This window comes from Oncorhynchus mykiss, chromosome 32 (genome assembly GCF_013265735.2).
Source record: "Oncorhynchus mykiss isolate Arlee chromosome 32, USDA_OmykA_1.1, whole genome shotgun sequence".
NCBI classification, from domain to species: Eukaryota; Metazoa; Chordata; class Actinopteri; order Salmoniformes; family Salmonidae; genus Oncorhynchus; species Oncorhynchus mykiss.
In genome coordinates, this window is record NC_050572.1 from 1,569,867 (window position 1) to 1,711,598 (window position 141,732).

The 141,732-nt window shown below is 49.1% G+C and overlaps 3 protein-coding genes across 5 annotated transcripts in view; 2 read left to right on the forward strand and 1 right to left on the reverse strand.

Moving 5' to 3' along the window:
• The first annotated feature begins 30,483 nt into the window (after nt 1–30,483).
• LOC110511936 (protein spire homolog 1-like) lies at nt 30,484–69,707 on the forward strand. Its single transcript, XM_036971668.1, has 7 exons — nt 30,484–30,517; nt 30,903–30,950; nt 31,137–31,274; nt 63,329–63,399; nt 65,529–65,556; nt 65,675–66,081; nt 68,720–69,707. Exons 3-7 carry the CDS (start codon nt 31,188–31,190, stop codon nt 68,964–68,966), a joined length of 840 nt encoding a protein of 279 aa, XP_036827563.1. The 5' UTR covers nt 30,484–30,517; nt 30,903–30,950; nt 31,137–31,187; the 3' UTR covers nt 68,967–69,707.
• An 18,405-nt stretch (nt 69,708–88,112) lies between these two features.
• Nucleotides 88,113–122,780, reverse strand: klhl38a (kelch-like family member 38a). 2 transcript variants are annotated; one of them, XM_036971407.1, is made up of 8 exons: nt 122,521–122,780; nt 107,729–107,920; nt 95,145–95,349; nt 94,706–94,906; nt 94,085–94,591; nt 93,632–93,895; nt 89,707–89,812; nt 88,113–89,395 (listed from the first exon to the last, which is right to left on the reverse strand). In XM_036971407.1, the coding sequence occupies exons 2-8, from the start codon at nt 107,917–107,919 to the stop codon at nt 89,106–89,108; spliced, it is 1,764 nt and encodes a 587-aa protein (XP_036827302.1). In that variant the 5' UTR covers nt 107,920; nt 122,521–122,780; the 3' UTR covers nt 88,113–89,105. The 2 variants fall into 2 exon arrangements, with proteins under 2 accessions (XP_036827302.1, XP_021415401.2); XM_021559726.2 differs by lacking the exons at nt 107,729–107,920; nt 122,521–122,780 and having other exon boundaries at nt 95,145–96,619.
• Nucleotides 122,781–141,688: 18,908 nt separating this feature from the next.
• fam91a1 (family with sequence similarity 91 member A1) overlaps nt 141,689–141,732 on the forward strand; it is a 113,564-nt gene continuing 113,520 nt past the window's right edge. For both annotated transcript variants that reach the window (XM_036970971.1, XM_036970972.1), the window contains exon 1: nt 141,689–141,732. This exon is cut by the window's right edge and continues 253 nt beyond it. The gene's annotated coding sequence lies outside the window, so the exon portion shown is untranslated.

The following is a 141,732-nucleotide window of genomic DNA, read 5'->3' on the forward strand; positions in this document are numbered from 1 at the left end:
TCCCGTCTGTAGTACTGAGGAGTCGGTAGTGGTCCTGTCTGTAGTACTGAGGAGTCGGTAGTGTTCCTGTCTGTAGTACTGAGGAGTCGGTAGTGGTCCTGTCGGTAATACTGAGGAGTCGGTAGTGGTCCTGTCGGTAGTACTGAGGAGGAGGAGTCGGTAGTGGTCCTTTCGGTAGTACTGAGGAGTCGGTAGTGGTCCTGTCGGTAGTACTGAGGAGTCGGTAGTGGTCCTGTCTGTAGTACTGAGGAGTCGGTAGTGGTCCTGTCTGTAGTACTGAGGAGTCGGTAGTGGTCCTGTCTGTAGTACTGAGGAGTTGGTAGTGGTCCTGTCGGTAGTACTGAGGAGTCGGTAGTGGTCCCGTCTGTAGTACTGAGGAGTCGGTAGTGGTCCCGTCTGTAGTACTGAGGAGTCGGTAGTGGTCCCGTCTGTAGTACTGAGGAGTCGGAGTCGGTAGTGGTCCTGTCGGTAATACTGAGGAGGAGGAGTCGGTAGTGGTCCTGTCGGTAGTACTGAGGAGGAGGAGTCGGTAGTGGTCCTGTCGGTAGTACGGAGGAGTCGGTAGTGGTCCTGTCGGTAGTACTGAGGAGTCGGTAGTGGTCCTGTCGGTAGTACTGAGGAGTCGGTAGTGGTCCTGTCGGTAGTACTGAGGAGTCGGTAGTGGTCCTGTCGGTAGTACTGAGGAGTCGGAGTCGGTAGTGGTCCTGTCGGTAGTGGTCCTGTCGGTAGTACTGAGAAGTCGGTAGTGGTCATGTCGGTAGTACTGAGGACGAGGAGTCGGTAGTGGTCCTGTCGGTAGTACTGAGGACGAGGAGTCGGTAGTGGTCCTGTCGGTAGTACTGAGGAGTCGGTAGTGGTCCTGTCTGTAGTACTGAGGAGTCGGTAGTGGTCCTGTCTGTAGTACTGAGGAGTCGGTAGTGGTCCTGTCTGTAGTACTGAGGAGTCGGTAGTGGTCCTGTCGGTAGTACTGAGGAGTCGGTAGTTGTCCTGTCTGTAGCACTGAGGAGTCGGTAGTGGTCCTGTCTGTAGCACTGAGAAGTCGGTAGTGGTCCTGTCTGTAGCACTGAGGAGTCGGTAGTGGTCCCGTCTGTAGTACTGAGGAGTCGGTAGTGGTCCCGTCTGTAGTACTGAGGAGTCGGTAGTGGTCCCGTCTGTAGTACTGAGGAGTCGGTAGTGGTCCCGTCTGTAGTACTGAGGAGTCGGTAGTGGTCCCGTCTGTAGTACTGAGGAGTCGGTAGTGGTCCCGTCTGTAGTACTGAGGAGTCGGTAGTGGTCCCGTCGGTAGTGGTCCCGTCTGTAGTACTGAGGAGTCGGTAGTGGTCCCGTCTGTAGTACTGAGGAGTCGGTAGTGGTCCCGTCTGTAGTACTGAGGAGTCGGTAGTGGTCCCGTCTGTAGTACTGAGGAGTCGGTAGTGGTCCCGTCTGTAGTACTGAGGAGTCGGTAGTGGTCCCGTCGGTAGTGGTCCCGTCTGTAGTACTGAGGAGTCGGTAGTGGTCCCGTCTGTAGTACTGAGGAGTCGGTAGTGGTCCCGTCTGTAGTACTGAGGAGTCGGTAGTGGTCCCGTCTGTAGTACTGAGGAGTCGGTAGTGGTCCCGTCTGTAGTACTGAGGAGTCGGTAGTGGTCCCGTCTGTAGTACTGAGGAGTCGGTAGTGGTCCCGTCTGTAGTACTGAGGAGTCGGTAGTGGTCCCGTCTGTAGTACTGAGGAGTCGGTAGTGGTCCCGTCTGTAGTACTGAGGAGTCGGTAGTGGTCCCGTCTGTAGTACTGAGGAGTCGTTAGTGGTTCCGTCTGTAGTACTGAGGAGTCGGTAGTGGTCCCGTCTGTAGTACTGAGGAGTCGGTAGTGGTCCCGTCTGTAGTACTGAGGAGTCGGTAGTGGTCCCGTCTGTAGTACTGAGGAGTCGGTAGTGGTCCCGTCTGTAGTACTGAGGAGTCGGTAGTGGTCCCGTCTGTAGTACTGAGGAGTCGGTAGTGGTCCCGTCTGTAGTACTGAGGAGTCGGTAGTGGTCCCGTCTGTAGTACTGAGGAGTCGGTAGTGGTCCCGTCTGTAGTACTGAGGAGTCGGTAGTGGTCCCGTCTGTAGTACTGAGGAGTCGGTAGTGGTCCCGTCTGTAGTACTGAGGAGTCGGTAGTGGTCCCGTCTGTAGTACTGAGGAGTCGGTAGTGGTCCCGTCTGTAGTACTGAGGAGTCGGTAGTGGTCCCGTCTGTAGTACTGAGGAGTCGGTAGTGGTCCCGTCTGTAGTACTGAGGAGTCGGTAGTGGTCCCGTCTGTAGTACTGAGGAGTCGGTAGTGGTCCCGTCTGTAGTACTGAGGAGTCGGTAGTGGTCCCGTCTGTAGTACTGAGGAGTCGGTAGTGGTCCCGTCTGTAGTACTGAGGAGTCGGTAGTGGTCCCGTCTGTAGTACTGAGGAGTCGGTAGTGGTCCCGTCTGTAGTACTGAGGAGTCGGTAGTGGTCCCGTCTGTAGTACTGAGGAGTCGGTAGTGGTCCCGTCTGTAGTACTGAGGAGTCGGTAGTGGTCCCGTCTGTAGTACTGAGGAGTCGGTAGTGGTCCCGTCTGTAGTACTGAGGAGTCGGTAGTGGTCCCGTCTGTAGTACTGAGGAGTCGGTAGTGGTCCCGTCTGTAGTACTGAGGAGTCGGTAGTGGTCCCGTCTGTAGTACTGAGGAGTCGGTAGTGGTCCCGTCTGTAGTACTGAGGAGTCGGTAGTGGTCCCGTCTGTAGTACTGAGGAGTCGGTAGTGGTCCCGTCTGTAGTACTGAGGAGTCGGTAGTGGTCCCGTCTGTAGTACTGAGGAGTCGGTAGTGGTCCCGTCTGTAGTACTGAGGAGTCGGTAGTGGTCCCGTCTGTAGTACTGAGGAGTCGGTAGTGGTCCCGTCTGTAGTACTGAGGAGTCGGTAGTGGTCCCGTCTGTAGTACTGAGGAGTCGGTAGTGGTCCCGTCTGTAGTACTGAGGAGTCGGTAGTGGTCCCGTCTGTAGTACTGAGGAGTCGGTAGTGGTCCCGTCTGTAGTACTGAGGAGTCGGTAGTGGTCCCGTCTGTAGTACTGAGGAGTCGGTAGTGGTCCCGTCTGTAGTACTGAGGAGTCGGTAGTGGTCCCGTCTGTAGTACTGAGGAGTCGGTAGTGGTCCCGTCTGTAGTACTGAGGAGTCGGTAGTGGTCCCGTCTGTAGTACTGAGGAGTCGGTAGTGGTCCCGTCTGTAGTACTGAGGAGTCGGTAGTGGTCCCGTCTGTAGTACTGAGGAGTCGGTAGTGGTCCCGTCTGTAGTACTGAGGAGTCGGTAGTGGTCCCGTCTGTAGTACTGAGGAGTCGGTAGTGGTCCCGTCTGTAGTACTGAGGAGTCGGTAGTGGTCCCGTCGGTAGTACTGAGGAGTCGGAGGAGTCGGTAGTGGTCCCGTCGGTAGGACTGAGGAGGAGGAGGAGTCGGTAGTGGTCCTGTCGGTAGTACTGAGGAGTCGGTAGTGGTCCCGTCGGTAGTACTGAGGAGGAGGAGGAGTCGGTAGTGGTCCTGTCGGTAGTACTGAGGAGGAGGAGTCTGTAGTGGTCCTGTCGGTAATACTGAGGAGGAGGAGTCGGTAGTGGTCCCTTCTGTAGTACTGAGGAGTCGGTAGTGGTCCCGTCTGTAGTACTGAGGAGTCGGTAGTGGTCCCGTCTGTAGTACTGAGGAGTCGGTAGTGGTCCCGTCTGTAGTACTGAGGAGTCGGTAGTGGTCCCGTCTGTAGTGCTGAGGAGTCGGTAGTGGTCCCGTCTGTAGTGCTGAGGAGTCGGTAGTGGTCCCGTCTGTAGTACTGAGGAGTCGGTAGTGGTCCCGTCTGTAGTACTGAGGAGTCGGTAGTGGTCCCGTCTGTAGTACTGAGGAGTCGGTAGTGGTCCCGTCTGTAGTACTGAGGAGTCGGTAGTGGTCCCGTCTGTAGTACTGAGGAGTCGGTAGTGGTCCCGTCTGTAGTACTGAGGAGTCGGTAGTGGTCCCGTCTGTAGTACTGAGGAGTCGGTAGTGGTCCCGTCTGTAGTACTGAGGAGTCGGTAGTGGTCCCGTCTGTAGTACTGAGGAGTCGGTAGTGGTCCCGTCTGTAGTACTGAGGAGTCGGTAGTGGTCCCGTCTGTAGTACTGAGGAGTCGGTAGTGGTCCCGTCTGTAGTACTGAGGAGTCGGTAGTGGTCCCGTCTGTAGTACTGAGGAGTCGGTAGTGGTCCCGTCTGTAGCACTGAGGAGTCGGTAGTGGTCCCGTCTGTAGCACTGAGGAGTCGGTAGTGGTCCCGTCTGTAGCACTGAGGAGGAGGAGGAGTCTGTAGTGGTCCTGTCGGTAGTACTGAGGAGTCGGTAGTGGTCCTGTCGGTAGTACTGAGGAGTCGGAGGAGTCGGTAGTGGTCCTGTCGGTAGTGGTCCTGTCGGTAGTACTGAGGAGGAGTCGTCGGTAGTGGTCCTGTCGGTAGTACTGAGGAGGAGGAGTCTGTAGTGGTCCTGTCGGTAGTACTGAGGAGGAGGAGTCGGTAGTGGTCCTGTCGGTAGTATTGAGGAGGAGGAGTCTGTAGTGGTCCTGTCGGTAGTACTGAGGAGGAGGAGTCTGTAGTTGTCCTGTCGGTAGTACTGAGGAGGAGGAGTCTGTAGTGGTCCTGTCGGTAATACTGAGGAGGAGGAGTCGGTAGTGGTCCTGTCGGTAGTACTGAGGAGTCGGTAGTGGTCCCTTCTGTAGTACTGAGGAGTCGGTAGTGGTCCCGTCTGTAGTACTGAGGAGTCGGTAGTGGTCCCGTCTGTAGTACTGAGGAGTCGGTAGTGGTCCCGTCTGTAGTACTGAGGAGTCGGTAGTGGTCCCGTCTGTAGTACTGAGGAGTCGGTAGTGGTCCCGTCTGTAGTACTGAGGAGTCGGTAGTGGTCCCGTCTGTAGTACTGAGGAGTCGGTAGTGGTCCCGTCTGTAGTACTGAGGAGTCGGTAGTGGTCCCGTCTGTAGTACTGAGGAGTCGGTAGTGGTCCCGTCTGTAGTACTGAGGAGTCGGTAGTGGTCCCGTCGGTAGTACTGAGGAGTCGGTAGTGGTCCCGTCGGTAGTACTGAGGAGTCGGTAGTGGTCCCGTCGGTAGTACTGAGGAGTCGGTAGTGGTCCCGTCTGTAGTACTGAGGAGTCGGTAGTGGTCCCGTCTGTAGTACTGAGGAGTCGGTAAGTGGTCCCGTCTGTAGTACTGAGGAGTCGGTAGTGGTCCCGTCTGTAGTACTGAGGAGTCGGTAGTGGTCCCGTCTGTAGTACTGAGGAGTCGGTAGTGGTCCCGTCGGTAGTACTGAGGACGAGGAGTCGGTAGTGGTCCCGTCGGTAGTACTGAGGACGAGGAGTCGGTAGTGGTCCTGTCTGTAGTACTGAGGAGTCGGTAGTGGTCCTGTCTGTAGTACTGAGGAGTCGGTAGTGGTCCTGTCTGTAGTACTGAGGAGTCAGTAGTGGTCCCGTCGGTAGTACTGAGGAGTCGGTAGTGGTCCCGTCGGTAGTACTGAGGAGTCGGTAGTGGTCCCGTCGGTAGCACTGAGGAGTCGGTAGTGGTCCCGTCTGTAGCACTGAGGAGTCGGTAGTGGTCCCGTCTGTAGTACTGAGGAGTCGGTAGTGGTCCCGTCTGTAGTACTGAGGAGTCGGTAGTGGTCCCGTCTGTAGTACTGAGGAGTCGGTAGTGGTCCTGTCGGTAATACTGAGGAGTCGGTAGTGGTCCTGTCGGTAATACTGAGGAGTCGGTAGTGGTCCTGTCTGTAGTACTGAGGAGTCGGTAGTGGTCCTGTCTGTAGTACTGAGGAGTCGGTAGTGGTCCTGTCTGTAGTACTGAGGAGGAGGAGTCTGTAGTGGTCCTGTCTGTAGTACTGAGGAGGAGGAGTCTGTAGTGGTCCTGTCTGTAGTACTGAGGAGGAGTCGGTAGTGGTCCTGTCGGTAGTACTGAGGAGGAGGAGGAGTCGGTAGTGGTCCTGTCGGTAGTACTGAGGAGTCTGAGGAGTCGGTAGTGGTCCTGTCGGTAATACTGAGGAGGAGGAGTCGGTAGTGGTCCTGTCGGTAGTACTGAGGAGTCGGTAGTGGTCCTGTCGGTAGTACTGAGGAGTCGGTAGTGGTCCTGTCGGTAATACTGAGGAGGAGTCGTCGGTAGTGGTCCCGTCGGTAGTACTGAGGAGGAGGAGTCGGTAGTGGTCCCGTCGGTAGTACTGAGGAGGAGGAGGAGTCGGTAGTGGTCCCGTCGGTAGTACTGAGGAGTCGGTAGTGGTCCCGTCGGTAGCACTGAGGAGTCGGTAGTGGTCCTGTCTGTAGCACTGAGGAGTCGGTAGTGGTCCTGTCTGTAGTACTGAGGAGTCGGTAGTGGTCCTGTCTGTAGTACTGAGGAGTCGGTAGTGTTCCTGTCTGTAGTACTGAGGAGTCGGTAGTGGTCCTGTCTGTAGTACTGAGGAGTCGGTAGTGGTCCTGTCTGTAGTACTGAGGAGTCGGTAGTGGTCCCGTCGGTAGTACTGAGGAGTCGGTAGTGGTCCCGTCGGTAGCACTGAGGAGTCGGTAGTGGTCCCGTCTGTAGCACTGAGGAGTCGGTAGTGGTCCCGTCTGTAGTACTGAGGAGTCGGTAGTGGTCCTGTCTGTAGTACTGAGGAGTCGGTAGTGGTCCTGTCTGTAGTACTGAGGAGTCGGTAGTGTTCCTGTCTGTAGTACTGAGGAGTCGGTAGTGTTCCTGTCGGTAATACTGAGGAGTCGGTAGTGGTCCTGTCGGTAATACTGAGGAGTCGGTAGTGGTCCTGTCTGTAGTACTGACGAGTCGGTAGTGGTCCTGTCTGTAGTACTGAGGAGTCGGTAGTGGTCCTGTCTGTAGTACTGAGGAGGAGGAGTCTGTAGTGGTCCTGTCTATAGTACTGAGGAGGAGGAGTCTGTAGTGGTCCTGTCTGTAGTACTGAGGAGGAGGAGTCGGTAGTGGTCCTGTCGGTAGTACTGAGGAGGAGGAGGAGTCGGTAGTGGTCCTGTCGGTAATACTGAGGAGGAGGAGTCGGTAGTGGTCCTGTCGGTAGTACTGAGGAGTCGGTAGTGGTCCTGTCGGTAATACTGAGGAGGAGTCATCGGTAGTGGTCCCGTCGGTAGTACTGAGGAGGAGGAGTCGGTAGTGGTCCCGTCGTTAGTACTGAGGAGGAGGAGGAGTCGGTAGTGGTCCCGTCGGTAGTACTGAGGAGTCGGTAGTGGTCCCGTCGGTAGCACTGAGGAGTCGGTAGTGGTCCTGTCTGTAGCACTGAGGAGTCGGTAGTGGTCCTGTCTGTAGCACTGAGGAGTCGGTAGTGTTCCTGTCTGTAGTACTGAGGAGTCGGTAGTGTTCCTGTCTGTAGTACTGAGGAGTCGGTAGTGGTCCTGTCGGTAATACTGAGGAGTCGGTAGTGGTCCTGTCGGTAATACTGAGGAGTCGGTAGTGGTCCTGTCTGTAGTACTGAGGAGTCGGTAGTGGTCCTGTCTGTAGTACTGAGGAGTCGGTAGTGGTCCTGTCTGTAGTACTGAGGAGTCGGTAGTGGTCCTGTCTGTAGTACTGAGGAGTCGGTAGTGGTCCTGTCGGTAGTACTGAGGAGTCGGTAGTGGTCCTGTCGGTAGTACTGAGGAGTCGGTAGTGGTCCTGTCGGTAGTACTGAGGAGTCGGTAGTGGTCCTGTCGGTAGTACTGAGGAGGAGGAGTCGGTAGTGGTCCTTTCGGTAGTACTGAGGAGTCGGTAGTGGTCCTTTCGGTAGTACTGAGGAGTCGGTAGTGGTCCTGTCTGTAGTACTGAGGAGTCGGTAGTGGTCCTGTCTGTAGTACTGAGGAGTCGGTAGTGGTCCTGTCTGTAGTACTGAGGAGTCGGTAGTGGTCCTGTCTGTAGTACTGAGGAGTCGGTAGTGGTCCCGTCGGTAGTACTGAGGAGTCGGTAGTGGTCCCGTCTGTAGTACTGAGGAGTCGGTAGTGGTCCCGTCTGTAGTACTGAGGAGTCGGTAGTGGTCCTGTCGGTAATACTGAGGAGGAGGAGTCGGTAGTTGTCCTGTCGGTAATACTGAGGAGGAGGAGTCGGTAGTGGTCCTGTCGGTAGTACTGAGGAGGAGGAGTCGGTAGTGGTCCTGTCGGTAGTACTGAGGAGTCGGTAGTGGTCCTGTCGGTAGTACTGAGGAGTCGGTAGTGGTCCTGTCGGTAGTACTGAGGAGTCGGAGGAGTCGGTAGTGGTCCTGTCGGTAGTGGTCCTGTCGGTAGTACTGAGAAGTCGGTAGTGGTCATGTCGGTAGTACTGAGGACGAGGAGTCGGTAGTGGTCCTGTCGGTAGTACTGAGGACGAGGAGTCGGTAGTGGTCCTGTCGGTAGTACTGAGGAGTCGGTAGTGGTCCTGTCGGTAGTACTGAGGAGTCGGTAGTGGTCCTGTCTGTAGTACTGAGGAGTCGGTAGTGGTCCTGTCGGTAGTACTGAGGAGTTGGTAGTGGTCCTGTCGGTAATACTGAGGAGGAGGAGTCGGTAGTGGTCCTGTCGGTAGTACTGAGGAGGAGGAGGAGTCGGTAGTGGTCCTGTCAGTAGTACTGAGGAGTCGGTAGTGGTCCTGTCGGTAGTACTGAGGAGTCGGAGGAGTCGGTAGTGGTCCTGTCGGTAGTGGTCCTGTCGGTAGTACTGAGAAGTCGGTAGTGGTCATGTCGGTAGTACTGAGGAGGAGGAGTCGGTAGTGGTCCTGTCGGTAGTACTGAGGAGGAGGAGTCTGTAGTGGTCCTGTCGGTAGTATTGAGGAGGAGGAGTCTGTAGTGGTCCTGTCGGTACTACTGAGGAGGAGTAGTCGGTAGTGGTCCCTTCTGTAGTACTGAGGAGTCGGTAGTGGTCCCGTCTGTAGTACTGAGGAGTCGGTAGTGGTCCCGTCTGTAGTACTGAGGAGTCGGTAGTGGTCCCGTCTGTAGTACTGAGGAGTCGGTAGTGGTCCCGTCTGTAGTACTGAGGAGTCGGTAGTGGTCCCGTCTGTAGTACTGAGGAGTCGGTAGTGGTCCTGTCGGTAGTACTGAGGAGTCGGTAGTGGTCCCGTCTGTAGTACTGAGGAGTCGGTAGTGGTCCCGTCTGTAGTACTGAGGAGTCGGTAGTGGTCCCGTCTGTAGTACTGAGGAGTCGGTAGTGGTCCCGTCTGTAGTACTGAGGAGTCGGTAGTGGTCCCGTCTGTAGTACTGAGGAGTCGGTAGTGGTCCCGTCTGTAGTACTGAGGAGTCGGTAGTGGTCCTGTCGGTAGTACTGAGGAGTCGGAGGAGTCGGTAGTGGTCCTGTCGGTAGGACTGAGGAGGAGGAGGAGTCGGTAGTGGTCCTGTCGGTAGTACTGAGGAGTCGGTAGTGGTCCTGTCGGTAGTACTGAGGAGTCGGTAGTGGTCCCGTCGGTAATACTGAGGAGGAGGAGTCGGTAGTGGTCCTGTCGGTAGTACTGAGGAGGAGGAGGAGTCGGTAGTGGTCCTGTCGGTAGTACTGAGGAGGAGGAGTCTGTAGTGGTCCTGTCGGTAATACTGAGGAGGAGGAGTCGGTAGTGGTCCCGTCTGTAGTACTGAGGAGTCGGTAGTGGTCCTGTCGGTAGTACTGAGGAGTCGGTAGTGGTCCTGTCGGTAGTACTGAGGAGTCGGTAGTGGTCCTGTCGGTAGTACTGAGGAGTCGGAGGAGTCGGTAGTGGTCCTGTCGGTAGTGGTCCTGTCGGTAGTACTGAGGACGAGGAGTCGGTAGTGGTCCTGTCGGTAGTACTGAGGACGAGGAGTCGGTAGTGGTCCTGTCGGTAGTACTGAGGAGTCGGTAGTGGTCCTGTCGGTAGTACTGAGGAGTCGGTAGTGGTCCTGTCTGTAGTACTGAGGAGTCGGTAGTGGTCCTGTCTGTAGTACTGAGGAGTCGGTAGTGGTCCTGTCTGTAGTACTGAGGAGTCGGTAGTGGTCCTGTCTGTAGTACTGAGGAGTCGGTAGTGGTCCTGTCGGTAGTACTGAGGAGTCGGTAGTTGTCCTGTCTGTAGCACTGAGAAGTCGGTAGTGGTCCTGTCTGTAGCACTGAGGAGTCAGTAGTGGTCCTGTCTGTAGTACTGAGGAGTCGGTAGTGGTCCTGTCTGTAGTACTGAGGAGTCGGTAGTGGTCCTGTCTGTAGTACTGAGGAGTCGGTAGTGGTCCTGTCTGTAGTACTGAGGAGTCGGTAGTGGTCCTGTCTGTAGCACTGAGGAGTCGGTAGTGGTCCTGTCTGTAGCACTGAGGAGTCGGTAGTGGTCCTGTCGGTAATACTGAGGAGGAGGAGTCGGTAGTGGTCCTGTCGGTAATACTGAGGAGGAGGAGGAGTCGGTAGTACTGAGGAGTCGGTAGTGGTCCTGTCGGTAGTACTGAGGAGTTGGTAGTGGTCCTGTCGGTAATACTGAGGAGGAGGAGTCGGTAGTGGTCCTGTCGGTAGTACTGAGGAGGAGGAGGAGTCGGTAGTGGTCCTGTCAGTAGTACTGAGGAGTCGGTAGTGGTCCTGTCGGTAGTACTGAGGAGTCGGAGGAGTCGGTAGTGGTCCTGTCGGTAGTGGTCCTGTCGGTAGTACTGAGAAGTCGGTAGTGGTCATGTCGGTAGTACTGAGGAGGAGGAGTCGGTAGTGGTCCTGTCGGTAGTACTGAGGAGGAGGAGTCTGTAGTGGTCCTGTCGGTAGTATTGAGGAGGAGGAGTCTGTAGTGGTCCTGTCGGTACTACTGAGGAGGAGTAGTCGGTAGTGGTCCCTTCTGTAGTACTGAGGAGTCGGTAGTGGTCCCGTCTGTAGTACTGAGGAGTCGGTAGTGGTCCCGTCTGTAGTACTGAGGAGTCGGTAGTGGTCCCGTCTGTAGTACTGAGGAGTCGGTAGTGGTCCCGTCTGTAGTACTGAGGAGTCGGTAGTGGTCCCGTCTGTAGTACTGAGGAGTCGGTAGTGGTCCTGTCTGTAGTACTGAGGAGTCGGTAGTGGTCCTGTCTGTAGTACTGAGGAGTCGGTAGTGGTCCTGTCGGTAGTACTGAGGAGGAGGAGTCGGTAGTGGTCCTGTCGGTAGGACTGAGGAGGAGGAGGAGTCGGTAGTGGTCCTGTCGGTAGTACTGAGGAGTCGGTAGTGGTCCCGTCGGTAATACTGAGGAGGAGGAGTCGGTAGTGGTCCTGTCGGTAGTACTGAGGAGGAGGAGGAGTCGGTAGTGGTCCTGTCGGTAGTACTGAGGAGGAGGAGTCTGTAGTGGTCCTGTCGGTAATACTGAGGAGGAGGAGTCGGTAGTGGTCCCTTCTGTAGTACTGAGGAGTCGGTAGTGGTCCCGTCTGTAGTACTGAGGAGTCGGTAGTGGTCCCGTCTGTAGTACTGAGGAGTCGGTAGTGGTCCCGTCTGTAGTACTGAGGAGTCGGTAGTGGTCCCGTCTGTTGTACTGAGGAGTCGGTAGTGGTCCCGTCTGTAGTACTGAGGAGTCGGTAGTGGTCCCGTCTGTAGTACTGAGGAGTCGGTAGTGGTCCCGTCTGTAGTACTGAGGAGTCGGTAGTGGTCCCGTCTGTAGTACTGAGGAGTCGGTAGTGGTCCCGTCTGTAGTACTGAGGAGTCGGTAGTGGTCCCGTCTGTAGTACTGAGGAGTCGGTAGTGGTCCCGTCTGTAGTACTGAGGAGTCGGTAGTGGTCCCGTCTGTAGTACTGAGGAGTCGGTAGTGGTCCCGTCTGTAGTACTGAGGAGTCGGTAGTGGTCCCGTCTGTAGTACTGAGGAGTCGGTAGTGGTCCCGTCTGTAGTACTGAGGAGTCGGTAGTGGTCCCGTCTGTAGTACTGAGGAGTCGGTAGTGGTCCCGTCTGTAGCACTGAGGAGTCGGTAGTGGTCCCGTCTGTAGCACTGAGGAGTCGGTAGTGGTCCCGTCTGTAGCACTGAGGAGTCGGTAGTGGTCCCGTCTGTAGCACTGAGGAGTCGGTAGTGGTCCCGTCTGTAGCACTGAGGAGTCGGTAGTGGTCCCGTCTGTAGTACTGAGGAGGAGGAGGAGTCTGTAGTGGTCCTGTCGGTAGTACTGAGGAGTCGGTAGTGGTCCTGTCGGTAGTACTGAGGAGTCGGAGGAGTCGGTAGTGGTCCTGTCGGTAGTGGTCCTGTCGGTAGTGGTCCTGTCGGTAGTACTGAGGAGGAGTCGTCGGTAGTGGTCCTGTCGGTAGTACTGAGGAGGAGGAGTCGGTAGTGGTCCTGTCGGTAGTACTGAGGAGGAGGAGTCTGTAGTTGTCCTGTCGGTAGTACTGAGGAGGAGGAGTCTGTAGTGGTCCTGTCGGTAATACTGAGGAGGAGGAGTCGGTAGTGGTCCTGTCCGTAGTACTGAGGAGTCGGTAGTGGTCCCTTCTGTAGTACTGAGGAGTCGGTAGTGGTCCCGTCTGTAGTACTGAGGAGTCGGTAGTGGTCCCGTCTGTAGTACTGAGGAGTCGGTAGTGGTCCCGTCTGTAGTACTGAGGAGTCGGTAGTGGTCCCGTCTGTAGTACTGAGGAGTCGGTAGTGGTCCCGTCTGTAGTACTGAGGAGTCGGTAGTGGTCCCGTCTGTAGTACTGAGGAGTCGGTAGTGGTCCCGTCTGTAGTACTGAGGAGTCGGTAGTGGTCCCGTCTGTAGTACTGAGGAGTCGGTAGTGGTCCCGTCTGTAGTACTGAGGAGTCGGTAGTGGTCCCGTCTGTAGTACTGAGGAGTCGGTAGTGGTCCCGTCTGTAGTACTGAGGAGTCGGTAGTGGTCCCGTCTGTAGTACTGAGGAGTCGGTAGTGGTCCCGTCGGTAGTACTGAGGAGTCGGTAGTGGTCCCGTCGGTAGTACTGAGGAGTCGGTAGTGGTCCCGTCTGTAGTACTGAGGAGTCGGTAGTGGTCCCGTCTGTAGTACTGAGGAGTCGGTAGTGGTCCCGTCTGTAGTACTGAGGAGTCGGTAGTGGTCCCGTCGGTAGTACTGAGGACGAGGAGTCGGTAGTGGTCCCGTCGGTAGTACTGAGGACGAGGAGTCGGTAGTGGTCCCGTCTGTAGTACTGAGGAGTCGGTAGTGGTCCCGTCTGTAGTACTGAGGAGTCGGTAGTGGTCCTGTCTGTAGTACTGAGGAGTCAGTAGTGGTCCCGTCGGTAGTACTGAGGAGTCGGTAGTGGTCCCGTCGGTAGCACTGAGGAGTCGGTAGTGGTCCCGTCTGTAGCACTGAGGAGTCGGTAGTGGTCCCGTCTGTAGTACTGAGGAGTCGGTAGTGGTCCTGTCTGTAGTACTGAGGAGTCGGTAGTGGTCCTGTCTGTAGTACTGAGGAGTCGGTAGTGGTCCTGTCTGTAGTACTGAGGAGTCGGTAGTGGTCCTGTCTGTAGTACTGAGGAGTCGGTAGTGGTCCTGTCTGTAGCACTGAGGAGTCGGTAGTGGTCCTGTCTGTAGCACTGAGGAGTCGGTAGTGGTCCTGTCGGTAATACTGAGGAGGAGGAGTCGGTAGTGGTCCTGTCGGTAATACTGAGGAGGAGGAGGAGTCGGTAGTACTGAGGAGTCGGTAGTGGTCCTGTCGGTAGTACTGAGGAGTTGGTAGTGGTCCTGTCGGTAATACTGAGGAGGAGGAGTCGGTAGTGGTCCTGTCGGTAGTACTGAGGAGGAGGAGGAGTCGGTAGTGGTCCTGTCAGTAGTACTGAGGAGTCGGTAGTGGTCCTGTCGGTAGTACTGAGGAGTCGGAGGAGTCGGTAGTGGTCCTGTCGGTAGTGGTCCTGTCGGTAGTACTGAGAAGTCGGTAGTGGTCATGTCGGTAGTACTGAGGAGGAGGAGTCGGTAGTGGTCCTGTCGGTAGTACTGAGGAGGAGGAGTCTGTAGTGGTCCTGTCGGTAGTATTGAGGAGGAGGAGTCTGTAGTGGTCCTGTCGGTACTACTGAGGAGGAGTAGTCGGTAGTGGTCCCTTCTGTAGTACTGAGGAGTCGGTAGTGGTCCCGTCTGTAGTACTGAGGAGTCGGTAGTGGTCCCGTCTGTAGTACTGAGGAGTCGGTAGTGGTCCCGTCTGTAGTACTGAGGAGTCGGTAGTGGTCCCGTCTGTAGTACTGAGGAGTCGGTAGTGGTCCCGTCTGTAGTACTGAGGAGTCGGTAGTGGTCCCGTCTGTAGTACTGAGGAGTCGGTAGTGGTCCTGTCTGTAGTACTGAGGAGTCGGTAGTGGTCCTGTCTGTAGTACTGAGGAGTCGGTAGTGGTCCTGTCGGTAGTACTGAGGAGGAGGAGTCGGTAGTGGTCCTGTCGGTAGTACTGAGGAGTCGGAGGAGTCGGTAGTGGTCCTGTCGGTAGGACTGAGGAGGAGGAGGAGTCGGTAGTGGTCCTGTCGGTAGTACTGAGGAGTCGGTAGTGGTCCTGTCGGTAGTACTGAGGAGTCGGTAGTGGTCCCGTCGGTAATACTGAGGAGTCGGAGTCGGTAGTGGTCCTGTCGGTAGTACTGAGGAGGAGGAGGAGTCGGTAGTGGTCCTGTCGGTAGTACTGAGGAGGAGGAGTCTGTAGTGGTCCTGTCGGTAATACTGAGGAGGAGGAGTCTGTAGTGGTCCCTTCTGTAGTACTGAGGAGTCGGTAGTGGTCCCGTCTGTAGTACTGAGGAGTCGGTAGTGGTCCCGTCTGTAGTACTGAGGAGTCGGTAGTGGTCCCGTCTGTAGTACTGAGGAGTCGGTAGTGGTCCCGTCTGTAGTACTGAGGAGTCGGTAGTGGTCCCGTCTGTAGTACTGAGGAGTCGGTAGTGGTCCCGTCTGTAGTACTGAGGAGTCGGTAGTGGTCCCGTCTGTAGTACTGAGGAGTCGGTAGTGGTCCCGTCTGTAGTACTGAGGAGTCGGTAGTGGTCCCGTCTGTAGTACTGAGGAGTCGGTAGTGGTCCCGTCTGTAGTACTGAGGAGTCGGTAGTGGTCCCGTCTGTAGTACTGAGGAGTCGGTAGTGGTCCCGTCTGTAGTACTGAGGAGTCGGTAGTGGTCCCGTCTGTAGTACTGAGGAGTCGGTAGTGGTCCCGTCTGTAGTACTGAGGAGTCGGTAGTGGTCCCGTCTAGCACTGAGGAGTCGGTAGTGGTCCCGTCTGTAGCACTGAGGAGTCGGTAGTGGTCCCGTCTGTAGCACTGAGGAGTCGGTAGTGGTCCCGTCTGTAGCACTGAGGAGTCGGTAGTGGTCCCGTCTGTAGCACTGAGGAGTCGGTAGTGGTCCCGTCTGTAGCACTGAGGAGTCGGTAGTGGTCCCGTCTGTAGCACTGAGGAGTCGGTAGTGGTCCCGTCTGTAGCACTGAGGAGTCGGTAGTGGTCCCGTCTGTAGCACTGAGGAGTCGGTAGTGGTCCCGTCTGTAGCACTGAGGAGTCGGTAGTGGTCCCGTCTGTAGCACTGAGGAGTCGGTAGTGGTCCCGTCTGTAGCACTGAGGAGTCGGTAGTGGTCCCGTCTGTAGCACTGAGGAGTCGGTAGTGGTCCCGTCTGTAGCACTGAGGAGTCGGTAGTGGTCCCGTCTGTAGCACTGAGGAGTCGGTAGTGGTCCCGTCTGTAGCACTGAGGAGTCGGTAGTGGTCCCGTCTGTAGCACTGAGGAGTCGGTAGTGGTCCCGTCTGTAGCACTGAGGAGTCGGTAGTGGTCCCGTCTGTAGCACTGAGGAGTCGGTAGTGGTCCCGTCTGTAGCACTGAGGAGGAGGAGGAGTCTGTAGTGGTCCTGTCGGTAGTACTGAGGAGTCGGTAGTGGTCCTGTCGGTAGTACTGAGGAGTCGGAGGAGTCGGTAGTGGTCCTGTCGGTAGTACTGAGGAGGAGTCGTCGGTAGTGGTCCTGTCGGTAGTACTGAGGAGGAGGAGTCGGTAGTGGTCCTGTCGGTAGTACTGAGGAGGAGGAGTCTGTAGTGGTCCTGTCGGTAGTACTGAGGAGGAGGAGTCTGTAGTTGTCCTGTCGGTAGTACTGAGGAGGAGGAGTCTGTAGTGGTCCTGTCGGTAATACTGAGGAGGAGGAGTCGGTAGTGGTCCTGTCGGTAGTACTGAGGAGTCGGTAGTGGTCCCTTCTGTAGTACTGAGGAGTCGGTAGTGGTCCCGTCTGTAGTACTGAGGAGTCGGTAGTGGTCCCGTCTGTAGTACTGAGGAGTCGGTAGTGGTCCCGTCTGTAGTACTGAGGAGTCGGTAGTGGTCCCGTCTGTAGTACTGAGGAGTCGGTAGTGGTCCCGTCTGTAGTACTGAGGAGTCGGTAGTGGTCCCGTCTGTAGTACTGAGGAGTCGGTAGTGGTCCCGTCTGTAGTACTGAGGAGTCGGTAGTGGTCCCGTCTGTAGTACTGAGGAGTCGGTAGTGGTCCCGTCTGTAGTACTGAGGAGTCGGTAGTGGTCCCGTCTGTAGTACTGAGGAGTCGGTAGTGGTCCCGTCTGTAGTACTGAGGAGTCGGTAGTGGTCCCGTCGGTAGTACTGAGGAGTCGGTAGTGGTCCCGTCGGTAGTACTGAGGAGTCGGTAGTGGTCCCGTCGGTAGTACTGAGGAGTCGGTAGTGGTCCCGTCTGTAGTACTGAGGAGTCGGTAGTGGTCCCGTCTGTAGTACTGAGGAGTCGGTAGTGGTCCCGTCTGTAGTACTGAGGAGTCGGTAGTGGTCCCGTCGGTAGTACTGAGGACGAGGAGTCGGTAGTGGTCCCGTCGGTAGTACTGAGGACGAGGAGTCGGTAGTGGTCCCGTCTGTAGTACTGAGGAGTCGGTAGTGGTCCCGTCTGTAGTACTGAGGAGTCGGTAGTGGTCCCGTCTGTAGTACTGAGGAGTCGGTAGTGGTCCCGTCGGTAGTACTGAGGAGTCGGTAGTGGTCCCGTCGGTAGTACTGAGGAGTCGGTAGTGGTCCCGTCGGTAGCACTGAGGAGTCGGTAGTGGTCCCGTCTGTAGTACTGAGGAGTCGGTAGTGGTCCTGTCTGTAGTACTGAGGAGTCGGTAGTGGTCCTGTCGGTAATACTGAGGAGTCGGTAGTGGTCCTGTCGGTAATACTGAGGAGTCGGTAGTGGTCCTGTCTGTAGTACTGAGGAGTCGGTAGTGGTCCTGTCTGTAGTACTGAGGAGTCGGTAGTGGTCCTGTCTGTAGTACTGAGGAGTCGGTAGTGGTCCTGTCTGTAGTACTGAGGAGGAGGAGTCTGTAGTGGTCCTGTCTGTAGTACTGAGGAGGAGGAGTCTGTAGTGGTCCTGTCTGTAGTACTGAGGAGGAGGAGTCGGTAGTGGTCCTGTCGGTAGTACTGAGGAGGAGGAGGAGTCGGTAGTGGTCCTGTCGGTAGTACTGAGGAGTCTGAGGAGTCGGTAGTGGTCCTGTCGGTAATACTGAGGAGGAGGAGTCGGTAGTGGTCCTGTCGGTAGTACTGAGGAGTCGGTAGTGGTCCTGTCGGTAGTACTGAGGAGTCGGTAGTGGTCCCGTCGGTAATACTGAGGAGGAGTCGTCGGTAGTGGTCCCGTCGGTAGTACTGAGGAGGAGGAGTCGGTAGTGGTCCCGTCGGTAGTACTGAGGAGGAGGAGGAGTCGGTAGTGGTCCCGTCGGTAGTACTGAGGAGTCGGTAGTGGTCTTGTCGGTAGCACTGAGGAGTCGGTAGTGGTCCCGTCTGTAGCACTGAGGAGTCGGTAGTGGTCCCGTCTGTAGTACTGAGGAGTCGGTAGTGGTCCTGTCTGTAGTACTGAGGAGTCGGTAGTGGTCCTGTCTGTAGTACTGAGGAGTCGGTAGTGTTCCTGTCTGTAGTACTGAGGAGTCGGTAGTGGTCCTGTCGGTAATACTGAGGAGTCGGTAGTGGTCCTGTCGGTAATACTGAGGAGTCGGTAGTGGTCCTGTCTGTAGTACTGAGGAGTCGGTAGTGGTCCTGTCTGTAGTACTGAGGAGTCGGTAGTGGTCCTGTCTGTAGTACTGAGGAGTCGGTAGTGGTCCTGTCGGTAGTACTGAGGAGTCGGTAGTGGTCCTGTCGGTAGTACTGAGGAGTCGGTAGTGGTCCTGTCGGTAGTACTGAGGAGTCGGTAGTGGTCCTGTCGGTAGTACTGAGGAGTCGGTAGTGGTCCTGTCGGTAGTACTGAGGAGGAGGAGTCGGTAGTGGTCCTTTCGGTAGTACTGAGGAGTCGGTAGTGGTCCTTTCGGTAGTACTGAGGAGTCGGTAGTGGTCCTGTCTGTAGTACTGAGGAGTCGGTAGTGGTCCTGTCTGTAGTACTGAGGAGTCGGTAGTGGTTCTGTCTGTAGTACTGAGGAGTCGGTAGTGGTCCCGTCGGTAGTACTGAGGAGTCGGTAGTGGTCCTGTCGGTAATACTGAGGAGGAGGAGTCGGTAGTGGTCCTGTCGGTAGTACTGAGGAGGAGGAGGAGTCGGTAGTGGTCCTGTCAGTAGTACTGAGGAGTCGGTAGTGGTCCTGTCGGTAGTACTGAGGAGTCGGAGGAGTCGGTAGTGGTCCTGTCGTTAGTGGTCCTGTCGGTAGTACTGAGAAGTCGGTAGTGGTCATGTCGGTAGTACTGAGGAGGAGGAGTCGGTAGTGGTCCTGTCGGTAGTACTGAGGAGGAGGAGTCTGTAGTGGTCCTGTCGGTAGTATTGAGGAGGAGGAGTCTGTAGTGGTCCTGTCGGTAATACTGAGGAGGAGTAGTCGGTAGTGGTCCCTTCTGTAGTACTGAGGAGTCGGTAGTGGTCCCGTCTGTAGTACTGAGGAGTCGGTAGTGGTCCCGTCTGTAGTACTGAGGAGTCGGTAGTGGTCCCGTCTGTAGTACTGAGGAGTCGGTAGTGGTCCCGTCTGTAGTACTGAGGAGTCGGTAGTGGTCCCGTCTGTAGTACTGAGGAGTCGGTAGTGGTCCCGTCTGTAGTACTGAGGAGTCGGTAGTGGTCCCGTCTGTAGTACTGAGGAGTCGGTAGTGGTCCCGTCTGTAGTACTGAGGAGTCGGTAGTGGTCCCGTCGGTAGTACTGAGGAGTCGGTAGTGGTCCTGTCGGTAGTACTGAGGACGAGGAGTCGGTAGTGGTCCTGTCGGAAGTACTGAGGACGAGGAGTCGGTAGTGGTCCTGTCGGTAGTACTGAGGAGTCTGTAGTGGTCCTGTCGGTAGTACTGAGGACGAGGAGTCGGTAGTGGTCCTGTCGGAAGTACTGAGGACGAGGAGTCGGTAGTGGTCCTGTCGGTAGTACTGAGGACGAGGAGTCGGTAGTGGTCCTGTCGGTAGTACTGAGGAGTCGGTAGTGGTCCTGTCTGTAGTACTGAGGAGTCGGTAGTGGTCCTGTCTGTAGTACTGAGGAGTCGGTAGTGGTCCTGTCTGTAGTACTGAGGAGTCGGTAGTTGTCCTGTCTGTAGTACTGAGGAGTCGGTAGTGGTCCTGTCGGTAGCACTGAGGAGTCGGTAGTGGTCCTGTCGGTAGCACTGAGGAGTCGGTAGTGGTCCTGTCTGTAGCACTGAGGAGTCGGTAGTGGTCCTGTCTGTAGCACTGAGGAGTCGGTAGTGGTCCTGTCGGTAGCACTGAGGAGTCGGTAGTGGTCCGTCTGTAGTACTGAGGAGTCGGTAGTGGTCCTGTCTGTAGTACTGAGGAGTCGGTAGTGTTCCTGTCTGTAGTACTGAGGAGTCGGTAGTGTTCCTGTCTGTAATACTGAGGAGTCGGTAGTGGTCCTGTCGGTAGTACTGAGGAGTCGGTAGTGGTCCTGTCGGTAGTACTGAGGAGTCGGTAGTGGTCCTGTCGGTAGTACTGAGGAGTCGGTAGTGGTCCTGTCGGTAGTACTGAGGAGTCGGTAGTGGTCCTGTCGGTAGTACTGAGGAGTCGGTAGTGGTCCTGTCGGTAGTACTGAGGAGTCGGTAGTGGTCCTGTCGGTAGTACTGAGGAGTCGGTAGTGGTCCTGTCGGTAGTACTGAGGAGTCGGTAGTGGTCCTGTCGGTAGTACTGAGGAGTCGGTAGTGGTCCTGTCGGTAGTACTGAGGAGTCGGTAGTGGTCCTGTCGGTAGTACTGAGGAGTCGGTAGTGGTCCTGTCGGTAGTACTGAGGAGTCGGTAGTGGTCCTGTCGGTAGTACTGAGGAGTCGGTAGTGGTCCTGTCGGTAGTACTGAGGAGTCGGTAGTGGTCCTGTCGGTAGTACTGAGGAGTCGGTAGTGGTCCTGTCGGTAGTACTGAGGAGTCGGTAGTGGTCCTGTCGGTAGTACTGAGGAGTCGGTAGTGGTCCTGTCGGTAGTACTGAGGAGTCGGTAGTGGTCCCGTCGGTAGTACTGAGGAGTCGGTAGTGGTCCCGTCTGTAGTACTGAGGAGTCGGTAGTGGTCCTGTCTGTAGTACTGAGGAGTCGGTAGTGGTCCCGTCGGTAGTACTGAGGAGTCGGTAGTGGTCCCGTCTGTAGTACTGAGGAGTCGGTAGTGGTCCCGTCTGTAGTACTGAGGAGTCGGTAGTGGTCCTGTCGGTAGTACTGAGGCGTCGGAGGAGTCGGTAGTGGTCCTGTCGGTAGTGGTCCTGTCGGTAGTACTGAGGACGAGGAGTCGGTAGTGGTCCTGTCTGTAGTACTGAGGAGTCGGTAGTGGTCCTGTCTGTAGTACTGAGGAGTCGGTAGTGGTCCTGTCGGTAGTACTGAGGAGTCGGTAGTGGTCCTGTCGGTAGTACTGAGGACGAGGAGTCGGTAGTGGTCCTTTCGGTAGTACTGAGGAGTCGGTAGTGGTCCTGTCTGTAGTACTGAGGAGTCGGTAGTGGTCATGTCGGTAGTACTGAGGAGGAGGAGTCGGTAGTGGTCCTGTCGGTAGTACTGAGGAGGAGGAGTCTGTAGTGGTCCTGTCGGTAATACTGAGGAGGGCTTAGTCGGTAGTGGTCCTGTCGGTAGTACTGACGAGGAGGAGTCGGTAGTGGTCCCTTCTGTAGTACTGAGTCGGTAGTGGTCCCTTCTGTAGTACTGAGGAGTCGGTAGTGGTCCCGTCTGTAGTACTGAGGAGTCGGTAGTGGTCCCGTCTGTAGTACTGAGGAGTCGGTAGTGGTCCCGTCTGTAGTACTGAGGAGTCGGTAGTGGTCCCGTCTGTAGTACTGAGGAGTCGGTAGTGGTCCCGTCTGTAGTACTGAGGAGTCGGTAGTGGTCCCGTCTGTAGTACTGAGGAGTCGGTAGTGGTCCCGTCTGTAGTACTGAGGAGTCGGTAGTGGTCCCGTCTGTAGTACTGAGGAGTCGGTAGTGGTCCCGTCTGTAGTACTGAGGAGTCGGTAGTGGTCCCGTCTGTAGTACTGAGGAGTCGGTAGTGGTCCCGTCTGTAGTACTGAGGAGTCGGTAGTGGTCCCGTCTGTAGTACTGAGGAGTCGGTAGTGGTCCCGTCTGTAGTACTGAGGAGTCGGTAGTGGTCCCGTCTGTAGTACTGAGGAGTCGGTAGTGGTCCCGTCTGTAGTACTGAGGAGTCGGTAGTGGTCCCGTCTGTAGTACTGAGGAGTCGGTAGTGGTCCCGTCTGTAGTACTGAGGAGTCGGTAGTGGTCCCGTCTGTAGTACTGAGGAGTCGGTAGTGGTCCCGTCTGTAGTACTGAGGAGTCGGTAGTGGTCCCGTCTGTAGTACTGAGGAGTCGGTAGTGGTCCCGTCTGTAGTACTGAGGAGTCGGTAGTGGTCCCAACGGTAGTACTTAGGACGAGGAGTCGGTAGTGGTCCCAACGGTAGTACTGAGGACGAGGAGTCGGTAGTGGTCCCGTCGGTAGTACTTAGGACGAGGAGTCGGTAGTGGTCCCAACGGTAGTACTGAGGACGAGGAGTCGGTAGTGGTCCCGTCGGTAGTACTGAGGACGAGGAGTCGGTAGTGGTCCCGTCGGTAGTACTGAGGACGAGGAGTCGGTAGTGGTCCCGTCGGTAGTACTGAGGACGAGGAGTCGGTAGTGGTCCCGTCGGTAGTACTGAGGACGAGGAGTCGGTAGTGGTCCCGTCGGTAGTACTGAGGACGAGGAGTCGGTAGTGGTCCCGTCGGTAGTACTGAGGACGAGGAGTCGGTAGTGGTCCCGTCGGTAGTACTGAGGAGTCGGTAGTTGTCCCGTCGGTAGTACTGAGGAGTCGGAGTCGGTAGTGGTTCCGTCGGTAGTACTGAGGAGGAGGAGTCGGTAGTGGTCCTGTCGGTAGTACTGTGGACGAGGAGTCGGTAGTGGTCCTGTCGGTAATACTTAGGACGAGGAGTCGGTAGTGGTCCTGTCGGTAGTACTGAGGACGAGGAGTCGGTAGTGGTCCTGTCGGTAGTACTGAGGACGAGGAGTCGGTAGTGGTCCTGTCGGTAGTACTGAGGACGAGGAGTCGGTAGTGGTCCTGTCGGTAGTACTGAGGACGAGGAGTCGGTAGTGGTCCTGTCGGTAGTACTGAGGACGAGGAGTCGGTAGTGGTCCTGTCGGTAGTACTGAGGACGAGGAGTCGGTAGTGGTCCTGTCGGTAGTACTGAGGACGAGGAGTCGGTAGTGGTCCTGTCGGTAGTACTGAGGACGAGGAGTCGGTAGTGGTCCTGTCGGTAGTACTGAGGACGAGGAGTCGGTAGTGGTCCTGTCTGTAGTACTGAGGAGTCAGTATTGGTCCTGTCTGTAGTACTGAGGAGTCGGCAGTGGTCCTGTCTGTAGTACTGAGGAGTCGGCAGTGGTCCTGTCTGTAGTACTGAGGAGTCGGCAGTGGTCCTGTCGGTAGTACTGAGGAGTCGGCAGTGGTCCTGTCTGTAGTACTGAGGAGTCGGCAGTGGTCCTGTCTGTAGTACTGAGGAGTCGGCAGTGGTCCTGTCTGTAGTACTGAGGAGTCGGCAGTGGTCCTGTCTGTAGTACTGAGGAGTCGGCAGTGGTCCTGTCTGTAGTACTGAGGAGTCGGCAGTGGTCCTGTCTGTAGTACTGAGGAGTCGGCAGTGGTCCTGTCTGTAGTACTGAGGAGTCGGCAGTGGTCCTGTCTGTAGTACTGAGGAGTCGGCAGTGGTCCTGTCTGTAGTACTGAGGAGTCGGCAGTGGTCCTGTCTGTAGTACTGAGGAGTCGGCAGTGGTCCTGTCTGTAGTACTGAGGAGTCGGCAGTGGTCCTGTCTGTAGTACTGAGGAGTCGGCAGTGGTCCTGTCTGTAGTACTGAGGAGTCGGCAGTGGTCCTGTCTGTAGTACTGAGGAGTCGGCAGTGGTCCTGTCTGTAGTACTGAGGAGTCGGCAGTGGTCCTGTCTGTAGTACTGAGGAGTCGGCAGTGGTCCTGTCTGTGGTACTGAGGAGTCGGCAGTGGTCCTGTCTGTGGTACTGAGGAGTCGGCAGTGGTCCTGTCTGTGGTACTGAGGAGTCGGCAGTGGTCCTGTCTGTGGTACTGAGGAGTCGGCAGTGGTCCTGTCTGTGGTACTGAGGAGTCGGTAGTGGTCCTGTCTGTGGTACTGAGGAGTCGGTAGTGGTCCTGTCGGTAGTGGTCCCGTCTGTAGTACTGAGGAGTCGGTAGTGGTCCTGTCGGTAGTGGTCCCGTCTGTGGTACTGAGGATTCGGTAGTGGTCCCGTCTGTAGTGGTCCCGTCTGTGGTACTGAGGAGTCGGTAGTGGTCCTGTCGGTAGTGGTCCCGTCTGTAGTACTGAGGTGTCGGTAGTGGTCCCGTCGGTAGTACTGAGGAGTCGGCAGTGGTCCTGTCTGTAGTACTGAGGAGTCGGCAGTGGTCCTGTCTGTGGTACTGAGGAGTCGGCAGTGGTCCTGTCTGTGGTACTGAGGAGTCGGCAGTGGTCCTGTCTGTGGTACTGAGGAGTCGGCAGTGGTCCTGTCTGTGGTACTGAGGAGTCGGCAGTGGTCCTGTCTGTGGTACTGAGGAGTCGGTAGTGGTCCTGTCTGTGGTACTGAGGAGTCGGTAGTGGTCCTGTCGGTAGTGGTCCCGTCTGTAGTACTGAGGAGTCGGTAGTGGTCCTGTCGGTAGTGGTCCCGTCTGTGGTACTGAGGATTCGGTAGTGGTCCCGTCTGTAGTGGTCCCGTCTGTGGTACTGAGGAGTCGGTAGTGGTCCTGTCGGTAGTGGTCCCGTCTGTAGTACTGAGGTGTCGGTAGTGGTCCCGTCGGTAGTACTGAGGAGTCTGTAGTGGTCCCGTCGGTAGTACTGAGGAGTCGGTAGTGGTCCCGTCGGTAGTACTGAGGAGGAGTCGGTAGTGGTCCTGTCGGTAGTACTGAGGAGGAGGAGTCGGTAGTGGTCCTGTCGGTAATACTGAGGAGGAGGAGTCGGTAGTGGTCCTGTCGGTAATACTGAGGAGGAGGAGTCGGTAGTGGTCCTGTCGGTAGTACTGAGGAGGAGGAGTCGGTAGTGGTCCTGTCGGTAGTACTGAGGAGGTGGAGCCGGTAGTGGTCCTGTCGGTAGTACTGAGGAGGAGGAGTCGGTAGTGGTCCTGTTCGGTAGTACTGAGGAGGAGGAGTCGGTAGTGGTCCTGTCGGTAGTACTGAGGAGGAGTAGTCGGTAGTGGTCCTGTCGGTAGCACTGAGGAGGAGTAGTCGGTAGTGGTCCTGTCGGTAGTACTGAGGAGGAGGAGTCGGTAGTGGTCCTGTCGGTAGTACTGAGGAGGAGGAGTCGGTAGTGGTCCTGTCGGTAGTACTGAGGAGGAGGAGTCGGTAGTGGTCCTGTCGGTAGTACTGAGGAGGAGGAGTCGGTAGTGGTCCTGTCGGTAGTACTGAGGACTCGGTAGTGGTCCTGTCGGTAGTATTGAGGAGTCGGTAGTGGTCCTGTCGGTAGTACTGAGGAGTCGGTAGTGGTCCTGTCGGTAGTACTGAGGAGTCGGTAGTGGTCCTGTCTGTAGTACTGAGGAGTCGGTAGTGTTCCTGTCGGTAGTACTGAGGAGTCGGTAGTGGTCCTGTCGGTAGTACTGAGGAGTCGGTAGTGGTCCTGTCGGTAGTACTGAGGACGAGGAGTCGGTAGTGGTCCTGTCGGTAGTACTGAGGACGAGGAGTCGGTAGTGGTCCTGTCGGTAGTACTGAGGACGAGGAGTCGGTAGTGGTCCTGTCTGCAGTACTGAGGAGTCGGTAGTGGTCCTGTCTGTAGTACTGAGGAGTCGGTAGTGGTCCTGTCTGTAGTACTGAGGAGTCGGTAGTGGTCCTGTCTGTAGTACTGAGGAGTCGGTAGTGGTCCTGTCTGTAGTACTGAGGAGTCGGTAGTGGTACTGTCTGTAGTACTGAGTCGTCGGCAGTGGTCCTGTCTGTAGTACTGAGGAGTCGGCAGTGGTCCTGTCTGTAGTACTGAGGAGTCGGCAGTGGTCCTGTCTGTAGTACTGAGGAGTCGGCAGTGGTCCTGTCTGTAGTACTGAGGAGTCGGCAGTGGTCCTGTCTGTAGTACTGAGGAGTCGGCAGTGGTCCTGTCTGTAGTACTGAGGAGTCGGCAGTTGTCCTGTCTGTAGTACTGAGGAGTCGGCAGTGGTCCTGTCTGTAGTACTGAGCAGTCGGCAGTGGTCCTGTCTGTAGTACTGAGGAGTCGGCAGTGGTCCTGTCTGTAGTACTGAGGAGTCGGCAGTGGTCCTGTCTGTAGTACTGAGGAGTCGGCAGTGGTCCTGTCTGTAGTACTGAGGAGTCGGCAGTGGTCCTGTCTGTAGTACTGAGGAGTCGGCAGTGGTCCTGTCTGTAGTACTGAGGAGTCGGCAGTGGTCCTGTCTGTAGTACTGAGGAGTCTGTAGTGGTCCCGTCGGTAGTACTGAGGAGTCGGTAGTGGTCCCGTCGGTAGTACTGAGGAGGAGTCGGTAGTGGTCCCGTCGGTAGTACTGAGGAGGAGGAGTCGGTAGTGGTCCTGTCGGTAATACTGAGGAGGAGGAGTCGGTAGTGGTCCTGTCGGTAATACTGAGGAGGAGGAGTCGGTAGTGGTCCTGTCGGTAGTACTGAGGAGGAGTCGTCGGTAGTGGTCCTGTCGGTAGTACTGAGGAGGTGGAGTCGGTAGTGGTCCTGTCGGTAGTACTGAGGAGGAGGAGTCGGTAGTGGTCCTGTCCGGTAGTACTGAGGAGGAGGAGTCGGTAGTGGTCCTGTCGGTAGTACTGAGGAGGAGTAGTCGGTAGTGGTCCTGTCGGTAGCACTGAGGAGGAGTAGTCGGTAGTGGTCCTGTCGGTAGTACTGAGGAGGAGGAGTCGGTAGTGGTCCTGTCGGTAGTACTGAGGAGGAGGAGTCGGTAGTGGTCCTGTCGGTAGTACTGAGGAGTCGGTAGTGGTCCTGTCTGTAGTACTGAGGAGTCGGTAGTGGTCCTGTCTGTAGTACTGAGGAGTCGGTAGTGGTCCTGTCTGTAGTACTGAGGAGTCGGTAGTGGTCCTGTCTGTAGTACTGAGGAGTCGGTAGTGGTCCTGTCTGTAGTACTGAGGAGTCGGTAGTGGTACTGTCTGTAGTACTGAGGAGTCGGCAGTGGTCCTGTCTGTAGTACTGAGGAGTCGGCAGTGGTCCTGTCTGTAGTACTGAGGAGTCGGCAGTGGTCCTGTCTGTAGTACTGAGGAGTCGGCAGTGGTCCTGTCTGTAGTACTGAGGAGTCGGCAGTGGTCCTGTCTGTAGTACTGAGGAATCGGCAGTGGTCCTGTCTGTAGTACTGAGGAGTCGGCAGTGGTCCTGTCTGTAGTACTGAGGAGTCGGCAGTGGTCCTGTCTGTAGTACTGAGGAGTCGGCAGTGGTCCTGTCTGTAGTACTGAGGAGTCGGCAGTGGTCCTGTCTGTAGTACTGAGGAGTCGGCAGTGGTCCTGTCTGTAGTACTGAGGAGTCGGCAGTGGTCCTGTCTGTAGTACTGAGGAGTCGGCAGTGGTCCTGTCTGTAGTACTGAGGAGTCGGCAGTGGTCCTGTCTGTAGTACTGAGGAGTCGGCAGTGGTCCTGTCTGTAGTACTGAGGAGTCGGCAGTGGTCCCGTCTGTAGTACTGAGGAGTCGGCAGTGGTCCCGTCTGTAGTACTGAGGAGTCGGCAGTGGTCCCGTCTGTAGTACTGAGGAGTCGGCAGTGGTCCCGTCTGTAGTACTGAGGAGTCGGCAGTGGTCCCGTCTGTAGTACTGAGGAGTCGGCAGTGGTCCCGTCTGTAGTACTGAGGAGTCGGCAGTGGTCCCGTCTGTAGTACTGAGGAGTCGGCAGTGGTCCCGTCGGTAGTACTGAGGAGGAGGAGTCTGTAGTGGTCCTGTCGGTAGTACTGAGGAGGAGGAGTCTGTAGTGGTCCTGTCGGTAGTACTGAGGAGGAGGAGTCTGTAGTGGTCCTGTCGGTAGTACTGAGGAGGAAGAGTCTGTAGTGGTCCTGTCGGTAATACTGAGGAGGAAGAGTCTGTAGTGGTCCTGTCGGTAATACTGAGGAGGAGGAGTCGGTAGTGGTCCCTTCTGTAGTACTGAGGAGTCGGTAGTGGTCCCTTCTGTAGTACTGAGGAGTCGGTAGTGGTCCCGTCTGTAGTACTGAGGAGTCGGTAGTGGTCCCGTCTGTAGTACTGAGGAGTCTGTAGTGGTCCCGTCTGTAGTACTGAGGAGTCGGTAGTGGTCCCGTCTGTAGTACTGAGCAGTCGGTAGTGGTCCCGTCGGTAGTACTGAGGAGTCGTTAGTGGTCCCGTCGGTAGTACTGAGGAGGAGTCTGTAGTGGTCCTGTCGGTAGTACTGAGGAGGAAGAGTCTGTAGTGGTCCTGTCGGTAATACTGAGGAGGAAGAGTCTGTAGTGGTCCTGTCGGTAATACTGAGGAGGAGGAGTCGGTAGTGGTCCCTTCTGTAGTACTGAGTCGGTAGTGGTCCCGTCTGTAGTACTGAGGAGTCGGTAGTGGTCCCGTCTGTAGTACTGAGGAGTCGGTAGTGGTCCCGTCTGTAGTACTGAGGAGTCGGTAGTGGTCCCGTCTGTAGTACTGAGGAGTCGGTAGTGGTCCCGTCTGTAGTACTGAGGAGTCGGTAGTGGTCCCGTCTGTAGTACTGAGGAGTCGGTAGTGGTCCCGTCTGTAGTACTGAGGAGTCGGTAGTGGTCCCGTCTGTAGTACTGAGGAGTCGGTAGTGGTCCCGTCTGTAGTACTGAGGAGTCGGTAGTGGTCCCGTCTGTAGTACTGAGGAGTCGGTAGTGGTCCCGTCTGTAGTACTGAGGAGTCGGTAGTGGTCCCGTCTGTAGTACTGAGGAGTCGGTAGTGGTCCCGTCTGTAGTACTGAGGAGTCGGTAGTGGTCCCGTCTGTAGTACTGAGGAGTCGGTAGTGGTCCCGTCTGTAGTACTGAGGAGTCGGTAGTGGTCCCGTCTGTAGTACTGAGGAGTCGGTAGTGGTCCCGTCTGTAGTACTGAGGAGTCGGTAGTGGTCCCGTCGGTAGTACTGAGGAGTCGGTAGTGGTCCCGTCGGTAGTACTGAGGACGAGGAGTCGGTAGTGGTCCCGTCGGTAGTACTGAGGACGAGGAGTCGGTAGTGGTCCCGTCGGTAGTACTGAGGACGAGGAGTCGGTAGTGGTCCCGTCGGTAGTACTGAGGACGAGGAGTCGGTAGTGGTCCTGTCGGTAGTACTGAGGACGAGGAGTCGTTAGTGGGCCTGTCGGTAGTACTGAGGAGTCGGTAGTGGTCCTGTCGGTAGTACTGAGGAGTCGGTAGTGGTCCTGTCGGTAGTACTGAGGATTCGGTAGTGGTCCTGTCTGTAGTACTGAGGAGTCGGTAGTGGTCCTGTCTGTAGTACTGAGGAGTCGGTAGTTGTCCTGTCTGTAGTACTGAGGAGTCGGTAGTGGTCCTGTCTGTAGTACTGAGGACGAGGAGTCTGTAGTGGTCCTGTCGGTAGTACTGAGGACGAGGAGTCGGTAGTGGTCCTGTCGGTAGTACTGAGGACGAGGAGTCGGTAGTGGTCCTGTCGGTAGTACTGAGGACGAGGAGTCGGTAGTGGTCCTGTCGGTAGTACTGAGGACGAGGAGTCGGTAGTGGTCCTGTCGGTAGTACTGAGGACGAGGAGTCGGTAGTGGTCCTGTCGGTAATACTGAGGAGGAGGAGTCGGTAGTGGTCCTGTCGGTAGTACTGAGGAGGAGGAGTCGGTAGTGGTCCTGTCGGTAGTACTGAGGAGTCGGTAGTGGTCCCGTCTGTAGTACTGAGGAGTCTGTAGTGGTCCCGTCTGTAGTACTGAGAAGTCGGTAGTGGTCCTGTCGGAAATGGTCCTGTCTGTAATACTGAGGAGTCGGTAGTGGTCCTGTCGGTAGTGCTGAGGAGTCGTTAGTGGTCCTGTCGGTAGTACTGAGGAGGAGGAGTCTGTAGTGGTCCTGTCGGTAGTACTGAGGAGGAGTCTGTAGTGGTCCTGTCGGTAGTACTGAGGAGGAGGAGTCTGTAGTGGTCCTGTCGGTAGTACTGAGGAGGAAGAGTCTGTATTGGTCCTGTCGGTAATACTGAGGAGGAGGAGTCGGTAGTGGTCCTGTCGGTAGTACTGAGGAGTCGGTAGTGGTCCCTTCTGTAGTACTGAATTGGTAGTGGTCCCTTCTGTAGTATTGAGGAGTCGGTAGTGGTCCCGTCTGTAGTACTGGGTAGTGGTCCCGTCTGTAGTACTGAGGAGTCGGTAGTGGTCCTGTCTGTAGTACTGAGGAGTCTGTAGTGGTCCCGTCTGTAGTACTGAGGAGTCGGTAGTGGTCCCGTCGGTAGTACTGAGGAGTCGGTAGTGGTCCCGTCGGTAGTACTGAGGACGAGGAGTCGGTAGTGGTCCCGTCGGTAGTACTGAGGACAAGGAGTCGGTAGTGGTCCCGTCGGTAGTACTGAGGACGAGGAGTCGGTAGTGGTCCCGTCGGTAGTACTGAGGACGAGGAGTCGGTAGTGGTCCTGTCGGTAGTACTGAGGACGAGGAGTCGGTAGTGGTCCTGTCGGTAGTACTGAGGAGTCGGTAGTGGTCCTGTCGGTAGTACTGAGGAGTCGGTAGTGGTCCTGTCGGTAATACTGAGGAGGAGGAGTCGGTAGTGGTCCTGTCTGTAGTACTGAGGATTCGGTGGTGGTCCTGTCTGTAGTACTGAGTCGGTAGTGGTCCTGTCTGTAGTACTGAGGAGTCGGTAGTGGTCCTGTCGGTAGTGCTGAGGAGTCGTTAGTGGTCCTGTCGGTAGTACTGAGGAGGAGGAGTCTGTAGTGGTCCTGTCGGTAGTACTGAGGAGGAGGAGTCTGTAGTGGTCCTGTCGGTAGTACTGAGGAGGAGGAGTCTGTAGTGGTCCTGTCGGTAGTACTGAGGAGGAAGAGTCTGTAGTGGTCCTGTCGGTAATACTGAGGAGGAGGAGTCGGTAGTGGTCCTGTCGGTAGTACTGAGGAGTCGGTAGTGGTCCCTTCTGTAGTACTGAATTGGTAGTGGTCCCTTCTGTAGTACTGAATTGGTAGTGGTCCCGTCTGTAGTACTGAGGAGTCGGTAGTGGTCCCGTCTGTAGTACTGAGGAGTCGGTAGTGGTCCCGTCTGTAGTACTGAGGAGTCGGTAGTGGTCCCGTCTGTAGTACTGAGGAGTCGGTAGTGGTCCCGTCTGTAGTACTGAGGAGTCGGTAGTGGTCCCGTCTGTAGTACTGAGGAGTCGGTAGTGGTCCCGTCGGTAGTACTGAGGAGTCGGTAGTGGTCCCGTCGGTAGTACTGAGGACGAGGAGTCGGTAGTGGTCCCGTCGGTAGTACTGAGGACAAGGAGTCGGTAGTGGTCCCGTCGGTAGTACTGAGGACGAGGAGTCGGTAGTGGTCCCGTCGGTAGTACTGAGGACGAGGAGTCGGTAGTGGTCCTGTCGGTAGTACTGAGGACGAGGAGTCGGTAGTGGTCCTGTCAGTAATACTGGGCTGTTCTATTTCCTGTCAGGTGGAAAACCCCGCCCCCAGCAGTGGTGCTAAGGTGGTATGTCATGGATGTGTTATTCCACTCTAACTATGGGATGCATTCCAGGTCGTCACCACATTGATGTATAATATAACAATATAACAATATTCAGAGATTATTGGACCCCAGACTGCAAAAATGACGACCTGTAACGCACCCAATTACGTCATCAATGATCACCTAATACAACTTTTAGTCTTAAAACTAACACATTTTGGGAACAAATTTTTGACTTTGTACACCAACTGACTACATGACTCACTGGGTGTTAAGATGTCCTCAGAACTGCTGTGTTGTTCACTTCTGTTTGTCATCAGTCTGGGCATGCTCTGTCTGCTCCCTGGGAGTAATATCCTGGTGGGGGTTTAATAACACAACGTGGGGGGTGTGTGTGTTATTTCAGGAGGACTTCTGCTACCCTGTAGAGTGTCTGGCTCTAACAGTAGAAGAGGTGAGACTGTGTGTGTGTGTGTGTTATTTCAGGAGGACTTCTGCTACCCTGTAGAGTGTCTGGCTCTAACAGTAGAAGAGGTGATACTGTGTGTGTGTGTGTGTTATTTCAGGAGGACTTCTGCTACCCTGTAGAGTGTCTGGCTCTAACAGTAGAAGAGGTGATACTGTGTGTGTGTTATTTCAGGAGGACTTCTGCTACCCTGTAGAGTGTCTGGCTCTAACAGTAGAAGAGGTGATGCACATCAGACAGGTTCTGGTCAAAGCTGAGCTGGAGAAGTTCCAACAGTACAAAGACGTCTACAATGAACTGAGGAAAGGAAAGGTGAGAGCTGGTCCTGTCTAGACACTGTACTAGCGGGGCTGATCCTGTCTAGACACTGTACTAGCAGGGCTGGGTCTGTCTAGATACTGTACTAGCAGGGCTGGGTCTGTCTAGATACTGTACTAGTGGGGCTAAACTTGCGCCTGTCTAGATACTGTACTAGCGGGGCTAAACTTGGGCCTGTCTAGACACTGTACTAGCAGGACTGGGTCTGTCTAGACACTGTACTAGCGGGGCTGGGCCTGTCTAGACACTGTACTAGCGGGGCTAAACTTGGGCCTGTCTAGACACTGTACTAGCAGGACTGGGTCTGTCTAGACACTGTACTAGCAGGACTGGGTCTGTCTAGACACTGTACTAGCAGGGCTGGGTCTGTCTAGACACTGTACTAGCAGGGCTGGGTCTGTCTAGACACTGTACTAGCAGGGCTGGGTCTGTCTAGACACTGTACTAGCGGGGCTGGTCCTGTCTAGACACTGTACTAGCAGGGCTGGGTCTGTCTAGACACTGCACTAGCAGGGCTGGGTCTGTCTAGACACTGCACTAGCGGGGCTGGTCCTGTCTAGACACTGCACTAGCGGGGCTGGTCCTGTCTAGACACTGCACTAGCAGGGCTGGGTCTGTCTAGACACTGTACTAGCGGGGCTGGTCCTGTCTAGACACTGTACTAGCAGGGCTGGGTCTGTCTAGACACTGTACTAGCAGGGCTGGGTCTGTCTAGATACTGTACTAGCGGGGCTGGTCCTGTCTAGACACTGTACTAGCAGGGCTGGGTCTGTCTAGATACTGTACTAGCAGGGCTGGGTCTGTCTAGACACTGTACTAGCAGGGCTGGGTCTGTCTAGATACTGTACTAGCAGGGCTGGGTCTGTCTAGATACTGTACTAGTGGGGCTAAACTTGCGCCTGTCTAGATACTGTACTAGCGGGGCTAAACTTGGGCCTGTCTAGACACTGTACTAGCAGGACTGGGTCTGTCTAGACACTGTACTAGCGGGGCTGGGCCTGTCTAGACACTGTACTAGCGGGGCTAAACTTGGGCCTGTCTAGACACTGTACTAGCAGGACTGGGTCTGTCTAGACACTGTACTAGCAGGACTGGGTCTGTCTAGACACTGTACTAGCAGGGCTGGGTCTGTCTAGACACTGTACTAGCAGGGCTGGGTCTGTCTAGACACTGTACTAGCAGGGCTGGGTCTGTCTAGACACTGTACTAGCGGGGCTGGTCCTGTCTAGACACTGTACTAGCAGGGCTGGGTCTGTCTAGACACTGCACTAGCAGGGCTGGGTCTGTCTAGACACTGTACTAGCGGGGCTGGTCCTGTCTAGACACTGTACTAGCAGGGCTGGGTCTGTCTAGACACTGCACTAGCAGGGCTGGGTCTGTCTAGACACTGTACTAGCGGGGCTGGTCCTGTCTAGACACTGTACTAGCAGGGCTGGGTCTGTCTAGACACTACTAGCAGGGCTGGGTCTGTCTAGACACTGTACTAGCAGGACTGGGTCTGTCTAGACACTGTACTAGCAGGGCTGGTCCTGTCTAGACACTGTACTAGCAGGGCTGGGTCTGTCTAGACACTGTACTAGCAGGACTGGGTCTGTCTAGACACTGTACTAGCAGGGCTGGTCCTGTCTAGACACTGTACTAGCAGGGCTGGGTCTGTCTAGACACTGTACTAGTAGGGCTGGGTCTGTCTAGACACTGTACTAGCAGGGCTGGGTCTGTCTAGACACTGTACTAGCAGGGCTGGGTCTGTCTAGACACTGTACTAGCAGGGCTGGGTCTGTCTAGACACTGTACTAGCAGGACTGGGTCTGTCTAGATACTGTACTAGCAGGACTGGGTCTGTCTAGATACTGTACTAGCGGGGCTAAACTTGGGCCTGTCTAGATACTGTACTAGAGGGGCTAAACTTGGGCCTGTCTAGAGACTGTACTAGCGGGGCTAAACTTGGGCCTGTCTAGACACTGTACTAATAGGACTGGGTCTGTCTAGACACTGTACTAGCGGGGCTGGGCCTGTCTAGACACTGTACTAGCTGGGCTAAACTTGGGCCTGTCTAGAGACTGTACTAGCGGGGCTAAACTTGGGCCTGTCTAGACACTGTACTAGCAGGACTGGGTCTGTCTAGACACTGTACTAGCGGGGCTGGGCCTGTCTAGACACTGTACTAGCGGGGCTAAACTTGGGCCTGTCTCGACACTGTACTAGCAGGGCTGGGTCTGTCTAGTTACTGTACTAGCAGGGCTGGGTCTGTCTAGACACTGTACTAGCAGGGCTGGGTCTGTCTAGATACTGTACTAGCAGGGCTGGTCCTGTCTAGACACTGTACTAGCAGGGCTGGGTCTGTCTAGATACTGTACTAGCGGGGCTGGTCCTGTCTAGACACTGTACTAGCAGGGCTGGGTCTGTCTAGATACTGTACTAGCAGGGCTGGGTCTGTCTAGACACTGTACTAGCAGGGCTGGGTCTGTCTAGATACTGTACTAGCAGGGCTGGGTCTGTCTAGATACTGTACTAGTGGGGCTAAACTTGCGCCTGTCTAGATACTGTACTAGCGGGGCTAAACTTGGGCCTGTCTAGACACTGTACTAGCAGGACTGGGTCTGTCTAGACACTGTACTAGCGGGGCTGGGCCTGTCTAGACACTGTACTAGCGGGGCTAAACTTGGGCCTGTCTAGACACTGTACTAGCAGGACTGGGTCTGTCTAGACACTGTACTAGCAGGACTGGGCCTGTCTAGACACTGTACTAGCAGGGCTGGGTCTGTCTAGACACTGTACTAGCAGGGCTGGGTCTGTCTAGACACTGCACTAGCAGGGCTGGGTCTGTCTAGACACTGTACTAGCGGGGCTGGTCCTGTCTAGACACTGTACTAGCGGGGCTGGGTCTGTCTAGACACTGCACTAGCAGGGCTGGGTCTGTCTAGACACTGTACTAGCGGGGCTGGTCCTGTCTAGACACTGTACTAGCAGGGCTGGGTCTGTCTAGACACTGTACTAGCAGGGCTGGGTCTGTCTAGACACTGTACTAGCAGGACTGGGTCTGTCTAGACACTGTACTAGCAGGGCTGGTCCTGTCTAGACACTACTAGCAGGGCTGGGTCTGTCTAGACACTGTACTAGCAGGGCTGGGTCTGTCTAGACACTGTACTAGCAGGGCTGGGTCTGTCTAGACACTGTACTAGCAGGGCTGGGTCTGTCTAGACACTGTACTAGCAGGGCTGGGTCTGTCTAGACACTGTACTAGCAGGGCTGGGTCTGTCTAGACACTGTACTAGCAGGGCTGGGTCTGTCTAGACACTGTACTAGCAGGGCTGGGTCTGTCTAGACACTGTACTAGCAGGGCTGGGTCTGTCTAGACACTGTACTAGCAGGACTGGGTCTTTCTAGATACTGTACTAGCGGGGCTAAACTTGGGCCTGTCTAGATACTGTACTAGAGGGGCTAAACTTGGGCCTGTCTAGAGACTGTACTAGCGGGGCTAAACTTGGGCCTGTCTAGACACTGTACTAATAGGACTGGGTCTGTCTAGACACTGTACTAGCGGGGCTGGGCCTGTCTAGACACTGTACTAGCTGGGCTAAACTTGGGCCTGTCTAGACACTGTACTAGCGGGGCTGGTCCTGTCTAGACACTGTACTAGCGGGGCTAAACTTGGGCCTGTGTAGACACTGTACTAGCAGGACTGGGTCTGTCTAGACACTGTACTAGCGGGCTGGGCCTGTCTAGACACTGTACTAGCGGGGCTAAACTTGGGCCTGTCTCGACACTGTACTAGCAGGGCTGGGTCTGTCTAGATACTGTACTAGCGGGGCTGGGTCTGTCTAGACACTGTACTAGCGGGACTGGGTCTGTCTAGATACTGTACTAGCGGGACTGGGTCTGTCTAGATACTCTACCAGCAGGCTGGGTCTGTCTAGATACTGTACTAGCAGGGCTGGGTCTGTCTAGACACTGTACTAGCAGGGCTGGGTCTGTCTAGGCACTGTACTAGCAGGGCTGGGTCTGTCTAGATACTGTACTAGCAGGGCTGGGTCTGTCTAGACACTGTACTAGCAGGGCTGGGTCTGTCTAGACACTGTACTAGCAGGGCTGGGTCTGTCTAGACACTGTACTAGCAGGACTGGGTCTGTCTAGACACTGTACTAGCAGGGCTGGGTCTGTCTAGACACTGTACTAGCAGGGCTGGGTCTGTCTAGACACTGTACTAGCGGGGCTGGGTCTGTCTAGACACTGTACTAGCGGGGCTGGGTCTGTCTAGATACTGTACTAGCAGGGCTGGGTCTGTCTAGACACTGTACTAGCAGGACTGGGTCTGTCTAGATACTGTACTAGCAGGACTGGGTCTGTCTAGATACTGTACTAGCGGGGCTAAACTTGGGCCTGTGTAGATACTGTACTAGCGGGGCTAAACTTGGGCCTGTCTAGATACTGTACTAGCGGGGCTAAACTTGGGCCTGTCTAGATACTGTACTAGCGGGGCTAAACTTTGGCCTGTCTAGATACTGTACTAGCGGGGCTGGGCCTGTCTAGATACTGTAGTAGCGGGGCTAAACTTGGGCCTGTCTCGACACTGTACTAGCAGGGCTGGGTCTGTCTAGATACTGTACTAGCGGGGCTGGGTCTGTCTAGACACTGTACTAGCGGGACTGGGTCTGTCTAGACACTGTACTAGCGGGCTGGGCCTGTCTAGACACTGTACTAGCGGGGCTAAACTTGGGCCTGTCTCGACACTGTACTAGCAGGGCTGGGTCTGTCTAGATACTGTACTAGCGGGGCTGGGTCTGTCTAGACACTGTACTAGCGGGACTGGGTCTGTCTAGATACTGTACTAGCGGGACTGGGTCTGTCTAGATACTCTACCAGCAGGCTGGGTCTGTCTAGATACTGTACTAGCAGGGCTGGGTCTGTCTAGACACTGTACTAGCAGGGCTGGGTCTGTCTAGGCACTGTACTAGCAGGGCTGGGTCTGTCTAGATACTGTACTAGCAGGGCTGGGTCTGTCTAGACACTGTACTAGCAGGGCTGGGTCTGTCTAGACACTGTACTAGCAGGGCTGGGTCTGTCTAGACACTGTACTAGCAGGACTGGGTCTGTCTAGACACTGTACTAGCAGGGCTGGGTCTGTCTAGACACTGTACTAGCAGGGCTGGGTCTGTCTAGACACTGTACTAGCGGGGCTGGGTCTGTCTAGACACTGTACTAGCGGGGCTGGGTCTGTCTAGATACTGTACTAGCAGGGCTGGGTCTGTCTAGACACTGTACTAGCAGGACTGGGTCTGTCTAGATACTGTACTAGCAGGACTGGGTCTGTCTAGATACTGTACTAGCGGGGCTAAACTTGGGCCTGTGTAGATACTGTACTAGCGGGGCTAAACTTGGGCCTGTCTAGATACTGTACTAGCGGGGCTAAACTTGGGCCTGTCTAGATACTGTACTAGCGGGGCTAAACTTTGGCCTGTCTAGATACTGTACTAGCGGGGCTGGGCCTGTCTAGATACTGTAGTAGCGGGGCTAAACTTTGGCCTGTCTAGATACTGTACTAGCGGGGCTGGGTCTGTCTAGACACTGTACTAGCGGGACTGGGTCTGTCTAGACACTGTACTAGCGGGACTGGGTCTATCTAGATACTGTACTAGCGGGACTGGGTCTGTCTAGACACTGTACTAGCGGGGCTAAACTTGGGCCTGTGTAGACACTGTACTAGCAGGACTGGGTCTGTCTAGACACTGTACTAGCAGGGCTGGGTCTGTCTAGACACTGTACTAGCAGGGCTGGGTCTGTCTAGACACTGTACTAGCGGGGCTGGTCCTGTCTAGACACTGTACTAGCAGGGCTGGGTCTGTCTAGACACTGCACTAGCAGGGCTGGGTCTGTCTAGACACTGTACTAGCGGGGCTGGTCCTGTCTAGACACTGTACTAGCAGGGCTGGGTCTGTCTAGACACTGCACTAGCAGGGCTGGGTCTGTCTAGACACTGTACTAGCGGGGCTGGTCCTGTCTAGACACTGTACTAGCAGGGCTGGGTCTGTCTAGACACTGTACTAGCAGGGCTGGGTCTGTCTAGATACTGTACTAGCGGGGCTGGTCCTGTCTAGACACTGTACTAGCAGGGCTGGGTCTGTCTAGATACTGTACTAGCAGGGCTGGGTCTGTCTAGATACTGTACTAGCAGGGCTGGGTCTGTCTAGATACTGTACTAGTGGGGCTAAACTTGCGCCTGTCTAGATACTGTACTAGCGGGGCTAAACTTGGGCCTGTCTAGACACTGTACTAGCAGGACTGGGTCTGTCTAGACACTGTACTAGCGGGGCTGGGCCTGTCTAGACACTGTACTAGCGGGGCTAAACTTGGGCCTGTCTAGACACTGTACTAGCAGGACTGGGTCTGTCTAGACACTGTACTAGCAGGACTGGGTCTGTCTAGACACTGTACTAGCAGGGCTGGGTCTGTCTAGACACTGTACTAGCAGGGCTGGGTCTGTCTAGACACTGTACTAGCAGGGCTGGGTCTGTCTAGACACTGTACTAGCAGGGCTGGGTCTGTCTAGACACTGTACTAGCGGGGCTGGTCCTGTCTAGACACTGTACTAGCAGGGCTGGGTCTGTCTAGACACTGCACTAGCAGGGCTGGGTCTGTCTAGACACTGTACTAGCGGGGCTGGTCCTGTCTAGACACTGTACTAGCAGGGCTGGGTCTGTCTAGACACTGCACTAGCAGGGCTGGGTCTGTCTAGACACTGTACTAGCGGGGCTGGTCCTGTCTAGACACTGTACTAGCAGGGCTGGGTCTGTCTAGACACTGTACTAGCAGGGCTGGGTCTGTCTAGACACTGTACTAGCAGGACTGGGTCTGTCTAGACACTGTACTAGCAGGGCTGGGTCTGTCTAGACACTGTACTAGCAGGGCTGGGTCTGTCTAGACACTGTACTAGCAGGGCTGGGTCTGTCTAGACACTGTACTAGCAGGGCTGGGTCTGTCTAGACACTGTACTAGTAGGGCTGGGTCTGTCTAGACACTGTACTAGCAGGGCTGGGTCTGTCTAGACACTGTACTAGCAGGGCTGGGTCTGTCTAGACACTGTACTAGCAGGGCTGGGTCTGTCTAGACACTGTACTAGCAGGACTGGGTCTGTCTAGATACTGTACTAGCGGGGCTAAACTTGGGCCTGTCTAGATACTGTACTAGAGGGGCTAAACTTGGGCCTGTCTAGAGACTGTACTAGCGGGGCTAAACTTGGGCCTGTCTAGACACTGTACTAATAGGACTGGGTCTGTCTAGACACTGTACTAGCGGGGCTGGGCCTGTCTAGACACTGTACTAGCTGGGCTAAACTTGGGCCTGTCTAGAGACTGTACTAGCGGGGCTAAACTTGGGCCTGTCTAGACACTGTACTAGCAGGACTGGGTCTGTCTAGACACTGTACTAGCGGGGCTGGGCCTGTCTAGACACTGTACTAGCGGGGCTAAACTTGGGCCTGTCTCGACACTGTACTAGCAGGGCTGGGTCTGTCTAGTTACTGTACTAGCAGGGCTGGGTCTGTCTAGACACTGTACTAGCAGGGCTGGGTCTGTCTAGATACTGTACTAGCAGGGCTGGTCCTGTCTAGACACTGTACTAGCAGGGCTGGGTCTGTCTAGATACTGTACTAGCGGGGCTGGTCCTGTCTAGACACTGTACTAGCAGGGCTGGGTCTGTCTAGATACTGTACTAGCAGGGCTGGGTCTGTCTAGACACTGTACTAGCAGGGCTGGGTCTGTCTAGATACTGTACTAGCAGGGCTGGGTCTGTCTAGATACTGTACTAGTGGGGCTAAACTTGCGCCTGTCTAGATACTGTACTAGCGGGGCTAAACTTGGGCCTGTCTAGACACTGTACTAGCAGGACTGGGTCTGTCTAGACACTGTACTAGCGGGGCTGGGCCTGTCTAGACACTGTACTAGCGGGGCTAAACTTGGGCCTGTCTAGACACTGTACTAGCAGGACTGGGTCTGTCTAGACACTGTACTAGCAGGACTGGGCCTGTCTAGACACTGTACTAGCAGGACTGGGCCTGTCTAGACACTGTACTAGCGGGGCTGGTCCTGTCTAGACACTGCACTAGCAGGGCTGGGTCTGTCTAGACACTGCACTAGCAGGGCTGGGTCTGTCTAGACACTGTACTAGCGGGGCTGGTCCTGTCTAGACACTGTACTAGCAGGGCTGGGTCTGTCTAGACACTGTACTAGCAGGGCTGGGTCTGTCTAGACACTGTACTAGCAGGGCTGGTCCTGTCTAGACACTGTACTAGCAGGGCTGGGTCTGTCTAGACACTGTACTAGTAGGGCTGGGTCTGTCTAGACACTGTACTAGCAGGGCTGGGTCTGTCTAGACACTGTACTAGCAGGGCTGGGTCTGTCTAGACACTGTACTAGCAGGGCTGGGTCTGTCTAGACACTGTACTAGCAGGACTGGGTCTGTCTAGATACTGTACTAGCAGGACTGGGTCTGTCTAGATACTGTACTAGCGGGGCTAAACTTGGGCCTGTCTAGATACTGTACTAGAGGGGCTAAACTTGGGCCTGTCTAGAGACTGTACTAGCGGGGCTAAACTTGGGCCTGTCTAGACACTGTACTAATAGGACTGGGTCTGTCTAGACACTGTACTAGCGGGGCTGGGCCTGTCTAGACACTGTACTAGCTGGGCTAAACTTGGGCCTGTCTAGAGACTGTACTAGCGGGGCTAAACTTGGGCCTGTCTAGACACTGTACTAGCAGGACTGGGTCTGTCTAGACACTGTACTAGCGGGGCTGGGCCTGTCTAGACACTGTACTAGCGGGGCTAAACTTGGGCCTGTCTAGACACTGTACTAGCAGGGCTGGGTCTGTCTAGTTACTGTACTAGCAGGGCTGGGTCTGTCTAGACACTGTACTAGCAGGGCTGGGTCTGTCTAGATACTGTACTAGCAGGGCTGGTCCTGTCTAGACACTGTACTAGCAGGGCTGGGTCTGTCTAGATACTGTACTAGCGGGGCTGGTCCTGTCTAGACACTGTACTAGCAGGGCTGGGTCTGTCTAGATACTGTACTAGCAGGGCTGGGTCTGTCTAGACACTGTACTAGCAGGGCTGGGTCTGTCTAGATACTGTACTAGCAGGGCTGGGTCTGTCTAGATACTGTACTAGTGGGGCTAAACTTGCGCCTGTCTAGATACTGTACTAGCGGGGCTAAACTTGGGCCTGTCTAGACACTGTACTAGCAGGACTGGGTCTGTCTAGACACTGTACTAGCGGGGCTGGGCCTGTCTAGACACTGTACTAGCGGGGCTAAACTTGGGCCTGTCTAGACACTGTACTAGCAGGACTGGGTCTGTCTAGACACTGTACTAGCAGGACTGGGCCTGTCTAGACACTGTACTAGCAGGGCTGGGTCTGTCTAGACACTGTACTAGCAGGGCTGGGTCTGTCTAGACACTGCACTAGCAGGGCTGGGTCTGTCTAGACACTGTACTAGCGGGGCTGGTCCTGTCTAGACACTGTACTAGCGGGGCTGGGTCTGTCTAGACACTGCACTAGCAGGGCTGGGTCTGTCTAGACACTGTACTAGCGGGGCTGGTCCTGTCTAGACACTGTACTAGCAGGGCTGGGTCTGTCTAGAGACTGTACTAGCAGGGCTGGGTCTGTCTAGACACTGTACTAGCAGGACTGGGTCTGTCTAGACACTGTACTAGCAGGGCTGGTCCTGTCTAGACACTACTAGCAGGGCTGGGTCTGTCTAGACACTGTACTAGCAGGGCTGGGTCTGTCTAGACACTGTACTAGCAGGGCTGGGTCTGTCTAGACACTGTACTAGCAGGGCTGGGTCTGTCTAGACACTGTACTAGCAGGGCTGGGTCTGTCTAGACACTGTACTAGCAGGGCTGGGTCTGTCTAGACACTGTACTAGCAGGGCTGGGTCTGTCTAGACACTGTACTAGCAGGGCTGGGTCTGTCTAGACACTGTACTAGCAGGGCTGGGTCTGTCTAGACACTGTACTAGCAGGACTGGGTCTTTCTAGATACTGTACTAGCGGGGCTAAACTTGGGCCTGTCTAGATACTGTACTAGAGGGGCTAAACTTGGGCCTGTCTAGAGACTGTACTAGCGGGGCTAAACTTGGGCCTGTCTAGACACTGTACTAATAGGACTGGGTCTGTCTAGACACTGTACTAGCGGGGCTGGGCCTGTCTAGACACTGTACTAGCTGGGCTAAACTTGGGCCTGTCTAGACACTGTACTAGCGGGGCTGGTCCTGTCTAGACACTGTACTAGCGGGGCTAAACTTGGGCCTGTGTAGACACTGTACTAGCAGGACTGGGTCTGTCTAGACACTGTACTAGCGGGCTGGGCCTGTCTAGACACTGTACTAGCGGGGCTAAACTTGGGCCTGTCTCGACACTGTACTAGCAGGGCTGGGTCTGTCTAGATACTGTACTAGCGGGGCTGGGTCTGTCTAGACACTGTACTAGCGGGACTGGGTCTGTCTAGATACTGTACTAGCGGGACTGGGTCTGTCTAGATACTCTACCAGCAGGCTGGGTCTGTCTAGATACTGTACTAGCAGGGCTGGGTCTGTCTAGACACTGTACTAGCAGGGCTGGGTCTGTCTAGGCACTGTACTAGCAGGGCTGGGTCTGTCTAGATACTGTACTAGCAGGGCTGGGTCTGTCTAGACACTGTACTAGCAGGGCTGGGTCTGTCTAGACACTGTACTAGCAGGGCTGGGTCTGTCTAGACACTGTACTAGCAGGGCTGGGTCTGTCTAGACACTGTACTAGCAGGGCTGGGTCTGTCTAGACACTGTACTAGCAGGGCTGGGTCTGTCTAGACACTGTACTAGCAGGGCTGGGTCTGTCTAGACACTGTACTAGCGGGGCTGGGTCTGTCTAGACACTGTACTAGCGGGGCTGGGTCTGTCTAGATACTGTACTAGCAGGGCTGGGTCTGTCTAGACACTGTACTAGCAGGACTGGGTCTGTCTAGATACTGTACTAGCAGGACTGGGTCTGTCTAGATACTGTACTAGCGGGGCTAAACTTGGGCCTGTGTAGATACTGTACTAGCGGGGCTAAACTTGGGCCTGTCTAGATACTGTACTAGCGGGGCTAAACTTGGGCCTGTCTAGATACTGTACTAGCGGGGCTAAACTTTGGCCTGTCTAGATACTGTACTAGCGGGGCTGGGCCTGTCTAGATACTGTAGTAGCGGGGCTAAACTTTGGCCTGTCTAGATACTGTACTAGCGGGGCTGGGTCTGTCTAGACACTGTACTAGCGGGACTGGGTCTGTCTAGACACTGTACTAGCGGGACTGGGTCTATCTAGATACTGTACTAGCGGGACTGGGTCTGTCTAGACACTGTACTAGCGGGGCTAAACTTGGGCCTGTGTAGACACTGTACTAGCAGGACTGGGTCTGTCTAGACACTGTACTAGCAGGGCTGGGTCTGTCTAGACACTGTACTAGCAGGGCTGGGTCTGTCTAGACACTGTACTAGCGGGGCTGGTCCTGTCTAGACACTGTACTAGCAGGGCTGGGTCTGTCTAGACACTGCACTAGCAGGGCTGGGTCTGTCTAGACACTGTACTAGCGGGGCTGGTCCTGTCTAGACACTGTACTAGCAGGGCTGGGTCTGTCTAGACACTGCACTAGCAGGGCTGGGTCTGTCTAGACACTGTACTAGCGGGGCTGGTCCTGTCTAGACACTGTACTAGCAGGGCTGGGTCTGTCTAGACACTGTACTAGCAGGGCTGGGTCTGTCTAGATACTGTACTAGCGGGGCTGGTCCTGTCTAGACACTGTACTAGCAGGGCTGGGTCTGTCTAGATACTGTACTAGCAGGGCTGGGTCTGTCTAGATACTGTACTAGCAGGGCTGGGTCTGTCTAGATACTGTACTAGTGGGGCTAAACTTGCGCCTGTCTAGATACTGTACTAGCGGGGCTAAACTTGGGCCTGTCTAGACACTGTACTAGCAGGACTGGGTCTGTCTAGACACTGTACTAGCGGGGCTGGGCCTGTCTAGACACTACTAGCGGGGCTAAACTTGGGCCTGTCTAGACACTGTACTAGCAGGACTGGGTCTGTCTAGACACTGTACTAGCAGGACTGGGTCTGTCTAGACACTGTACTAGCAGGGCTGGGTCTGTCTAGACACTGTACTAGCAGGGCTGGGTCTGTCTAGACACTGTACTAGCAGGGCTGGGTCTGTCTAGACACTGTACTAGCAGGGCTGGGTCTGTCTAGACACTGTACTAGCGGGGCTGGTCCTGTCTAGACACTGTACTAGCAGGGCTGGGTCTGTCTAGACACTGCACTAGCAGGGCTGGGTCTGTCTAGACACTGTACTAGCGGGGCTGGTCCTGTCTAGACACTGTACTAGCAGGGCTGGGTCTGTCTAGACACTGCACTAGCAGGGCTGGGTCTGTCTAGACACTGTACTAGCGGGGCTGGTCCTGTCTAGACACTGTACTAGCAGGGCTGGGTCTGTCTAGACACTGTACTAGCAGGGCTGGGTCTGTCTAGACACTGTACTAGCAGGACTGGGTCTATCTAGACACTGTACTAGCAGGGCTGGGTCTGTCTAGACACTGTACTAGCAGGGCTGGGTCTGTCTAGACACTGTACTAGCAGGGCTGGGTCTGTCTAGACACTGTACTAGCAGGGCTGGTCCTGTCTAGACACTGTACTAGCAGGGCTGGGTCTGTCTAGACACTGTACTAGCAGGGCTGGGTCTGTCTAGACACTGTACTAGCAGGGCTGGGTCTGTCTAGACACTGTACTAGCAGGGCTGGGTCTGTCTAGACACTGTACTAGCAGGACTGGGTCTGTCTAGATACTGTACTAGCGGGGCTAAACTTGGGCCTGTCTAGATACTGTACTAGAGGGGCTAAACTTGGGCCTGTCTAGAGACTGTACTAGCGGGGCTAAACTTGGGCCTGTCTAGACACTGTACTAATAGGACTGGGTCTGTCTAGACACTGTACTAGCGGGGCTGGGCCTGTCTAGACACTGTACTAGCTGGGCTAAACTTGGGCCTGTCTAGAGACTGTACTAGCGGGGCTAAACTTGGGCCTGTCTAGACACTGTACTAGCAGGACTGGGTCTGTCTAGACACTGTACTAGCGGGGCTGGGCCTGTCTAGACACTGTACTAGCGGGGCTAAACTTGGGCCTGTCTCGACACTGTACTAGCAGGGCTGGGTCTGTCTAGTTACTGTACTAGCAGGGCTGGGTCTGTCTAGACACTGTACTAGCAGGGCTGGGTCTGTCTAGATACTGTACTAGCAGGGCTGGTCCTGTCTAGACACTGTACTAGCAGGGCTGGGTCTGTCTAGATACTGTACTAGCGGGGCTGGTCCTGTCTAGACACTGTACTAGCAGGGCTGGGTCTGTCTAGATACTGTACTAGCAGGGCTGGGTCTGTCTAGACACTGTACTAGCAGGGCTGGGTCTGTCTAGATACTGTACTAGCAGGGCTGGGTCTGTCTAGATACTGTACTAGTGGGGCTAAACTTGCGCCTGTCTAGATACTGTACTAGCGGGGCTAAACTTGGGCCTGTCTAGACACTGTACTAGCAGGACTGGGTCTGTCTAGACACTGTACTAGCGGGGCTGGGCCTGTCTAGACACTGTACTAGCGGGGCTAAACTTGGGCCTGTCTAGACACTGTACTAGCAGGACTGGGTCTGTCTAGACACTGTACTAGCAGGACTGGGCCTGTCTAGACACTGTACTAGCAGGACTGGGCCTGTCTAGACACTGTACTAGCGGGGCTGGTCCTGTCTAGACACTGCACTAGCAGGGCTGGGTCTGTCTAGACACTGCACTAGCAGGGCTGGGTCTGTCTAGACACTGTACTAGCGGGGCTGGTCCTGTCTAGACACTGTACTAGCAGGGCTGGGTCTGTCTAGACACTGTACTAGCAGGGCTGGGTCTGTCTAGACACTGTACTAGCAGGGCTGGGTCTGTCTAGACACTGTACTAGCAGGACTGGGTCTGTCTAGACACTGTACTAGCAGGGCTGGTCCTGTCTAGACACTACTAGCAGGGCTGGGTCTGTCTAGACACTGTACTAGCAGGGCTGGTCCTGTCTAGACACTGTACTAGCAGGGCTGGGTCTGTCTAGACACTGTACTAGCAGGGCTGGGTCTGTCTAGACACTGTACTAGCAGGGCTGGGTCTGTCTAGACACTGTACTAGCAGGGCTGGGTCTGTCTAGACACTGTACTAGCAGGGCTGGGTCTGTCTAGACACTGTACTAGCAGGGCTGGGTCTTTCTAGATACTGTACTAGCAGGACTGGGTCTGTCTAGATACTGTACTAGCGGGGCTAAACTTGGGCCTGTCTAGATACTGTACTAGAGGGGCTAAACTTGGGCCTGTCTAGAGACTGTACTAGCGGGGCTAAACTTGGGCCTGTCTAGACACTGTACTAATAGGACTGGGTCTGTCTAGACACTGTACTAGCGGGGCTGGGCCTGTCTAGACACTGTACTAGCTGGGCTAAACTTGGGCCTGTCTAGACACTGTACTAGCAGGACTGGGTCTGTCTAGACACTGTACTAGCGGGGCTGGGCCTGTCTAGACACTGTACTAGCGGGGCTAAACTTGGGCCTGTCTCGACACTGTACTAGCAGGGCTGGGTCTGTCTAGATACTGTACTAGCGGGGCTGGGTCTGTCTAGACACTGTACTAGCGGGACTGGGTCTGTCTAGATACTGTACTAGCGGGACTGGGTCTGTCTAGATACTCTACCAGCAGGCTGGGTCTGTCTAGATACTCTACCAGCAGGCTGGGTCTGTCTAGATACTGTACTAGCAGGGCTGGGTCTGTCTAGACACTGTACTAGCAGGGCTGGGTCTGTCTAGATACTGTACTAGCAGGGCTGGGTCTGTCTAGACACTGTACTAGCAGGGCTGGGTCTGTCTAGACACTGTACTAGCAGGGCTGGGTCTGTCTAGACACTGTACTAGCAGGGCTGGGTCTGTCTAGACACTGTACTAGCAGGGCTGGGTCTGTCTAGACACTGTACTAGCAGGGCTGGGTCTGTCTAGACACTGTACTAGCAGGGCTGGGTCTGTCTAGACACTGTACTAGCGGGGCTGGGTCTGTCTAGACACTGTACTAGCGGGGCTGGGTCTGTCTAGATACAGTACTAGCGGGGCTGGGTCTGTCTAGACACTGTACTAGCAGGACTGGGTCTGTCTAGACACTGTACTAGCGGGGCTGGGCCTGTCTAGACACTGTACTAGCGGGGCTAAACTTGGGCCTGTCTCGACACTGTACTAGCAGGGCTGGGTCTGTCTAGTTACTGTACTAGCAGGGCTGGGTCTGTCTAGACACTGTACTAGCAGGGCTGGGTCTGTCTAGACACTGTACTAGCGGGGCTGGTCCTGTCTAGACACTGTACTAGCAGGGCTGGGTCTGTCTAGACACTGCACTAGCAGGGCTGGGTCTGTCTAGACACTGTACTAGCGGGGCTGGTCCTGTCTAGACACTGTACTAGCAGGGCTGGGTCTGTCTAGACACTGTACTAGCAGGGCTGGGTCTGTCTAGATACTGTACTAGCGGGGCTGGTCCTGTCTAGACACTGTACTAGCAGGGCTGGGTCTGTCTAGATACTGTACTAGCAGGGCTGGGTCTGTCTAGACACTGTACTAGCAGGACTGGGTCTGTCTAGACACTGTACTAGCAGGGCTGGTCCTGTCTAGACACTACTAGCAGGGCTGGGTCTGTCTAGACACTGTACTAGCAGGGCTGGTCCTGTCTAGACACTGTACTAGCAGGGCTGGGTCTGTCTAGACACTGTACTAGCAGGGCTGGGTCTGTCTAGACACTGTACTAGCAGGGCTGGGTCTGTCTAGACACTGTACTAGCAGGGCTGGGTCTGTCTAGACACTGTACTAGCAGGGCTGGGTCTGTCTAGACACTGTACTAGCAGGGCTGGGTCTGTCTAGACACTGTACTAGCAGGACTGGGTCTTTCTAGATACTGTACTAGCAGGACTGGGTCTGTCTAGATACTGTACTAGCGGGGCTAAACTTGGGCCTGTCTAGATACTGTACTAGAGGGGCTAAACTTGGGCCTGTCTAGAGACTGTACTAGCGGGGCTAAACTTGGGCCTGTCTAGACACTGTACTAATAGGACTGGGTCTGTCTAGACACTGTACTAGCGGGGCTGGGCCTGTCTAGACACTGTACTAGCTGGGCTAAACTTGGTCCTGTCTAGACACTGTACTAGCAGGACTGGGTCTGTCTAGACACTGTACTAGCGGGGCTGGGCCTGTCTAGACACTGTACTAGCGGGGCTAAACTTGGGCCTGTCTCGACACTGTACTAGCAGGGCTGGGTCTGTCTAGATACTGTACTAGCGGGGCTGGGTCTGTCTAGACACTGTACTAGCGGGACTGGGTCTGTCTAGATACTGTACTAGCGGGACTGGGTCTGTCTAGATACTCTACCAGCAGGCTGGGTCTGTCTAGATACTCTACCAGCAGGCTGGGTCTGTCTAGATACTGTACTAGCAGGGCTGGGTCTGTCTAGACACTGTACTAGCAGGGCTGGGTCTGTCTAGATACTGTACTAGCAGGGCTGGGTCTGTCTAGACACTGTACTAGCAGGGCTGGGTCTGTCTAGACACTGTACTAGCAGGGCTGGGTCTGTCTAGACACTGTACTAGCAGGGCTGGGTCTGTCTAGACACTGTACTAGCAGGGCTAGGTCTGTCTAGACACTGTACTAGCAGGGCTAGGTCTGTCTAGACACTGTACTAGCGGGGCTGGGTCTGTCTAGACACTGTACTAGCGGGGCTGGGTCTGTCTAGATACTGTACTAGTGGGGCTAAACTTGCGCCTGTCTAGATACTGTACTAGCGGGGCTAAACTTGGGCCTGTCTAGACACTGTACTAGCAGGACTGGGTCTGTCTAGACACTGTACTAGCGGGGCTGGGCCTGTCTAGACACTGTACTAGCGGGGCTAAACTTGGGCCTGTCTAGACACTGTACTAGCAGGACTGGGTCTGTCTAGACACTGTACTAGCAGGACTGGGCCTGTCTAGACACTGTACTAGCAGGACTGGGCCTGTCTAGACACTGTACTAGCGGGGCTGGTCCTGTCTAGACACTGCACTAGCAGGGCTGGGTCTGTCTAGACACTGCACTAGCAGGGCTGGGTCTGTCTAGACACTGTACTAGCGGGGCTGGTCCTGTCTAGACACTGTACTAGCAGGGCTGGGTCTGTCTAGACACTGTACTAGCAGGGCTGGGTCTGTCTAGACACTGTACTAGCAGGACTGGGTCTGTCTAGACACTGTACTAGCAGGGCTGGTCCTGTCTAGACACTACTAGCAGGGCTGGGTCTGTCTAGACACTACTAGCAGGGCTGGTCCTGTCTAGACACTGTACTAGCAGGGCTGGGTCTGTCTAGACACTGTACTAGCAGGGCTGGGTCTGTCTAGACACTGTACTAGCAGGGCTGGGTCTGTCTAGACACTGTACTAGCAGGGCTGGGTCTGTCTAGACACTGTACTAGCAGGGCTGGGTCTGTCTAGACACTGTACTAGCAGGGCTGGGTCTTTCTAGATACTGTACTAGCAGGACTGGGTCTGTCTAGATACTGTACTAGCGGGGCTAAACTTGGGCCTGTCTAGATACTGTACTAGAGGGGCTAAACTTGGGCCTGTCTAGAGACTGTACTAGCGGGGCTAAACTTGGGCCTGTCTAGACACTGTACTAATAGGACTGGGTCTGTCTAGACACTGTACTAGCGGGGCTGGGCCTGTCTAGACACTGTACTAGCTGGGCTAAACTTGGGCCTGTCTAGACACTGTACTAGCAGGACTGGGTCTGTCTAGACACTGTACTAGCGGGGCTGGGCCTGTCTAGACACTGTACTAGCGGGGCTAAACTTGGGCCTGTCTCGACACTGTACTAGCAGGGCTGGGTCTGTCTAGATACTGTACTAGCGGGGCTGGGTCTGTCTAGACACTGTACTAGCGGGACTGGGTCTGTCTAGATACTGTACTAGCGGGACTGGGTCTGTCTAGATACTCTACCAGCAGGCTGGGTCTGTCTAGATACTCTACCAGCAGGCTGGGTCTGTCTAGATACTGTACTAGCGGGGCTGGGTCTGTCTAGACACTGTACTAGCAGGGCTGGGTCTGTCTAGATACTGTACTAGCAGGGCTGGGTCTGTCTAGACACTGTACTAGCAGGGCTGGGTCTGTCTAGACACTGTACTAGCAGGGCTGGGTCTGTCTAGACACTGTACTAGCAGGGCTGGGTCTGTCTAGACACTGTACTAGCAGGGCTGGGTCTGTCTAGACACTGTACTAGCAGGGCTGGGTCTGTCTAGACACTGTACTAGCAGGGCTGGGTCTGTCTAGACACTGTACTAGCGGGGCTGGGTCTGTCTAGACACTGTACTAGCGGGGCTGGGTCTGTCTAGATACAGTACTAGCGGGGCTGGGTCTGTCTAGACACTGTACTAGCGGGGCTGGGTCTGTCTAGACACTGTACTAGCAGGACTGGGTCTGTCTAGACACTGTACTAGCGGGGCTGGGCCTGTCTAGACACTGTACTAGCGGGGCTAAACTTGGGCCTGTCTCGACACTGTACTAGCAGGGCTGGGTCTGTCTAGTTACTGTACTAGCAGGGCTGGGTCTGTCTAGACACTGTACTAGCAGGGCTGGGTCTGTCTAGACACTGTACTAGCGGGGCTGGTCCTGTCTAGACACTGTACTAGCAGGGCTGGGTCTGTCTAGACACTGCACTAGCAGGGCTGGGTCTGTCTAGACACTGTACTAGCGGGGCTGGTCCTGTCTAGACACTGTACTAGCAGGGCTGGGTCTGTCTAGACACTGTACTAGCAGGGCTGGGTCTGTCTAGATACTGTACTAGTGGGGCTGGTTCTGTCTAGACACTGTACTAGCAGGGCTGGGTCTGTCTAGATACTGTACTAGCAGGGCTGGGTCTGTCTAGACACTGTACTAGCAGGACTGGGTCTGTCTAGACACTGTACTAGCAGGACTGGGTCTGTCTAGACACTGTACTAGCAGGGCTGGTCCTGTCTAGACACTACTAGCAGGGCTGGGTCTGTCTAGACACTGTACTAGCAGGGCTGGTCCTGTCTAGACACTGTACTAGCAGGGCTGGGTCTGTCTAGACACTGTACTAGCAGGGCTGGGTCTGTCTAGACACTGTACTAGCAGGGCTGGGTCTGTCTAGACACTGTACTAGCAGGGCTGGGTCTGTCTAGACACTGTACTAGCAGGACTGGGTCTTTCTAGATACTGTACTAGCAGGACTGGGTCTGTCTAGATACTGTACTAGCGGGGCTAAACTTGGGCCTGTCTAGATACTGTACTAGAGGGGCTAAACTTGGGCCTGTCTAGAGACTGTACTAGCGGGGCTAAACTTGGGCCTGTCTAGACACTGTACTAATAGGACTGGGTCTGTCTAGACACTGTACTAGCGGGGCTGGGCCTGTCTAGACACTGTACTAGCTGGGCTAAACTTGGTCCTGTCTAGACACTGTACTAGCAGGACTGGGTCTGTCTAGACACTGTACTAGCGGGGCTGGGCCTGTCTAGACACTGTACTAGCGGGGCTAAACTTGGGCCTGTCTCGACACTGTACTAGCAGGGCTGGGTCTGTCTAGATACTGTACTAGCGGGGCTGGGTCTGTCTAGACACTGTACTAGCGGGACTGGGTCTGTCTAGATACTGTACTAGCGGGACTGGGTCTGTCTAGATACTCTACCAGCAGGCTGGGTCTGTCTAGATACTCTACCAGCAGGCTGGGTCTGTCTAGATACTGTACTAGCAGGGCTGGGTCTGTCTAGACACTGTACTAGCAGGGCTGGGTCTGTCTAGATACTGTACTAGCAGGGCTGGGTCTGTCTAGACACTGTACTAGCAGGGCTGGGTCTGTCTAGACACTGTACTAGCAGGGCTGGGTCTGTCTAGACACTGTACTAGCAGGGCTGGGTCTGTCTAGACACTGTACTAGCAGGGCTAGGTCTGTCTAGACACTGTACTAGCAGGGCTAGGTCTGTCTAGACACTGTACTAGCGGGGCTGGGTCTGTCTAGACACTGTACTAGCGGGGCTGGGTCTGTCTAGATACAGTACTAGCAGGGCTGGGTCTGTCTAGACACTGTACTAGCAGGACTGGGTCTGTCTAGACACTGTACTAGCGGGACTGGGTCTGTCTAGACACTGTACTAGCGGGGCTGGGCCTGTCTAGACACTGTACTAGCGGGGCTAAACTTGGGCCTGTCTCGACACTGTACTAGCAGGGCTGGGTCTGTCTAGTTACTGTACTAGCAGGGCTGGGTCTGTCTAGACACTGTACTAGCAGGGCTGGGTCTGTCTAGACACTGTACTAGCGGGGCTGGTCCTGTCTAGACACTGTACTAGCAGGGCTGGGTCTGTCTAGACACTGCACTAGCAGGGCTGGGTCTGTCTAGACACTGTACTAGCGGGGCTGGTCCTGTCTAGACACTGTACTAGCAGGGCTGGGTCTGTCTAGACACTGCACTAGCAGGGCTGGGTCTGTCTAGACACTGTACTAGCGGGGCTGGTCCTGTCTAGACACTGTACTAGCAGGGCTGGGTCTGTCTAGACACTGTACTAGCAGGGCTGGGTCTGTCTAGATACTGTACTAGCGGGGCTGGTCCTGTCTAGACACTGTACTAGCAGGGCTGGGTCTGTCTAGATACTGTACTAGCAGGGCTGGGTCTGTCTAGATACTGTACTAGCAGGGCTGGGTCTGTCTAGATACTGTACTAGCAGGGCTGGGTCTGTCTAGATACTGTACTAGTGGGGCTAAACTTGCACCTGTCTAGATACTGTACTAGCGGGGCTAAACTTGGGCCTGTCTAGACACTGTACTAGCAGGACTGGGTCTGTCTAGACACTGTACTAGCGGGGCTGGGCCTGTCTAGACACTGTACTAGCGGGGCTAAACTTGGGCCTGTCTAGACACTGTACTAGCAGGACTGGGTCTGTCTAGACACTGTACTAGCAGGACTGGGTCTGTCTAGACACTGTACTAGCAGGGCTGGGTCTGTCTAGACACTGTACTAGCAGGGCTGGGTCTGTCTAGACACTGTACTAGCAGGGCTGGGTCTGTCTAGACACTGTACTAGCGGGGCTGTTCCTGTCTAGACACTGTACTAGCAGGGCTGGGTCTGTCTAGACACTGCACTAGCGGGGCTGGGTCTGTCTAGACACTGTACTAGCGGGGCTGGTCCTGTCTAGACACTGTACTAGCAGGGCTGGGTCTGTCTAGACACTGCACTAGCAGGGCTGGGTCTGTCTAGACACTGTACTAGCGGGGCTGGTCCTGTCTAGACACTGTACTAGCAGGGCTGGGTCTGTCTAGACACTGTACTAGCAGGGCTGGGTCTGTCTAGACACTGTACTAGCAGGGCTGGTCCTGTCTAGACACTGTACTAGCAGGGCTGGGTCTGTCTAGACACTGTACTAGTAGGGCTGGGTCTGTCTAGACACTGTACTAGCAGGGCTGGGTCTGTCTAGACACTGTACTAGCAGGGCTGGGTCTGTCTAGACACTGTACTAGCAGGGCTGGGTCTGTCTAGACACTGTACTAGCAGGGCTGGGTCTGTCTAGACACTGTACTAGCAGGACTGGGTCTGTCTAGATACTGTACTAGCGGGGCTAAACTTGGGCCTGTCTAGATACTGTACTAGAGGGGCTAAACTTGGGCCTGTCTAGAGACTGTACTAGCGGGGCTAAACTTGGGCCTGTCTAGACACTGTACTAATAGGACTGGGTCTGTCTAGACACTGTACTAGCGGGGCTGGGCCTGTCTAGACACTGTACTAGCTGGGCTAAACTTGGGCCTGTCTAGAGACTGTACTAGCGGGGCTAAACTTGGGCCTGTCTAGACACTGTACTAGCAGGACTGGGTCTGTCTAGACACTGTACTAGCGGGGCTGGGCCTGTCTAGACACTGTACTAGCGGGGCTAAACTTGGGCCTGTCTCGACACTGTACTAGCAGGGCTGGGTCTGTCTAGTTACTGTACTAGCAGGGCTGGGTCTGTCTAGACACTGTACTAGCAGGGCTGGGTCTGTCTAGATACTGTACTAGCAGGGCTGGTCCTGTCTAGACACTGTACTAACAGGGCTGGGTCTGTCTAGATACTGTACTAGCGGGGCTAGTCCTGTCTAGACACTGTACTAGCAGGGCTGGGTCTGTCTAGATACTGTACTAGCAGGGCTGGGTCTGTCTAGACACTGTACTAGCAGGGCTGGGTCTGTCTAGATACTGTACTAGCAGGGCTGGGTCTGTCTAGATACTGTACTAGTGGGGCTAAACTTGCGCCTGTCTAGATACTGTACTAGCGGGGCTAAACTTGGGCCTGTCTAGACACTGTACTAGCAGGACTGGGTCTGTCTAGACACTGTACTAGCGGGGCTGGGCCTGTCTAGACACTGTACTAGCGGGGCTAAACTTGGGCCTGTCTAGATACTGTACTAGAGGGGCTAAACTTGGGCCTGTCTAGAGACTGTACTAGCGGGGCTAAACTTGGGCCTGTCTAGACACTGTACTAATAGGACTGGGTCTGTCTAGACACTGTACTAGCGGGGCTGGGCCTGTCTAGACACTGTACTAGCTGGGCTAAACTTGGGCCTGTCTAGACACTGTACTAGCAGGACTGGGTCTGTCTAGACACTGTACTAGCGGGGCTGGTCCTGTCTAGACACTGTACTAGCGGGGCTAAACTTGGGCCTGTGTAGACACTGTACTAGCAGGACTGGGTCTGTCTAGACACTGTACTAGCGGGGCTGGGCCTGTCTAGACACTGTACTAGCGGGGCTAAACTTGGGCCTGTCTCGACACTGTACTAGCAGGGCTGGGTCTGTCTAGATACTGTACTAGCGGGGCTGGGTCTGTCTAGACACTGTACTAGCGGGACTGGGTCTGTCTAGATACTGTACTAGCGGGACTGGGTCTGTCTAGATACTCTACCAGCAGGCTGGGTCTGTCTAGATACTCCACCAGCAGGCTGGGTCTGTCTAGATACTGTACTAGCAGGGCTGGGTCTGTCTAGACACTGTACTAGCAGGGCTGGGTCTGTCTAGATACTGTACTAGCAGGGCTGGGTCTGTCTAGACACTGTACTAGCAGGGCTGGGTCTGTCTAGACACTGTACTAGCAGGGCTGGGTCTGTCTAGACACTGTACTAGCAGGGCTGGGTCTGTCTAGACACTGTACTAGCAGGGCTGGGTCTGTCTAGACACTGTACTAGCAGGGCTAGGTCTGTCTAGACACTGTACTAGCGGGGCTGGGTCTGTCTAGACACTGTACTAGCGGGGCTGGGTCTGTCTAGATACAGTACTAGCAGGGCTGGGTCTGTCTAGACACTGTACTAGCAGGACTGGGTCTGTCTAGATACTGTACTAGCAGGACTGGGTCTGTCTAGATACTGTACTAGCGGGGCTAAACTTGGGCCTGTGTAGATACTGTACTAGCGGGGCTAAACTTGGGCCTGTCTAGATACTGTACTAGCGGGGATAAACTTGGGCCTGTCTAGATACTGTTCTAGTGGGGCTAAACTTGGGCTTGTCTAGATACTGTACTAGCGGGGCTAAACTTGGGCCTTTCTAGATACTGTACTAGCGGGGCTAAACTTTGGCCTGTCTAGATACTGTACTAGCGGGGCTGGGCCTGTCTAGATACTGTAGTAGCGGGGCTAAACTTTGGCCTGTCTAGATACTGTACTAGCGGGGCTGGGTCTGTCTAGACACTGTACTAGCGGGACTGGGTCTGTCTAGACACTGTACTAGCGGGACTGGGTCTGTCTAGATACTGTACTAGTGGGACTGGGTCTGTCTAGACACTGTACTAGCGGGGCTAAACTTGGGCCTGTGTAGACACTGTACTAGCAGGACTGGGTCTGTCTAGTTACTGTACTAGCAGGGCTGGGTCTGTCTAGACACTGTACTAGCAGGGCTGGGTCTGTCTAGATACTGTACTAGCAGGGCTGGTCCTGTCTAGACACTGTACTAGCAGGGCTGGGTCTGTCTAGACATTGTACTAGCAGGGCTGGGTCTGTCTAGACACTGTACTAGCAGGGCTGGGTCTGTCTAGACACTGTACTAGCAGGGCTGGGTCTGTCTAGACACTGTACTAGCAGGGCTGGGTCTGTCTAGACACTGTACTAGCAGGGCTGGGTCTGTCTAGACACTGTACTAGCGGGGCTGGGTCTGTCTAGACACTGTACTAGCGGGGCTGGGTCTGTCTAGATACTGTACTAGCAGGGCTGGGTCTGTCTAGACACTGTACTAGCAGGACTGGGTCTGTCTAGATACTGTACTAGCAGGACTGGGTCTGTCTAGATACTGTACTAGCGGGGCTAAACTTGGGCCTGTGTAGATATTGTACTAGCGGGGCTAAACTTGGGCCTGTCTAATAACTGTACTAGCGGGGCTAAACTTGGGCCTGTCTAGATACTGTACTAGCGGGGCTAAACTTGGGCTTGTCTAGATACTGTACTAGCGGGGCTAAACTTGGGCCTGTCTAGATACTGTACTAGCGGGGCTAAACTTTGGCCTGTCTAGATACTGTACTAGCGGGGCTGGGCCTGTCTAGATACTGTACTAGCGGGGCTAAACTTTGGCCTGTCTAGATACTGTACTAGCGGGGCTGGGTCTGTCTAGACACTGTACTAGCGGGACTGGGTCTGTCTAGACACTGTACTAGCAGGGCTGGGTCTGTCTAGACACTGTACTAGCAGGGCTGGGTCTGTCTAGACACTGTACTAGCAGGGCTGGGTCTGTCTAGACACTGTACTAGCGGGGCTGGGTCTGTCTAGACACTGTACTAGCGGGGCTGGGTCTGTCTAGATACTGTACTAGCAGGGCTGGGTCTGTCTAGACACTGTAGTAGCAGGACTGGGTCTGTCTAGATACTCTACTAGCAGGACTGGGTCTGTCTAGATACTGTACTAGCGGGGCTAAACTTGGGCCTGTGTAGATACTGTACTAGCGGGGCTAAACTTGGGCCTGTCTAGATACTGTACTAGCGGGGCTAAACTTGGGCCTGTCTAGATACTGTACTAGCGGGGCTAAACTTGGGCTTGTCTAGATACTGTACTAGCGGGGCTAAACTTGGGCCTGTCTAGATACTGTACTAGCGGGGCTAAACTTTGGCCTGTCTAGATACTGTACTAGCGGGGCTGGGCCTGTCTAGATACTGTACTAGCGGGGCTAAACTTTGGCCTGTCTAGATACTGTACTAGCGGGGCTGGGTCTGTCTAGACACTGTACTAGCGGGGCTGGGTCTGTCTAGACACTGTACTAGCGGGACTGGGTCTGTCTAGACACTGTACTAGCAGGGCTGGGTCTGTTTAGACACTGTACTAGCAGGGCTGGGTCTGTCTAGATACTGTACTAGCAGGGCTGGGTCTGTCTAGACACTGTACTAGCAGGGCTGGGTCTGTCTAGACACTGTACTAGCAGGGCTGGGTCTGTCTAGACACTGTACTAGCAGGGCTGGGTCTGTCTAGACACTGTACTAGCAGGGCTGGGTCTGTCTAGACACTGTACTAGCAGGGCTGGGTCTGTCTAGACACTGTACTAGCAGGGCTGGGTCTGTCTAGACACTGTACTAGCAGGGCTGGGTCTGTCTAGACACTGTACTAGCAGGGCTGGGTCTGTCTAGACACTGTACTAGCAGGGCTGGGTCTGTCTAGATACTGTACTAGCAGGGCTGGGTCTGTCTAGACACTGCACTAGCAGGGCTGGGTCTGTCTAGACACTGTACTAGCAGGGCTGGGTCTGTCTAGACACTGTACTAGCAGGACTGGGTCTGTCTAGATACTGTACTAGCGGGGCTAAACTTGGGCCTGTCTAGATACTGTACTAGCGGGGCTAAACTTGGGCCTGTCTAGACACTACTAGCAGGACTGGGTCTGTCTAGACACTGTACTAGCGGGGCTGGGCCTGTCTAGACACTGCACTAGCGGGGTTAAACTTGGGCCTGTCTAGACACTGTACTAGCAGGACTGGGTCTGTCTAGACACTGTACTAGCGGGGCTGGTCCTGTCTAGACACTGTACTAGCGGGGCTAAACTTGGGCCTGTGTAGACACTGTACTAGCGGGGCTGGGCCTGTCTAGACATTGTACTAGCGGGGCTAAACTTGGGCCTGTCTAGACACTGTACTAGCAGGACTGGTCCTGTCTAGACACTGTACTAGCGGGGCTGGTCCTGTCTAGACACTGTACTAGCGGGGCTGGGTCTGTCTAGTTACTGTACTAGCAGGGCTGGGTCTGTCTAGACACTGCACTAGCAGGGCTGGGTCTGTCTAGATACTGTACTAGCAGGGCTGGGTCTGTCTAGATACTGTACTAGCAGGACTGGGTCTGTCTAGATACTGTACTAGCGGGGCTAAACTTGGGCCTGTCTAGATACTGTACTAGCTGGGCTAAACTTGGGCCTGTCTAGATACTGTACTAGCGGGGCTAAACTTGGGCCTGTCTAGATACTGTACTAGCGGGGCTAAACTTGGGCCTGTCTAGATACTGTACTAGCGGGGCTAAACTTGGGCCTGTCTAGATACTGTACTAGCGGGGCTAAACTTGGGCCTGTCTAGATACTGTACTAGCGGGGCTAAACTTGGGCCTGTCTAGATACTGTACTAGCGGGGCTGGGCCTGTCTAGATACTGTACTAGCGGGGCTGGGCCTGTCTAGATACTGTACTAGCGGGGCTGGGCCTGTCTAGATACTGTACTAGCGGGGCTGGGCCTTTCTAGATACTGTACTAGCGGGGCTGGGCCTGTCTAGATACTGTACTAGCGGGGCTGGGCCTGTCTAGATACTGTACTAGCGGGGCTAAACTTGGGCCTGTCTAGATACTGTACTAGCGGGGCTGGGCCTGTCTAGATACTGTACTAGCGGGGCTGGGTCTGTCTAGATACTGTACCAGCGGGGCTGGGTCTGTCTAGATACTGTACTAGCAGATTTTGAAGAACTGACATGCCAATCTGAACATCATTGTGTCCTCCTGGGCCTGCCTATAGAAGGGGCTGATGTGATTCCTTATTCGACAGAAAGGTTTTGTAGAACTGACATGCATTGTGTCCTCCTGGGCCTGCAGGTATTTTTACCACTGACGTAATGCTAACGTATTCTGACAGGATTCCCTTGTGCCGGCCCTGTAGCGCTTAATGTCTTTGACTTGATATTGACCTGATCTCTCAAATAACCGTTCTCCTCTCCTCTCAGACTAAACCGTTCTCCTCCTCCTTCTCTCCTGTAGCTGTGTTTCTCCTGTCAGACTATACCGTTCTCCTCCTCCTCTCCTGTCAGACTAAACCGTTCTCCTCCTCCTCCTCCTCTCCTGTAGTTGTGTTTCTCCTGTCAGACTAAACCGTTCTCCTCCTCCTCTCCTGTCAGACTAAACCGTTCTCCTCCTCCTCTCCTGTCAGACTAAACCGTTCTCCTCCTCCTCTCCTGTCAGACTAAACCGTTCTCCTCCTCCTCCTCCTCTCCTGTAGTTGTTTCTCCTGTCAGACTAAACCGTTCTCCTCCTCCTCTCCTGTCAGACTAAATCGTTCTCCTCCTCCTCTCCTGTAGTTGTGTTTCTCCTGTCAGACTAAACCGTTCTCCTCCTCCTTCTCTCCTGTAGCTGTGTTTCTCCTGTCAGACTAAATCGTTCTCCTCCTCCTCTCCTGTAGTTGTGTTTCTCCTGTCAGACTAAACCGTTCTCCTCCTCCTCCTCCTCTCCTGTAGTTGTGTTTCTCCTGTCAGACTAAACCGTTCTCCTCCTCCTCTCCTGTCAGACTAAACCGTTCTCCTCCTCCTCTCCTGTCAGACTAAACCGTTCTCCTCCTTCTCTCCTGTCAGACTAAACCGTTCTCCTCCTCCTCTCCTGTCAGACTAAACCGTTCTCCTCCTCCTCTCCTGTAGTTGTGTTTCTCCTGTCAGACTAAACCGTTCTCCTCCTCCTCCTCTCCTGTCAGACTAAACCCTTCTCCTCCTCCTCTCCTGTCAGACTAAACCGTTCTCCTCCTCCTCCTCCTCTCCTGTAGCTGTGTTTCTCCTGTCACACTAAACCGTTCTCCTCCTCCTCTCCTGTCAGACTAAACTGTTCTCCTCCTCCTCTTCTGTAGTTGTGTTTCTCCTGTCAGACTAAACCGTTCTCCTCCTCCTCTCCTGTCAGACTAAACCGTTCTCCTCCTCCTCCACCTCTCCTGTAGTTGTGTTTCTCCTGTCAGACTAAACCGTTCTCCTCCTCCTCTCCTGTCAGACTAAACCGTTCTCCTCCTCCTCTCCTGTCAGACTAAACCGTTCTCCTCCTCCTCTCCTGTCAGACTAAACCGTTCTCCTCCTCCTCCTCTTCTCCTGTAGTTGTGTTTCTCCTGTCAGACTAAACCGTTCTCCTCCTCCTCTCCTGTCAGACTAAACCGTTCTCCTCCTCCTCCTCCTCCTCTCCTGTAGTTGTGTTTCTCCTGTCAGACTAAACCGTTCTCCTCCTCCTCTCCTGTCAGACTAAACCGTTCTCCTCCTCCTCCTCTCCTGTAGTTGTGTTTCTCCTGTCAGACTAAACCGTTCTCCTCCTCCTCTCCTGTCAGACTAAACCGTTCTCCTCCTCCTCCTCCTCTCCTGTAGTTGTGTTTCTCCTGTCAGACTAAACCGTTCTCCTCCTCCTCTCCTGTCAGACTAAACCGTTCTCCTCCTTCTCTCCTGTCAGACTAAACCGTTCTCCTCCTCCTCTCCTGTCAGACTAAACCGTTCTCCTCCTCCTCTCCTGTCAGACTAAACCGTTCTCCTCCTCCTCTCCTGTAGTTGTGTTTCTCCTGTCAGACTAAACCGTTCTCCTCCTCCTCTCCTGTAGTTGTGTTTCTCCTGTCAGACTAAACCGTTCTCCTCCTCCTCCTCTCCTGTCAGACTAAACCGTTCTCCTCCTCCTCCTCCTCCTCTCCTGTAGCTGTGTTTCTCCTGTCACACTAAACCGTTCTCCTCCTCCTCTCCTGTCAGACTAAACTGTTCTCCTCCTCCTCTTCTGTAGTTGTGTTTCTCCTGTCAGACTAAACCGTTCTCCTCCTCCTCTCCTGTCAGACTAAACCGTTCTCCTCCTCCTCCACCTCTCCTGTAGTTGTGTTTCTCCTCAGACTAAACCGTTCTCCTCCTCCTCTCCTGTCAGACTAAACCGTTCTCCTCCTCCTCTCCTGTCAGACTAAACCGTTCTCCTCCTCCTCTCCTGTCAGACTAAACCGTTCTCCTCCTCCTCCTCTTCTCCTGTAGTTGTGTTTCTCCTGTCAGACTAAACCGTTCTCCTCCTCCTCTCCTGTCAGACTAAACCGTTCTCCTCCTCCTCCTCCTCCTCTCCTGTAGTTGTGTTTCTCCTGTCAGACTAAACCGTTCTCCTCCTCCTCTCCTGTCAGACTAAACCGTTCTCCTCCTCCTCCTCTCCTGTAGTTGTGTTTCTCCTGTCAGACTAAACCGTTCTCCTCCTCCTCTCCTGTCAGACTAAACCGTTCTCCTCCTCCTCCTCCTCTCCTGTAGTTGTGTTTCTCCTGTCAGACTAAACCGTTCTCCTCCTCCTCTCCTGTCAGACTAAACCGTTCTCCTCCTCCTCCTCTCCTGTAGTTGTGTTTCTCCTGTCAGACTAAACCGTTCTCCTCCTCCTCTCCTGTCAGACTAAACCGTTCTCCTCCTCCTCCTCCTCCTCTCCTGTAGTTGTGTTTCTCCTGTCAGACTAAACCGTTCTCCTCCTCCTCTCCTGTCAGACTAAACCGTTCTCCTCCTCCTCCTCTCCTGTAGTTGTGTTTCTCCTGTCAGACTAAACCGTTCTCCTCCTCCTCTCCTGTCAGACTAAACCGTTCTCCTCCTCCTCTCCTGTCAGACTAAACCGTTCTCCTCCTCCTCTCCTGTAGTTGTGTTTCTCCTGTCAGACTAAACCGTTCTCCTCCTCCTCTCCTGTAGTTGTGTTTCTCCTGTCAGACTAAACCGTTCTCCTCCTCCTCCTCTCCTGTCAGACTAAACCGTTCTCCTCCTCCTCTCCTGTCAGACTAAACCGTTCTCCTCCTCCTCCTCCTCCTCTCCTGTAGCTGTGTTTCTCCTGTCACACTAAACCGTTCTCCTCCTCCTCTCCTGTCAGACTAAACTGTTCTCCTCCTCCTCTTCTGTAGTTGTGTTTCTCCTGTCAGACTAAACCGTTCTCCTCCTCCTCTCCTGTCAGACTAAACCGTTCTCCTCCTCCTCCACCTCTCCTGTAGTTGTGTTTCTCCTCAGACTAAACCGTTCTCCTCCTCCTCTCCTGTCAGACTAAACCGTTCTCCTCCTCCTCTCCTGTCAGACTAAACCGTTCTCCTCCTCCTCTCCTGTCAGACTAAACCGTTCTCCTCCTCCTCCTCTTCTCCTGTAGTTGTGTTTCTCCTGTCAGACTAAACCGTTCTCCTCCTCCTCTCCTGTCAGACTAAACCGTTCTCCTCCTCCTCCTCCTCCTCTCCTGTAGTTGTGTTTCTCCTGTCAGACTAAACCGTTCTCCTCCTCCTCTCCTGTCAGACTAAACCGTTCTCCTCCTCCTCCTCTCCTGTAGTTGTGTTTCTCCTGTCAGACTAAACCGTTCTCCTCCTCCTCTCCTGTCAGACTAAACCGTTCTCCTCCTCCTCCTCCTCTCCTGTAGTTGTGTTTCTCCTGTCAGACTAAACCGTTCTCCTCCTCCTCTCCTGTCAGACTAAACCGTTCTCCTCCTCCTCCTCTCCTGTAGTTGTGTTTCTCCTGTCAGACTAAACCGTTCTCCTCCTCCTCTCCTGTCAGACTAAACCGTTCTCCTCCTCCTCCTCCTCCTCTCCTGTAGTTGTGTTTCTCCTGTCAGACTAAACCGTTCTCCTCCTCCTCTCCTGTCAGACTAAACCGTTCTCCTCCTCCTCCTCTCCTGTAGTTGTGTTTCTCCTGTCAGACTAAACCGTTCTCCTCCTCCTCTCCTGTCAGACTAAACCGTTCTCCTCCTCCTCCTCCTCTCCTGTAGTTGTGTTTCTCCTGTCAGACTAAACCGTTCTCCTCCTCCTCTCCTGTCAGACTAAACCGTTCTCCTCCTCCTTCTCTCCTGTAGCTGTGTTTCTCCTGTCAGACTAAACTGTTCTCCTCCTCCTCTCCTGTCAGACTAAACCGTCCTCCTCCTCCTCCTTCTCTCCTGTAGCTGTGTTTCTCCTGTCAGACTAAACTGTTCTTCTCCTCCTCTCCTGTCAAGACTAAACCGTCCTCCTCCTCCTCTCCTGTAGCTGTGTTTCTCCTGTCAGACTAAACCGTTCTCCTCCTCCTCTCCTGTCAGACTAAACCGTTCTCCTCCTCCTCCTCCTCTCCTGTATTTGTGTTTCTCCTGTCAGACTAAACCGTTCTCCTCCTCCTCCTCCTCCTCCTCCTCCTCTCCTGTAGTTGTGTTTCTCCTGTCAGACTAAACCGTTCTCCTCCTCCTCTCCTGTCAGACTAAACCGTTCTCCTCCTCCTCTCCTGTAGTTGTGTTTCTCCTGTCAGACTAAACCGTTCTCCTCCTCCTTCTCTCCTGTAGCTGTGTTTCTCCTGTCAGACTAAACCGTTCTCCTCCTCCTCTCCTGTCAGACTAAACCGTTCTTCTCCTCCTCCTCCTCCTCCTCTCCTGTATTTGTGTTTCTCCTGTCAGACTAAACCGTTCTCCTCCTCCTCTCCTGTCAGACTAAACCATTCTCCTCCTCCTTTTCCTCTCCTGTATTTGTGTTTCTCCTGTCAGACTAAACCGTTCTCCTCCTCCTCCTCCTCCTCCTCCTCCTCTCCTGTAGTTGTGTTTCTCCTGTCAGACTAAACCGTTCTCCTCCTCCTCTCCTGTCAGACTAAACCATTCTCCTCCTCCTTTTCCTCTCCTATAGTTGTGTTTCTCCTGTCAGACTAAACCGTTCTACTCCTCCTCTCCTGTCAGACTAAACCGTTCTCCTCCTCCTCCTCCTCTCCTGTCAGACTAAACCGTTCTCCTCCTCCTCCTCCTCTCCTGTCAGACTAAACCGTTCTCCTCCTCCTCTCCTGTAGTTGTGTTTCTCCTGTCGGACTAAAAGGTTCTCCTTCTTCAACCGGTCCTACACCTGCCAATTCTGCAAAAGGTACATTTATAGTACAGTATTTATAGTACAGTATTTATAGTACAGTATTTATAGTACAGTTGTAGACATTTATCGTTATTTTGCAGTGAGGGGTTGGAACCCAAATCATTTTCCAATCGTTCCGTTCTGAACAGAATGTAATTGTTTTTGGTTCCGACCTGAAAAATAAAGTTCTGAACCGATTTGTTGTTACTTTCTCTTCTGTTTTACGCCTCTGAAATCATTAATTTTAATTAGCTTGACATTAAATGACTTCACCAATCAGTGCAGATAGAGCAGCTTGCTATGGACATTGGGCAAGCTATAGTTTTGGCCTACGCATATTTATATGTACATATTCTTATTCATTCCTTTACACTTGTGTGTGTATAAAGTAGTTGTTGTGAAATTGTTAGATTACTTGTTGGTTATTACTACATTGTCGGAACTAGAAGCACAAGCATTTCGCTACACTCACATTAACATCTGCTAAACATGTGTATGTGACCAATAACATTTGATTTGATTTTGCAGCTGATAGTGCATGGGTACTCTATAGTTAGGTTAGTTAGTAGGCTATAGTTGTTTACATGTGCAATGGACAGACAAGTGTAGGGTGTGAGATGCAACTGAAATTTTGTTGGTGTGAGAGCGCGAAAGAGGGAGGAGGAGGCTTGACTTGAAATGCTGGGAATCTTGTTGTTATGACATGCATTATCTGATTTATGCCCACAGAATTAAACCTACGGAGGAGCGGCTTCTATTTTTAATTATTTATTTCACCTTTTATTTAACCAGTCGGCCCGTTGAGAGCAAGTTCTCATTTACAACTGTGAACTGGCCAAGATAAAGCAAAGCAGTGCGACAGAGTTAAAGTTCCTCTATGGAGAACCTTTGGAATGGCTGAACTTCAGAGAGTTGGCTTAAAGTTAGACCAGAGCAAGTTAACAAGCTTGTGTGTGCAGAGCGGCACCAGAATTAAAAACACATCTAACCTTTTTGTAGTTAATGAATCCAATGTGAAACGTGATAACTATAGTATCCGCAACTAGCATTTTAATGCATTTTTCTCTAATTAAAAATCTCTCCCTAATTTCTGAATCACGCTTGTAACGTCAGTGCAGTAGCCTATGCTACGGAGGATCAGATTGCCTTCACACACTGGAAAAAATGTTCAGCTGACAGGCAGACACTGGAATACATTTCTAAGTGGCATAGTAAGGGCTTTACTTAGGCACCTTGTGTTTTTTGTGGGATGCCAGGGGGGGAAAAAATGTCCTGAAGGTAAATTAACATTATTAACTGGTTCCCGTGCTTTTAAAACAACTGTTCTGTTCCGGAGCAGTATAGATCACTTTCGTTCCTGGTTCTCTTTCTGTTCCTCAAAACTGTAAAAGAACAACATTTTTGGTTCTGTTCCCCGAACCGGTTCCAACCCCTGATGTGGGTTATATTTTACTAAAGTCAATTTCACCCAAAAACAATTATCATAGTGGCAGTATTTCTGTATTTTTAAAGTTATATATCTTAACTTGATTGCTGACATGACAAACAGTTTGGTACTATATCAACAATGGACTAAAGATACAAATACCAAAAGTAGAGTTTGTGTGGAATTTTTGTTCAAAGACGAGCTCCAGAATTTTGGTGACTACGAAGTATTTTTCAAACCTCCCGCTTTGGGCTGGAAGTATCAACGTATAGTTCATACATACAGAATTACTGTCTAACCTCACGAAATCCCTAGTTTGAAGTGACTGTTTTTCTGGGAGCTGTACTGCACCATATTTCCTACATTTTCCCCCACATAGGCCAGCCCTCTTAGGAATTCGAATTCTAGCCAATGAGCTTCAGCCCTTCACCATTTTGACTGACAGCTAGCAAGATGCTCACGCACACACAGCAGAGAGAGAGAGAGGGAGAACAATGACGTGTGTGTGTGTGTGTGTGTGTGTGTGTGTGTGTGTGTGTGTGTGTGTGTGTGTGTGTGCTATGTACGATGTACTACTCAATTTTCGTTGACCACTTTTGGCACTTAAACATTTCAGGACAACTGGCTAAAGAATATACAAAAGTACTGGAGAATCTCTCAACATTAATCAGAATGAATGAGACTTGTTGTGTGACTGAATATTTCTCTCTCTCTCCAGGCCTGTGTGCTCTCAGTGCTGTAAAAAGGTGAGCCAAAGTCCTCCTCGTCCACCCATTGACCACACTTGCCCTTTAATTGTTGACAGATTAGATGTTCAGATCCTCTATATATCTGACCCTCCTAACTCTGTCCCGTTGTTTCCAGGAGAGACTTCCTCTGACTCTGTCCCGTTGTTTCCAGGAGAGACTTCCTCTGACTCTGTCCCGTTGTTTCCAGGAGAGACTTCCTCTGACTCTGTCCCGTTGTTTCCAGGAGAGACTTCCTCTGACTCTGTCCCGTTGTTTCCAGGAGAGACTTCCTCTGACTCTGTCCCGTTGTTTCCAGGAGAGACTTCCTCTGACTCTGTCCCGTTGTTTCCAGGAGAGACTTCCTCTGACTCTGTCCCGTTGTTTCCAGAAGAGACTTCCATCTAAGCCGTATGCCAACCTGTCCATCTCCTCTCTGGGATCTACTACCACCATCCTACCCAGGGAGGAGGCTGGAGGGACATCAGCCTTGGACACCCCAGAGAAGCCCTCGTCCAGCCAGCGCCTGCGCCGGACTGTCTCCAGGTACACTATAACATCATTATTGGTCTTTGGGCTTAGGGATGTGACGAATACCATTTAAACTGCTCTTCCTTTTATTTAAGTTATTATTTAAAAAAATCACAAATCAGATATGGTCCTGAGTATGACCACTAGGGGGCAGTACACTTCAATCGACCTCAGTCCTGACTACCTTCCAGACAGAGCAGTGCCCCACCCACTCAGCAACGTTGGTATTAATGCTGGTTCTCTGCTGTGTCCCCCTCTCCATGTTCTCAGTGGTCAGTACATGGGACTTCATGTCCCACTTCTCATCAATGTTCTCCTCGTTTGTTGTTGTTTGAGAGCTTGTGCTTTGTACTTGCAGAGCAATCATTATATAATTTGTCCACCAGGGCTGTCAGTTTTTCAACATGGTATCTAGTAGTCTGGTTCTAGATATGTCATATGGGTGTTGAAGCAGACATATTCTACCCCCCTAGTTAAATTACATCATTCCAGTGACAGAGTGGGGGTTGATTGACTCCAATGTTGTCCCTGAGAGAACATGGCATCCAAATGGATGGTTGAATTGACTGATTTCAGTTAAAAACTTGTTGGTCAGAAGGCTACAGGGCTAGGTGGTTGGCTAGGTACCTGGTCTTGTTACTCAGAAGGCTACAGGGATAGGTACCTGGTCTTGTTACTCAGAAGGCTACAGGGCTAGGTGGTTGGCTAGGTACCTGGTCTTGTTACTCAGAAGGCTACAGGGCTAGGTACCTGGTCTTGTTACTCAGAAGGCTACAGGGTTAGGTGGTTGGCGAGGTACCTGGTCTTGTTACTCAGAAGGCTACAGGGCTAGGTGGTTGGCTAGGTACCTGGTCTTGTTACTCAGAAGGCTACAGGGCTAGGTACCTGGTCTTGTTACTCAGAAGGCTACAGGGCTAGGTGGTTGGCTAGGTACCTGGTCTTGTTACTCAGAAGGCTACAGGGCTAGGTGGTTGGCTAGGTACCTGGTCTTGTTACTCAGAAGGCTACAGGGCTAGGTACCTGGTCTTGTTACTCAGAAGGCTACAGGGCTAGGTACCTGGTCTTGTTACTCAGAAGGCTACAGGGCTAGGTACCTGGTCTTGTTACTCAGAAGGCTACAGGGCTAGGTACCTGGTCTTGTTACTCAGAAGGCTACAAGGCTAGGTACCTGGTCTTGTTACTCAGAAGGCTTCATGGTTAGGTACCTGGTCTTGTTACTCAGAAGGCTTCAGGGTTAGGTGGTTGGCTAGGTACCTGGTCTTGTTACTCAGAAGGCTACAGGGCTAGGTGGTTGGCTAGGTACCTGGTCTTGTTACTCAGAAGGCTACAGGGCTAGGTGGTTGGCTAGGTACCTGGTCTTGTTACTCAGAAGGCTACAGGGCTAGGTACCTGGTCTTGTTACTCAGAAGGCTTCATGGTTAGGTACCTGGTCTTGTTACTCAGAAGGCTACAGGGCTAGGTGGTTGGCTAGGTACCTGGTCTTGTTACTCAGAAGGCTACAGGGATAGGTACCTGGTCTTGTTACTCAGAAGGCTACAGGGCTAGGTGGTTGGCTAGGTACCTGGTCTTGTTACTCAGAAGGCTACAGGGCTAGGTACCTGGTCTTGTTACTCAGAAGGCTTCATGGTTAGGTACCTGGTCTTGTTACTCAGAAGGCTTCAGGGTTAGGTGGTTGGCTAGGTACCTGGTCTTGTTACTCAGAAGGCTACAGGGCTAGGTGGTTGGCTAGGTACCTGGTCTTGTTACTCAGAAGGCTACAGGGCTAGGTGGTTGGCTAGGTACCTGGTCTTGTTACTCAGAAGGCTACAGGGCTAGGTACCTGGTCTTGTTACTCAGAAGGCTTCATGGTTAGGTACCTGGTCTTGTTACTCAGAAGGCTACAGGGCTAGGTGGTTGGCTAGGTACCTGGTCTTGTTACTCAGAAGGCTACAAGGATAGGTACCTGGTCTTGTTACTCAGAAGGCTACAGGGCTAGGTGGTTGGCTAGGTACCTGGTCTTGTTACTCAGAAGGCTACAGGGCTAGGTACCTGGTCTTGTTACTCAGAAGGCTACAGGGCGAGGTACCTGGTCTTGTTACTCAGAAGGCTTCAGGGTTAGGTGGTTGGCGAGGTACCTGGTCTTGTTACTCAGAAGGCTACAGGGCGAGGTACCTGGTCTTGTTACTCAGAAGGCTACAGGGCTAGGTGGTTGGCTAGGTACCTGGTCTTGTTACTCAGAAGGCTACAGGGCTAGGTACCTGGTCTTGTTACTCAGAAGGCTACAGGGCTAGGTACCTGGTCTTGTTAATCAGAAGGCTACCGGGCTAGGTACCTGGTCTTGTTAATCAGAAGGCTACCGGGCTAGGTACCTGGTCTTGTTACTCAGAAGGCTTCAGGGTTAGGTGGTTGGTGAGGTACCTGGTCTTGTTACTCAGAAGGCTACAGGGCTAGGTACCTGGTCTTGTTACTCAGAAGGCTACAGGGCGAGGTACCTGGTCTTGTTACTCAGAAGGCTTCAGGGTTAGGTGGTTGGCGAGGTACCTGGTCTTCCTAAATAAAGGAAGTAGTAAAAAGGACCCTCTTGAAGTCTGTCAGGTTGTCATTGTAAATGGGAATTAGTTCTCAACTGACCCACTTGGTTAAATAAAGATTAATAAAGATTCTCCTCTCCCAGGTTATCCAAACGCAAAATTGAGCGTTCTAGTGACGAGCTGGATCTTCCCAAGGAGCTGACAGAGGATTGGTGTACCATGGAGGTCTGCATCGACTGTAAGATGTTCATCTCTGAGATCATCTCCAGCAGCAAGCGCTCTCTGGCCACCAAGCGAGCCCATCTGAAGAGGAAAACCCAGTCCTTCTACATATCTTCAGCTAACACAGACTACTGCAGACCCTCTGAGAGGAACGTCAACGAGGTTTAACTTTAGGGTCAGACCTCTCTCTGGCCACTCCTTGGGGGCGTCTCAAATCCAAATTGTATTTGTCACGTGCTTCTAAAACAGCAGTGAAATGCTTCTATTTCATGAAAAACTTCTCCATATAGGGCAGCACTTTGACCAGAGCTCAAAGGAACCAGGCTGTTTGTTGGCCATCTAGCTGTGTGATGTATTTATCATGACTCTGCTCACCCTGGCTGACACTCTATGGACTCTGGTCTAAAGTAGTGCACTGAATAGGGAATAGGATAGGTACCCTTTTGAGACAGTCATACTCTCTCAGCTCTTGGCTGCTCATCACTGTGTTATAATGATATAAGTGACCGTTGTAGAAGATGTTCAGTGTGTTAGTATATACTACCTACCTGAATGGATGATTCTAGACATTTGTTGAATAGACAGCATGGGTGGGTTCTCTTCCCCTAACCCCTAGTGTCAGGAACGATTGGGTTAGTGTACAGCTGTGGGCGGACGACTAGCTAGCCGTTGACAGAAACCAATTCACAGTATAGTAGTCCATTAATAAAGTGTCTACCACAGTATAGATGCGCTATTAGAATATTTAACCATTTCCTATTCTCTCACGTTCTGTGATTAACCCATATATACTGAACAAACGCAACATGCAACACTTTCAAAGAGTTTACTGAGTTGCAGTTCAGGAAATCAGTCAATTGAAATAAATTCATTAGGCCCTCATCAATGGATTTTACATGACTGGGCAGGTTGCAGCCATGGGTGGGCCTTGGAGGGCATAGGACCACCCACTTGGCAGCCAGACCCACTCACTGGGGAGCCAGGCGCAGCCAATCAGAATGAGTATATACTCACAAAAGGTCAGACAGAAATACTCCTCAGCACCCCCCAGATGATCCAGCAGATGAAGAAGCTGGATGTTGAGGTCCTGGGTTGGCGTGGTTACTTGTGGTCTGCTGTTGAGAGGCCGGTTGGATGTACTGCCCAAATTGTCTAAAGCGACGTTGGAGGCGGTTTATGGTAGAGAAATAAACATTCAATTATCTGGCAACAGCTCTGCTGGACATTCCTACAGTCAGCATGCCAATTGCACACTCCCTCAAAACACAAGACATCTGTGGCTTTGTGTTGTGACAAAACTGCACATTTTAAGTGGCATTGTATTATCCCCAGCACAAGGTGCACCTGTGTAATGATCATGTTTGTTTATCTTCTTGATATGCCAAACCTGTCAGGTGGATGGATTATCTTGGCAAAGGAGAAATGCTCACTATCAGGGATGTAAACACATTTGTGCACATGGAACATTTCTGGGATCTTTTATTTCAGCTCATGAAACATGTGACCAACACTTTACATGTTGCATTTTATATTTTGGTTTAAGTGAATTAGGGGGACCATTCAAATAGCTGCTGAGATCACGGAGCTGGTCGGTCTGTCGGTGAGACCTCTCGTCCCCGTCCAGAGATAATATATATATTTAACAGTAGTGTGGTCGGTCGGTGAGACCTCTCGTCCCCGTCCAGAGATAATATATATATTTAACAGTAGTGTGGTCGGTCGGTGAGACCTCTCGTCCCCGTCCAGAGATAATATATATATTTAACAGTAGTGTGGTCGGTCGGTGAGTTTCCATAGGCATAACCACTAGGCATTTTATTTCTAAGGGAGTCTCTCCCCAGCCCCAGCCAATAAAATCAAACCAAATGTTATGCCTATGGTAGTCTCTGCCCCTCCCCAGCCAATAAAATCAAACCAAATGTTATGCCTATGGTAGTCTCTCCCCAGCCCCAGCCAATAAAATCAAACCAAATGTTATGCCTATGGTAGTCTCTGCCCCTCCCCAGCCAATAAAATCAAACCAAATGTTATGCCTATGGTAGTCTCTGCCCCTCCCCAGCCAATAAAATCAAACCAAATGTTATGCCTATGGTAGTCTCTGCCCCTCCCCAGCCAATAAAATCAAACCAAATGTTATGCCTATGGTAGTCTCTACCCAGCCCCAGCCAATAAGATCAAACCAAATGTTATGCCTATGGTAGTCTCTGCCCCTCCCCAGCCAATAAAATCAAACCAAATGTTATGCTACTCTAAATTTTTTGCCAGGTTTTTTTTGTCTTCTAAAATTGGATTGGCTGGAAAACAGGGTAAGGTCAGAGGTCAAATGATTTGGTGTGTTTTAGCCACTTGTTTACTATGATGTATTTGGATCATTTCTGTGCCTGGTGCCATGTCATTCTATGGACCTGTAGTATATTGGGAAGAACTTGATGAGGAATTGATATGGGGATTCTACAAGCAGTATTTTTCTTTTGTTTTCTTTTTCTTGGTTCCTAGCTGACCAATAGGATCTCAGAATGGTGGGATGTGGTTGTGTACATGCTGTATCTAACACCAGCCATTATATTCTAGTATATATAACAACATATTCCTGCAAAAACAATCTTAAAGATTTTTATTTCTTTTGTATGTAATATTGACTTTATCTCCTGTCCAGATCAGAATAGATCACATAGATGGACCTCCTAGACCAGTTAGGTCTGGATCAGACCAGATAGATGGACCTCCTAGACCAGTTAGGTCTGGATCAGACCAGATAGATGGACCTCCTAGACCAGTTAGGTCTGGATCAGACCAGATAGATGGACCTCCTAGACCAGTTAGGTCTGGATCAGACCAGATAGATGGACCTCCTAGACCAGTTAGGTCTGGATCAGACCAGATAGATGGACCTCCTAGACCAGTTAAGTCTGGATCAGACCAGATAGATGGACCTCCTAGACCAGTTAGGTCTGGATCAGACCAGATAGATGGACCTCCTAGACCAGTTAGGTCTGGATCAGACCAGATATATGGACCTCCTAGACCAGTTAGGTCTGGATCAGACCAGATAGATGGACCTCCTAGACCAGTTAGGTCTGGATCAGACCAGATAGATGGACCTCCTAGACCAGTTAAGTCTGGATCAGACCAGATAGATGGACCTCCTAGACCAGTTAGGTCTGGATCAGACCAGATAGATGGACCTCCTAGACCAGTTAGGTCTGGATCAGACCAGATAGATGGACCTCCTAGACCAGTTAGGTCTGGATCAGACCAGATAGATGGACCTCCTAGACTAGTTAGGTCTGGATAAGACCAGATCGGCCTTCTCGACCAGTTAGGTCTGGATAAGACCAGATCGGCCTTCTCGACCAGTCAGGTCTGAATAGCACTTTTACTGTACCAATGTATTGTTGTTTTGAAGTTCCTTCTTTACTCATTTAATTTAAATTCTTAAATCTTTTGTTCCACGTTGTGAAGTTAGTGTGGTGTAATGGTATCCTAGAGGTAATCGTGTGTGTTAGAGCTTGGGGTTTGGAAGCAGGTGTCAGCAAAGCACATCTTTCTGAATGTACAGGGTATAATGGTTTTAAAATATCTTATTTCAAGTGCAATCTAAATCTATATACAAAGAATTTTAATGCCCCCTTTAAAATAATTATTTATTCACGCACAATATCCATACACGGTCTGCTTAGAGACATCACATGGATGCATTATCATTCATACACATAAATCCTACAGACTGGGTCCTACAGACCCAATCTGCAATTTTCGAATTGATTGATTTTCTGGCCCCTTGTACCAACTGTGGTAGAAAGATCAGAATTATAACAAGTTTGAGATGACTAACGTCAATATCAACCTCTCATTAAATGTTCATTTGGACCATACGGATACAGTGAGGAAGGAATGGTGTGTATGCTATAATTTTTGTTTATTTTTTAATGACAATAAAACTCTTTTGAATTCTGTTTTGTAGTATTTCTGCTCTGCACACAACAGGGTTGAAATTAAGTATTCCTTTAATATATTACAGTATTGTGTATGACAGGTGTCAGCTCAACAGTAAAAAAACAACAACAATATATCCTAACTTGAGATGTACACAACTGATAGAAACTACCTATCAGCCTGCATGATGAAATTAGTTTCTATCAGCCATGGATATCACTGCATGATTAAATTAATTTCTATCAGCCATGGATATCACCAGTTGGATCAACACTCCAAACAGCCGACCCGACCGCTCGGAGGCGTCCGCGTGGTCCTAAAGCACACCGCTGCACCGTTTTGTATCGCATTCCAATGGTAAAACTGGGCCACTCAGACATTCAGAGAACCGGATCGAACATCTCTGGAGAGACCTGAAAATAGCTGTGCAGCGACGCTCCCCATCCAACCTGACAGACCTTGAGAGGATCTGCTGAGAAGATCGGGAGAAACTCCCCAACAAATACAGGTGTGCCAAGCTTATAGCGTCATATCCAAGAAGACTCGAGGCTGTAATCGCTGCCAAAGATACTTCAACAAAGTATGTAAATCTGATATTTCTGGGGGGTTTCTTTATACATTTGCAAAAATCTCTAAAAACCTGTTTTTGCATTGTAATTATGGGCTATTGTGTGTAGATCGAAGAGAAGAAACAAATCAAATTTGGCTGCAATGTAACAAAATGTGGAAAAGTGAAGGGGTCTGAATAATTTACGAATGCGCTGAACATATTTTCATTAAAAGAAAAAAACCTCGTTCAGCGCTGCCGGTTAAATTGGAGCGCAACAATCTGCTGTATTATTGACTGTTGTTGAACTGACGTCTGACAATTTAATGACTTCTAGTGTTCCATGTGTTTCCATTTTCCACCGGATAAAATTCATCTTGGTATAAAATTAATCTTGACAAAATGTTACAAATACATATTTCAGATACTGTATTACATTAGATCCTATACCTGACTCAAATTAAACACTTACCATCTCATGTCCATTTCCACAAAACGCTTATACATTGTTTTGTTTTAGAATGATATCTTGTGAGGTAAGGCAGAAAATAAGCCTATCTGGCAGGCTCTGGGAAACACCTTGGCTATTAAAGATTGTTCTAACAATGATTTAATGCTATACAAAGGCTCAGGAAAACTAGGCCCAATGCTTTTGGTTAACTTGGCATCTTAAGGCTAGGATCCTATTGTTCTAATGATTAACCAAGATGATTCAGGTAAAACAGGTCCTGGTCTTTACTCTGAATCGGGGAGATTTGTAAACATGCTGACAGCAGGTGACAAACCTCGGGTCCCTCCTGCGCCTCCTACCTGTTGTTAACTCAGTTGTATTTAGTTCATAAGTGTTAGTGTTAACACCTGCTACCCAGCGAGCTAGCTAGTTTTCAATGGATCCCGCTTCACCTGAAATAGCTAACAAACGTTTCCAGTGCTGTAGAAGCTGTGTTTATTACGCCCTTGTCCGCAGTAATGTAAAGTACATAAGTAAAAATACTTAAAGTACTACTTAAGTAGTTTTGGGGGGTATCTGTACTTTACTATGTATATTATAGACAACTTTATACTTTTACTTCACTACCTTCCTAAAGAAAATTCTGTACTTTTTAATCTGTACATTTCCCGACACAAAAGTACTCATTACATTTTGAATGCTTTGCAGGACAGGAAAATGGTCTAATTCACCCAATTATCAAGAGAACTTAACATAAGGATTAAACAAAGATATATATGTATATGTATATGTGTATGTATATGTGTATGTATAGTTTAGCAATTACAGTTACTTTTGATACTTAAGTATATTTAAAACCAAATATTTTTTTACCTTCACTAAAGATTTTACTGGGTGACTTTTACTTAAGTAATTTTCTATTAAGGTATCTCTACTTTTACTCAAGTAGGATGCTTTTTAAACCGCTGCTTGTCCGGGATAATACTGACAGTCCGGAGTGCCAATACTTTGGCGAATGCGCCAACTGTTTGCTTGCGGAGGAATACAGGAATGAGGTGACTATGTTCTACGTGAATTTATGGTGGAAAAAATGGAACTTTCTTGTTCTCAACTCCTGTGGCTGGACTACACTAGGGCCTGATGGATGTATCCCCCCCTGCCTTGTCATCTGTCCCTATCTGAATGGCCTGTGCTACCTGGAACTAGCCTGCCAAGGAAGTTGTCTCCATCTGCTTCTCCTCCTCCATCTGGTAGCGACGTAGACGGAGAACAGCAAGAATAATGTTCCAATCAGCGCTGGTTCCATGTCACAAGTCGTGGAAATGGAGGTCGGCATAAGCTGACTGGACTTTCTGCGAGAGGTCCGCAGCAGATTGACATGAGGAGTAGCTTCACTGCACTGGAGCCTGGTCTACTTGTACCTTCATAGCTAGGACGGCCTGTGTCTGCGACGGCTGTGCTGACTCCAACTACGCTAACTCCAGCAGTAGCTTCATCATCGAGTTCAGCTCCTTTTCCCCTCTCTGGATCTGACGGGGCTCTGCAGTAGCTTCATCATCAAGTTCAGCTCCTTTTCCCCTCTCTGGATCTGACGGGGCTCTGCAGCGGCTTTGTCATCGAGTTCAGCTCCTTTTCCCCTCTCTGGATCTGACGGGGCTCTGCAGTAGCTTCATCATCAAGTTCAGCTCCTTTTCCCCTCTCTGGATCTGACGGGGCTCTGCAGCGGCTTTGTCATCGAGTTCAGCTCCTTTTCCCCTCTCTGGATCTGACGGGGCTCTGCAGTAGCTTTGTCATCGAGTTCGGCTCCTTTTCCCCTCTCTGGATCTGACGGGGCTCTGCCTGCTGTGGTGAGAAATGTCTCGGTCCTCTGGAGCAAAATACTTTGCTATCCAGGAGCACGAGTACAGAACATCAATAAGCTGCTCCCAAACAGGAAATTGAGTCTGCGGGATACAATGAGATTATGAAGTGCAGCTCAGAACAGCTGAAGATGGATTTTTAAAGAACTAATTGGGTCTCTGCTTGACACCAACAAACAACCCTTTTCTATCTGGCCCTGTACCCTCCCTACATTGTGGCATTGAACGTTTCAACAGACTTTTATCCCTCCATAACTGGCTACGAGACGATTGCAGTTCTGTGGGTGTAACATTTATTGACAATTTTCATACCGTCTGGAAACAAAGCTCGTTTTGGGTTCCTGGATCCTTTCACAGCATAATAAGGCTGCATTGAGACAATGACTTATCAATGACCCAAGCCCAGCTCAGTTAATCCCTACCATTGTGTCGCTGAGTCATCATAATGCTTCAGTAAATGTACATTATACCAGTGGCGTTGGTAGACACAATGTGAGTAACCTAATTTATGTCCCTCTAACTGCCCTGAATGCCTCTGCTGATCCTACAGATATTGTATACAGTAATCATGTGCATATGAACTAGATGTATACTGTTAGCACTGAGGCGGTGTGCCCTAGTAGGAAGTTCACTGTGAGCAGCTCACTCTGCACTAACATAAATAACATGAGAATGTCTACTTCTGCTAAGCTTCCCGATAAAGCAATGAAACAAGCATGTATCCCAGAAAAGTGCTAAAATAGATAAGATCTTGCTACCTTGGCAAGGAAAATACCTGTCTATTTGTGGAAAAATCACCCTGGTTAACTCTTTAGTCATATCCCAGTCAGTTTACCTAGTTGCTTATGGCCTTGCTTACACCTAGCGACTTGTTTAAAAAAAAATATTCAATTAGATTTGGAACGGCAAGCCAGACCAAATTACACGGGCATATTTATATAATGAATATGAATTCAGGGGGAGGGGGGACAGAAATTATTAGATAGTAATGCATTAGACCTCTCACTAAAGGCTTCAGTCATATAAAGGTTATACTTAAATCCAAACTTTTCTAACAGATTATTAAGAATGGCCTTATTCGCTTTATTCAGATTACAGAGATTTTCGATGTACTGATACGCAAAACAACACAGGATTTAAATGATTATACATCATTTTTGCAATGTTATTTATATGGGGGATACAACCTTCCCGATTGTGCAGATTGGAACACATTAATTGAATCAGAAGGCTCATTCAGCACAACCCACTTCTATTGCCAATAACTAATGATTTTGTTCACTGGCAAGATTCGCTAACTTAGGCATGACAATGAAAGACAAGCGTTGTCATTTTGAATTCCATAAAGTGAGTGTGGGAGAAGTGAACAAAAATTGTTGTCTATGACAAGCCACTGGGGTCTGACAACTTGGGTGGAAAATGACTGAGGAAAGTAGAGGACGATATTGCCACACCTTCAATCGAAGTGTACTAGAAAGTGTGTGCCCTCAGGCCTGGAGAGAAGCAAAAGTAATTCCGCTACCCAAGAATAGTAAAGCCCCCTTTACTGGCTCAAGTAGCCGACCAATCAGCCAGTTACCAAACCTTAGTAAACTTCTGTAAAAAATTGTGTTTTACCAGATACAATGTCAATTTGTTTACAGTAAAATATCAACATACTTTCATCACGCTTATAGGGAAGGACATTCAAAAGCACAGCACTTACACAAATGGCTGATAGGCTGAGAGAAATTGATGATAAAACGTTTGGGGGGCTATTATGTTTGACTTCAGTGCGACTTTTGACAATGTCAATCATATTCTGCTGATTGAAAATCTTGTGTTATGGCTTTATTGTGGATAAAGAGTTACCTGTCTAACAGAACACAGAGGGTGTTCTTTAATGGAAGCCTCTCCAACATAATCCAGGTAGAATCAGGAATTCCCCAGGGCAGCTGTCGAGGCCCCTTACTTTTTTCAATCTTTACTAATGAAGTTTGAAATATCCAATAAATGTCGTTCCACTTCATGATTGTGTCCTACTTGTTGTTGATTCTTCACAAAAAATACAGTTTTATATCTTTATGTTTGAAGCCTGAAATGTGGCAAAAGGTCGCAAAGTTCAAGGGGGCCGAATACTTTCGCAAGGCACTGTATTTTCAAAATTCTTAAAGCTCGGTCAAATGTTGATCATCACTAGACAACTATTTTCAAGTCTTGCCACAGATTTTCCAGTAGATTTAAGTCAAAACTGTAACTCGGCCACTCAAGAACATTCACTGTCTTCTTGGTAAGCAACTTCAGTGTAGATTTGGCCTTGTGTTTTAGGTTATTGTCCTGCTGAAAGGTCAATGTCTCCCAGTGTCTGGTGGAAAGCAGACTGAACCAGGTTTTCTTCTAGTATGTTTCTCCATTATGTTTCCCAGTCCAGGAATACCCATAGGGAATACCCATAGGGTGGAAGGTAACCTGGCAGGTAGGAGGAGAGTTAGGCCAGTGTCTGAAAAAGTTGCTGAATTGAATCCCTGAGCCGACAAGGTAAAAATGTGTTATTCTGCCCCTGAGCAAGGCATTTAACCCCCAACAACAACTGCTTTCTGGGTGCCGATGTCGATTTAAGACCACTCTGATTAGTATTTATTAAGGATCCCCATTCCTCTTCCTGGAGTCCAGCAACATTAAGGCAGATGATTCAGATGGGTTGTGTTAAATGTGGAAGACACATTTAAGTTGAATGCATTCAGTTCAGAGGAGGAAGGTGAGGACCATCCTCCTCAGTGAATTTCATAAAAATTTAAAACAGTGAAACAATAAATGTTATCCTTTTTAGATAAAACTAAACTAAATATATTCACGTCACCAAATAATAGAATAAAACAAACTGTTTTACAATGATAGCCTACAGTAGCCTCAACATCACTCTCTGGGTAGCATCATGGTGTAGCTGGAGGACAGCTAGCTTCTGTCCTCATCTGTGTATATTGACTTCAATACAAAACCTAGGAGGCTCATGGTTCTCACCCCCTTCCATAGACTTACACAGTAATTATGACAACTTCCGGAGGACGTCCTCCAACCTATCAGAGCTCTTGCAGTATGAACTGACATGTTGTCGACCCAATCAAAGGATCAGAGAATGAATCTAGTACTGAAAGTGTAAGTTACAGCTAGCTAGCACTGCAAGTGCATAACATGTGGTGAGTAGTTGACTCAGAGAAAGACAATAGTTGAACAGTTTAACAAATTAATTTCTTCAAAAAATTAAGGAGAAGCAAGAGCGAGAGAAAGCTAGCTGGCTAACTGGCTAGCTATTTCATTGTGTATTTGTTTTTCACTTGCAGCTAGCTAGTTTAGCCTACTCAAACACCTGGCTCAAGCAGAGAGGGATGCTGTGTTAGCTAGCTGTCTATGGCTATCCAACAGAGAGGGATGCTATGTTAGCTAGCTGTCTATGGCTATCCTAGCTGTCTATGGCTATCCAACAGAGAGGGATGCTATTTTAGCTAGCTGGCTATGACTATCCAACAGAGAGGGATGCTATGTTAGCTAGCTGGCTATGACTATCCAACAGAGAGGGATGCTATGTTAGCTAGCTGGCTATGGCTATCCAACAGAGAGGGATGCTATGTTAGTTAGCTGGCTATGGCTATCCAACAGAGAGGGATGCTATGTTAGCTAGCTGGCTATGGCTATCCAACAGAGAGGGATGCTATGTTAGCTAGCTGTCTAGGGCTGTCCAACACTGGAACTCAAGTCAAGGTAAGCTTTTGGTTTTATTAATTTATTGCCACCAAGGCCCACCAGTGTAACTGCTAAACTGCTTGCCATACACCGTACTGCATGTTCTAGTAGCTATGTTGACTATGATGTTAGCTAATATGGTGACAATGATGTAGACTGTGTGTAACGGTTAGCAGTTATGGTATGAACGTTTGGCTTGGGAACGTCTTTTTTGGGGGGTGAAATTGGTCCACGGGCCTGCAAAAGCCAGTTGCCCATCCCTGAGCTAGAAGCTCAAGAGTGTCCAAGGCGGTATTGAATGTGTCACTGTCTGTCACCTTGATTACTCTAATCTTTCTCTTGTCCTTTTGTGCACCTACGTTGTAATCTTTCATTCATAGTCTAGGTACCTCGTGATGGTATAGGGGAAATTTCAGTACCATGTAGTAGCCTAAACCTATCGCTGTTACATTGAGCTGGGTGAATGGAATATGAATGACAGTAACCTAAACCTATCACTGTTACATTGAGCTGGGTGAATATGAATGACAGTAACCTAAACCTATCGATGTTACATTGAGCTGGGTGAATATGAATGACAGTAACCTAAACCTATCGATGTTACATTGAACTGGGTGAATGGAATATGAATGACAGTAACCTAAACCTATCACTGTTACATTGAACTGGGTGAATGGAATATGAATGACAGTATCCTAAACCTATCGATGTTACATTGAACTGGGTGAATATGAATGACAGTAACCTAAACCAGTCACTGTTACATTGAACTGGGTTAATGGAATATGAATGACAGTAACCTAAACCTGTCACTGTTACATTGAACTGGGTTAATGGAATATGAATGCCAGTCATCCAACATGCTGTAATAGAAATAAGGCCATGTTCATAAAAGAACATCTTAAATGGCACCGACCCCAACTGATTCCGTTGTACAACTGACTAGATATCCCCCTTTCACTTTTCCCATAACATGATGCAGCAGATCCACCATGCTTGAAAATAGAGAGGGGTACTCAGTAATGTGTTGGATTTGCCCCAAACATAACACTTTGTATTCAGGACAAAAAGGGATTTTCTTTGCCACATTTTTTTGCAGTATTACTTTAGAGCCTTGTGCCTTTAGTGCCAAGATGCATCTTTTTAAATATTTTTATTATGTACAGGCTTCCTTTTCACTCTGTCATTTTTGTTGGTTGTGTGGAGGAACTATAATGTTGTTGATCCATCCTCACTTTTCTCCTATCACAGCCATTAAACTCTGTAACTGTTTTAAAGTCACCATTGGCCTCATGGTGAAATCCCTGAGTGGTTTCCTTCTTCTCTGGCAACTCAGTTAGGAAGGACTCCTGTATCTTTGTAGTGACTGGGTGTATTGATACACCATCCAAAATGTAATTAGTAACTTCACCAGGCTCAAAGGGGTTTTCAATGTCTTTTCTTTATTTTTTCTTTAACCCGTATACCAATAGGTACCCTTCTTTGCAAGGCATTGGAAAACCTCCCTGGTATTTGTGGTTGAATCTGTGTATGAAATTCACTGCTCGACTGAGGGGCCTTAAAGATAATTGTATGTGTGGGGTACAGAGAGAGTCATTCAAAAATCATGTTAAACACTATTATTGCACACTGTCCATGCAACTTATAATGTAACGTGCTAAAACGTCTTATGGCTGCAGGGGCAGTATTGAGTAGCTTGGATGAAAGGTGCCCAGGGTAAACGGCCTGCTCCTCAGTCCCAGCTGCTGATATATGCATTATTAGTATTGGCTAGAAAACACTCTGAAGTTTCTAAAACTGTTTGAATGATGTCTGTGAGTATAACAGAACTCATATGGCAGGTAAAAACCTGAGGAGAAATCCAAACAGGAAGTGGAAAATCTGAGGTTGGTCGATTTTCAACCCAGCCCCTATTGAATACACAGTGGGATATGGATGAAGTTGCACTTCCTAGGGCTTCCACTAGATGTCAACCGTCTTTAGAAACTTGAAATAGGCTTCTACTGTGTTGTGGGGCCAGGTGTCTGGCAGAGAGCCATGGGCTGGTCATGCACAATTCACATGATAGCGACCTGCGTTCCATTGCTTTTCTTCTCAAAGGAATTATCTGGTTGGAACGTTATTGAAGATTTATGATAAAAACATCCTAAAGATTGATTCTATACTTAGTTTGAAATGTTTCTAAGACCTGTAATATAACTTTTTAAAGTTTTTGTCCGACGCTATGCTGGACCTGCACGAGCGTTTGGATTTGTGTACCTAAGCCCTGACAAAAGTAGCTACTTGGACATAAATAATGGACATTATCAAACAAATCAAGCTTTTATTGTGGAACTAGGATTCCTGGGAGTGCATTCTGATAAAGATCATAAAAGGTAAGGGAATATTTATAATGTTATTTCTGATTTCTGTTCACTCCAACATGGCAGATCATTTTTTTTCTTCGTCTGAGTGCCGTCTCAGATTATTGCATGGTTTGCTTTTTCCGTAAAGTTTTAAAAAAAATCTGACACAGCAGTTGAGGTATATCTATAATTCCATGTGTATAACTTGTTTTTTCATCTACATTTATGATGAGTATTTCTGTTGAATTGATGTGGTTATGCAAAATCACTGGATGTTTTTGGAACTAGTGAACGTAATGCGCCAATCTAAACTCAGATATAAATATGAGTTTTTGATATAAATATGAACTTTATCAAACAAAACATACATGTATTGTGTAACATGAAGTCCTATGAGTGTCATCTGATGAAGATCATCAAAGGTTAGTGATTCATTTTATCTCTTTCTGCTTTTTGTGACTCCTCTCTGGCTGGGAAAATGGCTGTGTTTTTCTATGAGTTGGTGGTGACCTAACATAATCTTGTGGTGCTTTCGCTGTAAAGCCTATTTGAAATAGGACACTGTGGTGGGATTAACAATAAGATTACCTTTAAAATGGTATACGATACATGTATATTTGAGGAATTTTAATTATGAGATTTATGTTGTTTTGAATTTGGCGCCCTGCACTTTCACTGGATGTTGTCGTATCGATCCCGTTAACGGGATTGCAGCCATAAGAAGTTTTAAGCACATTTTTTTTGCTCCTGAAATTATTTAGACTTGCTCTAACAAAGGGGTTGAATACTTATTGACTGAAGACATTTCAGCTTTTCATTTACTTTTTTGTTGTTGAATTTTTCAAAAAACAATTAACTTTGACATAATGTGGTATTGTAGGAAAAGTCAAGGGGTGTGAATACTTTCTGAAGATCAGTTCTCTAATGTTACATTATCTAGTGTTGTAGGGGATTCTGGACAGAGCTTCTATGTTGAAGTATGTAGCTTCGTGAACATGGCACCTGTGTCAGGGTGCCTGCTGCCTGACTCTGTAATAGTCTAAGGTTGCAGCTGGCAGCGGTCACTTGATCCCTGCCGAAGGTAAGGAGTCAGACCACTTACGTCGATTCCTGCAGAAGGTGAGGAGTCAGACCACGTACGTCGATCCCTGCAGAAGGTGAGGAGTCAGATCACGTACGTCGATCCCTGCAGAAGGTGAGGAGTCAGACCACGTACCCTGATCCCTGCAGAAGCTGAGGAGTCAGACCACGTACCCTGATCCCCGCAGAAGGTGAGGAGTCAGATCACGTACCCTGATCCCCGCAGAAGGTGAGGAGTCAGACCACGTACCCTGATCCCCGTAGAAGGTGAGGAGTCAGACCACGTACCCTGATCCCCGCAGAAGGTGAGGAGTCAGACCACGTACCCTGATCCCCGCAGAAGGTGAGGATTCAGACCACGTACCCTGATCCCCGCAGAAGGTGAGGAGTCAGACCACGTACCCTGATCCCCGCAGAAGGTGAGGAGTCAGACCACGTACCCTGATCCCCGCAGAAGGTGAGGAGTCAGACCACGTACCCTGATCCCCGCAGAAGGTGAGGAGTCAGACCACGTACCCAGATCCCCGCAGAAGGTGAGGAGTCAGACCACGTACCCTGATCCCCGCAGAAGGTGAGGAGTCAGACCACGTACCCTGATCCCTGCAGAAGGTGAGGAGTCAGACCACATACTAACATACTAGAGAGAAGCACCATTTACCACTGACTGCAGTCAAAGTACTAAAGAGGAAATGCATAGTTACCTACAGTATATTACAGAAATAACACGTGTTTTTCTCCACTGTGGTGTATATTATCAACCCAGTCTCAAACATCAGATCATATTTTGGTAAAATCACTTTAATATTATTGATAAAGAAATAAGACAGTTTTGTTATAAAAAACAAGTCACATAAATTAATAAATATGGACAATGTCATCATTTACACAAGTAATTCAGGATATAAAATAAATGAGAAAGAAATAAATTATTTTTAAAAAGTGAGTTTTTTTTTCTCTTTGGTGCAAGCAATAGATAGCGTTATACTCTATGCCTCTATATGCATAGTGCTGCCTTCATTGAGATTTGAAACACATAGAAACCCACAGAGAAGCATGCCACAGGCTCATCTAGTCACATGACGTCTCCTGGTTCTCATAGTAACCACGGTCAAGGCTACAGGCTACTGTCTGTACAATAGGGTCAAGAGCAAAAGGTGGCATTAGTAAATTGGCACTGTAGTGCTAATCAGTGTCTTTGGCAATAGTTATCCTTCTTGGAAGATCTGACTTAGTAGCTGTCCGCAGCAAACAAGATATGAGGGACTGTACACAGATCGAGATGGAGGGTTGAGAAAACGCTGTTGTAGAGTAGAGCAGTCTCACTAGCAGTAAGATAGGCCTAGATATATATGGATATGCCTACACACTGATGGTTCCTTCTTGGTTTATAAAGCCATTGGCAGTGTAGCCTACTGTTGAATCACCAGCAGACCGGAACACTGCATGGTCAATGTCTAAACCTGACACAGAGCACAGGACTGGCCTCAGCATCTCTGACTGATGCTTATGGTAGGCGGGCTGCAGTGGTTATAATATACATGCCCTCTAGGTCATGGGATGGCTGAGGGACAGATATGTGGTGGACCGATCGTTCCCCAATCACCACTACTAGAAGAACAACGCAGTCCAGTGATGTTGCTGATTTGTAATGTAATATTGGTAGGGAAAAAGACAGATGAATTAGGCTCACTGCCTGAGTACTGCATGTCTGTCAAGTCTTCTGTCAAGTCTTATAATCCACATTATAATTCACATTTCCTGGTGCTGCTGCAGGATTCATTTATTTTCTGTAGCAAACCGGCTCAAATGAAGCTCCTCCATCTGTAAATGTTGTGGACCATATTCTGCCAGGGGAGTAAACAGAACCCATGTGGTTCAACTCGCCTTCACTTTAATGACTCATTAGAAAGTGAACAACGACAGGTGCTTGGGAGGGAGGAATGATTGTCTATGAATTGACTATTTACATGTATTATGATCTGTTTACATGCTGCCCACAAGTCCTTAGACTGGCAGTCGTAGTGTGGTGGATGTCGCTGTGCTTAGTTTAGAAGCAGCGTCACACCAGGTCAGGGAGTCAAGGGAGATCTTACATTCATTGTCCATTCAGGGGTATAGGAAGATATGGTTTGGTAGGATATGGTTTGGTAGGCTATGTTATGGTAGGGAACTGTATGGTAGGATATGGTATTGTATGGTAGGATATGGTAGGGTATAGTATGGTAGGCTGTGGTATAGTATGGTAGGCTGTGGTATAGTATGGTAGAATATGTCATGTTAGGATATGGTATGGTAGGGTATGTTATGGTAGGGTATGTAATGGTAGGGAACTGTATGGTAGGGTACTGTATGGTATGGTGTGGTTGGGCATAGTATGGTAGGATATGGCATAGTATGGTAGGATATGGTATTGTAGGGTATAGGAAGATATGGTTTGGTAGGCTATGTATGGTAGGGTACTGTATAGTATGGAAGGGTATGGTATTGTAGGGTATAGTATGGTAGGATATATGGTATGGTAGGGTATAGGAAGATATGGTTTGGTAGGCTATGCTATGACAGGGTATTGTTTGGTATTGTAGGGTATAGTATGGTATTGTATGGTAGGATATGGTAATGTATGGTAGGATATGGTATAATAGCGTATGGTAGGATATGGTATTGTATGGTAGGATATGGTATAGTAGGGTATGGTAGGATATGGTATTGTAGGGTATAATATTGTATGGTAGGATATGGTATAGTAGGGTAGGATATGGTATAGTAGGGTATAATGATGTATGGTAGGATATGGAATAGTAGGGTAGGATATGGTATGGTAGTATATGGTATTGTAGGGTATAGTATGGTAGGATATGGTATAGTAGGGTAGGGTATGGTATTGTATGATATTGTAATGTAGGGTATGCTATTGTAGGGTATGTTAGAGTATGGTAGAATATTGTATTGTAGGGTATGGTAGGGTAGGGTATGGTATTGTAGGATATTGTAATGTAGGGTATGCTATTGTAGGGTATGTTAGAGTATGGTAGGATATTGTAGGGTATGGTATTGTAGGGTATAAAATGGTAGGTTATGGTATAGTAGGGTAGGATATGGTATTGTATGGTAGGATATTGTAATGTACGGTATGCTAGAGTATGGTATTGTATTGTAGGGTATGGTAGGATATAGTATTGTAGGGTATAAAATGGTATGGTAGGTTATGTGTCATGGTAGGATAGTGTACGATATGGTATTCTATGGTAGGGTTGGTGTGTCATGGTAGGATAGTGTAAGATATGTTATGATATAGCAATCCAACTGCAATGGATACCTAGGCTGCTAAATTATGAACAGGGTAGATCTGGAAAGATAAACCGGAAAAATGTAGACACCGACCATACCGGTAACATTGCAGACATTTTACTGATATCCTTCATTACGATAAGTAGCCCATACTAGAGAAATGTGATGTTGAAATTAAATAACTTTGTTAATATGGGTGAATGTTCATGGGACAATTGATGGCCACAACCATCAAACTAGCAGTAGTAGTTTAAAGGATAATAGGAAACTGTGGTGCACATTAATGCTAGAAACTGTGGTGCACATTAATACTAGAAACTGTGGTGCACATTAATACTAGAAACTGTGGTGCACATTAATACTAGAAACTGTGGTGCACATTAATACTAGAAACTGTGGTGCACATTGATACTAGAAACTGTGGTGCACATTGATACTAGAAACTGTGGTGCACATTAATACTAGAAACTGTGGTGCACATTAATTCTAGAAACTGTGATGCACATTAATGCTAGAAACTGAGGTGAACATTAATGCTAGAAACTGTGGTGCACATTAATACCAGAAACTGTGGTGCACATTGTTAGAAACCGAGGTGCACCTTAATACTAGAAACTGTGGTGCACATTAATGCTAGAAACTGTGGTGCACATTGTTAGAAACTGTGGTGCACATCAATGCTAGAAACTGTAGTGCACATTGTTAGAAACTGAGGTGCACCTTAATACTAGATACTGTGGTGCACATTAATTCTAGAAACTGTGGTGCACATTAATACTAGAAACTGTGGTGCACATTAATACTAGAAACTGTGGTGCACATTAATACTAGAAACTGTGGTGCACATTGCTAGCTGTGGTGCACATTAATGTTAGAAACTGTGGTGCAAATTAATAGTAGAAACTGTGGTGCACATTAATACTAGAAACTGTGGTGCACATTGTTAGAAACTGTGGTGCACATTAATACTAGAAACTGTGGTGCACATTAATACTAGAAACTGTGGTGCACATTGTTAGAAACTGTGGTGCACATTAATGCTATCAACTGTGGTGCACATTAATGTTAGAAACTGTGGTGCACATTAATACTAGAAACTGTGGTGCACATTAATACTAGAAACTGTGGTGCACATTAATACTAGAAACTGTGGTGCACATTAATACTAGAAACTGTGGTGCACATTGCTAGCTGTGGTGCACATTAATGTTAGAAACGGTGGTGCAAATTAATACTAGAAACTGTGGTGCACATTAATACTAGAAACTGTGGTGCACATTAATACTAGAAACTGTGGTGCACATTAATACTAGAAACTGTGGTGCACATTAATACTAGAAACTGTGGTGCACATTAATACTAGAAACTGTGGTGCACATTAATGCTAGAAACTGTGGTGCACATTGCTAGAAGCTGTGGTGCACATTAATACTAGAAACTGTGGTGCACATTAATACTAGAAACTGTGGTGCACATTAATGCTATCAACTGTGGTGCACATTAATGTTAGAAACTGTGGTGCACATTAATACTAGAAACTGTGGTGCACATTCATGTTAGAAACTGTGGTGCCCATTCATGTTAGAAAATGTGGTGCACATTGATACTATAAACTGTGGTGCACATTAATGACAGAAACTGTGGTGCACATTCATGTTAGAAACTGTAGTGCACATTGATACTAGAAACTGTGGTGCACATTGATACTAGAAACTGTGGTGCACATTGATACTAGAAACTGTGGTGCACATTGATACTAGAAACTGTGGTGCACATTAATACTAGAAACTGTGGTGCACATTGATACTAGAAACTGTGGTGCACATTGATACTAGAAACTGTGGTGCACATTGATACTAGAAACTGTGGTGCACATTCATTAATATAAACTGTGGTGCCCATTGTTAGAAACTGTGGTGCACATTGTTAGAAACTGTGGTGCACATTAATGCTAGAAACTGTGGTGCACATTCATGTTAGAAACTGTGGTGCACATTGATACTAGAAACTGTGGTGCACATTCATTAATATAAACTGTGGTGCACATTGTTAGAAACTGTGGTGCACATTAATGCTAGAAACTGTGGTGCACATTGTTAGAAGCTGTGGTGCACATTAATGTTAGAAACTGTGGTGCACATTAATACTAGAAACTGTGGTGCACATTAATGCTAGAAACTGTGGTGCACATTGTTAGAAACTATGGTGCACATTGCTAGAAACTGTGGTGCACATTCATGCTAGAAACTGTGGTGCACCTTCATGTTAGAGACGGATCCTTATTCTTTATCGTTATTATATCAATTCAGGCAATTTATGGCCATATCATCCAGCTCTGTTACAGGGCTTCAATCAGTGTTATGTGGACTTAGTTTGGGTAGGGGAGCGTTGGTCTGAAATGGCACCCTATTCCCTTGTCTTGACCAGAGCCTACCCTATTCCCTATGTAGTAAACTAGTTCTGACCAGAAGTCGTGAACTGTATAGGGAATAGGGTGTCATTTCAGATTTACCCTTGGAGGAGTGTGGAGACTCTGTCCTCCGATCTCCCTCCCTCCCTCCCTCCCTCCCTGGGGCCCTTGTGACACCTCTGCCTGCCAGCTAAGATCTCAGGTTTTGATTTAGAACGCCACAGATGCTAGCATCAAGACCATGTCTGAGGCGTGTGTTGACGTCCTGTGACTGTGTGAGAGAAGAGACCAACGTCTGTCTGTTCAGATGGTTTCCGATCCCAGCTGTGGTGTCCAATTATAACTGCTGTGAAGGAGTAACATGACAGGTAGCTAGCTAGATTAGGTTAGGAGCCGGCTAGGCTAGGAGTCCATGACAGGTAGCTAGCTAGATTAGGTTAGGAGCCGGCTAGGCTAGGAGTCCAAGGAGTTTTGGGGATGGTGTGGGTCACTCATCAGAGAGATCATATACAGTTTGTGGACCAGCTCAAATGTGACAATGGACTGGAGGAGTGGAGGACATTGCATCTGTAATGGGGGACAGAGAGGCAGCTGTAGAAGTCAGTCCCACTGTTCACCCTACTGTTGGACTCCAGACGACCAGATGATGTTGATAAGATGTTGTGGGTCACTCAGGGGGGGTTGGGTCTGTTGGAGACACAAACCAGAGGCAGGGAGCCGTGGTCGAACAGTTTGTATGGCAGCGTCCCCTTGGAGGTCCACACGTCCGTCTTGGGGTCGTAACACTCGAAGCAGTCCGAGTCCTCGATGGTGTCGTGCCCGTTCAGGAAGCGCCCCCCCGTCACGTACAGCTTGTTGTTGATGACCGTGGCGCTGTGGTGCATTCGCCTCTCCTTCAGGTTCTCACACTTTACAAACTTGTTGGCTTTGGTGTCGTAGGCGATCATCCGTCTAGTGTACCCTACAAATGAAACATTTCAAATACACATGACTATTAAGGGAGCCGGCGTCCCAAATTGCAGCCTATTCCCTATGTAGTGCACTCCTTTTGACCAGAGCCCAGAGGGAATAGGGTGCCATTGGGGACAAAGCCTACCCACAGATTGTTCAGAATCACAACATCAAAGTAAATAAAGTTGAAAGGAGATGACTCCATTTAAGATGAAAAAGAGACACATGCTATCAACTCATGTGGACTGTAACAGCTGTGGGTATTCTACATGATAGACCCGGTAAACCAGATAAACATGTTGAAAGCTGCAGCCTGTTTACCTCCAATGATGTAGATCTTATCTTCGATGACAGCAGCAGGTGCACAGACGTTCTTCACTGTCCTGGTTTCCAATCTGGACCACAGGTTCCTGGAGATGTGATACACCTGAGAGACAGAGATATCAGAGAGAGTTCCAGTCAGCCAGTCAGTCAGCCAGTCAGTCAGCCAGTCAGCCAGTCAGTCAGCCAGCCAGTCAGCCAGCCAGCCAGCCAGCCAGTCAGCCAGTCAGCCAGCCAGCCAGTCAGCCAGCCAGTCAGCCAGCCAGTCAGCCAGCCAGTCAGTCAGCCAGTCAGTCAGTCAGCCAGTCAATGACAAGAGCCGCCAGAACTGTGGTGAGGCAAAGTGCTGTTTTTTTAGACCAATTTGCCTCACGATTTGTCTCTTTGCGTATCTTGACCAATCAGATTCATGGAAATCGCAGGTCTTGTGGGCCAGGCACAAAGCTCAAGGGTCACTGCTATTGGGATGTCCCTGTTCTAAAACTCTAACATTAACCTAATCCCTACCCTGTCCCTTAACCCTTACCTAACCTAGCCTTAACCCTTACATTAACCATTTTACAATGGGATAGGTTCTTCCCAAGGAAACTGGGACAGCACAGACAAAAGCTCAAGGCCTGCTCGTCCAGTATTGATTTAGCAAGCATGATAACACATCACTCCTGACAGACACAACCAAAAATATATGTAGCAGCCTATAGACCAGTGGTCGCCGACTGGTCGATCTAAAAGGCATTCCTAGGCGATCACCAAATATTCCTGTAGAAAAGCCAACGAACCATAAAGGCTTACGATCCTTTTATTTAAATCGTGTCGTGCGCTGCCGGTCAGATGGCTCAAATCACCGTGGGAACAGAGCTTCCATGACCCTGGCCACAGCCACGTTAATAGATTTAATAACTTTTAAAACCATGACAACAGAGAGACTGTCAACAAATACAGCAAAGAGCTGCTGTTGTTATGTCATGTTTAAGTTTATATTCAACACTATTACAAAACGCACTTCTCCGTACATCCGTTCTGAGCGCGGCTGCAATGAATGAGTAGCCAAGTATCGACAGCCCTACGTTTTTATTATTAGTAGCAGCTCGTCGTGTCCATTTTAATATGAATGAATATTTAACTTTCTCTGGTCAACATGAATTTGCGCATGAGGCAGATACAGTGCGACTCGAGTTTCGCCATCAGGTGGAAGACGGTGTCCCCTCTCTCTGGTCAGTCTCACCGGAGGAAAGGACGGAGAGAGCAGGGACGGTGAGAGGCGGATGGGAAACATCGTTTTGAACGGTCATCCAACTCGGAATTCCAAGTCGGAAACTCGGGCATCTTTCTTTCTAGAGCTCCGACTTTTCGACCTGAAGATCAATGACGTCGTGATTTGACCTCGATGCAGGTACCATCAGTCCAGTTAAATAAAACATATCATTATTTCAATTCATGCTCCACAAACCAACTGATCTATTTTATTATCAAAGCTCGAGTTTTGAAATATAATATTTTATGTTATTACAATATGGTCTGATTAACAATATTGGCAGGCCAATTATATAGCCAATATGCTGTGATAATGTACTAGGCTTACTGCCCAAACCTCATTCCTACAAAACTGTTTGTGTGGGTTTATGTAGATCTCGGTTTGCTTTTTGACTGGGAAAGTGATCTTGACTCAGAAAAGGTTGGTGACCACTGATTTAGACCTAAAACATTAGCTGTATTGCTTGACAAATATAACAAATGTCTCTGGTCAACTGTAGGCTACTAACAACAGCAGCTTCATAGTCAACAGCCTGGACTGAGAGGTAGATGTAACATAGTAAATGTACTAACAGCAGCTTCATAGTCAACAGCCTGGACTGAGAGGTAGATGTAACATGGTAAATGTACTAACAGCAGCTTCATAGTCAACAGCCTGGACTGAGAGGTAGATGTAACATGGTAAATGTACTAACAGCAGCTTCATTGTCAACAACCTGGACTGAGAGGTAGATGTAACATGGTAAATGTAAATCTCAAACACTCCAATTAGTATGATATGTTACTGTATGGTATGTTACTGTATGATATGTTACTGTATGTATGGTATGTTACTGTATGATATGTTACTGTATGGTATGGTATGTTACTGTATGATATGTTACTGTATGGTATGGTATGTTACTGTATGATATGTTACTGTATGGTATGGTATGTTACTGTATGATATGTTACTGTATGGTATGGTATGTTACTGTATGGTATGGTATGTTACTGTATGATATGTTACTGTATGGTATGTTACTGTATGGTATGTTACTGTATGATATGTTACTGTATGATATGTTACTGTATGATATGTTACTGTATGATATGTTACTGTATGATATGTTACTGTATGATATGTTACTGTATGGTATGGTATGTTACTGTATGATATGTTACTGTATGGTATGGTATGTTACTGTATGATATGTTACTGTATGGTATGGTATGTTACTGTATGATATGTTACTGTATGATATGTTACTGTATGGTATGTTACTGTATGGTATGTTACTGTATGGTATGATATGTTACTGTATGATATGTTACTGTATGATATGTTACTGTATGGTATGATATGTTACTGTATGATATGTTACTGTATGGTATGATATGTTACTGTATGATATGTTACTGTATGGTATGTTACTGTATGGTATGTTACTGTATGGTATGTTACTGTATGATATGTTACTGTATGGTATGTTTTAATTTGTGGATGTCCATCATCCAATTCGTACAACATGTTATGAATTTGAAAATCGTATTATATGTAGCAAATCCAATTTGTCGTGGCCAACGTTAGCTAGGTGGCTAACGTTAGCTAGGGGTTAAGGTTAGCGGAAGGGTTAGCTAACATGCAAAGTAGCTAAAAAGTATTAAGTAGGTGCAAAGTTGTTAATTAGCTAATGTACTCCTTGATGAGATTCGAACACGCAACCTTTGGGTTAGAGTTAAATGCCCACCCATTCACCCCGACCATCCACACTTATTTTGCCTTATTATGTAAAGTTCTGTCTTGTGTAACCATACCAAACGTAACATATCATACTAATTTTAGTATCTACTTACTTTACTATGTTACGTTGAGTTCATGAGACCAGGCTTTAGTGTAGCTTACTATGCACCCCTGCCCCTCTGGCCAGTGTAAAGGAAGTGGTAAAGTTGTATATTTATAGCCCATTTGTTTGTGAGAAAAATGTGAACGGGATCAAATTGGATTAATATTCCAACTTGGGCTGACGAGACTACCTACACTTTACAATCCAAAATGTATTAATTCATTCCAGTTAATAATTGACACAATAGCTGACAGTCTGTTAGGTAATGTGTAATTAGGCCTACAGTTGCATAGGGCAGGACTACACGATGAAAAGCTGCATAAAACAAGCCCTGTGAGATTTATTGTCCAATCACGTTGCTTTCTCTGTGTATAGGAAACGCCCCCTAGTTCTTCTTTAAAAACACAACTCATATGAACAAGAACAGGGTAGCTGCAGTTTGACAGGGTTTTCATCCTCCCCAAGGCCAGGAGTTTTTCAAAACCATGTGACCTGATTAGAAAAATGATTAAACCTTTTTTACAAACGGATTAGTCGCGTCATACAGTATACGGTCCAGATTTTTACCTGGTTAGGTTACCAAATCAGGAAAAACTACGGGCCCCATCATTTTTTATTTTCTTCGCCTCACCACTCTCTCCACCTCTGGTCAATGATATCAAAGATTAAGATCCATCAACCATCTGTCAGGCTATTAGCATAATACACGCTAAAGGAATTGTCTCCCCCCTTCTTTGTTTAAACTGTTTCTGTTCTGGTTGATTGATGGGTTGATTGATTGGTGGGTTGATTGATTGATGGGTGGGTTGATTGATTGATGGGTGGGTTGGTTGATTGAGGGTTACCTGTATCTCCCTGACAGGGTTCTGCATGGCGTCCTCCCCTCCGAACACATAGACCCTCTGGTCGTTGGCGGCGACGGCGGGGTGCAGCACGGCGCTGGGGAGAGGAGCCATGGCCTCCCATTGGTTAAACATACTGTTGTACCTCTCCACGGAGTTGGAGATCTGTTTGTCAACTCCGATCCCCCCCAGGACAAAGATGAAGTGGAGATAGGAGACACTCTGATGGGCGTAGCGCGGCTCCAACATGGGCTCAGCCGTCCTCCACTGGTCACAGAGACGTGGGTTTCAATAAGGCAGCATTACATGGTATCAATAGCAGCTAAGGTTGAAATGTACCATTTTCATAAATACACAGTACAAAATAATTATCGATCAGCACAATAAAATCTAATTAAAAAATAGCTATTTTCTGAACAAACCGTCAGTGCTGTGGGTATGCTAGCCCCTTCATACCTGGTTGGTCTTGAGGGAGAGGGTGTAGACGGTGGCAGACACAGAGCTGTCTCCTGAGGCCATGCTGAGGCTGAGCCCCCCCACCACATACAGGATGCTGTGGATACAGACGTAGGAGGCCTTGTAGAGTCGTAGGGGCAGCTTGGCCAGCCACTGCCAGCGCTGAGTCCTCTCATCATAGAGCAGGGCTTCCCGGGATGTCTGCTCGTTATTCTTGCGCCCGCCGACCACAACGAGCGTCTCTCGGCAGGTGTAGCGGCGCGGTGTGGTCCAGAGGGGCTTCAGCTCACGACCGCACTTGGCACTGACCGAGAGCATGAGGCGACGGACGGACTCAATGATCTCAGTGCAGAGCGTGGAGGACTGCACTAGCGGGTCGTTGGCGATGAACTGGAACAGGTAGGTGGGGTGGATGTAGCGCAGGCGCACCTTCTTGAAGAGGTCGTGGATGGCGCCGCGCCGGGAGAACGGGTCGTGGTGGATCCACGCCAGGAGGGTCTCAAACACCTGCGAAATTGTACTTTTAGTACTAACCCCCCTATGTTAGAAACAATATTATTTTTTATCTAATCCTATTTTTTCACATCTCTTCTTTACTCATCTCTCCTCATCTCATATCACCTGCTCCTCCTCTGCACACAGCCGATCGTCCTCCAGGTAACACATAAGCTCCGGTAAGGAGAGCTCACAGAAGTCTTCGGAGGCAGCTACGTCTGAGAAGCTCCTCACGGCCATCTCCTTAGCCCTCTCCTTCAGACTGTCACAGTGGAGGATCTCAGACAACCTGATCATACTGAGACAGTTGTCTGGGCTCAGCTGCTCCTGAAATATATTATAATTTAACAAAGACCGTGTGTGTGCACATTATTATGTATTTAATTGAAACGTTTATTTAAGCAGGAAAGTCCCATTGAGACAAAAGTCTATTTTGCAAAGGGAGGCCTGATTCACAAACACAATCAGGAGTTAGTGGCACAATCACATCAATCAATGCTGCAGTTTCAAAATCAATCTAACAGTCCCAGAGTTAGCAACAAAGCTGATTTCCATCTGTAGTCACCTGAAGGAAGGTGGAGCAGGCCTCAAACAGCCGTCCATAGTGCAGCATAGAGGCAGCCTGCATTAGAGGCAGCACTATGTCCATGCTGATGGTGATGGCTCCTGTATACACATAGTCCACTATGCCACTGAGCACGTCAGGGGAGATACCCTTCAGATCCACACGACCCTGTCTGCTCTCCACAAAGTTACTGCAGAACATGGCCCTGAGGAACAGACATGACAAGTTACTGCAGAACATGGCCCTGAGGAACAGACATGACAAGTTACTACAGAACATGGCCCTGAGGAACAGACATGACAAGTTACTGCAGAACATGGCCCTGAGGAACAGACATGACAAGTTACTGCAGAACATGGCCCTGAGGAACAGACATGACAAGTTACTGCAGAACATGGCCCTGAGGAACAGACATGACAAGTTACTGCAGAACATGGCCCTGAGGAACAGACATGACAAGTTACTGTAGAACATGGCCCTGAGTTACTGCAGAACATGGCCCTGAGTTACTGCAGATCATGGCCCTGAGTTACTGCAGATCATGGCCCTGAGGAACAGACATGACAAGTTACTGCAGAACATGGCCCTGAGTTACTGTAGAACATGGCCCTGAGTTACTGCAGAACATGGCCCTGAGTTACTGCAGATCATGGCCCTGAGTTACTGCAGATCATGTCCCTGAGGAACAGACATGACAAGTTACTGCAGAACATGGCCCTGAGTTACTGCAGAACATGGCCCTGAGTTACTGGAGAACATGGCCCTGAGTTACTGCAGAACATGGCCCTGAGGAACAGACATGACAAGTTACTGTAGAACATGGCCCTGAGTTACTGCAGAACATGGCCCTGAGTTACTGCAGAACATGGCCCTGAGGAACAGACATGACAAGTTACTGCAGAACATGGCCCTGAGTTACTGTAGAACATGGCCCTGAGTTACTGCAGAACATGGCCCTGAGTTACTGCAGAACATGGCCCTGAGTTACTGCAGAACATGGCCCTGAGGAACAGACATGACAAGTTACTACAGAACATGGCCCTGAGGAACAGACATGACAAGTTACTGCAGAACATGGCCCTGAGGAACAGACATGACAAGTTACTGCAGAACATGGCCCTGAGTTACTGCAGAACATGGCCCTGAGTTACTGCAGAACATGGCCCTGAGGAACAGACATGACAAGTTACTGCAGAACATGGCCCTGAGGAACAGACATGACAAGTTACTGCAGAACATGGCCCTGAGTTACTGTAGAACATGGCCCTGAGTTACTGCAGAACATGGCCCTGAGTTACTGCAGAACATGGCCCTGAGTTACTGCAGAACATGGCCCTGAGGAACAGACATGACAAGTTACTGCAGAACATGGCCCTGAGTTACTGCAGAACATGGCCCTGAGTTACTGCAGAACATGGCCCTGAGGAACAGACATGACAAGTTACTGCAGAACATGGCCCTGAGGAACAGACATGACAAGTTACTACAGAACATGGCCCTGAGGAATAGACATGACAAGTTACTGCAGAACATGGCCCTGAGGAACAGACATGACAATAATAACAATAATAATGTATCTGTACATACTTTTCATTTTTTAGATGTTTTTTTAAAAATAATAAAATACGAAACAAAGCATACACACACTCCACAAACATCAACAACACAAGCATTTCACTACACCCGCAATAACATCTGCTAAATATGTGTCGGTGAACAATTTTTTTTTTTGATTTGAACATCACTCCTGTCGAGACCCACCTGTTCTCACTACTCTGCTGTCTAGACCCACCTGTTCTCACTACTGTCCTGTCTAGACCCACCTGTTCTCACTACTGTCCTGTCTAGACCCGCCTGTTCTCACTACTGTCCTGTCTAGACCCACCTGTTCTCACTACTGTCCTGTCTAGACCCACCTGTTCTCACTACTGTCCTGTCTAGACCCACCTGTTCTCACTACTGTCCTGTCTAGACCCACCTGTTCTCACTACTGTCCTGTCTAGACCCACCTGTTCTCACTACTGTCCTGTCTAGACCCACCTGTTCTCACTACTGTCCGCCACATGTCCTCAAACCATTTTGTTCCCCTCCATTACCCACGCTCCTTCAATATTCAGATAATGAAGCATATGATTTTTTCCGTTGTCTTAACCATGGAGGATTGGTTGATTTCCAAGTTTTAAGTATACTTTTTCTAACTCCGCCCATAGCTTTTGGACTGAAAGAATGTATTATTATCGGGTCTGCTGTTGTGCTGTAGAATGTGTGATTGTATTATCTTGTATAATACATTCTATACAGGTTTGAGCTGGATTAAGTGTATATTTTAGTTACCTGTAATGTCGTTAGAATGTTCCAACATTCCCTCCATTTGTGCTAATATCAGTTATTTTTAAAGTCTATTATGGCAGAGTATACTTTTTTAAAGAATGTCTTTAGTGGGGTAATTAATATTACCGAGAAGAAATATGAAAACTTTATGAGCCATGCCATTCTGAATAGGTTGACTCTACCTGTAGGATATACGGGAAGACTGTTCAATTTAATTAGATATGTTTCCATATGGTTAAGTAATGGGATAATGTTATCTTTATATGTTGTGTGTTGTCACTTATTAAGCATCCTAAGTATTTTATATTTTTTTGTGGTCCACTTGCTATAGATCATTCGTTATTTGTTTTATTTTTCTTATTGCCGTTATTTCAAATTTTTCCACGTAAATTTTATATCGTGTGATTTTAAGAGTATTCTGAAAATACATTATTTTTTAGCAAGGAGGGCATTGGGTTTTCAATATTTGTCAGGTATTTCAGGAGATCATCTGCAAATAATTTTAGTTTATTTTCATGTTTACCAATACTGATACCTGTTACGTTTGGGTCCTGTCTAATTCTTTCTGCAAGCAGTTCAATTGCCAGTGGAAACAGGAAGGGGGAGAGGGGACACCCCTGTCTTGTCCCCCTTTCTAAAGCATTCATCAGATAATGTATTATTTCTATACATTTTTATTAAATTTATTATTTCAAATGGAAAGTTGAAGGCTTCCAAATGTTTGAATAGAAAAGGCCATTCAAGACGTTTGAAAGGCTTTCGGCATCAAAGCCATTATTTATAAATATATATCTTGTTTTTTAGTGTATTGTATTATACTGAATCATGTTTGTAAATGTCTATTTTTAATAAACCCTGTTTGATTAATATGTATCAAGTCTGGTAAGACTTTCCATTCTGTTGCTTATGAGTTTTGCACATGTTTTTATTGTCGTAAATGATTAAACATGGCTCTGTTGTCTGCAGGGGACTCTCCAGATGTACCTGGTTTCAATATAACGGAAATAACTGTTTGATACATGAAATTGGGTAACACTGAATTAAGTGACTTGGTCCCAAAACATTGAATATAATTATTTGGGGAAGCCATAGCCTGGTGCTTTTCTCTGTGTGAATGTTTTAACAGGATCTAATATTTCTTCTTGGGTGATCTCTGGTTTTAGTGATTTTGTTGTTGTCTGCTGATAACAACTAACAGTTGTTAAGTCTAAGAAGGCTGTCGGATCCCTCCAACTGTTGTTTAATTCTGATTTTATATGCATTTTAATAGAAGCTTTTCAAATTTGAATTACAGTGATGACTCGTCATTTTGAGCCTCACCTGTTTTGTATATTATTTAAGAATAATACGTGTCACATATCAGTTTGCAAAGAATGTAAAAAGCAACAACATTTTGTTAATACAGCCGCATACAAACATGGTCTCTTTTTTGCTTTCTTGAGTAAGGTAGTGCTTTCTGTGGTGTTGGGGCAGCTAGTGGAAAATACATGGGGTTGGTAATGAGGGGGACCCCCCCCCACCGAGGGGGACCCACCGATCCTGTAGAGGTTTTAAAGGCATCCCAAATTATGTCGGGGTTGGCTTTTCTCTGTCCTCTATGTCTACATTTGTAATGGTCAAGGTTTTTATTTTTAATTCACGTATATAATACATTTTGGGTCTTGAAGATGCGCTCTGTTCATTCTCCATACTCTGTTGTGTATTTTCTGTTGGTGTAATTAAGCATGAGAGAATGATATGATATCATTACATTACAGAGTGAAGGGACGGCAGGTACCCTAGTGGTTAGAATGTAGGGACGGCAGGTACCCCAGGGGTTAGAGTGTAGGGACAGCAGGTACCCTAGTGGTTAGAGCATTGGGCCAGTAACTGAAGGGTTGCTGGATCGAATCCCCGAGCCGACAAGGTGAAAATCTGTCATCATTGTAAGTAAGAATTTCTTCTTAACTGACTTGCCTAGTTAAATTAAAAAACGTTTAAATAAAGATACAATTAATAAAATTAAGATTAATCAGGAATCTACACCTCTTCTATTACAAGCATTTCGTTACACTCGCAATAACATCTGCATGTGACCAATTTGATTTGAACAGTAGGTGGCAGCATAGCCTCTCCAACCTAACTCGTCTATTTTTTTTTTTTACGTAACAAAAAACCCACATTGGTTGACCATCTCTTTAGGTTGATGGAGCCCATATGCACAAACCATGTAGTTAGTTAGACTTCTTGATTTTGTTTTATTTGTATAAGATCAAAGTTAACCTTGTCTGTTCCGTCTATCACTGAAGAACCTGATCAAACCTTTTAAGAGATGAGGGCAGCGGACATCCCATTGAATGGTAGGATCCATGTATACATACATAGTTATTGTATACAACACATGTATAGAGCAGGTGGACTGAGCAGACGTTTTAACACAATTTCTTCACTTGTACTGTTCTAGTGCTTTTAAGCTCCAACTCGTCTCCTAATGTACCAAAAGCCTGGGGATTATGTATATGCATACACATGACAATACATTGGAGAAGGACTGCCACTTACTGTGCTTTAAAGACCGTATTCACACCCCTTTGACATTTTCCACTACAGCCTGAATTTAAAATTAGTTAAATTGTCACTGGCCTACCCACAATACCCCATAATGTTAAAGTGGAATTATGTTTAAAGAAATGTTTACAAATGAATTAAAAATTAAAAGCTGAAATGTCATACAGTACAGTACAATCATACAGTATAAACAAGTCTATATACGATCTGAGCAAATGAGGTGAGAAGGGAGGTAAAGGCAAAAAAGGCCTTGGTGGCAAGGTAAATACAATATAGCAAGTAAAACACTGGAATGGTAGTTTTGCAATGGAAGAATGTGCAAAGTAGAAATAAAAATAATGGGGTGCAAAGGAGCAAAATAAATAAATACATTAAATACAGTTGGGAAAGAGGTTGTTGTTTGGGCTAAATCACATATGTCAGAGTCAAGGCCCGCGGGCCACATCCGGCCCGCAAGAAGGTTTTTTACGGCCCCTGGGATGATCTTGATTTATTATTAGAACCGGCCCGCAGCAAGCCGGCAGCCCGCAGATCTTTTACACGCACCAATACTACATTTCCCACAATGCAAAGGTGACGCACCGAGCAGTAGGCTGCTTCATTTCAATATTTATTGGCACAGCAGTCGTCAGCATCACAGTAAAATTAACTTTCAGATACCCATCAAAAATGGCAAAACGGAAGGTGGATACTGAGAACCGGGGGTTTCAAACAAGGTGGGAGTCGGAGTATATGTTCACGAAGGTAGCTGGAAAACCTGTGTGTCTTCTGTGTGGAGAAAGTGTGGCGGTACTGAAAGAGTATAATCTGAGACGACATTATGAAACGAAACACGCGGACACACACGCGGACGCAACTGTCAAGGCCAGTTTTATTTTGGCAGAAGAGATCGCTAAATCAGCCCGGCCATTTACGGAGGGGGATTTCATCAAAAACTGCATGATTAAAGTTTGTGACGAAGTTTGCCCAGAAAAAAGGCAACTCTTTTTAAATGTGAGTCTGAGCAGAAACACCATTGCCGAGAGAGTAGACCAGTTGTCCATCAATCTAAAAGAGCAGCTTGTGAAAAAGGGAAAAGATTTTATTGCATATTCCTTGGCTGTGGATGAGAGCACCGACATTTCTGACATTGCCCAGTTGTCAATTTTCATCCGCGGAGTGGACTCCAACCTAAGCGTGACAGAGGAGTTTTTGGCTTTACGTCCTATGCATGGCACAACTACGGGGCATGATTTGTATGAAGAGGTGTCAAGATGTGTAAATGAGATGGAGCTGCCTTGGGAAAAACTCGTGGGTTTGACAACCGACGGAGCACCTGCGATGTGTGGACACAGGAGCGGACTGGTGGCGAAGATACGGGAAAAGATGCAAGAGGAAAACGCGACAGGTGAGCTGACAGCTTATCATTGTATCATACACCAGGAAGCGTTGTGCGGTAAAGCCTTGAAAATGGAGCATGTAATGAGCATCATCACGCGCACAGTTAACTTTATCAGAGCCAAAGGTTTGAATCACCGCCAGTTCAAGGCATTTCTGACGGAGTTAGAAACGGAGCATGGTGATTTGCCTTATCACACAGAGGTGCGATGGCTAAGCCAGGGAAAGGTGCTTCAAAGATGTTTCGAGCTTCGTGAGGAGATTTGTCTGTTCTTGGACAGCAAAGGGAAAGACACAACACAACTCCGAGACGAAATGTTTCTGTGTGAAATGGCTTTTCTGTGTGACATTACGAGTCATCTGAATGCAATAAACTTGCAGCTGCAGGGTCGGGATCGTGTCATCTCTGATATGTACAGTACAGTGAAGGCATTTAAAACCAAACTGACTCTGTGGGAGACGCAGATGCGGAAATAAAATTTGAGCCACTTTCCCAGCTGCCAGACCATGAAAGAGAAGCTCTCTACCAGTGCGTTCCCGAGCACACAGTTGGCTGATAAAATAGGTATGCTTGCCGCTGACTTTCGACGCCGATTTGCTGACTTTGAAGCACAAAAAAGCAGGTTGGAACTGCTCGGTAACCCATTTGCTGTTGACGTGGAAAGCTCACCACCAAACCTCCAAATGGAGTTGATTGACCTCCAATGCAATGATGCACTGAGGGCAAAATATGCGGCAGTGGGTGCTGCGGAGTTCGCCCGTTTCCTCCCCGGCACAATGCCCCAGCTGCGCATCCAGGCTGCTCAAACGTTGTCTATGTTTGGCAGCACATACCTGTGTGAACAACTGTTTTCTTTGATGAACCTGAACAAAACATCACACAGAAGTCGACTTACTGCTGAACACCTCCACTCAATTCTGAGGATTTCTTCAGCTCAGAGCCTTACCCCGAACATTGATGAACTTGTGGAAAAGATGGGACACCACCAAGTATCACCCTCAACCTCAAACAAGTGAACATTACTGTGCAATCACATATTTAGAGTTTTTACTCAGTTCAAGTTTAAAAGTTAAAATTTAATATTTGTTTTCACTGCATGTTACTTCTCCTTAAACAAAGTGTTGTTTTTGATTAATAGATTTTTGCACTTTATTTTTTTGTATTTCAATCCAATTATATTTTAAAAATATTTCAGTTGAGTGGATGATAGAAAATTGCTATTATTGTTTTTTCTTTGAAGTAAATTTAGCCCACTTTTGCTAAAATAGAAAATATAGTCTACTGATGGTGCCTTGAATACCGGTTTCTTTCATTTAATGTTCATGTTATGGGGATATTTATATAAAGGAAATTTGTCTTTTGTGTCTGTTGAAAATTAAAGATTACTGACAGAGCCATAAGAAAATATTGCTTTATTTATCTGATCATATTGTAATATATTTGTTAGGTTTTCAGTAGGTTCAATTAGGTTCACTAGACTATATGCGTCATTTAAAAATGTTTCAATGAACATTCGAACAGTCCGGCCCTCGTCTTGTAGCTGATTTTTTTATTTGGCCCTCCGTCCATTTGACTTTGACACCCCTGGGCTAAATTATAGGTGGGCTATGTACAGGTGCAGTAATCTGTGAGCTGCTCTGACAGTTGGTGCTTAAAGCTAGTGAGGGAGATAAGTGTTTCCAGTTTCAGAGATTTTTGTAGTTCGTTCCAGTCATTGGCAGCAGAGAAAGAGTCTGAATCTCTGTACCCCACACATACAATTATCTGGTTGGTTCCTCAATAGAGAATTTAATTTCAACCACAAAGACCAGGGAGGTTTTCCAATGCCTCACAGAGAAGGGCACCTATTGGTAGATTGGTACAAATTAAAAACAGACATTGAATATCCCTTTGAGCATGGTGAAGTAATTCATTACACTTTGGATGGTGTATCAATACACCCAGTCACTACAAAGATACAGGCATCCTTTCTTAACTCAATTACCGGAGAAGAAGGAAACTGCTCAGGGGTTTCACCATGAGGCCAATGGTGACTTTAAAACAGTTACAGAGTTTACAGAATAAAAATATGCCAAAACATGCATCTTGTTTGCAACAAGGCACTAAAGTAAATCTGCAAAAAAATGTAGCTAAGAAATTAACTTTTTCATCGACCTGGCCAAGGCTTTCGACTCTGTCAATCACCACATCCTCTTCGGCAGACTCGACAGCCTTGGTTTCTCAAATGATTGCGTCGCCTGGTTCACCAACTACTTCTCTGATAGTGTTCAGTTCAGTTATTGCATTCATTCCCTTATCTTACCTCATTTGCACTCACTGTATATAGACTTTTTGTTTTCTTTTGTTCTACTGTATTATTGACTGTATGTTTTGAATAATTTTGCACGCCCAATTTTTCAGTTTTTGATTTGTTAAAAAAGTTTGAAATGTCGTTCCACTTCATGATTGTGTCCCACTTGTTGTTGATTCTTCACAAAAAAATACAGTTTTATATCTTTATGTTTGAAGCCTGAAATGTGGCAAAAGGTCGCAAAGTTCAAGGGGGCCGAATACTTTCGCAAGGCACTGTATAACCACAGTCTGGTTTCTACATATAACTCAGTCTGGTTTCTACATATAACTCAGTCTGGTTTCTACATATAACCACAGTCTGGTTTCTACATATAACTCAGTCTGGTTTCTACATATAACTCAGTCTGGTTTCTACATATAACTCAGTCTGGTTTCTACATATAACTCAGTCTGGTTTCTACATATAACTCAGTCTGGTTTCTACATATAACTCAGTCTGGTTTCTACATATAACCACAGTCTGGTTTCTACATATAACTCAGTCTGGTTTCTACATATAACTCAGTCTGGTTTCTACATATAACCACAGTCTGGTTTCTACATATAATCACAGTCTGGTTTCTACATATAACCACAGTCTGGTTTCTACATATAACTCAGTCTGGATTCTACATATAACTCAGTCTGGTTTCTACATATAATTCAGTCTGGTTTCTACATATAACTCAGTCTGGTTTCTACATATAACTCAGTCTGGTTTCTACATATAACTCAGTCTGGTTTCTACATATAACTCAGTCTGGTTTCTACATATAACTCAGTCTGGTTTCTACATATAACTCAGTCTGGTTTCTACATATAACTCAGTCTGGTTTCTACATATAACTCAGTCTGGTTTCTACATATAACTCAGTCTGGTTTCTACATATAACTCTGTCTGGTTTCTACATATAACTCTGTCTGGTTTCTACATATAACCACAGTCTGGTTTCTACATATAACTCAGTCTGGTTTCTACATATAACTCAGTCTGGTTTCTACATATAACTCAGTCTGGTTTCTACATATAACTCAGTCTGGTTTCTACATATAACTCAGTCTGGTTTCTACATATAACTCAGTCTGGTTTCTACATATAACTCAGTCTGGTTTCTACATATAACTCAGTCTGGTTTCTACATATAACTCAGTCTGGTTTCTACATATAACTCAGTCTGGTTTCTACATATAACTCAGTCTGGTTTCTACATATAACTCAGTCTGGTTTCTACATATAACTCTGTCTGGTTTCTACATATAACTCTGTCTGGTTTCTACATATAACCACAGTCTGGTTTCTACATATAACTCAGTCTGGTTTCTACATATAACTCAGTCTGGTTTCTACATATAACTCAGTCTGGTTTCTACATATAACTCAGTCTGGTTTCTACATATAACTCAGTCTGGTTTCTACATATAACTCAGTCTGCTTTCTACATATAACTCAGTCTGGTTTCTACATATAACCACAGTCTGGTTTCTACATATAACCACAGTCTGGTTTCTACATATAACTCAGTCTGGTTTCTACATATAACTCAGTCTGGTTTCTACATATAACTCAGTCTGGTTTCTACATATAACCACAGTCTGGTTTCTACATATAACCACAGTCTGGTTTCTACATATAACTCAGTCTGGTTTCTACACATAACTCAGTCTGGTTTCTACATATAACCACAGTCTGGTTTCTACATATAACTCAGTCTGGTTTCTACATATAACCACAGTCTGGTTTCTACATATAACCACAGTCTGGTTTCTACAAACAGAGCAACTCACACCTCATGAGTCCTATCGGTACACGCATGCACCTCATGTACATTGTACTGTGCATTGTACTGTACCCTCCTACAGTATACCCACTTTTCAAAACACCAGCTCTGCTCCCAGACTGGTGTATTAACGAAAATGTGGTAGTCTCTGTGTAATGTTGTCTTGTTCTAGGTGAGGTTGTGTTGTGTTAGGTTCTGTAGTCGTGTTGTGCTAGGTGAGGTTCTGTAGTCGTTATGTGAGGTTCTGTAGTCCTGTTGTGTTTGGTGAGGTTCTGTAGTCGTGTTGTGCTAGGTGAGGTTCTGTAGTCGTGTTGTGTTTGGTGAGGTTCTGTAGTCGTCTTGTGTTGGGTGAGGTTCTGTAGTCGTCTTGTGTTTAGGTGAGGTTCTGTAGTCGTGTTGTGTTTGGTGAGATTCTGTAGTCGTGTGTGCTAGGTGAGGTTCTGTAGTCTTGTGCTAGGTGAGGTTCTGTAGTCATGTTGTGCTAGGTGAGGTTCTGTATTTGTGTTGTGCTAGGTGAGGTTCTGTATTTGTGTTGTGCTAGGTGAGGTTCTGTAGTCGTGTTGTGCTAGGTGAGGTTCTGTAGTTGTGTTGTTGTGCTAGGTGAGGTTCTGTAGTCGTGTTGTGCTAGGTGAGGTTCTGTATTTGTGTTGTGCTAGGTGAGGTTCTGTATTTGTGTTGTGCTAGGTGAGGTTCTGTAGTCGTGTTGTGCTAGGTGAGGTTCTGTAGTTGTGTTGTTGTGCTAGGTGAGGTTCTGTAGTCATGTTAGGTGAGTTCTGTATTTGTGTTGTGCTAGGTGAGGTTCTGTAGTCGTGGTGTGCTAGGTAAGGTTCTGTAGTTGTTATGTGTTTGGTGAGGTTCTGTAGTCGTGTTGTGCTAGGTGAGGTTCTGTAGTCGTGTTGTGCTAGGTGAGGTTCTGTATTTGTGTTGTGCTAGGTGAGGTTCTGTAGTCGTGTTGTACTAGGTGAGGTTCTGTAGTCATGCTAGGTGAGGTTCTGTAGTCGTGTTGTGCTAGGTGAGGTTCTGTAGTCATGTTAGGTGAGTTCTGTATTTGTGTTGTGCTAGGTGAGGTTCTGTAGTCGTGTTGTGCTAGGTGAGGTTGTGTAGTCGTGTTGTGCTAGGTGAGGTTCTGTAGTCGTGTTGTGTTTGGTGAGTTTCTGTAGTCATGTTGTGCTAGGTGAGGTTCTGTAGTTGTGTTGTTGTGCTAGGTGAGGTTCTGTAGTCGTGTTGTGCTAGGTGAGGTTCTGTAGTCATGTTAGGTGAGTTCTGTATTTGTGTTGTGCTAGGTGAGGTTCTGTAGTCGTGTTGTGCTAGGTGAGGTTGTGTAGTCGTGTTGTGCTAGGTGAGGTTCTGTAGTCGTGTTGTGCTAGGTGAGGTTCTGTAGTCGTGTTGTGCTAGGTGAGGTTCTGTATTTGTGTTGTGCTAGGTGAGGTTCTGTAGTCGTGTTGTACTAGGTGAGGTTCTGTAGTCATGCTAGGTGAGGTTCTGTAGTCGTGTTGTGCTAGGTGAGGTTCTGTAGTCATGTTAGGTGAGTTCTGTATTTGTGTTGTGCTAGGTGAGGTTCTGTAGTTGTGTTGTGCTAGGTGAGGTTCTGTAGTCGTGTTGTGCTAGGTGAGGTAGTCGTGTTGTGTTTGGTGAGTTTCTGTAGTCATGTTGTGCTAGGTGAGGTTCTGTAGTTGTGTTGTTGTGCTAGGTGAGGTTCTGTAGTCGTGTTGTGCTAGGTGAGGTTCTGTAGTCATGTTAGGTGAGTTCTGTATTTGTGTTGTGCTAGGTGAGGTTCTGTAGTCGTGTTGTGCTAGGTGAGGTTGTGTAGTCGTGTTGTGCTAGGTGAGGTTCTGTAGTCGTGTTGTGCTAGGTGAGGTTCTGTAGTCGTGTTGTGCTAGGTGAGGTTCTGTAGTCGTGTTGTGCTAGGTAAGGTTCTGTAGTTGTATTAGGTGAGGTTCTGTAGTCGTTATGTGTTTGGTGAGGTTCTGTAGTCTTGTTGTGCTAGGTGAGGTTCTGTAGTCATGCTAGGTGAGGTTCTGTAGTCGTGTTGTGCTAGGTGAGGTTCTGTAGTCATGTTAGGTAAGTTCTGTATTTGTGTTGTGCTAGGTGAGGTTCTGTAGTCGTGTTGTGCTAGGTAAGGTTCTGTAGTCGTGTTGTGCTAGGTAAGGTTCTGTATTCGGGATGTCTTCTGCTCTCTGTATAATGAATCAATGAGTTTGAACTGTATTGTAGCTGACCTGAAGTATCGGCTGGAGGACACCAGTACGTTCCTATGGCAGGGGATCTCTGTGTTGTCTGAACAGAGCAGCACGTCTGTTAGGATCCTCTCCTGTCTCAGCCTGTTCAGCTGGGACAGCAGGAGGGAAGACAGCTCTGGGTCTCTAAACGGGAACCCTTGGAGGGTCTTCAGGGACTCACAGAGAGCCATTCTGTTGGAGGGGGTGGGGGGAGGGGGAAATGGGGATGGAGAGTGGGGGGGGGGGGGAAATGGGGATGGAGAGTGGGGGGGAAATGGGGATGGAGAGTGGGGGGGGGGGGGAAATGGGGATGGAGAGGGGGGGAGATGGGGGGGGAGGGGGAAATGGGGATGGAGAGTGGGGGGGGGGGGGGGGGGGGGGGGGGAATGGGGATGGAGAGAGGGGGGGGAGGGGGAGGGGGGAGAAAGAAGTGTGGAGAGAGAGAATAACTATATTGACTGGTTGTATGAGTTGGGGTCAATTTTTGTTCAATATAAGTCAGATCACACAATGAATAAATGTAAATAATGAATAGAAACATTAAGAGTTCATTCTGTACAGTGTCTTCAGGAAGTCTTCAGACCCCTGGATCCAATCCACAGTTTGTTGTGTTACAGCCTGAATTCAAAATAGATTCAATTGATGTTCTCTCACCCATCTACGTACAAACATAAACACCCCATAATGATAAAGTTAATGTGTTTTTAGAAAATGTTGGCAAATTGATTAAAAATGAAATACAGAAATATCTTATTTACATAGGTATTCACACCCCCCGAGTCAATACTTTGTAGAATCACCTTTGACAGCGATTACAGCTGTGAGTCTTTCAGGGTGAGTCTCTAAGAGTGATTACAGCTGTGAGTCTTTCAGGGTGAGTCTCTAAGAGTGATTACAGCTGTGAGTCTTTCAGGGTGAGTCTCTAAGAGTGATTACAGCAGTGAGTCTTTCTGGGTAAGTCTCTAAGAGTGATTACAGCTGTGAGTCTTTCAGGGTGAGTCTCTAAGAGTGATTACAGCTGTGAGTCTTTCAGGGTAAGTCTCTAAGAGTGATTACAGCTGTGAGTCTTTCAGGGTAAGTCTCTAAGAGATTTGCACACCTGGATTGTACTATATTTGTACAATATTCAAGCTCTATCAAGTTGGTTGTTGACCATTGCTCGACATTCATTTCCAAGTTTTGCCACAGATTTTCAAGCAGATTTAAGTCAACTGTAACCACTCAGGAACATTCACTGTCTTCTTGGTAACTCCAGTGTTTGTTTGGCCTTGTGTTTTAGGTTATTGTCCTGCTGAAAAGTGCATTTGTCTCCCAGAGTCTGTTGGAAAGCAGAACCAGGTGTTCCTCTAGGATTTTGCCTGTGCTTATCTCTATTCCGTTTATTTTTTATCCTAAACAACTCCCTAGTCCTTGTCGATGACAAGAATATCCATAACATGAAGCAGCCACCATGCTTGAAAATATGAAGAGTGGTAATCGGTGATGTGATGTGTTAAACCTTATTTAAATAAGTATTCAGACCTTTTGCTATGAGACCCAAAATTGAGCTCAGCTGCATCCTGTTTCCATTGATCATCTTTGAGATGTTTCTACAACTTGTTTGGGGTCCACCAGGAGTAAATTCAATTGATTGGACATGATTTGGAAAGGCACACACCTGTCTATATAAGGTCCCACAGTTGACAGTGCATGTCAGAGAAAAAACCAAGCCATGAGGTCGAAGGAATTGTCCGTAGAGCTCCGAGACAGAATTGTGTCAAGGCACAGATCTGGTGAAGGGAACCAAAACACTTACGCAGCATTGAAGGTCCCCAAGAACACAGTGGCATCCATCATTCTTAAATGGAAGAAGTTTGGAACCACCTAGACTCTTCCTAGAGCTGGCCACTCTGCCAAACTGAGCAATCGGGGGAGAATGGCCTTGGTCAGGGAGGTGACCAAGAACCCAATGGTCACTCTGACAGAGGTCCAGAGTTCCTCTGTGGAGATGGTTGTCCTTCTGGAAGGTTCTCCCATCTCTACAGCACTCCACCAATCAGGCCTTTATGGTATTGCGGCCAGACGGAAGCCACTCTTCAGTAAAAGGCACATGACAGCTCGTTTAGAGTTTGCCAAAAAGCACCTAAAGACTCTCAGACCATGAGAAACAAGTCTCTAGTCTGATGAAACCAAGATTGAACTCTTTAGCCTCAATGCCAAGCGTCACGTCAGGAGAACCCTGGCACCATCCTTATGGGGAAGCATGGTGGTGGCAACATCATTATGAGGGTATGCTTTCATCCGCAGGTACTGGGAGACAAGCCAGGATCGAGGGAAAGATGAACGGAGCAAAATACAGAGAGATCGTTGATGAAAACCTACTCCAGAGTACTCAGGACCTCAGACTGGGCGAAGGTTCACCTTCCAACAGGAGAAGAAGCCTAAGCACACAGCCAAGACAACGTAAGAGTGGCTTTAGGACAAGCCTCTGAATGTCCTCTGACCAGGGTACCTCTAACCAGAGTCCTAACTCACTACTTCTGACCAGGGTCCTAACTGACTACTTCTGACCAGGGTCCTAACTCACTACTTCTGACCAGGGTCCTAACTCACTACTTCTGACCAGGGTCCTAACTCACTACTTCTGACCAGGGTCCTAACTCACTACTTCTGACCAGGGTCCTAACTCACTACTTCTGACCAGGGTCCTAACTCACTACTTCTGACCAGGGTCCTAACTCACTACTTCTGACCAGGGTCCTAAGGCTCTGGTCAGACATCTGACCAGTTTCCTCTTAGTGTTCCATTGGCTCAACAGAGCAGTCATAAAAAACATTCCCATAATTAAACCAACAACCACCACAACTGTCCATGTTGCTGCTGACTCCCTGCTAGGACACACACTGAGTCCCAGGCTGAGGCCTTGAAGGCAGGCAGCTTTCTCTATGTTGCTGCTGACTCCCTGCTAGGACACACACTGAGTCCCAGGCTGAGGCCTTGAAGGCAGGCAGCTTTCTCCATGTTGCTGCTGACTCCCTGCTAGGACACACACTGAGTCCCAGGCTGAGGCCTTGAAGGCAGGCAGCTTTCTCCATGTTGCTGCTGACTCCCTGCTAGGACACACACTGAGTCCCAGGCTGAGGCCTTGAAGGCAGGCAGCTTTCTCCATGTTGCTGCTGACTCCCTGCTAGGACACACACTGAGTCCCAGGCTGAGGCCTTGAAGGCAGGCAGCTTTCTCCATGTTGCTGCTGACTCCCTGCTAGGACACACACTGAGTCCCAGGCTGAGGCCTTGAAGGCAGGCAGCTTTCTCCATGTTGCTGCTGACTCCCTGCTAGGACACACACTGAGTCCCAGGCTGAGGCCTTGAAGGCAGGCAGCTTTCTCTATGTTGCTGCTGACTCCCTGCTAGGACACACACTGAGTCCCAGGCTGAGGCCTTGAAGGCAGGCAGCTTTCTCCATGTTGCTGCTGACTCCCTGCTAGGACACACACTGAGTCCCAGGCTGAGGCCTTGAAGGCAGGCAGCTTTCTCCATGTTGCTGCTGACTCCCTGCTAGGATACACACTGAGTCCCAGGCTGAGGCCTTGAAGGCAGGCAGCTTTCTCCATGTTGCTGCTGACTCCCTGCTAGGACACACACTGAGTCCCAGGCTGAGGCCTTGAAGGCAGGCAGCTTTCTCCATGTTGCTGCTGACTCCCTGCTAGGACACACACTGAGTCCCAGGCTGAGGCCTTGAAGGCAGGCAGCTTTCTCCATGTTGCTGCTGACTCCCTGCTAGGACACACACTGAGTCCCAGGCTGAGGCCTTGAAGGCAGGCAGCTTTCTCCATGTTGCTGCTGACTCCCTGCTAGGACACACACTGAGTCCCAGGCTGAGGCCTTGAAGGCAGGCAGCTTTCTCTATGTTGCTGCTGACTCCCTGCTAGGACACACACTGAGTCCCAGGCTGAGGCCTTGAAGGCAGGCAGCTTTCTCTATGTTGCTGCTGACTCCCTGCTAGGACACACACTGAGTCCCAGGCTGAGGCCTTGAAGGCAGGCAGCTTTCTCCATGTTGCTGCTGACTCCCTGCTAGGACACACACTGAGTCCCGGGCTGAGGCCTTGAAGGCAGGCAGCTTTCTCCATGTTGCTGCTGACTCCCTGCTAGGACACACACTGAGTCCCGGGCTGAGGCCTTGAAGGCAGGCAGCTTTCTCCATGTTGCTGCTGACTCCCTGCTAGGACACACACTGAGTCCCGGGCTGAGGCCTTGAAGGCAGGCAGCTTTCTCCATGTTGCTGCTGACTCCCTGCTAGGACACACACTGAGTCCCGGGCTGAGGCCTTGAAGGCAGGCAGCTTTCTCCATGTTGCTGCTGACTCCCTGCTAGGACACACACTGAGTCCCGGGCTGAGGCCTTGAAGGCAGGCAGCTTTCTCCATGTTGCTGCTGACTCCCTGCTAGGACACACACTGAGTCCCAGGCTGAGGCCTTGAAGGCAGGCAGCTTTCTCCATGTTGCTGCTGACTCCCTGCTAGGACACACACTGAGTCCCAGGCTGAGGCCTTGAAGGCAGGCAGCTTTCTCTATGTTGCTGCTGACTCCCTGCTAGGACACACACTGAGTCCCAGGCTGAGGCCTTGAAGGCAGGCAGCTTTCTCCATGTTGCTGCTGACTCCCTGCTAGGACACACACTGAGTCCCAGGCTGAGGCCGGAAAGGCAGGCAGCTTTCTCCATGTTGCTGCTGACTCCCTGCTAGGACACACACTGAGTCCCGGGCTGAGGCCTTGAAGGCAGGCAGCTTTCTCCATGTTGCTGCTGACTCCCTGCTAGGACACACACTGAGTCCCAGGCTGAGGCCTTGAAGGCAGGCAGCTTTCTCCATGTTGCTGCTGACTCCCTGCTAGGACACACACTGAGTCCCGGGCTGAGGCCTTGAAGGCAGGCAGCTTTCTCCATGTTGCTGCTGACTCCCTGCTAGGACACACACTGAGTCCCGGGCTGAGGCCTTGAAGGCAGGCAGCTTTCTCCATGTTGCTGCTGACTCCCTGCTAGGACACACACTGAGTCCCGGGCTGAGGCCTTGAAGGCAGGCAGCTTTCTCCATGTTGCTGCTGACTCCCTGCTAGGACACACACTGAGTCCCAGGCTGAGGCCTTGAAGGCAGGCAGCTTTCTCCATGTTGCTGCTGACTCCCTGCTAGGACACACACTGAGTCCCAGGCTGAGGCCTTGAAGGCAGGCAGCTTTCTCTATGTTGCTGCTGACTCCCTGCTAGGACACACACTGAGTCCCAGGCTGAGGCCTTGAAGGCAGGCAGCTTTCTCCATGTTGCTGCTGACTCCCTGCTAGGACACACACTGAGTCCCGGGCTGAGGCCTTGAAGGCAGGCAGCTTTCTCCATGTTGCTGCTGACTCCCTGCTAGGACACACACTGAGTCCCAGGCTGAGGCCTTGAAGGCAGGCAGCTTTCTCCATGTTGCTGCTGACTCCCTGCTAGGACACACACTGAGTCCCAGGCTGAGGCCTTGAAGGCAGGCAGCTTTCTCTATGTTGCTGCTGACTCCCTGCTAGGACACACACTGAGTCCCAGGCTGAGGCCTTGAAGGCAGGCAGCTTTCTCTATGTTGCTGCTGACTCCCTGCTAGGACACACACTGAGTCCCAGGCTGAGGCCTTGAAGGCAGGCAGCTTTCTCCATGTTGCTGCTGACTCCCTGCTAGGACACACACTGAGTCCCGGGCTGAGGCCTTGAAGGCAGGCAGCTTTCTCCATGTTGCTGCTGACTCCCTGCTAGGACACACACTGAGTCCCGGGCTGAGGCCTTGAAGGCAGGCAGCTTTCTCCATGTTGCTGCTGACTCCCTGCTAGGACACACACTGAGTCCCGGGCTGAGGCCTTGAAGGCAGGCAGCTTTCTCCATGTTGCTGCTGACTCCCTGCTAGGACACACACTGAGTCCCGGGCTGAGGCCTTGAAGGCAGGCAGCTTTCTCCATGTTGCTGCTGACTCCCTGCTAGGACACACACTGAGTCCCAGGCTGAGGCCTTGAAGGCAGGCAGCTTTCTCCATGTTGCTGCTGACTCCCTGCTAGGACACACACTGAGTCCCAGGCTGAGGCCTTGAAGGCAGGCAGCTTTCTCTATGTTGCTGCTGACTCCCTGCTAGGACACACACTGAGTCCCAGGCTGAGGCCTTGAAGGCAGGCAGCTTTCTCCATGTTGCTGCTGACTCCCTGCTAGGACACACACTGAGTCCCGGGCTGAGGCCTTGAAGGCAGGCAGCTTTCTCCATGTTGCTGCTGACTCCCTGCTAGGACACACACTGAGTCCCAGGCTGAGGCCTTGAAGGCAGGCAGCTTTCTCCATGTTGCTGCTGACTCCCTGCTAGGACACACACTGAGTCCCAGGCTGAGGCCTTGAAGGCAGGCAGCTTTCTCTATGTTGCTGCTGACTCCCTGCTAGGACACACACTGAGTCCCAGGCTGAGGCCTTGAAGGCAGGCAGCTTTCTCTATGTTGCTGCTGACTCCCTGCTAGGACACACACTGAGTCCCAGGCTGAGGCCTTGAAGGCAGGCAGCTTTCTCCATGTTGCTGCTGACTCCCTGCTAGGACACACACTGAGTCCCGGGCTGAGGCCTTGAAGGCAGGCAGCTTTCTCCATGTTGCTGCTGACTCCCTGCTAGGACACACACTGAGTCCCGGGCTGAGGCCTTGAAGGCAGGCAGCTTTCTCCATGTTGCTGCTGACTCCCTGCTAGGACACACACTGAGTCCCGGGCTGAGGCCTTGAAGGCAGGCAGCTTTCTCCATGTTGCTGCTGACTCCCTGCTAGGACACACACTGAGTCCCGGGCTGAGGCCTTGAAGGCAGGCAGCTTTCTCCATGTTGCTGCTGACTCCCTGCTAGGACACACACTGAGTCCCGGGCTGAGGCCTTGAAGGCAGGCAGCTTTCTCTATGTTGCTGCTGACTCCCTGCTAGGACACACACTGAGTCCCAGGCTGAGGCCTTGAAGGCAGGCAGCTTTCTCCATGTTGCTGCTGACTCCCTGCTAGGACACACACTGAGTCCCAGGCTGAGGCCTTGAAGGCAGGCAGCTTTCTCTATGTTGCTGCTGACTCCCTGCTAGGACACACACTGAGTCCCAGGCTGAGGCCTTGAAGGCAGGCAGCTTTCTCCATGTTGCTGCTGACTCCCTGCTAGGACACACACTGAGTCCCAGGCTGAGGCCGGAAAGGCAGGCAGCTTTCTCCATGTTGCTGCTGACTCCCTGCTAGGACACACACTGAGTCCCGGGCTGAGGCCTTGAAGGCAGGCAGCTTTCTCCATGTTGCTGCTGACTCCCTGCTAGGACACACACTGAGTCCCGGGCTGAGGCCTTGAAGGCAGGCAGCTTTCTCCATGTTGCTGCTGACTCCCTGCTAGGACACACACTGAGTCCCGGGCTGAGGCCTTGAAGGCAGGCAGCTTTCTCCATGTTGCTGCTGACTCCCTGCTAGGACACACACTGAGTCCCGGGCTGAGGCCTTGAAGGCAGGCAGCTTTCTCCATGTTGCTGCTGACTCCCTGCTAGGACACACACTGAGTCCCAGGCTGAGGCCTTGAAGGCAGGCAGCTTTCTCCATGTTGCTGCTGACTCCCTGCTAGGACACACACTGAGTCCCAGGCTGAGGCCTTGAAGGCAGGCAGCTTTCTCTATGTTGCTGCTGACTCCCTGCTAGGACACACACTGAGTCCCAGGCTGAGGCCTTGAAGGCAGGCAGCTTTCTCCATGTTGCTGCTGACTCCCTGCTAGGACACACACTGAGTCCCAGGCTGAGGCCGGAAAGGCAGGCAGCTTTCTCCATGTTGCTGCTGACTCCCTGCTAGGACACACACTGAGTCCCGGGCTGAGGCCTTGAAGGCAGGCAGCTTTCTCCATGTTGCTGCTGACTCCCTGCTAGGACACACACTGAGTCCCAGGCTGAGGCCTTGAAGGCAGGCAGCTTTCTCCATGTTGCTGCTGACTCCCTGCTAGGACACACACTGAGTCCCGGGCTGAGGCCTTGAAGGCAGGCAGCTTTCTCCATGTTGCTGCTGACTCCCTGCTAGGACACACACTGAGTCCCGGGCTGAGGCCTTGAAGGCAGGCAGCTTTCTCCATGTTGCTGCTGACTCCCTGCTAGGACACACACTGAGTCCCGGGCTGAGGCCTTGAAGGCAGGCAGCTTTCTCCATGTTGCTGCTGACTCCCTGCTAGGACACACACTGAGTCCCAGGCTGAGGCCTTGAAGGCAGGCAGCTTTCTCCATGTTGCTGCTGACTCCCTGCTAGGACACACACTGAGTCCCAGGCTGAGGCCTTGAAGGCAGGCAGCTTTCTCTATGTTGCTGCTGACTCCCTGCTAGGACACACACTGAGTCCCAGGCTGAGGCCTTGAAGGCAGGCAGCTTTCTCCATGTTGCTGCTGACTCCCTGCTAGGACACACACTGAGTCCCGGGCTGAGGCCTTGAAGGCAGGCAGCTTTCTCCATGTTGCTGCTGACTCCCTGCTAGGACACACACTGAGTCCCAGGCTGAGGCCTTGAAGGCAGGCAGCTTTCTCCATGTTGCTGCTGACTCCCTGCTAGGACACACACTGAGTCCCAGGCTGAGGCCTTGAAGGCAGGCAGCTTTCTCCATATTGCTGCTGACTCCCTGCTAGGACACACACTGAGTCCCAGGCTGAGGCCTTGAAGGCAGGCAGCTTTCTCCATGTTGCTGCTGACTCCCTGCTAGGACACACACTGAGTCCCAGGCTGAGGCCTTGAAGGCAGGCAGCTTTCTCCATGTTGCTGCTGACTCCCTGCTAGGACACACACTGAGTCCCAGGCTGAGGCCTTGAAGGCAGGCAGCTTTCTCTATGTTGCTGCTGACTCCCTGCTAGGACACACACTGAGTCCCAGGCTGAGGCCTTGAAGGCAGGCAGCTTTCTCCATGTTGCTGCTGACTCCCTGCTAGGACACACACTGAGTCCCAGGCTGAGGCCTTGAAGGCAGGCAGCTTTCTCCATGTTGCTGCTGACTCCCTGCTAGGACACACACTGAGTCCCAGGCTGAGGCCTTGAAGGCAGGCAGCTTTCTCTATGTTGCTGCTGACTCCCTGCTAGGACACACACTGAGTCCCAGGCTGAGGCCTTGAAGGCAGGCAGCTTTCTCCATGTTGCTGCTGACTCCCTGCTAGGACACACACTGAGTCCCAGGCTGAGGCCTTGAAGGCAGGCAGCTTTCTCTATGTTGCTGCTGACTCCCTGCTAGGACACACACTGAGTCCCGGGCTGAGGCCGGGAAGGCAGGCAGCTTTCTATTTCCATTCTGCCTCCTAAATCATCCAAATGGATCCCATGTAGCAATTGGCCACATCTCCACGTCACTGGCTAACTTCATCAGAGCTGTTACATGAACCAGTTGTTTTTCTCTCTCCCCCACCCGTCCCCTCAACCCTCTCCCTCTCTCCCTCACCCCTCTCTCTCTAACTCCCCCACCCCTCACCCCTCTCCCTCTCTCCCCCACCCCATCTCTCTCTCCCCCACCCCTCTCTCTCTAACTCCCCCACCCGCTCTCTCTAACTCCCCCACCCCTCTCTCTAACTCCCCCACCCCCTCTCTCCTCCACCCCCTCTCTCCCTCTCCCCACCCCTCTCTCCCTCTCCCCCACCCCTCTCTCTCTCTCCCTCACCCTGCTCTCTCTAACTCCCCCACCCCTCTCTCTCTAACTCCCCCACCCCTCTCTCTCTAACTCCCCCACCCCGCTCTCTCTCTAACTCCCCCACCCCGCTCTCTCTCTAACTCCCCCACCCCTCACTCTCTCTCCCCCACCCCTCTCTCTCTAACTCCCCCACCCCTCTCTCTCTAACTCCCCCACCCGCTCTCTCTAACTCCCCCACCCCTCTCTCCCCCACCCCGCTCTCTCTCTAACTCCCCCACCCCGCTCTCTCTCTAACTCCCCCACCCCTCTCTCCCTCACCCCGCTCTCTCTCTCTCTCTCTCCCCCACCCCGCTCCCTCTCTAACTCCCCCACCCCGTTCTCTCTCTAACTCCCCCACCCCGCTCTCTCTAACTCCCCCACCCCGTTCTCTCTCTAACTCCCCCACCCCGTTCTCTCTCTAACTCCCCCACCCCGCTCTCTCTCTAACTCCCCCACCCCTGTCTCCCCCACCCCGAATTCTCTCTCTAACTCCCCCACCCCGCTCTCTCTCTAACATCCCCACCCCTCTCTCTCTCTCCCCCACCCCGCTCTCTCTCTAACTCCCCCACCCCGTTCTCTCTCTAACTCCCCCACCCCGTTCTCTCTCTCTCTCCCCCACCCGTCTCCCCCACCCCGCTCTCTCTCTAACATCCCCACCCCTCTCTCTCTCTCCCCCACCCCCTCTCTCTTTCCCCCACCCCTCTTTCTTTCCCCCACCCCTCTCTCTCTCCCCCACCCCCTCTCTCTCTCCCCCACCCCTCTCTCTCTCCCCCACCCCTCTCTCTCTCCCCCACCCCTCTCTCTCTCTCCCCCACTCCTCTCTCTCGCTTACTCCCCACTCTTCTCTCTCTCTCTCTCTCTCTCTCTCTCTCTCTCCCCCACCTCTCTCGCTCTCTCTCCCCCACCCCCCTCTCTCTCTCTCCCCCACCTCCCTCTCTCTCTCTCCCCCACCTCTCTCTCTCTCTCTCCCCCACCTCTCTCTCTCTCTCTCTCCCCCACCTCTCTCTCTCTCTCCCCCACCCCCTCTCTCTCTCTCCCCCACCTCTCTCTCTCTCTCCCCCCCACCTCTCTCTCTCTCTCTCCCCACCCCCTCTCTCTCCCCCACCCCTCTCTCTCTCTCCCCCACTCCTCTCTCTCTCTCCCCCACTCCTCTCTCTCGCTTACTCCCCACTCTTCTCTCTCTCTCTCTCTATCTCTCTCCCCCACCTCTCTTTCTCTCTCTCCCCCACCCATCTCTCTCTCTCCCCCACCTCTCTCTCTCTCTCTCCCCCACCTCTCTCTCTCTCTCCCCCACCTCTCTCTCTCTCTCACCCACCCCCTCTCTCTCTTTCCCCCACCTCTCTCTCTCTCTCTCCCCCACCTCTCTCTCTCTCTCCCCACCCCCTCTCTCTCTTTCCCCCACCTCTCTCTCTCTCTCCCCCACCTCTCTCTCTCTCTCTCTCCCCCACCTCTCTCTCTCTCTCTCCCCCACCTCTCTCTCTCTCTCTCTCTCTCCCCCACCCCTCTCTCTCTCTCCCCCACCCCTCTCTCTCCCTCTCTGTGTCCCCCACTACCTCCCTCAGGGGTTTGCCCTTGACGATCGTCTAGCTGTGGTGTGTAGACGAGAGCATTTCCTAGAGCTAGTGTCAGAACTAAGTCAGCTAATCACCAGAGACAGCTATTCATGTGATTTAGTCAGGGATCACTGGGCCACCCTGTCTGGTATATTTGGAAACTTTAATCATTATTATGTATTATTAAATAGCTGCCATGGCTCACGAGGAGTGACGTCTGTCACAACACGGTATTCCCCAGACTTTGTGAAGCCTAAATTGGATTGTAACATAAACACCTCTTTATGGATCGCTCACAAATGTTAATATTGGAAGTTGAGTGGGTTGTCCTGTAGCTACGTAAATAGTATTTACTATGGAAAGTTGGATGCCATAGTTGTGTTTTTTATTTATCCCAATGAACGGCAGGTACTGGGCGTTAGTAAAGGATATGTGAAATCAACAGAAATACCCTATAGATCTATAGATGAACGATAGGAGAATCAACAGAAATACCCTATAGATCTATAGATGAACGATAGGAGAATCAACAGAAATACCCTATAGATCTATAGATGAACGATAGGAGAATCAACAGAAATACCCTATAGATCTATAGATGAACGATAGGAGAATCAACAGAAATACCCTATAGATCTATAGATGAACGATAGGAGAAACAACAGAAATACCCTATAGATCTATAGATGAACGATAGGAGAAACAACAGAAATATACCCTATAGATCTAAATTAGACACAGGGTTGACCCTGACCCCCAATACCTTAGACACAGGGTTGACCCTGACCCCCAATACCTTAGACACAGGGTTGACCCTGACCCCCAATACCTTAGACACAGGGTTGACCCTGACCCCCAATACCTTAGACACAGGGATGACCCTGACTCCCAATACCTTAGACACAGGGTTCCCATGATGCACGGCACGACCAGGCTATATTTCTCCCAACAAATCTGTTAAATTAGCCTCATCAAATGTCCCGACACAAACAGACTTATAACTACAGCCAGCTGTATATACTACTGTTCAAACGCTTGTGGTCACTTAGAAATGTCCTTGTTTTTGAAAATAGTACCCCGCAAAACACCCGTCTCAACGTCAACAGTGAAGAGGCGACACCGGGATTGTCACACCCTGACCATAGAGAGACACTGTTTCTCTATGGTATAGTAGATCAGGGCATGAATAGGGGGTGATCTAGTATTTCTATGTCTATGTTGTGTTCTAGTTTCTTTTACTATGTTGGTGTTTTGTATGATTCCCAATTAGAGGCAGCTGGTAATCGTCGTCTCTAACTGGGGATCATATTTAAGTTGTTATTTTCACACCTGTGTCTGTGGGATCTTGTTTATATTTAGTTGCCTGTAAGCACTTCATTGACTTCACGTTTCGTTCGTTCTTTATTGTTTTTGTGCGTTTCACTAAATAAATATGTGGAAACCATATCACGCTGCACCTTGGTCCAATGATTCTTACAACGAACGTGACAGGGATGCTGGCTTTCTAGGCAGAGTTCCTCTGTCCAGTCTCAGCGTTAACAGTAAAGAGGTGACTCCAGGATGCTGGTCTTCTAGGCAGAGCTCCTCTGTCCAGTCTCAGCGTTAACAGTAAAGAGGTGACTCCAGGATGCTGGCTTTCTAGGCAGAGTTCCTCTGTCCAGTCTCAGCGTTAACAGTAAAGAGGTGACTCCAGGATGCTGGTCTTCTAGGCAGAGCTCCTCTGTCCAGTCTCAGCGTTAACAGTAAAGAGGTGACTCCAGGATGCTGGTCTTCTAGGCAGAGTTCCTCTGTCCAGTCTCAGCGTTAACAGTAAAGAGGTGACTCCAGGATGCTGGTCTTCTAGGCAGAGTTCCTCTGTCCAGTCTCAGCGTTAACAGTAAAGAGGTGACTCCAGGATGCTGGTCTTCTAGGCAGAGTTCGTCTGTCCAGTCTCAGCGTTGACAGTAAAGAGGTGACTCCAGGATGCTGGTCTTCTAGGCAGAGTTCCTCTGTCCAGTCTCAGCGTTAACAGTAAAGAGGTGACTCCAGGATGCTGGTCTTCTAGGCAGAGTTCCTCTGTACAGTGTCTGTGTTCTTTTGCCCATCTTAATCTTTTATTTTTATTGGCCAGTCTGAGATATGGCTTTTTCAAAGAGTCACCTCTTTATTGTTGACATTGAGGCTGGTGTTTTGTGGGTACTATTTAATGAAGCTGCCAGTTGACGACTTGTGTCTGTTTCTCAAACTAGACACTCTAATGTACTTGTCCTCTTGCTCAGTTGTGCACCGGGGCCTCCCACTCATCTTTCTATTCTGGTTAGAGCCTGTTTCGCGCTGTTCTGTGAAGGGAGTAGTACACAGCATTGTACGAGATCTTCAGTTTCTTGGCAATTTCTCGCATGGAATAGCTTTCCTTTCTCAGAAGAAGAATAGACGAGTTTCAGAAGAAAGTTCTTTGTTTGTGGCCATTTTGAGCCTGTAATCGAACCCACAAATGCTGATGCTCCAGATACTCAACTAGTCTAAAGAAGGACAATTGTATTGCTTCTTTAATCAGAACAACAGTTTTCAGCTGTGCTAACATAATTGCAAAAGGGCTTTATAATGTCTACACTGTGTTTCTGATAAATTGTATATTTCATTGGTCATTTCAATGGACAATAAATGTGCTTTTCTTTCAACAACAAGGACATTTCTAATTGACCCCAAACTTTGAACGGTACTGTAACTATAGTCAGATCAGATCTATAACTATAGTCAGATGTATAACTATAATCAGATCAGATCTATAACTATAGTCAGATGTATAACTATAATCAGATATATAACTATAGTCAGATCTATAACTACAGTCAGATGTATAACTATAGTCAGATCTATAACTATAGTCAGATCTATAACTACAGTCAGACATATAACTATAGTCAGATATATAACTATAGTCAGATGTATAACTATAGTCAGATATATAACTATAGTCAGATCAGATCTATAACTATAGTCAGATCAGATCTATAGTCAGATCAGATCTATAACTATAATCAGATCAGATCTATAGTCAGATCAGATCTATAACTATAGTCAGATCAGATCTATAACTATAGTCAGATCAGATCTATAACTACAGTCAGATCAGATCTATAGTCAAATCAGATCTATAGTCACATCAGATCTATAACTATAGTCAAATCAGATCTATAACCATAGTCAGATGTATAACTATAATCAGATCAGATCTATAGTCAGATCAGATCTATAGTCACATCAGATCTATAGTCACATCAGATCTATAACTATAGTCAGATCAGATCTATAGTCAGATCAGATCTATAACTATAGTCAGATGTTTAACTATAGTCAGATCAGATGTATAACTATAATCAGATCAGATCTATAGTCAGATCAGATCTATAGTCAGATCAGATCTATAGTCAGATCAGATCAGATTTATAACTATAGTCAGATCAGATCTATAACTACAGTCAGATCGATAACCAGACATCAATAACTTTTGCCACATTATGAGTTCCTTGAAGATGATGTATCTATAGTAATCTCACTAGCCTCATGGTGGAGGGGGGACTCCATCTTACCTCTCCTCAGTCTGGATCTTCGATCCACAGCCTCCAGGCAGAGAGTCTGTATCTTGGGGAATCAGAAAAAGCTCAGTCACAAAAAAGCTTAAACAATATCCTCCTCACAGTCACAAATGTAACTTCAGCAAACGCGTTAAAGTTTCAGAGTGCGCATGGAGAAGAGGTTCTGTGAGGTTTCGGATCTGTGCCTGCCTATGTTAGTTGGCTTGCCATGAGGCCACTGCGTACATTCCTGCTGCTAATAATATCTCAGCGGGCCGCGGTCCTCCCCGTCCTCTCATGTGACAGACAGTCCGTCGTGCGTCCTAGCGGTGTGTTTACTATGGCAGCAAAATGGCTCCTCTCTCAGCCCAGAGACTAGAGACCTGGGGGGTTGGTGGGGGGTTGGTGGTGGGTGGGGAGGCTCCTCTCCCAGCCCAGAGACTAGAGACCTGGGGGGTTGGTGGTGGGTGGGGAGGCTCCTCTCCCAGCCCAGAGACTAGAGACCTGGGGGTTGGTGGAGGGTCGCTCTCTCAGCCCAGAGACTACTAGAGACCTGGGGGGTTTGGTGGTGGGGGGTTGGTGATGGGGCTCCTCTCTCAGCCCAGAGACCAGAGACCTGGGGGGTTTGGTGGATGGGCTCCTCTCTCAGCCCAGAGACTAGAGACCTGGGGGGTTGATGGTGGGGGTGCTCTCTCAGCCCAGAGACTATAGACCTGGGGGGTTTGGTGGTGGGGCTCCTCTCTCAGCCCAGAGACGAGAGACTTGGGGGGTTTGGTGGTGGGGGGTTGACCTGGGGGGATTGATGGTGGGGCTGCTCTCTCAGCCCAGAGACTAGAGACCTGGGGGGTTTGGTGGTGGGGGGTTGCTGGTGGGGCACCTCTCTCAGCCCAGAGACTAGTGACCTGGGGGGTTTGGTGGTGGGGGGTTGGTGGTGGGGCACCTCTCTCAGCCCAGAGACTAGTGACCTGGGGGGTTTGGTGGTGGGGGGGTTGGTGGTGGGGCTCCTCTCTCAGCCCAGAGACGAGAGACTTGGGGGGTTTGGTGGTGGGGGGGTTGACCTGGGGGGATTGATGGTGGGGCTGCTCTCTCAGCCCAGAGACTAGTGACCTGGGGGGTTTGGTGGTGGGGGGTTGGTGGTGGGGCTCCTCTCTCAGCCCATAGACTAGAGACCTGGGGGGTTTGGTGGTGGGGGGTTGGTGGTGGGGCTCCTCTCTCAGCCCAGAAACTAGAGACCTGGGGTGTTGATGGTGGGGCTGCTCTCTCAGCCCAGAGACTAGAGACCTTGGGGGTTTGGTAGTGGGGGGTTGGTGATGGGGCTCCTCTCTCAGCCCAGAGACTAGAGACATGGGGGGTTTGGTGGTGGGGGGTTGCTGGTGGGGCTCCTCTCTCAGCCCAGAGACTAGAGACCTGGGGGGGTTGGTGGTGGGGCTCCTCTCTCAGCCCAGAGACTAGAGAGCTGGAGGGGGGGGGGGGGGGGTTGATGGTGGGGCTCCTCTCTCAGCCCAGAGACTAGAGACCTGGGGGGGTTGCTGGTGGGGCTCCTCTCTCAGCCCAGAGACTAGAGAGCTGGGGGGTTTGGTGGTGGGGGGTTGCTGGTGGGGCTCCTCTCTCAGCCCAGAGACTAGAGACCTGGGGGGGTTGATGGTGGGGTTGCTCTCAGCCCAGAGCCTAGAGACCTGGGGGGGTTGGTGACGGGTGTGGGGGCTCTTCTCTCAGTCCAGAGAATAATGACACGGGGGGTTGGTGGTGGGGCTCCTCTCTCATCCCAGAGACTAGAGACCTGTTTTTTTTATGGTGGGTGGGGGGGCTCCTCTCTCAGCCCAGATACTAGAGACCTGGGGGGTTGGTGGGGGGCTCCTCTCTCAGCCCAGAGACCTGGGGGGGGGGCTCCTCTCTCAGCCCAGAGACTAGAGACCTGGGGGGGTTTGGTGGGGGGGGCTCTTCTCTCAACCCAGAGAATACAGACCTGGGGGGGTTGGTGGTTAGATAACAGGGCAGGCAGGGCGCTGCGGTGGGCTGGCTGACTGGTGTAACCCAGGAAGCTGGTAAATATAGTCCAGCGCTGATGGCTGGGGACCTAAGGCTGAGCAGGGCAAACAGCTGAAACTCCAAGGCCTGGTTACCTTGCAGTGTTCATTTTGGTCAGAATTTTCAGTCAGAATGATCATATGCATTTTGGTTGTGTTGGGGGGTGGAACTTGAATCTAGGCCTTAGTTTAGTCTTAGTCATGTCAACTAACATTTCACGTTTTTGTCACATTTTAGTCATTTGAATGATGATTTGGTCTAATTATTGTAATAATGACAGAAACAATGGGACACATTAGTCAACTAAATGCCCTTTGAAATGAGTCACAACACATTTCTATTGCCTCCTATAGTAAATCACTGACATCCATGTGCACAACATACATACAGTTAAGGTCGGAGGTTTACATTCACCTCAGCCAAATACATTTAAACTCCATTTTTCACAAATCCTGACATTTTATCCTAGTAGAAATTCCCTGTTTTAGGTCAGTTAGGATCACCACTTTATTTTAAGAATGTGAAATGTCAGAATAATAGTAGAGAGAATGATTTATTTCAGATTTGATTCCCAGTGGCTCAGAAGTTTACATACACTCGATGAGTATTTTGTAGCATTGCCTTTAAATGGTTGAACTTGGGACAAACGTTTCGGGAAGCCTTCCACAAGCTTCTTCCTTGCTGAGCGGCCTTTCAGGTTATGTCGATAGAGGACTCGTTTTACTGTGGATATAGATACTTTTGTACCTGTTTCCTCCAGCATCTTCACAAGGTTCTTTGCTGATGTTCTAGGATTGATTTGCGCTTTTCTCACCAAAGTACGTTCATCTCTAAGAGACAGAACGAGTCTCCTTCCTGAGCGGTATGACGGCTGCGTGGTCCCATGGTGTTTATACTAGCCTACTATTGTTTGTACAGATGAACGTGGTACCTTCAGGTGTTTGGATTGCTCCCAAGGATGAACCAGACTTGTGGAGGTCTACAATTTTTTTTCTGAGGTCTTGGCTGATTTCTTTTGATTTTCCCATGATGTAACGCAAAGAGGCACTGAGTTTGAAGGTAGGCCTTGAAATACATCCACAGGTACACCTCCAATTGACTCAAATTATGTCAATTAGCCTATCAGAAGCTCCTAAAGCCATGACATCATTTTCTGGAATTTTCCAAGCTGTTTAAAGGCACAGTCAACTTAATGTATGTAAACTTCTGACCCACAAGAATTGTGATACAGTGAATTATAAGTGAAATAATCTGTCTGTAAACAATTGTTGGAAAAATGACTTGTGTCATGCACCAAGTAGATCTCCTAACCGACTTGCCAAAACTATAGTTTGTTAACAAGAAATGTGTGGAGTGGTTGAAAAAAAAGTTTTAATGACTCCAACCTAAGTGTATGTAAACTTTGGACTTCAACTGTACTCTGTGTTGTTGTTGGTGTCGCACTGCTTTGCTTTATCTTGGCCAGGTTGCAATTGTAAATGAGAACTTTTTCTCAGCTGGCCTACCTGGTTAAATAAAGGTGTTCTCAGCTGGCCTCCCTGGTTAAATAAAGGTGTTCTCAGCTGGCCTCCCTGGTTAAATAAAGGTGTTCTCAGCTGGCCTACCTGGTTAAATAAAGGTGTTCTCAGCTGGCCTCCCTGGTTAAATAAAGGTTAAATAAATCATATTTAAAAAAGAGCTGATGTTTTTCCTTTTTCAGCAGGTCATACCAGCAGAGGCTGCTGGAGGCAATAGAACTGTATCAAACAGGTGGTTCCCATGTTGTTTTCCATGTTGTTTTCCATGTTGTTTCCCATGTGGTTTTCCATGTTGTTTTCCATGTTGTTTTCCATGTTGTTTCCATGTTGTTTTCCATGTTGTTTTCCATGTTGTTTCCATGTTGTTTCCATGTTGTTTTCCATGTGGTTTTCCATGTTGTTTTCCATGTTGTTTTCCATGTTGTTTTCCATGTGGTTTTCCATGTTGTTTCCATGTTGTTTTCCATGTTGTTTCCATGTTGTTTTCCATGTTGTTTTCCATGTTGTTTTCCATGTTGTTTTCCATGTTGTTTTCCATGTTGTTTTCCATGTTGTTTTCCATGTTGTTTTCCATGTGGTTTTCCATGTTGTTTCCATGTTGTTTTCCATGTTGTTTTCCATGTTGTTTCCATGTTGTTTTCCATGTTGTTTTCCATGTTGTTTCCATGTTGTTTCCATGTTGTTTCCATGTGGTTTTCCATGTTGTTTTCCATGTTGTTTCCATGTTGTTTTCCATGTGGTTTTCCATGTTGTTTCCATGTTGTTTTCCATGTTGTTTCCATGTTGTTTTCCATGTTGTTTTCCATGTTGTTTCCATGTTGTTTCCATGTTGTTTCCATGTTGTTTCCATGTTGTTTCCATGTTGTTTTCCATGTTGTTTTCCATGTTGTTTCCATGTTGTTTTCCATGTTGTTTTCCATGTTGTTTCCATGTTGTTTTCCATGTGGTTTCCATGTTGTTTCCATGTTGTTTTCCATGTTGTTTTCCATGTTGTTTTCCATGTGGTTTTCCATGTTGTTTTCCATGTTGTTTCCATGTTGTTTTCCATGTTGTTTCCATGTTGTTTTCCATGTTGTTTCCATGTTGTTTTCCATGTTGTTTCCATGTTGTTTCCATGTTGTTTTCCATGTTGTTTCCCATGTGGTTTCCATGTTGTTTCCATGTTGTTTTCCATGTTGTTTTCCATGTTGTTTCCATGTTGTTTCCATGTTGTTTTCCATGTTGTTTCCATGTTGTTTTCCATGTTGTTTTCCATGTTGTTTTCCATGTTGTTTTCCATGTTGTTTCCATGTTGTTTCCATGTGGTTTCCATGTTGTTTCCATGTTGTTTTCCATGTGGTTTTCCATGTTGTTTCCATGTTGTTTTCCATGTTGTTTCCATGTTGTTTTCCATGTTGTTTTCCATGTTGTTTTCCATGTTGTTTCCATGTTGTTTCCATGTTGTTTCCATGTTGTTTTCCATGTTGTTTCCATGTTGTTTTCCATGTTGTTTCCATGTTGTTTTCCATGTTGTTTCCATGTTGTTTTCCATGTTGTTTTCCATGTTGTTTCCATGTTGTTTTCCATGTTGTTTCCATGTTGTTTTCCATGTTGTTTCCATGTTGGTTTCCATGTTGTTTCCATGTTGTTTCCATGTTGTTTTCCATGTTGTTTCCCATGTGGTTTCCATGTTGTTTCCATGTTGTTTTCCATGTTGTTTCCCATGTGGTTTTCCATGTTGTTTTCCATGTTGTTTTCCATGTTGTTTCCATGTTGTTTCCATGTTGTTTCCATGTGGTTTCCATGTTGTTTCCATGTTGTTTTCCATGTGGTTTTCCATGTTGTTTCCATGTTGTTTTCCATGTTGTTTTCCATGTTGTTTCCATGTTGTTTCCATGTGGTTTTCCATGTTGTTTTCCATGTTGTTTCCATGTTGTTTCCATGTTGTTTCCATGTTGTTTTCCATGTTGTTTCCATGTTGTTTTCCATGTTGTTTCCCATGTGGTTTTCCATGTTGTTTTCCATGTTGTTTCCATGTTGTTTCCATGTTGTTTCCATGTTGTTTTCCATGTTGTTTCCATGTTGTTTCCATGTTGTTTCCATGTTGTTTTCCATGTGGTTTCCATGTTGTTTTCCATGTTGTTTTCCATGTTGTTTCCATGTTGTTTCCATGTTGTTTCCATGTGGTTTCCATGTTGTTTTCCATGTTGTTTTCCATGTTGTTTTCCATGTTGTTTCCATGTTGTTTCCATGTTGTTTTCCATGTTGTTTTCCATGTTGTTTCCATGTTGTTTTCCATGTTGTTTTCCATGTGGTTTTCCATGTTGTTTCCATGCTGTTTTCCATGTGGTTTTCCATGTTGTTTTCAATGTTGTTTTCCATGTGGTTTCCATGTGGTTTCCATGTTGTTTCCATGTTGTTTTCCATGTTGTTTCCATGTTGTTTTCCATGTTGTTTCCCATGTGGTTTTCCATGTGGTTTCCATGTTGTTTCCATGTTGTTTTCCATGTTGTTTTCCATGTTGTTTCCATGTTGTTTCCATGTTGTTTCCATGTTGTTTTCCATGTTGTTTCCATGTTGTTTTCCATGTTGTTTCCCATGTGGTTTTCCATGTTGTTTCCATGTTGTTTTCCATGTGGTTTTCCATGTTGTTTCCATGTTGTTTTCCATGTTGTTTCCATGTTGTTTCCATGTTGTTTTCCATGTTGTTTTCCATGTGGTTTTCCATGTTGTTTCCATGTTGTTTCCATGTTGTTTCCATGTTGTTTCCATGTTGTTTTCCATGTTGTTTTCCATGTTGTTTTCCATGTGGTTTTCCATGTTGTTTTCCATGTTGTTTTCCATGTTGTTTCCATGTTGTTTTCCATGTGGTTTTCCATGTTGTTTCCATGTTGTTTTCCATGTTGTTTCCATGTTGTTTTCCATGTTGTTTTCCATGTTGTTTTCCATGTGGTTTTCCATGTTGTTTCCATGTTGTTTTCCATGTTGTTTCCATGTTGTTTTCCATGTTGTTTCCATGTTGTTTTCCATGTTGTTTTCCATGTTGTTTCCATGTTGTTTTCCATGTGGTTTTCCATGTTGTTTCCATGTTGTTTCCATGTTGTTTTCCATGTTGTTTTCCATGTTGTTTCCATGTTGTTTTCCATGTTGTTTTCCATGTTGTTTCCATGTTGTTTTCCATGTGGTTTTCCATGTTGTTTCCATGTTGTTTCCCATGTTGTTTTCCATGTTGTTTCCATGTTGTTTCCATGTTGTTTCCCATGTTGTTTTCCATGTTGTTTTCCATGTGGTTTTCCATGTTGTTTTCCATGTTGTTTTCCATGTTGTTTTCCATGTGGTTTCCATGCTGTTTTCCATGTTGTTTCCATGTGGTTTCCATGTGGTTTCCATGTTGTTTTCCATGTGGTTTTCCATGTTGTTTTCCATGTTGTTTTCCATGTTGTTTTCCATGTGGTTTCCATGCTGTTTTCCATGTTGTTTCCATGTTGTTTTCCATGTTGTTTTCCATGTTGTTTCCATGTTGTTTTCCATGTGGTTTCCATGCTGTTTTCCATGTTGTTTTCCATGTGGTTTCCATGTTGTTTCCATGCTGTCTTCCATGTTGTTTTCCATGTGGTTTCCATGTTGTTTCCATGCTGTTTTCCATGTTGTTTCCATGCTGTTTTCCATGTTGTTTCCATGCTGTTTTCCATGTTGTTTTCCATGTGGTTTCCATGTTGTTTCCATGCTGTTTTCCATGTTGTTTTCCATGTGGTTTCCATGTTGTTTCCATGCTGTTTTCCATGTTGTTTCCATGTTGTTTTCCATGTTGTTTTCCATGTGGTTTCCATGTTGTTTCCATGCTGTTTTCCATGTTGTTTCCATGTTGTTTTCCATGTGGTTTCCATGTTGTTTCCATGTTGTTTTCCATGTTGTTTTCCATGTGGTTTCCATGTTGTTTCCATGCTGTTTTCCATGTTGTTTTCCATGTTGTTTCCATGTTGTTTCCATGTTGTTTTCCATGTTGTTTCCATGTTGTTTCCATGCTGTTTCCATGTTGGTTTCCATGTTGTTTTCCATGTGGTTTCCATGTTGTTTCCATGCTGTTTTCCATGTGGTTTCCATGTTGTTTCCATGCTGTTTTCCATGTTGTTTCCATGCTGTTTTCCATGTTGTTTTCCATGTTGTTTTCCATGTTGTTTTCCATGTTGTTTTCCATGTTGTTTCCATGTTGTTTCCATGCTGTTTTCCATGTTGTTTCCATGCTGTTTTCCATGTGGTTTCCATGTTGTTTCCATGCTGTTTTCCATGTGGTTTCCATGTTGTTTCCATGTTGTTTCCATGTTGTTTCCATGTTGTTTCCATGTTGTTTTCCATGTTGTTTTCCATGTCGTTTCCATGTTGTTTTCCATGTTGTTTCCATGTTGTTTCCATGTTGTTTCCATGTTGTTTTCCATGTTGTTTTCCATGTGGTTTCCATGTTGTTTCCATGTTGTTTCCATGTTGTTTTCCATGTGGTTTCCATGTTGTTTCCATGTTGTTTTCCATGTTGTTTTCCATGTGGTTTCCATGTTGTTTTCCATGTTGTTTTCCATGTTGTTTCCATGTTGTTTTCCATGTTGTTTTCCATGTTGTTTTCCATGTGGTTTTCCATGTTGTTTCCATGTTGTTTTCCATGTTGTTTCCATGTTGTTTTCCATGTTGTTTCCATGTTGTTTTCCATGTTGTTTTCCATGTTGTTTCCATGTTGTTTTCCATGTTGTTTTCCATGTTGTTTTCCATGTTGTTTCCATGTTGTTTTCCATGTTGTTTTCCATGTTGTTTCCATGTGTTTTCCATGTGGTTTTCCATGTTGTTTCCATGTTGTTTCCATGTTGTTTTCCATGTGGTTTCCATGTTGTTTCCATGTTGTTTTCCATGTTGTTTTCCATGTGGTTTCCATGTTGTTTTCCATGTTGTTTTCCATGTTGTTTCCATGTTGTTTTCCATGTTGTTTTCCATGTTGTTTTCCATGTGGTTTTCCATGTTGTTTCCATGTTGTTTTCCATGTTGTTTCCATGTTGTTTTCCATGTGGTTTTCCATGTTGTTTCCATGTTGTTTTCCATGTTGTTTCCATGTTGTTTTCCATGTTGTTTCCATGTTGTTTTCCATGTTGTTTTCCATGTTGTTTCCATGTGGTTTCCATGTGGTTTTCCATGTTGTTTCCATGTTGTTTCCATGTTGTTTTCCAGGTGGTTTCCATGTTGTTTCCCATGTGGTTTCCATGTGGTTTCCATGTTGTTTTCCATGTTGTTTTCCATGTTGTTTCCATGTTGTTTTCCATGTTGTTTCCCATGTGGTTTCCATGTGGTTTCCATGTTGTTTCCATGTTGTTTTCCATGTTGTTTCCCATGTGGTTTCCATGTTGTTTCCATGTTGTTTCCATGTTGTTTCCATGTTGTTTTCCATGTTGTTTTCCATGTTGTTTCCATGTTGTTTTCCATGTTGTTTTCCATGTTGTTTCCATGTTGTTTTCCATGTGGTTTCCATGTGGTTTCCATGTTGTTTCCATGTTGTTTTCCATGTTGTTTTCCATGTGGTTTCCATGTTGTTTTCCATGTTGTTTTCCATGTTGTTTCCATGTTGTTTCCATGTTGTTTTCCATGTTGTTTCCAGGTGGTTTCCATGTGGTTTCCAGGTGGTTTACATGTGGTTTCCAGGTGGTTTCCATGTGGTTTCCATGTTGGTTTCCATCAAATCAAATCAAATTAATTTATATAGCCCTTCGTACATCAGCTGATATCTCAAAGTGCTGTACAGAAACCCAGCCTAAAACCCCAAACAGCAAGCAATGCAGGTGTAGAAGCACGGTGGCTAGGAAAAACTCCCTAGAAAGGCCAAAACCTAGGAAGAAACCTAGAGAGGAACCAGGCTATGTGGGGTGGCCAGTCCTCTTCTGGCTGTGCCGGGTGGAGATTATAACAGAACATGGCCAAGATGTTCAAATGTTCATAAATGACCAGCATGGTCCAATAATAATAAGGCAGAACAGTTGAAACTGGAGCAGCAGCACGGCCAGCAGCACGGAAGTACTCCAGATATAACAAACTGACCCTAGCCCCCCGACACAAACTACTGCAGCATAAATACTGGAGGCTGAGACAGGAGGGGTCAGGAGACACTGTGGCCCCATCCGAGGACACCCCCGGACAGGGCCAAACAGGAAGGATATAACCCCACCCACTTTGCCAAAGCACAGCCCCCACACCACTAGAGGGATATCTTCAACCACCAATTTACCATCCTGAGACAAGGCTGAGTATAGCCCACAAAGATCTCCGCCACGGCACAACCCAAGGGGTTACAAAATTACAATTTCAACAGAAGATTACTGTTGGTCTAACCAGCAAAGGAGAACATAGATTTGGGGAGTTATTTACGGAGAATAAATGAAGGGGAAACCTAAATACTTCAGCACCTGTTCCTCAGCACCTGTTTCTCAGCACCTGTTCCTCAGCACCTGTTCCTCAGCACCTGTTCCTCAGCACCTGTTCCTCAGCACCTGTTTCCATGTGGTTGATACCATTCCTTTGACTCCATTTCAGCCATTGCTATGAGCCGTCCTCCCCTCAGCACATTCTGCTGTGTTCTACACGCTGAAGCATATTTAAACGTTGCATACTGCTGAACGCACCCCAGGTTGTTAGATACAGCCAGCTGATGAGGTAACATGACTGTAGGCTAAACAAGTCCGGTCTGCAAGTAGCCTAGCTTAGAACGGCCGAGATGCTTTATGAACATAAAGTGCGACCTGCCAGTGCACGATAGAGAGAACAAAAGGTAGCAGCGGTGTTATGGGTCATGTCTTTTGAAGGGTGACTAGAATGAAGCTGTTTTCTCTGAGGAAGAGAGGGAGACTTAGCTAAGTTAGGCTACAGAACCTGTATTTGAAATTCTAAATGTGGGAGAGTTGAGCGAGACTACAAATACAAACACAGCCTACTTTTCTATAGCCTCCTCAAGGGAGAGAAAAACATAGCATGACTGTTGTTTAACTATTAAACTCAACGCTGTGATTGCTTTTAATTTTGTAAAGCAGCTTGTATTTCTTAAAACCTCTTAAGGATCCGCCCCTTTTTTAAAAATTTGGCTAAAATAACATACCCAAATCTAACTGCCTGTAGCTCAGGACCTAAAATAACATACCCAAATCTAACTGCCTGTAGCTCAGGACCTAAAATAACATACCCAAATCTAACTGCCTGTAGCTCAGGACCTAAAATAACATACCCAAATCTAACTGCCTGTAGCTCAGGACCTAAAATAACATACCCAAATCTAACTGCCTGTAGTTCAGGACCTGAAGCAAGGATATGCTTATTCTTAGAACCATTTGAAAGGAAACACTTTGAAGTTTGTGGTAATGTGAAAGGAATGTAGGAGAATATGACACAATTGATCTGGTAAAAGATAATACAAAGAAAAAACAACCGTTATTTTGTATTTCCTTTGTACCATCAGCTTTGAAATGCAAGAGAAAGGCCATAATGTATTATTCCAGCCCAGGTGCAATTTAGATTTTGACCACTAGATGGCAGCAGTATGTGTGTGTGAAGTTTTCAATTGATCCAATGAACCATTGTATTTCTGTCAAAAATGTTGTATCAAGACTTCCCAAATGTGCCTAATTGGTTTATTAATAACTTTTCTTGTTCAAAACGATGCGCTCTCTTCACACAATAGCATGGTATTATTTCACTGTAATAGCTACTGTAAATTAGACCGTGCAGTTAGATTAACAAGAATTTAAGCTTTCTGCCAATATCAGACATGTCTATGTCCTGGGAAATGTCCTTTCCGTTACTTACAACCTCATGCTAATCGCATTAGCCTACGTTAGCTCAACCGTCCCAGACACCGATCCCAAAGAAGTTGCAAAGGGGATCTAACTAGAAGGCTGGTGAGGACTGGTTAGCTACGGTGAAGCAAGTCGCCTGTACAATGTGAGGCGGAACCGGAGCTCTGGCTGTCTGCTAACACTCACCGCTTGCTCACCTGCATCTCAACAGCTGGTTGGTGTAGGCTAGGCTGTAGGTGCCGGGCGTGGTGTGTCCTTCCCACCACTGAAAAGCGCCTCTCTGCTGCTTATATTAATTGTCACTGAAAAGGTCACAATCTCTCCAAAAACTCTTGTCCAGTCCACTTAGTTGTCAGATTTTAGTCACCGAGATAATTTTGTCTTGTTTTAGTTAACTGAATTGAAAAATAATTTTTGTTTCGTTATAGATCTGACTATAGGATCTATTTAGTCATAGTCTCGCCACTGAAAAATAAGTGTTTGATTAATATTTTTGTCACTATTTTTGGTTACGAAATGAATACTGTTTCCTTGGGTTGCCTTGGGGTGAAGGAGAGGAGGTGGGGGAGTAGCTGCTGCCTTGACAGGAACTAATGGGGATCCATAATAAATACAAATATGTGACCAACAGGATTTAAAACCTTGGCCATCCAGTTTCCTGCACACCATCAGACTGCTTTAGCCTACCGAGCCAAAGGAATTAGCTCTAGGAGCCAACCGTAGTCATCTGGTGTCAGTGACTTTTATAATAATAGCATTTTCATAATAGCATTGTTCACTGATTCATCCTCAGATAGCACTCCACTCCTTCATCCAATCGTGAAAGAGAAAGACTAGCAAATGTTTCAATACACATTCGTTATCAAAACGAGTGAAAATGTTCTCCTGCAAAAAAAAGCTGCTCGAGCATGAAAAGACAGCGTAAAAGAGGTTGACATCCTGACAAGAATACGTTGGTGAATAAATAATCCGCCTCTACCATCCGTTCTATTGGCGAACGTACAATCACTGTAGAAGAAACTGGCCAAGCTCAGTTTGAGACTATCCTATCAACGGGACCTGAAGAACTGAAGAACTGCACTCCACACTGCCCTCTCCCAGCTATGTGAGAATGTTGTTCATTGACTACAGCTCAGCGTTCAACACCATAGTGCCCTCCAAGCTCATCACTAAGCTAAGGACTCTGGGACTGAACACCTCCCTCTGCAACTGGATCTTCCTGACAAACTGCTCCCAGGTGGTAAGGGTAGGTAACAACACATCCGCCATGCTGACCCTCAACACGGGGGCCCCTCAGAGGTGTGTTCTTAGTCCCCTCCTGTACTTCCTGTTCATCCACGACTGTGTGGATGCGCACGACTCCAACATCAGCATTAAGTTTGCTGACGACACGACGGGGGTAGGCCTGATCACCGACAACGACGAGACAGCCTATAGGGAGGAGGTCAGAGACCTGGCAGTGTGGTGCCAGGACAACAACCAGGTCAGCAAGACAAAGGAGCTGATCGTGGACGACAGGAAACAGAGGGCCGAGCCACGCCTCCATTCACATCTACGGGGCTGTAGTGGAGCGGGTCGAGAGCTTCAAGTTCCTCGGTGCCCATATCACTAAGGATCTATCATGGTCTACACACACCAACACAGTCGTGAAGAGGGCACGACAACACTTCTTCCCCCTCAGGAGGCTTAAAAGAATTTGGCATGGGTCCTCAGATCCTGAACAAGTTCTACAGCTGCACCATTGGGAGGACTGACGCTTCTCTTTGCTATTTTGAGCTGTTCTTGCCATAATATGGACTTGGTATTTTACCAAATAGGGCGGTCTTCTGTATATCATCCCTACCTTGTCATAACACAACTGATTGGCCCAAACGTATTAAGAAGGAAAGAAATTCCACAAAATAACTTTTAACAAGGCACACCTGTTATTTGAAATGCATTCCAGGTGACTACCTCATGAAGCTAGTTGAGAGAATGCCAAGAGTGTACAAAGCTGTCATCAAGGCAAAGGGGGGTTACGTTGAAGAATCTCAAATATAAAATATATATAGATTTGTTTAACACTTTTTTGGTTACCCGTTACATCGTACCGCTGCACATGGACTCAGTACCCGTTACATCGTACCCCTGCACATGGACTCAGTACCCGTTACATCGTACCCCTGCACATGGACTCAGTACCCGTTACATCTTACCCCTGTACATGGACTCAGTACCCGTTACATCGTACCCCTGCACATGGACTCAGTACCCGTTACATCGTACCCCTGCACATGGACTCAGTACCCGTTACATCTTACCCCTGTACATGGACTCAGTACCCGTTACATCGTACCCCTGCACATGAACTCAGTACCCGTTACATCGTACCCCTGCACATGGACTCAGTACCCGTTACATCTTACCCCTGCACATGGACTCAGTACCCGTTACATCGTACCCCTGCACATGGATTCAGTACCCGTTACATCTTACCCCTGCACATGGACTCAGTACCCGTTACATCGTACCCCTGCACATGGACTCAGTACCCGTTACATCGTACCCCTGCACATGGACTCAGTACCCGTTACATCTTACCCCTGCACATGGACTCAGTACCCGTTACATTTTACCCCTGCACATGGACTCAGTACCCGTTACATCTTACCCCTGCACATGGACTCAGTACCCGTTACATCGTACCCCTGCACATGGACTCAGTACCCGTTACATTTACCCCTGCACATGGACTCAGTACCCGTTACATCTTACCCCTGCACATGGACTCAGTACCCGTTACATCTTACCCCTGCACATGGACTCAGTACCCGTTACATCGTACCCCTGCACATGGACTCAGTACCCGTTACATCTTACCCCTGCACATGGACTCAGTCAGTACCCGTTACATCGTACCCCTGCACATGGACTCAGTACCCGTTACATCTTACCCCTGCACATGGACTCAGTACCCGTTACATCGTACCCCTGCACATGGACTCAGTACCCGTTACATCGTACCCCTGCACATGGACTCAGTACCCGTTACATCTTACCCCTGCACATGGACTCAGTCAGTACCCGTTACATCTTACCCCTGCACATGGACTCAGTACCTGTTACATCTTACCCCTGCACATGGACTCAGTCAGTACCTGTTACATCGTACCCCTGCACATGGACTCAGTCAGTACCCGTTACATCTTACCCCTGCACATGGACTCAGTACCCGTTACATCGTACCCCTGCACATGGACTCAGTACCCGTTACATCTTACCCCTGCACATGGACTCAGTACCCGTTACATCTTACCCCTGCACATGGACTCAGTACCCGTTACATCTTACCCCTGCACATGGACTCAGTACCCGTTACATCTTACCCCTGCACATGGACTCAGTACCCGTTACATCGTACCCCTGCACATGGACTCAGTACCCGTTACATCTTACCCCTGCACATGGACTCAGTACCTGTTACATCTTACCCCTGCACATGGACTCAGTCAGTACCTGTTACATCTTACCCCTGCACATGGACTCAGTCAGTACCTGTTACATCTTACCCCTGCACATGGACTCAGTACCCGTTACATCATACCCCTGCATATGGACTCAGTACCCGTTACATCTTACCCCTGCACATGGACTCAGTCAGTACCTGTTACATCGTACCCCTGCACATGGACTCAGTACCCGTTACATCATACCCCTGCATATGGACTCAGTACCCGTTACATCTTACCCCTGCACATGGACTCAGTCAGTACCTGTTACATCTTACCCCTGCACATGGACTCAGTACCCGTTACATCTTACCCCTGCACATGGACTCTGTACCCGTTACATCGTACCCCTGCACATGGACTCAGTACCCGTTACATCTTACCCCTGCACATGGACTCAGTACCTGTTACATCTTACCCCTGCACATGGACTCAGTCAGTACCTGTTACATCGTACCCCTGCACATGGACTCAGTACCCGTTACATCGTACCCCTGCACATGGACTCAGTACCCGTTACATCGTACCCCTGCACATGGACTCAGTACCCGTTACATCGTACCCCTGCACATGGACTCAGTCAGTACCCGTTACATCGTACCCCTGCACATGGACTCAGTACCCGTTACATCGTACCCCTGCACATGGACTCAGTACCCATTACATCTTACCCCTGCACATGGACTCAGTACCTGTTACATCTTACCCCTGCACATGGACTCAGTCAGTACCTGTTACATCTTACCCCTGCACATGGACTCAGTACCCGTTACATCTTACCCCTGCATATGGACTCAGTACCCGTTACATCTTACCCCTGCACATGGACTCAGTCAGTACCTGTTACATCTTACCCCTGCACATGGACTCAGTACCCGTTACATCTTACCCCTGCACATGGACTCTGTACCCGTTACATCGTACCCCTGCACATGGACTCAGTACCCGTTACATCTTACCCCTGCACATGGACTCAGTACCTGTTACATCTTACCCCTGCACATGGACTCAGTCAGTACCTGTTACATCGTACCCCTGCACATGGACTCAGTACCCGTTACATCGTACCCCTGCACATGGACTCAGTACCCGTTACATCGTACCCCTGCACATGGACTCAGTACCCATTACATCTTACCCCTGCACATGGACTCAGTACCTGTTACATCTTACCCCTGCACATGGACTCAGTCAGTACCTGTTACATCTTACCCCTGCACATGGACTCAGTACCCGTTACATCATACCCCTGCATATGGACTCAGTACCCGTTACATCTTACCCCTGCACATGGACTCAGTCAGTACCTGTTACATCTTACCCCTGCACATGGACTCAGTACCTGTTACATCTTACCCCTGCACATGGACTCAGTCAGTACCCGTTACATCATACCCCTGCATATGGACTCAGTACCCGTTACATCTTACCCCTGCACATGGACTCAGTCAGTACCCGTTACATCATACCCCTGCATATGGACTCAGTACCCGTTACATCTTACCCCTGCACATGGACTCAGTCAGTACCTGTTACATCGTACCCCTGCACATGGACTCAGTCAGTACCCGTTACATCTTACCCCTGCACATGGACTCAGTACCCGTTACATCGTACCCCTGCACATGGACTCAGTACCCGTTACATCTTACCCCTGCACATGGACTCAGTACCCGTTACATCTTACCCCTGCACATGGACTCAGTACCCATTACATCTTACCCCTGCACATGGACTCAGTACCTGTTACATCTTACCCCTGCACATGGACTCAGTCAGTACCTGTTACATCTTACCCCTGCACATGGACTCAGTACCCGTTACATCATACCCCTGCATATGGACTCAGTACCTGTTACATCTTACCCCTGCACATGGACTCAGTCAGTACCTGTTACATCTTACCCCTGCACATGGACTCAGTACCCGTTACATCATACCCCTGCATATGGACTCAGTACCCGTTACATCTTACCCCTGCACATGGACTCAGTCAGTACCTGTTACATCGTACCCCTGCACATGGACTCAGTACCCGTTACATCATACCCCTGCATATGGACTCAGTACCCGTTACATCTTACCCCTGCACATGGACTCAGTCAGTACCTGTTACATCTTACCCCTGCACATGGACTCAGTACCCGTTACATCTTACCCCTGCACATGGACTCTGTACCCGTTACATCGTACCCCTGCACATGGACTCAGTACCCGTTACATCTTACCCCTGCACATGGACTCAGTACCTGTTACATCTTACCCCTGCACATGGACTCAGTCAGTACCTGTTACATCGTACCCCTGCACATGGACTCAGTCAGTACCTGTTACATCTTACCCCTGCACATGGACTCAGTACCCGTTACATCGTACCCCTGCACATGGACTCAGTACCCGTTACATCTTACCCCTGCACATGGACTCAGTACCCGTTACATCGTACCCCTGCACATGGACTCAGTACCCATTACATCTTACCCCTGCACATGGACTCAGTACCTGTTACATCTTACCCCTGCACATGGACTCAGGACTCATTTAGTATTTTTGTATTTGAATTTTTTCTGTCTCTCTGCATTGTTAAGAATGGCCCTTATGCTTTTCACTATTAGTCTACACCTGTTGTTTATGAAACACATGAAAAATTAAATAAGAATAACATTTGATTTGATGACACTTATTAAAAGCAGGATGCACAGTGGCAGACCAGATGTTGGTTTTGTTATTAGAATTATTATAATAATAATTATTATTATCTCCTCCTTACATCATCTATCTCCATCTCGACTCATCTATATAATCAGATTGCTGTCCTTTTCCCATAGCTGGATATATCCCTATGGGTCCTGGTCAAGTTGTGCACTATGTAGGGAATAGGGTTCCATTTGGATCATACCTTTCTCTCTAGGACAGCAGGGTACAACTTGTTAGACCCATTCCCCTTCCCCCACCTCCCATAAAACTCCTGAGGCATTGAGATGAGTTACTGTCATGTTTGCTTTACAGCATATGGGGAGGAAAACAGAGAGATTGAATAACAAGATTGAGATGCCAGCCACTAGGCAGCTAGTTGTCGTCAGAGCGAGGAGCCGAGCACATAGCGCTATTTGACTCTGAGCTGTACCCAAACACTGTTTATACTGGTTGGTTACCAAGTGACTTGAGGTCTGCGTCACAAATGGCCAATAGGGTTCTGATCTAAAGTAGTGCACTAATGGTCCATGTAAGGAATAGGGTGCCATTTGGGACGTAATCAAAGTGAGTTGAGGTGCAGATATTGATCTTTGAGCTCTCCAAGAACAGTGTCTAATCACACTGAAAGCCCGTGGCAAGGTTGACTCACAGTCCAGGCATTTCAGACAGTTGATTTATCTCATTCATTTTTACAGTATGAAAATTGGGATATATGTTGTGAAATGCAAATAGCATTGTCATGTCATATTTGACCAACTTTGCTTTTGGAAAGTATTCAGACCCCTTGACTTTTTCAACATTTTGTCATGTTACAGCCTTATTCTAAAATTAATTAAATGAAAATCCTTATCAATCTACACACAATACCCCATAATGACAAAGAAAAAACGTTTTTTAAAAACATTTTGGCAAGTGAATAAAAACACAAAAACAGAAAAATACCTCATTTACATAAATATTCAGACCCTTTGCCATGACACTTGGAATTGATCTCAGGTGCATCCTGTTTCCATTGATCATCCTTGAGATGTTTCTACAACTTGATTGGAGTCCACCTGTGGTAAAACCAAAAAATGTCTGCAGCATTGGAGGTCCCCAAGAACACAGTGGCCTCCATCATTCTTAGATGGAATAAGTTAGTGTTGTTTTGTAGTGGCTTTGCTGGCATGCATCTAAAAAGTTTTTTTTTAGTTCGCCCCACCAAGATGTAAATGTAGATGTAAATGGAAAATCGACACTGGTTATTATTTATATCTAATACGTTTTTTTATATATATATTTTAAAAAAAATCTCAATTAGACCTTGTCAGACCAGTTTCATGTGGACAGGTGTGATAGTTTGACAGTTGTAGCCACTAGCAAGACAGTTTATATGACCACTATGCTAGACCAGGTCTCTCTTGGGAAATAGATATTATCTCAATGAGAAAAAACCTGTATAAATAAAGGTAAAATAAAAAATAAAATAAATGCTCTATGTAAGAAATAATACAGGACATGTATTTTACAAGGTCAGTACACATTGCTGGAATGGAGCCAACCATTTGAGTTGCTTCCATACTTCCGTAACAAGAAAATATAGTGAGTTTGACTGGATAATCATTCTGTCATGTGATCACATCAACCGCCATGTTTCCGTTGGTTACGCCTCGAACGGAAGTGACGAACGATCGTTCCAAAATACAACAAGGAAGTGGACAT

Excerpts from the sequence above, each read along its gene's own strand:
- klhl38a (XM_021559726.2), bottom strand. The coding sequence starts at position 95,618 with ATGTTCTACAGTAACTTGTCATGTCTGTTCCTCAGGGCCATGTTCTGC. Across the intron at positions 94,907-95,144 it reads CCTGCTCCACCTTCCTTCAG|GAGCAGCTGAGCCCAGACAA; the intron begins GTGACTACAGAT and ends AATATATTTCAG. Across the intron at positions 93,896-94,084 it reads TCTCCCTCAAGACCAACCAG|TGGAGGACGGCTGAGCCCAT; the intron begins GTATGAAGGGGC and ends CTCTGTGACCAG.
- LOC110511936 (XM_036971668.1), top strand. The coding sequence starts at position 31,188 with ATGCACATCAGACAGGTTCTGGTCAAAGCTGAGCTGGAGAAGTTCCAA. Across the intron at positions 65,557-65,674 it reads GCTCTCAGTGCTGTAAAAAG|GAGAGACTTCCTCTGACTCT; the intron begins GTGAGCCAAAGT and ends CGTTGTTTCCAG. Across the intron at positions 66,082-68,719 it reads CTGCGCCGGACTGTCTCCAG|GTTATCCAAACGCAAAATTG; the intron begins GTACACTATAAC and ends CTCCTCTCCCAG.